Here is a 134,830-nt window from a genome sequence, read left to right on the forward strand (position 1 = left end):
CAAAACTTTTTGCAGCACAAAACAGAACAAACAAAGCATAAACGATTGACACCATTTTGAGCCATTTTAGAGCATTTTTACTTCCTGAGGGGCTAAGTGACCCCAATTTGACCTATAAAAGAATCATTAATACTGTATCTCCAAAATAAAACAAGCACAAACAAAACCTTTTACAGCACAAACGTTGCACAAAGCACAAACGACAGACATATTTTTTGTGAGTAGGAGTGCGTTTGATGGGGGACCAACTTCACAGTCATATATATATATATATATATATATATATATATATATATATATATATATATATATATATATATATATATATATATATATATATTTTATTATTTATTTATTCATTTATTTATTCATTTATTTACTTGATGCAGCAATTGACTTAGACACTTAGACTTTGGTATTGTTTTTATTGATCCACAAGGGAAATTATCTGGACACAGAAGTAGTAATAATAAATTCAAAATAAGTAGCAAAAAGGGTAGCAAGAGACAGTTATAAAAATATATATGCACAAGTCAAAATAAAATGGAAAGATAAGTAATAAAAAATATAAAATCACAGCGTTATACAAGATTGTGCAATTGTGCAATATGTATAATAAAGCACAAATACATTCAAGTACTTTGCACATATAAACAATTCAAAATACACCAAAACAACACACTTCAGGCAGTGTTGGGGAGTAACAGATTACATGTACTGGAGTTACGTAATCAGAGTACAAATTATGAGTAACTGTATTTAGTTACAGTTACTGTTTCAATGAGAAATGGTAATCGGATTAGTTACTTTGTTGAAATAAATGGATTACATGGCGCTATTTTTCTGTTTTTACATTTTGGGCTATATCCCCTTTTTTTTTTTTTTTTTCTTCTCGGTAATTCCACTCATTGCTAGAAACTAAACCAGGACTAAAACAGGACTGAACCAGGACTAAAACAGGACTAAAGCAGGATTTAACAGGACTAAACCAGGTCTAAACCAGTACTAAAACAGGACTAAACCCGGATTTAACAGGACTAAACCATGCTGTGTGAACCGTGTCTCTTCCTCTTCTATCACTAATATTTTTTATTTGGTTGAGTAAAATCTGGGTTTTTTATTTTCTTTTATCAGACAAAACATTTTATGTGAAGATTTCCTCGTCTTTGCTTCTCTACAGCAAACCAAGTAATCCAAAGTATTCAGATTACGTTACTCACTTTAAGTAATTTAATGGATTACGTTACAAACTACATTTTGGGGCATGTAATCTGTAATCTGTAGGGGAATAATTTTAAAAGTAACCTTCCCAACACTTCATGTAGGTCTATGTTACAGTGAGCATCCTGAATCACGAGCGCGCAACATCCATCCATCCATCCACGCGTCCTTATGCCCGTGCGCGCTCCCGTGCTGCAGGAGGGGGAGGGCCACGGATCCACGGAGCGCGCACTGAGTGAGTGGGTGAGAGAGCGAGTGAGGGAGGGAGCCTGGCTTGGCTGGTACGACGGTGAAAATGATGGCGACCGCCGCAGAGGAGATCAGCAGCATCCACACGGACCGCTCCTCTGCCCCCGGTGCCCGCTGCTGCCCGGACCGCCTCCCCGCCCCGGACCTGTGCGCCGTGGAGCCGCTGTCCGTGAGGCTCCGGCAGCAGGAGAGATCGTGGAGGCAGCGCTGGGTTTACCTGCAGTGCTGTGAGTAGTACGGCTAGCTTCTGTACTGATCTCATCCAAAACAAATGGTTAGCCAAACGCGCGCATTGTTCCAGCCACAACAACGCGATAACGTGCGCAAAAATAATCCGGGGAAGTGCATTGTCAGTGTAAAGGACGTGATTAAAACATGAGATATTACGGTATGCGCACTGGAGAGATACAAAGCCAGTCAAAATGAAAAACCGACTGTAACCTACTGTACTTCAAGTGCAGCGTAGCCTGTATTAAAGGGCCCGTATCACTTTATTCTCTAATCTCTGTTATAATGCTGTTTCCTCATCACAAACAGACCTGGAGATGTGTTTTGTTTCATTCACACATGTTTAACACACAAATCCTGCATATTTAGGCTGTGTTCTCTCAAACAGAAAACACTCACCCACCTTGTGATGTCATTTGGTAATACAGGAAGTGCTTCACTGTTCACTCCATACTTTCACTAGAATCATTTGGATCATTTCAGCCCTGGATTTGTCAATCTTTACTGAACTAAGGCCCTGTTGACAAGTACATGGGTATTTTAAAAAAAAAATGGAGACATTTCCCTTCGTTTGTACGCATCTTTTACATACAAACAGTGAATTCACCTCTGAAAACGAATCTCTCTATAAACTCCAGCTAGAGTGGAGGTTTTGGAAAACTGCGCTTTGGCATTTGCGTATAAAGTGAGATAAACGGAGTTTTAGGAGCTGATGCGCCAAAAGAGCGACCAATGTTTACCTTTTGCTCTGATGATGATGATGAAGCATTCAGAGCAGCAGTCACATTTCTTCTTCATTTGCACACACAGCTGATGTTTCATATCCATTACCAGAGACAAATGAGGCTCGGGGGTCAGCAATTTTGCCACTTCCTTAAAATATCTGTGGAGAGGCGAGCCTGCTCAATAATGCACGTTTTTCAAGGTATTTTTGAATAATACTTACAAGTGTAAAGAAATAAATGCTACAGGTCTGAATCTAATCCAGGTGCCTCCCAGAGGCTTGGTGTAGTTGTGACGGCGTTTGATGGTGTATTTATGCAGGTTGATGTAAACAAAAACTTTTTTGAAAAAAATGCTATGTGCACAATGTTATTTGGGAAATTGAAGGGAGGGAAATATTAATTTCTCAACATACCCGGCTGTGTATAAACGTAGTCTTAAACTAAAAGGAGCTGTTAACTTGAAAACTACTGCTTAATGACATTACAAGGTGGAACAGAGCATTTTGAGCTTTGCAGATGTAGACAGACTAATAAAGGATTACTCAAACGTGTGAATGAAACAAAACACAACTCCAGGTCTGTTTTTGAGGAGGTAACAACATGGCTTAAAGCTCACAAGAGTCAAGTTTGTGTAATATAGGAGCTTAAATTACAATACATTTTTTGCTGGGGTGCAAAAATGTAACAGTTAAACTGTTAAAAATGTAACTTTTAACTTGGATTGCAGATTTGTAGACCTGGTTTACGATTAATGTATCTGTAATTAGCCTACTGGGCCTATCCAGATGAGGAAAACAAAACCAATAAGCCTAAGATGGTCGCAGATTTCAACACCTTGTCAGTCTAAATAAACAAAATAAAAAGTGGTGCTATTATCCAACCCCAAAGACGTGATAGTTGTCAGCTGATTGAAAGAACTTTAAACCGTAACAATATTAACCCAAATTTATTGAACCAATCCCTGATAAATAACGACGAAACAAGTCAATGATAATGAAATAAGTTGAACATTTGTGGACTTTCTGAACTCCATCTTCTCATAACCGTTATTCGTTTTGTCCATTCGTGTCTGTATTGATTCTACATTACCCGGCAGAAGTAAGAGGGGAGTCACTATGCAGACAATTGTAATGCCAGTTTACATTACTGGCTTCATTTCTCCAGCGGTGTTCTTCAGAGAGAGGAAGAGAGAGAGAGGAAGAAGAGTGATACAGAGGCTGATTTCAGATGACAGATTACCCATGCTGATGATCGGAGGTGGTCAGGGCTAGTGGAGGATTTCAATGAAACCTAAATGTCTGATCAATGCTGTTTATATAAGGTGGTTTTGAAAGACAATTGGAGGGAAATGAAAGGAAGTAAAATGATAACTGGAATTGGTTTGTCCTAACTACAGCAACTTTATTTTCTGCACAGATTTCCTGACCATCGCGACCATACTGGGAACGGGAATCCTTGGTGAGTGCCCGTGTACAAAGAATATTTCATGACAATACTGTAAATATGATTATAGTTATGATTGACATGGTTACATAGATTATTTTCTCTGCTGAGGTTGTTTTCACGCATTACTGTGCTCAGTGGAGCGGCCCTAGTAGCATTAGATTAAGTTCTGTTTACGTCACTGCATCATTCAGCTCAGTCACTGTGCCATGAGTGTGCAGTAGTGTCGTAATACTCGAGACCAGCCAGAATAACTGTAAGATGCAAATAAATGTGAAAAATTACAAAGATGGTTTCGATTTTGTCTCCATGGGCTGTGGTTTCAGTCTCGACCTTTAAAAGTCTTGGTCTTGTCTCGGTCTCCATCCTTAGAGATCTTGGTCTTATCTCGGTCTTGATCCTTAGAGGTCTTGGTCTTGTCTCGGTCTCGATCCTTACAGGTCTTGGTCTTGTCTTGGTCTCGATCCTTAGAGGTCTTGGTCTTGTCTTGGTCTCGAACCTTACAGGTCTTGCTCTTGGTCTTGTCTCAGTCACGATCCTTAGAGGTCGTGGTCTTGTCTCGGTCTTGATCCTTAGAGGTCTTGGTCTTGTCTTGGTCTCGATCCTTAGAGGTCTTGGTCTTGTCTCCGTCTCGATCCTTAGAGGTCTTGGTCTTGTCTTGGTCGCAGTCCTCAGAGGTCTTGGTGTTGTCTTGGTCTCGATCCTCGGAGGTCTTGGTCTTGTCTTAGTCTTGATCCTTAGAGGTCTTGGTCTTGTTTCATTCTGAACTTTCAGAGGTCTTGATCTTGTCTCGGTCTCCATCCTTAGAGGTCTTGGTCTTGTCTCGGTCTCCATCCTTAGAGGTCTTGATCTTGTCTCGGTCTCCATCCTTAGAGGTCTTGGTCTTGTCTCGGTCTCGACCCTCTGAGGTCTTGGTCTTGTCTCGGTCTCCATCCTTAGAGGTTTTGGTCTTGTCTCGGTCTCGACCCTCTGAGGTCTTGGTCTTGTCTCGGTCTCCATCCTTAGAGGTCTTGGTCTTGTCTAGGTCTCCATTCTTAGAGGTATTGGTCTTGTCTCAGTCTCAGGACCCTGTGGTCTTGAGTACAACACTAGAGTGCAGGGCCGTCACATGACCACCAAACTTATTTCAGTGACAACAGAACTGAGCCAGGCGACTAACTTTCCTGGTACTGTTTAAGGCAAGTTGAGCCAATTTATATTGTCAGACAAACATCGCAAACGTCCAGGTCGGCAGTGCCCATTCTCTTTGTCTGATCCAATTCAAAGCCTTTTTACTCACACAGTGGACTGCGCGGTCAAAGTACGCTGGCCCGAGGTCAGCTGCTTTCACACTCAATCAATCAAACCTTATTTATAAAGCGCTTTTCATACAAAAATGTAACACAAAGTGCTTTACAGTGATTAAAAACAAACCCACATTTCCTTCCACCCACCCACCTACCCAACCCCCACAGCTGCCCGACCCCACACAACCAAACAACCCAGACACACACTCACACACACACTAACATGCTAAAATACATAAAACTACACATAGTAAAATGTGAGGTTGAATACAGGCAAACCAGCTGAGAACCACACTTGCCCCGTTCTAGAGCGGGTGTAGAGCTGCACCAGAGGGGGAGAGGAGCTGCCTCAGAGTGAGAGAGGAGACTTGAAACAGGTGGCCGTTTACTGTGCTCCGAAATGTGTCTGCTGACCTCACACTGACCAAAGTATACCACTAACAGCTCTTTTACATGGACCTAACTAGTGGCAGTGTGAAAATGACCTGAGTATTATGTGTCCTGACTAGGCGTGTGCAAAAATATTGATATATCATATCGTTTAATGTGATAATACAGTATTGATATTGTGTTTTTTGGGATATTTTACTAAATTATTTTGATCCAGTGCTACAGTTTTGTTGCTTGTTCAGGGGAAGGAAACTAATTTATGCAACACATTTGACATTTTCACTGTTTTGATGATTAAAATGTTTGCGTTTCATATGAACTTTGCACAAGAAGTGGTTTAAGAAAGACTTTTAGTATCACAATCATGATTTACTCTTTATTTTTATTGAACCGTATCGAATCGATTTGAAATATATCATATTGAACCGAAAGTGCACTGTATTCAGATCATATCAAGGACTATGTATCGAGGTATGTAGCGTATTGGTAACTTCTTAATGACACTCAGCCCTAGTCCTGACAGCCCAGGTCCTTTTTAAAGCAGCAAGAGCACAGGCTACATACCTCATTTTTATATATTTTGTGTATTTCATTTAAACAAGTAAAGATCGGTTCACACTGGAGTGAAAAGTACAAGATGGTTCTCCATTTTCTACAAGGCCTGAGAAATTCTTACCGGCTTCAGGCCTAGACTATAAACCCCATCTATAAACGTAAATGTACTTTATATTAAACCACCATCTGCTGATTTCATTGGGAACATCATCAGCTTTTGTCCAACTTTGACTTTTATTGGTAAAACCAATGATCAGTGCTTTGTGAAGGGTGGTCAGTGACATTAAATGGGACATTACATTTTTAGTGCGTCATTTCAAGTTTGAGTGCTAAATTTGCTGCTGACCGTTACTGTTTTAGGACTGTAATCTCATTAAAGTAACATAGAAACTTTTATTGAAAATTATCGTTTCTTCTTATTACTGTATTTAAAAAAATTATGGACTTTTTCACATGTGTGTACTTTTGTGTAGGTCTTCCCGTGACTATTGCCCATGCAGGACTGTTGCCTTTCCTTGTCTCATTTCTGGTTGGATTCTCTGTTCAGGTAAGACACGTCTATTATAATGAGGGTCTGTTTTTTCCTTTGGAGTACAAACAAATGGTTGGGCTGTTTATGAACTGAGACTCTCGTTGGAAACAGACTTACAGTAAAACATATTTCAAATCCCATCTGGATTATTTTTGGTAAATATAAGGACAGGTGTAGCCGGTGTCTGGAGAGATTGTCTGATAGACAGTAGAATAGATTGGAATGGTCAAACTTCGACAAATAATCAGTGTCAAAGCTGATGCATATGTGGCAAAAGGAGAAATTCAATTTGTCAACTGGACAAAAGTTTATTTGGACCAATACATTTTGCAGCTCATCCAAACTGCTCCTTCAGTTCTGGTCAGACACTGGTGGACATTTCCTTCTGTCTGCCTGAAGAGAGGAGCTAACTACAATGAAACTACTCTGAAACTGACACCCTACTTATTTACAGTTTCTGTTAGTTAGCTAGGCCTTCTGAGCGGCACTGAGTGTGGGGGTCATATTCACATAACACGGTTATGTGGCCATACCAGCTTGTCAAAGCCTGATCCCATCAGATCTCAGAAACTAAGCAAGGCCGGGCTTGGTTAGTACTTGGATGGGAGACCACTGGGAAAAGCAGGTGCCACAGTGGGACACCAGTCACAAAAACTGCTGTTGTGTCCTTAGGCAAGACACTTCACCCACATTGCTTAGTATAAAATGGTGTGTGTGTGTGTGAGTGTTGGTGGTCGGAGGGGCCGATGCCACAGATTGGCAGCCTCGCTTCTGTCAGTCTGCCCCAGGGCAGCTGTGGGTACAGTAGTAGCTTACCGCCACCAGGTATGGAGTGTATGAATAATGAAATGTAAAGCGTTTTTGAATGTCCAAAAAAGTTTGTTTTGATTTAGGTTTGAGGATGAAGTTATAAATAGGAAATAGATGATGTCTGAGCCTTCCTTTTTTGTGTTTAAGGAAGGATTCTGTTTAAGGCAGGATTGTCTTTCTTAACAAAAATAGCCTCTTTAACTCCCCTCTCAAAACAATTCTTTTCTCTGGTTAAGATCTGTACCTGTTGTTGACAAACTGAATTTCTCCTTTTGCCATGGATTCTACCTGGATGACTGTGAGAATGTACACACATCTTGATTCATAATATGTCACTATAAATTGGATTTGGGGATGGACATGAACTTGCCTCCAGTGGCCTCTTTAATGTCCAGTAGTTGGTGACATCACAAAACACTGCCTACATTAAATCCAAGTGTTTCTGATGTACAAACACCTGCTGGAGTGGAGAATTTTTGTATTTGATTTGAGGAATAATCTTAATTCTAATATAGTTATATCCACAGCCCTGCCAGACACTTATTGATTCTAAAACTAGTAGCGAGACTATATACTTATTTGAGCACTTAAGAACATGATGCTTCTTGTTCAGGCCTTGTTGATCTACCTCTTTGTGGACCTCCTTCAGAGATGTCAGGTCATACAACTGGAGACTCTGAAGGTAACAACTCTATAATTATGCATATTGGTATTAGTATTGTATTAATGTATGGGTGTGAATTATATTTTTTAAGTTTTCCTCTGTAATATTCCTCAGACTGGAGTGGCAGAGTGTATTGTGATGAGCCCCATGGGAATAGAACCACAGACCTTAACAGATGATGAAGAGGAGGATGATGGAGAGAACACCAGAGCCGGTAATATTATACCGTCTGTGGTTACAACAAAATCACTACTTATTTTACACACTGAGTCAAGTGGCTGTTAATATCATTTCTAAAGAGTTTCACTTCTAAATGAAAGACTGCAGTTTCATTTGCACACACTGTCTTGTTGTTTCAGACACGGGTTTGCTGTACCCCAGCTCTTCCTCTGCTCCTCCTCCTCAGCCTGAGACCCTGCAGCCTCACCTGCACATGCTGGGACGACTGTTCCTGCCCCGGCCCATGAGCCACGCATTCAACTGCATCCTGCTCTTCCACTTGTAAGACCCGATCACCACAGCACTGTATCTGCTCTTAGATTAAAGTGGGTCTAAATATCTAAACTTCAGCTTTGAAACTGGCAAGCCAAAGAGAGAGTGAGGATTATTCTGCTCTCTGAGTGGATAATCATCTTGAGAATCAAAACATTAAATTAAAACTTGCCATAGTACAATGACTGGAGCTACTATGAGTGACTGTGCATATTTATGATTTTGGAGTGAGTAAGTTTTTTCCCCAGTAACCTTTAGATTTAAAGGCATGTGGTGAATTAACCAGGCTCTTCAGTGACTAGGACAGGATTCGGAATACACTAGATGGTTTGCAAGAACCCTGGAACTTGTAGAACGCACACTGGCCAATCAGTGAAGAGCTGTGAAGCCGTGATGTCAAACTGGCGTCTGTCTGGGTCTGTTTTGTGGTACAGCACAACAGTAAACAAAGTGGTTGTGATGGATGTAGACGAAGCCATACACTCTGTGTTGGCAACGATTCCCAAGATCGAGGATTTAAAGCCGGAACAAAGAGAATGCTTGGTGAATTTTATTAAGGGGAAAGACGGGATTTGGCAAAAGCTTAATATATTACGTATTACATGCGTCATGACCATATAGCAGCAATTGGGTAAATAAAAAAAGTACCTGCCTACCATCGAGCGAACGAATCCTAATGCTGCGAGGTCTGATGAATCAGGCTAGTGGTGAATACACTTTACCAGGGATTCTCACACTTTTTCAGTCCAGGGACTCCTTATCGGTATGAAAATGTTCCAGGGACCCCTTACCGGTCCTCAGGGTGGCACCATTGTAAAATTTAGAAGTTTAAACCATGCTTATTACCATGTTTGGATGAAAGATTGATTCATCATCGTCCTTATTTTATTGCTGTAGTTATTTGCATTGTAAATTAGCAGAAATTAATGACCAATGTCATCACAGTTTTTGGGGAACAACACAAGGACAGACTCCACTGTGAGAACCACCGCACTACACTACCACATACACCGGAACGAATTTAACATTTATAGATTTTGGGACATTCATGGTGGGTTTTGAAATGTTGGATAATTATCAATATTGGGATAAAAATATTATATTATATTGTTTATTATTTTTTTGTCTTTACTGCCCAGCCTCACCTCCTTTGCAGATGATTCTTCGTAGTGCACTTCCTCTCCCCGCGCAGAGATCTAGCTCTTGTTCTCATGCTCTAGGTCACTGGTGCTTGAATTGACTGCTCTGTGTTTGTGGCGTGGACCCAACAAATCCGACAGGGGCAGACAGGGAGCAGACAGGGGCAGACAGGAGCAGTGTAGAGCTCTTATCAGTGAGCACCTGTCGGGTCGATGCGTGTCGTTGTGTTGAAGGAGCCTGGAGAGTGGATCGATGCAGTGCGCTGTATGGACCACCACACAATGTAACCTCCGGTGTCCTTCACACTCCACACCAGTCTGTGACCAACGGGTTTATCGCATGTTATCTGCACCGCTCTTCACTCAATTCAATTCATTCATTGTTCATTCAGAGCTCATTCAAGGACATTATAGACGAGTTTATAACCGCAAAGCACCAAGGATAACAAGTTTATACTCTGACTGTCTTATAGAAGTGAAAGTAGAGCTAGTTCATTTTAAACGGTTTGCAGTGGTCCAGAGTTATTCCTCACAAAGCATCCTAATTATTCACTGCAATTAATATATCAGCACTTTTCACGACTTTCAAAGGCCAGAGCAGAGGTTTGAAGTCAGCGTACTTCTAACAACCAGCATGCGAACAGTGCACCAGCTTTACTTCTTGTTTCACAGTGAATTAAAAAGTGTTATTATTAGATACAGAGAGTGCACAGCAGTCTCATTCTAACCCTAAAAGCTGCTTGTACAATATATCAGTTTGCAGTAAATTTTAAATGACATCAAAATTTGGCCTCTACATATTATAGTTTATGGGACGTTGATTTCTCTGGATTCTAAACAATCAGCATCAGCCATGGAAAAAAAAAAAAAAAAACACATCAGTCAATCTCTCATTAATTAATTATTTATTGCATTTATATTGCACCTTTTCAAGACACTCAAAGCACTTTAAAGAGCATTATTCCTTCCACTGAGTGGTGGTAATTCATCCCTGATTCATTAGCTGGTTTCATTTCATAGAAACTGTCTGACCTCGCAGCATTAGGATTCGTTTGCTTAACTATAGGTGGGTCCTTTTTTTTTTTTTTTAACCAATCGCTGCTGTTTGTTCATGACGTATGTAATGCGCCAAATTCCGTAGGAAGAATGGGCAATAACATCTTTCCCCTTGATAAAATTCACCAAAAACCTTCTCTTTGTTTCGGCTTTAAATCCTCAATCTCGGGAATCGTTGCCAACACAGAATATATGTCTTCGTCTACATCCATCTCGACCGCTTTGTTTACTGTTGTGCTGTACCACAAAAGGCACGCAGACAGGTGCTTCAGTTTGACGTCATGGCTTCACAGCTCTTCGCTGATTGGCCGGTGTGCGGTCTGCAACTTCCGGGGTTCATGCAAACTGTCTAGTGTATTCCAATTTTTGACCTAGTCGCCGGAGAGAAATGAAATTGAGCGGAGGCACTAGGTGGCACCAGCCTGACTAGTGGTAAGATACTACTACAGCTATTCATGGAAGTGAGGCAGCCAATCTGCGCCATCGGCCCCTCTGACCACCATCAACACTTACACACTCTCCTCTCTAGTGCCAACTAATGTCTATAACACACTTGTTTTAAGTCCACAAGGCACATTTAAAATGCAAGCTGCAAGACTGCGGTTTATAAAGTTTCAAAAACAGATTTGAAATAAAATGATAGGTCTTGCTCTCATTAGTTACCACACAGCGGATTAGCTCTGAGCAAGCTTTCAAACTTCTAATATACATTTTTTGTGGAAAGTCTATGAGAAAAATGAATGAGACATTTACTTCCAGAGCCAGGGGGTGGGTGGTCACTGTTGAGCTCCTGTGAAGTGAATGAATAATGTGTTTTGTGAAATATAATTAAATGTCCAAGTGACCATAGCATATTGGGTGAATAAATAACGATTTGTATTGTTTTGTTACCAGAATTTTTATGTGTGCTAAAATAGAAATTGATTTACTGTCTGAAGTACGGCAATGCATATCAAATCTAAACATTACTGAGATGCCGGCCTCAGGGTTATTTCTGTTTAGAGTCAAATGAAAGTTGGCTGGGGAGAGGATCGAAGTTACAGAGCAAAGTAAAGATTCATGACTCAGAGCTGCTCATTTCCCTGGCTTAAAGAGGAGATCAACTTCTCACCTTCCTATAAAAATTCCTCTAGTTGAGCCTACAGCAAAGCGGAGCCTGTACGTGCCGTCCTGAGTCATTGTGGTTCTGATATTCTGATATTATAAGCTGCATGAAGTTTAGTGTGCAGTCCCATATATACACGGAAGATTGTCTTGCATAACTGTGTAACTTTTTGGTTGGGGGTCCATCACATTCTTTTTTCTATGGATGTGTCATTCCTCTGCTTCGAATGTTCCACAGTATGACTTTACACAGCTCTAACTTACATTTATTCAATTACAGGTGCTTTTATAGCTTAAAAATATCTAGAAAAACAGGCATTCTGACTGTGAGCGGGGTCGCCTCTCCACAGATCTGACCTGGAACTTGGCCTGTTTGGTCTCCATGAAGATAGAAAGGTTTCAGATTTAATACCAAACAGTGCAACATTTTAGACAAAGCAATAACATCTCCATGGAGAAAAGAAAATTTACATGACACACTTTTTTAATATATTATTCCTGGCTGATATCCATCTCATGTTTTTTTTATTTTGATGTCACATGTGAGTTGATGTGAGTTGAAATATGGTGGATATAAAACAAACTTCATCTTGTCTGGTGCTAGGTTTCAGTTTCAAATGACGATCAAAACATTCAATTGGCCGATCTTATTTAATACAGATACAGGGACGGCTAAAATGAAGATTTGTGTTGTAATACAGTTCTTGTATTATAGAGTTCTTGTCTCTTGTCTGTCATAGAAACGATCAGGTTCAACATTTATGAATTGCCTTTTTCATATCTCATTGCAAAATAGGAGAATTGGGAGTATCCAGTCCAATCCATTCCACTTTATTTATATAGCACTTTTCATAAACAGTTTCCAAAGTGCTGCTTAAATACATAATAATTAGCCTGATTCTTCAGCCTGTTTCACTTCGTAGAAACCGTCTGACCTCGCAGCGTTAGAATTCGTTCGGTACTTTTTTCATTTAACCAATTGCTGCTATTTGACGTATGTAATGCTTCACTAACAGGGCTAACTAGTATATTAAACTTTTCCCAAATCCCGTAGGAAGAAGGACAATAACGTCTTTCCCCTTGACAAACTTCACCAAACATTCTCATTGTTCCGGCTTTAAATCCTCGATTTCGGGAATTGTTGCCAACACAGAATATATGACTCTTCGCTGATTAGCTGGTGCCCAAACTCACACTTCCGGGATTTTTGCAAACCGTCTAGTGTATTCCGATTCCTGATCTTGACGCTAGAGAGAAATGAAATTGAGCGGAGGCACTAGGTGGCGCCAGCCTGGTTACATAATAATAACAATAATAAAAAGCTAAAATAAATGCTCAGATTTAATCATACTAGTCTTAAAACAGTAAAACCAGTAAAATAAAATAAGAGCAAAACCCATAGAATAGCAATAAATAAATAAATAAATAAAACCAATAAAATAAATTAAAAATACATGGCATGGCAGGCTATTCCCTACTTAGGGCACTATTTAGGGGCCACGCCTTTTTTAGGAGTGTCCGAATGTCCAGTTGGTGAAAAAGAAGTGCACTCAAAATTTCCCACAATGCACCCTGAAAAACAGTGAGCGTCGGTGGTCACCAGATAGATTAATATAGACCACAATGCATTGCGAGATTTGGGAAAACAACGGCGTACAGCGACAGGTGTTTAACTGGACACAACCCGACTGAATGAAGCAGATAAAAGCGCTGGTTTATGGCTCTGTTGATCCTGATTCTGAATAAAACACTCTTAAATAAACCATTCTGGTGTAATAGCTGATCATTTCAGCGATAATTTCCACATTTCAGACAAAAAGAAAATAATCCAGTCCGTTTACGTGAAATCCATCTTGACAAAAACGTGTATTATGATTATTATTAGTCCATAAATACTCTCGTGCCAATTTTATCTGATCATTAATTCTGACAGAAATCAAGTTTTATCTGAGTTTTGTTCACCTAGACTCCAGAATCCGAACTCTGTGTATCCGAGTCTCTATAATCAGTATAGAGGGCGCTAAAGAGGGCAGAACTATGTAGTGAATGATGCGTTAGGGACTAGAGTGGACATTCAGACACAGCTCTGTTCTGTAATGACCTTGATGAGCACCTGTTTCTTACATAACTGACCTGAACTGATCTGGGTGAGCTCTCCCAGTTTCTTATTCTCTCAGGACTCACTACGCTTTGATGTAGTCGAGTCAGTGCAGTTCTGATGAGAGCTGCAGGATTCAGAGCGGTCTAATCAAACTTGCAATTTGAATAATTTGCAAATCGCCTAGACTGCAGTTATTTAAGTAACATGGTTTTCATTGTAAACAAAAGTGTGTCCTCTTTTATTAGTCTTATTCAGCGTAAAAACTGCTAATCCTGTAGTTTAGAGCGCTACAAACATGTTTTGAAATATCCTTGTGAGTCAGATGCCCTCCCTGTATCTCAGTGCTGTTTTATTCTGTGTAAAAGCTGCAAATTAAACCTCTATAAACATGTTCTGAAATGCATGGATTTCTTGTATTAAATGTATGTTATTAAGTCAGATTTCAGGTTTCTCAAATGCTTAACTTTGAACAGAATCCTGCAATCCGAACAGAAGCAGCATATCATATCATAATCGTAATGCTTTTTTTTTTTTTTTTAACCGAAAATCATGCAACTGTTTTTCTGATTTTTCCTTTTTTGTATTTTGTCTTTGTCCAGTATTTCCATTGGCATCAGTTATGTCCTGGCAGGAAGTGAAGCTTACGCGTCTCTCCTCAATATCAAGTAAGTGAAAGTTAATTGACTCTACTAGAGTAATTTTACTTTTTATCTTCTGTATGTCTATCAAATGTAGACAACAATAAACAAGTAGTAAACAGCAAATGCTGAATAAGAGGAAAAAAAAAAGGTTGTTGTTAAAATAAAAATACTTTTCATCAGGCTAGACCATATATAAAACCCAACGTCCCAATGTTTTGTATATGTGGTAAAATGTCAGTGAGCATTGCAGTATACCGTATTTTACAAGTCGCGCTTTGTGGGGGAAATTTATTTTATAAAATCAGAGACCAAGAACCGACATTTCATCTTGAAAGGCAAGTTATAGTAATAACAACAAAACAGAGAACAACAGACTGTTACATATGAACAGCTCTTCAGATAAACTATAACATAAACAACAGAACAGAACAAATTTACCAAACTCTCCATCTCACTCCAAATCACTAAATCCATTGAATTCTTCATCCATGGTGTCACTTCTGAGCAACTCTGTAACCTCCGGAGGTAAACAGAGCACCGCTTCCTCTTCTGTGTAGCTGTCGTCAGATTCAGCATCAGTTCCAGTTAGAATTATTCCAGCTTGTCTGAATCCCGACAGGATGGTTTCAGTTGGCACTGAAGTCCAGGCTTTGTCCATCCATCCAATCACTTCCAGGAAAGTTTCATGGTGCACCCTCCCGGTTGTCAAGTTTCTCGCTCACTCCAAACTTTTTTTCTGCTGCTCAATTACCGTTTTCGGCTGCAGATTTTGCTACTTGTAGCTTGTAATCTGCAAAATATGATTTTCTTTTTGGGAGCATTTGTGACTTGTAGAGCCAAGTGACAGTGGTACAGGAGTAATAGGAGCAACAGATACTGGAACACAAGCCTAGAGCGCCCTCTCATGGCTGTCATTGTGAAAATTTTAATATATAAGTCGCACCGGAGTATAAGTCACAGGACCACCCAAACCACGAAAAAAAGTGCGACTTATAGTCCGAAAAATACGGTAAATAATTTTAATAGTACATATATAATATTAATTGACAAAATTCAATTCTGTCAACTGGACAAAAGATTTTTGAGTTAAGACGTTTCTTAGCTCATACAAGCAGCTTCTTTAGTTCATCACATTTAACACGAGACAATAATGATTTGGACATACTTCACAGCTCTGATATTTCTGTTTGTTGACTTTACTATTTAGTGTTTTGTGGTCTGTCTCAGGCACATCTACATAATCCCAGTGTTCACATGGATCCTGAGTCTGTCCATTCTCCTGGCCCACAGAGTCATTCAGCCAATCACATCTGTGCTCACGCTGCTCAAGGGAGTGCTCCTCATCGTCACGGTATCAGACTTTACTCTTTATATCTGCATACATGTAATACGGGCTCCTTTAAATAGACAGTATCGTATAAAAGCCTGAGCTGCAACAAATAAATAGCAGAATGAACCAATAATAAGCCACAGAACTTATTTATTCTACCTTCTACAGCTCAAATCTTGTCATAATACAAAAAATTTCAAAAATCTTTGTATGATTGCAAAGAAAATGCTCACGCGATAAATACTGAGCCCTAAGATATATTGTCCCAGCTTTCATATAACGAACGATAAATCAGTATTGTAATTATCGTGACAGGCTTAGTAAGAGTAAAGTCAATTCAGAATAAAATTACTCAAGTAGAAGTACAAAGCAGTGGTCCAGAAAATGACTGAAGAGTATAAAAGTATTACTCAAGTATGAATAATTGTAACATTTGATTTATAATTTGAAGTTAATGTAATTGGAAAGGTATTCAATCTGGTATTCAGTTTATACAAACCAACCAAAAAAAAACAACCGAAACTTTTACTCCAGAGTACTGTTATTAAACATAGTACAAGTAGGAGTAAAACTATAGTGTCAGAAAATTACTCCGAGTTGCAACTTTATGAAAATGTTACTCTTATAGATTTAACCACCCACACTAGATTTTTATTTCAAATTTTTCAAAAGTGCATACATTTCTTTGCAGGTGGCGGTGACGTTCGCGGTGGGCTCGGAGGTTGGTCTCCATAGCAACAGTGACTTCTCTCAGATGGGACGGCCCTTCCTCATGGGCACTGTGGCTCTGGGTGAGGGCTCACTCTCACAGATTTTACATTTTCCAGTTCAAATGCAAAGTGTTCGACTCTGTGGATCTAAAGGCTCAGAGAGACAGTTTTTTTTCAGACTGCTGCAAAACCTGCAAGCTGTAGCTCTGCCCGCATACAGTCACTGAAAATAAAGGGGCTCCTCTCAGAATCTCTCCATAAAGGTTTACCTCAGGGATCTGTCCTCGGCCCCACCCTATTCTTTATTCATGCTAACAATATCTCACATCTGGGAAAGCACTTTACAAATTGTCCTCTGCGTTTGCACCATCCTCTTATGATAAAGTATCAGGAAGTTGTAGGTAAAGCTCAGTTTGTGTTAGTGATCAGGGATGTCTCTGAAACCTGGAGTTGTGCTTGGGGAAGATCATAACAGGTGCACTGGTATTGTCATATTTTTCTATTTAAGGTGGGTTATTAGTTCCTGTGATAAATACTGTATTTATCATAGTTTTACCCCAGTCTCAGACCAGTGGCTCTAAGTAGTCTGTCAAATTAACAATAATGAGATGAGCTCAGACCACAGATAATCAGTTAAATAAATACATAAATATTATCACGTGAACAGTGTTGGGCATTTTACTTAAAAAAGTAATTAGTTACCGTTAAAAAAAAAACAACTTTCCCCATAAAGTAACTGAGCTAGTAACTGTTACCATGCTGTTAAAGTAATTAATAACTCAGCAAAGTAATTATCCAGGTATTTTTCATGTTATGTACTATTGGTCGAAAAAAATTGAGTTTGGCTTTAATGCAGTGGCTCCATCTCCATTTTCTCTAGAGCTCAGTCAGAGGTGTGTGAGGATATGAAGATGTGAGGCGCTTCATTAGATTTGAGTGACTTGAGGCAGACGCGGACAGGATTTTTTTTCCCAGGGCACAGTTACACTTAACATACACATTTTTGCCCTTTATTTCAGTGAGGGAGAAATAGTGTCCAGTCCATTTCCTGTTTGAAAACTCTACTTTTGAATATCCCTGACTCGTCGTTGCCATTGTCACCTTCTCGTTGAGTTTGTCTCATTTAGCCTGAAGTGTGCGGAAAAGAAACAACAAGGCAGCGTGGGCAAAGACTCCGCCCACCCAACTTCTTAGCCAGTCATCTTGGTCTTGTTCTCTCCTGAACTCTCCCCGCTCCTGCTGCATGAAGCCTGACACCACAGCGCCTCATTCAACCCAATTGTAACGTGCCACTTTGCTTTCCCCGTAACGAAAACGCCGTTGTAATAATGGGGAGTGTAATTAATTTGATTACTCGGTTACTGAAAATGTAGCGCCGTTAATAGCGCCGTTATACTTAAATGCAGTTATTCCCAATGCATGTGAACTGCAACAACAGAACACTGCTCTGAGTGTGTCACATCACAGTTACTGAGCTAATGAAGACTTTGGTTTTGACAGGAGGGATCGTGAACGTGATGCCCATGCTCTTCTCTCAGATCTCACACAGCAAGACTCAGGTAAAAAGGAGTTGTTTCCCATGAAAATGTTGTTCTTTTACCTGTAATCTTCTGCAGTTTGGCATAAAACCGAACCTCTCCATGGACCGTCCACCTCCAGAAAGTTACATACTTTTGCTTTAAATACACACGTGTTTTTTTTACCCCTGTAATTTGTGCAACATTTTCAGCAGCATTATATTGCGTTTTCATATTACATGTTGCCAGCAGAGGGCGCAGTTTCGAATGCTTTCCAAACATTTAGTGATGGGCGAATGGAGCCTCGTGAAGCATTGACACCTCAGTCGCAATATTGTCTCAAATGGTTTGACGTGTCTGAGGCCTCAGAAAAACACTGACCTCTAGTGGACAAATTTAACCATTGACATGCAGGTGTCTCAGCATCGATGAAGTATTGTTAGTGTAAGACAATACTTGTGTGCAGAGCAACACCGTAACCTAACAACAACAATAATAATCATGATTTAAAATAATATGTAAAGAGCAACATAAATAGCAGCTGTAAATAAGAAAATAGGTGTTACCTTGTTAGGTGGAATTAGATCAAAGTGATCCCAAACCATGGATTACGCTTTTTTCCACTTGTAGACGCCATCGAAAATGAAACAAATGCCAAAAGTCTCCAAAAGTCACCAAAATCACCACTAACGTCACACAATACTCCTCACTACCCAACATTTTTAAGAAATATTGGTGCATCTTTTATGCTGTAGCAGTTTAGCGCTTGTCAGACCACAGAAGTGCGCTGAACACTCTGAAGCTCTGAACCAATCGCAGAGCGGAGCATTCGCTGAGCCAATGAAACGCTTCGATACACAGAAGCGATTGACACGCAGAGCGAAGCAGTAGGGGGAGGGACCGACACTTTGACACTTTGGTCACGTGAGCGGCTGCTGCGAGACGAGCTCCGAGGCAGCGCTTTTTGTTTCAGAAAGAACGAGACGTGCTCCAGAGCTCCGTCTCATTTGCCCATCACTACAAACATTACATTTACTTCTATTCTCGTGGCGTTATACTTCACGTACTTATTTGGGCTGTTGCTGTAGCTGTGTTCTTAGTCCAGAAAATGTAATGATTCGTTCTTTCATGTCAGTTCGCGACTCTTACAAATCCAAAACAATTTGATAATGTGTTTTTCAAATGTTCTGTACAGATCCTGTGGTTTCGGAGAGCAGTGCTGGGAGGCCTGACCACGTGCACTCTGCTCAACATTCTTTGGTAAGTCCGACGCTGGTGTGTGAGTTGGCAGCACAGTAGTGGGGGTACAAAATTATAATATAGACCAATTCGCCAAATCTATGTTTTATACAATTTGAACCATTTGAGTTGAATGTTAGTGCAAGTTTTAAAAATTAGCTAAATTACCAAATCAAACACCAGATTGGTTGGAAGCAATTAAATTAAACTTTTGGCTCTGTTTCACTCATTTGTTTTAAATTCCAATTACAAAACTTGGTTAATGACAAGAACACAGATGGCACATGTGCTCTTCCACGCACATGAGCTCTGAGCGGCTTTAAGACACTTTTATTTCACCAAAGAAGAAAATTGTTCGGTCCAAGAAAATCTGCTCCACTTCTGTTGTGTAATTAATCTGATTTCTTTTCTTTTCCTTAATTTCCAAATGGTGTTTTAATGATGTCATTTGCACCATTTATAGACTTATTACTATGGGGACGGCTGGCAAAGTGTGCAGTCACAACTATGGGCATAAGGCATAAAGCAGATTACCTCATTAAAGACGGGATGTATCTGAGTTTTTACTGTGTTAAAAATACTACAATCACAACTGAACTTGTGTTTCCAGTGACCCAACCTGCAGATAGAGACACACACAAGTTTGTCTCATTCTCAGTTTATGAACAGACCTCGTGTGAAAGCTCAGAACCTCCAGAATTCCCTCACTGAGCTGCAGACGCTGCACTAACAGGTGTTGGGGTTTAGGTCAGTGTTTCCCAAACTTTTTTTCTGGGGATCCATATTTTAAAAGTCACAAACCTTTGCGACCCAAGTCAATAGACATTATTCATAAATCACAAAATAAAGGTGGATGTGACCATTATTGATCTATCTGAACAATTAGTATTACTCAAGTTTAAAACAATGAAAAACCAATAACCAATCAAATTGAAGTATTTATCCATTTTTGCCTCACATTGATAAATGTGTAAAAGTCAATTCAGTCGTCCTTTAGACCAGTGCTTCCCAAACTTTTTTTCTGGGGACAGGGGATATTTTAAAAGTCGCAAACCTTCACGACCCAAGTCAATAGACATAATTCGTAAATCACAAATAAAGGTGGATTTGACCATTATTGAACATTAATGAGGATATTTTATTGTTGACTGAGTGATTGTGTCTCTTTGAAAAATTAGTATTACTCAAGTTTTAAACATTGGAAAACAGTCTTTGAAGCAGCAATAAAATGTATCCATAAGTCGCCAATTTGGACATTAAATGTAGCCCATTTCTTTTTCTTTTCAGTATTAAATTGAACCACCAATACTGGAACAAAATAGTTAATAAAATAAGTACAAAAGGATTAGAAATTATACAAACATGTCTTAACATTTCAACATTTCAAATGAAATAGGTGGGCCTGTCTTCGTTTTTGTAGCGTGTTTCAGTCTGAGTATTTTCATGTGCTGCTCTAATTTATTTATTTTATTTATTTATTTATTTGAGACAGGGTCAGCGCACAATTTTTACATTAACCTTAACAGGAGAGGTGCATTGTACCAGGTTGTAGCATCAGTGCTCATTTCCACCTGGGGTCAATGGGCAGGTTCATTGGTTGATTGTATTTAACTGACCTTAACTATCATCTGTTCTTCCTGGAGACCTGTGGAGCATGTTTTGGGTTGCAGGAGGAGAGCGCATCACGCAGATCAGACGCAGCATTCCGTCTCTTTCTGTGCTTTGTCTTCAGTCTGTTTCTGTGCTTTGTCTTAATTTTTGTGAGCACAGAAAATCATAATTCACACATATATGTAGTAATGAAAAGAATAAGCATAGAAACACTGGTCAAACTGAGGACAGGATACTCACTCGCTCTCTCAGGTGTCAAAACTGTATATCGCAGACGTACATGCAGATCGTGACAAGGCGACCCCAAAAAATCTCTTGCGGCCCATGTGAGGGTCACGACTCAGCCTTTGGGAAACAATGGTTTAGATTGTCATGATATTTGTGAGTTCATAAGCTCACAAGAATCTGTCTTGGCACGTTCCTGCTGGTGCCAAAGGGCCCTGCCACTGGTGGCGTCTTGAGTCTGGACCAATCACAGAGCAGCACTGTGGTCTGGGTGGAAGCCAGACGCTCGGCTCCCAAGCAAATTAAAACGCAGAAGGACGTACTTCAGTCTATTTTAACGAAAATACAGACTATTTTGTTTGTGAAAAACGTTGAAGATTTCTGTGCTTTTCTCTCAACTGGGATGTAAAAGTACAAAAGTTAGATTTTTCGACTTGCTTTGATGTTGTGACACTTTCAGTATTTGTTTGAAGGTCTTGATAGGTCCTCACAGTGCTGGGAAGGTTACTTTTAAAATGTATTCCCCTACAGATTACAGATTACATACCCCAAAATGTAGTTTGTAACGAAATCCATTAAATTACTTAAGGTGAGTAACGTAATCTGAATACTTTGGATTACTTGATTTGCTGTAGAGAAGCAAAGACGAGGAAATCTTCACATAAGATGTTTTGTCTGCTAAAAGAAAATAAAAAAGTCCAGTCTTTACTTAACCAAATTTAAAATATTATTGATAGAAGAGGAGGAAACACGGTCCATGCAGCATGATTTAGTCTTGGTTTAGACCTGGTTTTAGTCCTGGTTTAGACCTGGTTTTAGTCCTGGTTTAGACCTGGTTTTAGTCCTGGTTTAGACCTGGTTTTAGTCCTGGTTTAGTCCTGGTTTGGACCTGGTTTAGACCTGGTTTAGACCTGGTTTTAGTCCTGGTTTAGTCCTGGTTTAGTCTTGGTTTAGACCTGGTTTAGACCTGGTTTTAGACCTGGTTTAGACCTGGTTTTAGTCCTGGTTTAGACCTGGTTTAGTCCCAGTTAGTTCCCAGTGTTGCAGTAACTCCGGTACATGTAATCTGTTACTCCCCAACTCTGGGTCCTGATCGTGTTCAGACTGATAATGCGTCGAACTCTCATTACAGAGTGATAAACACACACATACTATTCTGGGGGGGGCTTTAAATACTGTATCTATTGTGTTATGTCAGGCATGAATAAAAAACGCTTGTGAAATATTTTAAGACACAGTAAAGTCCTAAAGTGGTGAGCATCTCATAACGAAATTCAGAAACACACTCTAAAATTCCCAAGTAACTCAAGTAAATCTCACTGATCACTCCCCATCTGTACTTAGATGCACCATACACCCTCACAGTCCCACACAGCGTCTCCAGCCCTGTGTCTGTTCCTCTTCGGTTCCACGTGTCCCGCTTGACGTCCCCATAACCAATCTCCCCCTCCTCTCCATTTTTCAGACCATAATTCTGATGGATCATTATGGCGGGGGGCATAACTCTGGTCCGGGCGCGAGTATAAAACAGAAATGCAGCGGCGTCGGGTGCATTGAAGCGCGGACACAACAAATGAACGAATAAATCTGTCCGGAGCAAAAGGAAAGAGAGAGGGAGAGAGGGATGAGACAGGAGGGAGAGAGAGAAAACAAGAAACTCTACTGCAGGTTTATGGATCTCGAATCAAGAGGGAACTTTTTATTTATACTCCCAGAATGCACTGAGTTGTGTGGGAGTGTGGGGTTATCAATAGATTCTTAAAGGCGCTCTACCTGATTTTTACTGTCTTTAAAAACGTGAAAACAGAACCAGTTCATTTGAAAAGGATTGTGTTTTGGATTTCAATACGGGTATAAATCAGCACACTGTGGGCTGCCAGATCCTTCATACAACCTAAAAAAAATTAAAATCAACATAAAAAAGTAATAAAATAATAGCATAATAAAACAATAATGCAAATAAGTTAGACAAAACTGGGCTGCCCTCCTTTTAGTGCTCTCAAATTAATTTCAAAATTCTTGTGCTATGCCTGCAGTGTCCACTAGATGACACTATAAACAAGCCAAAACCAATGAAGCCAGTGAAAGGGTAAAATACACACATGCATGAACAGAATCTTTACTACTTATTTAACACTACAAAGAAAAAGAAAATTATAACTTAGTGTATTTTTCAGACTATAAGTCGCACATTTTTTTTCATGGTTTGGGTGGTCCTGCGACTTATACTCCGGTGCGACAGTGACAGTTGCAACAGGGCGCGGTGACAGTTGCAAGAGGGCCCTCTAGGCTTGTGTGCCATTATCTGCTGCTCCTGTTACTCCTGTCCCACTGTCACTTCACTCTACTGCGCATGACTTCTGCAGAAAGAGCCGTGATCCTGCTGTAGTAGTGAAATATGCAGCCGAAAACTGTAATCCAGCAGCAGAAAAAAAGTTTGGAGTGAGTGAGAAACTTGTGACAACCAGGAGGGTGCACCATGCAACTTTCCTGGAAGTCACTGGATGGATCGACAAAGCCTGGACTTCAGTGACACCGAAACCATCCTGTCGGGATTCAGAAAAGCCGAAATAATTCTAACTGGAACTGATGCTGAGTCTGACGACAGCTGTACAGAAGAGGAAGCAGCGCTGTGTTTACCTCCAGAGGTTGTGGAGTTGCTCAGAAGTGACACAGAGGATTCAATGGATTTAGTGAATTGGAGTGAGATGGAGAGTTTAATAAACTTGTTCTGTTCTGTTGTTTATGCTATATTTATCTGAAGACTGTTAACATCATATGTGACGTTTACAGTCTGTTGTTCTTTGTTCTTTTGTTTTTACTATAACTTGCCTTTCAAGATGAAATGTCGACTCCTGGTCTCTGATTCTATAAAATTATTTCCCCCAAAAAGTGATACTTGTATATGTTTTTTCCTCTTCATTACACATTTTTTGGCTGGTGCGACTCCAGAGCGACATATAGTCCAAAAAAATACTATAATTTTGGGCACCTAATTGCTTACTTTAAAATTTAATTGTGTAACTTTTGCTTTAGAGGGTCCATCAAATGCTTTTCTCTTTGGAAATCTTACACAGTGTGGTGTTTAACTACTTTAACTTTAACTAACTACTTTAACTACTTTAACTAACTACTTTAACTACTTTAACTTTAACTACTTTTTTAACACTACAAAAAGAAAAAAAAAAGTTGTTTACTTTAATATGTGTCTACAGATGGAAAATGATATATTAAAAGTAAAGTAAACAATTTTAAAGGTTGTCCATCAATAAAAAGCTGCTGTGTTGTGTTTGTGTAGGTGCTGGGCAGTTCTGGAGATCGTCCCTCAGACCACAGTCCAGAGCTCAGAGCTGGGACAGTCCACTCCAGAACCCTCCCCTCTGCTCCTCGCAAACATCTCCCTGGAACAGTCAGTATTTAACTTGTGTTTTATTTTACAGTATTTGCCCTTGTCTTCCTTAAAGCTGCACTGCGTAACTACTTTTTGATATTGTTACTTTGAATGGAATGTCCACACACACAGTATGGCTTTTATTACACAAAATACCTTGAAAAATATGCATATTTTTTCTTAGTTTTATTATTTATATCAATATACTATATGATATCTGAACATTTTTATTTTAATATTATAATTTTATTTATTACTTTTATTCTCTGGCTTTTAATACCGCGTGAGTTGTGTGGTCCTCTGTGTCTTCTATTTATTTATTTATTTATTTATTTTATATTTTTTAGTACTGCTTTTATGTATTGCTTTTATTATTTTTGTTCATTTATTTTAATATTATTATTATTTTATTGATTGATTCTATTAATTTCCACATGGTTGGAAAATAATTCTGCTTTTTTTTTTTAAGTAAGATGTGCTGTACAAATTAAAAGTTGGATTAGATTGATTAAAAAGCTATGAAAAGTAGGAGTAAAAATAACTTCAGTTTTCCTGTAGCCTACTATTTTTGCTGCATCAACAGCACCCTCTAGAGGACAGCCATTGTATTTTCTGTTCCTAATAACATACTTGGGTATATAAAAGTTAAACAAAATGTAACAAGTACACAGTTGCATGTAGTGAAGTTTATCTCATAATTCAAGGCGTGTGTTTTGTAATCTTTTTTATCTGTTTTGTAGGTCAGAAAAGGCTGGAGAGATTGCTACTATTCCACTCACAAAGGTATGAGCAGGATCACCCATTTTTATTTTCATCTCATTTAAGTTGCCAGTTTCAATGCCGAAATCCAGTTGGTTTAAAACTAAAATGCTTCTCTCTGATCTGAATGGTCACTACCTAAACCCCAGCACCTACAGCCAGTCGTGAATCAGTGCTAGTGCGACCTCTGCAGCTCAGTGAGGGAATTCTGGAGATTCTGAGCTTTCACATAAGACCTGTACATATACTGAGGATAAGAAAAACCCGTATGTGTCCTCTGTCTGCAGGTTTAGGCTCTGGCAACACAGGTCCAGTTGTGGTTGTAATATTATCTTTCTGGAAGACATTTGGAAGCATGCGGATGACGACTTTTGGTGTAGTTATCGACTTTGGCAGGTTGTGAAGATCACTTCTGGTGAGCGTTTTTATCACATGCCCAAAGATTTCCATGGGGGATGTGACTTTAATCTCATCTTCAGTGTCACTTACAGGCAGCTGGTTGTAACTGTTGATCTGCTGAACATAACATCAATGACATTTTTTTTTATTTATTTTTTTTATTAAGTTAGACAAGTTATAATACACAACTTAAAAGACAGTTTATAAAAGGACATCAGTGACATCTAGATGAAGAAAACCGGGCCATTTTTTCAGTTTTCACAGAATTTGTCAGAGTTAATATCGCCAACAGAGCCCAAAGGAAGTCGTCATCCGCATGTTTCTAATCTTCTTCTGGTTTTGTGACGCAAATGTGAATAGAGCCCATACCAGGAAGACTAAAGACGAGAGTGAGGGGTAGGAGGGGCGGGGTTTAAGTGTAAGTATAAGGAACAGTGTGATTGGTCTAACAGGTCTCCACATTTCAAAGTCCACCCCTGCATCTGGCTGTAATCAGGGCAGTCTTTTGTGATGTCACCAACTACTGCAAATTTCAGAGGCCACTGAAGAAAGCACAGACTTATTTTAGATGTTTTTGGGGTTTTTTTTACCAGACAGCTGCACATTTTAGTTTATATTAGAGTTGCCAAAGGTGACTAGAAACAGAACATCCACTATTTCACCACTACAAGTTAAAATAGTGTGATGTTAACTTGCAACCTTCAACAGAAATGAAAGAAATCAACTATGATGTATCACTTGAATCTTACTGTTTTTAATACCCAGACGTGTGTTCCATCCTCCATCCATCTGTCCATCCATCCATGCGTCCATGCATCCCCCTCCTCTCATGGTCCCCTCCTTCACCCATGGGTGCAGATCATTGAGGAGCGCTACAGTGTCTTCTCGTGGGTGGCAGTTCTCATCCAGGTCTTCATCTCCATCAGTGTGACCGTGTCCTTCCTGGTCATGGGCTCTGCTCTTAAGCACACAGGTAAGTCTACTCTAGAAGTTAACTCTATAAATGTACTCTATAAGTCTACTCTGTGAATTTACTCTATAAATTAACTCTATAAATGTACTCTATAACTTTTCTCTATAAGTGTAATCTACAAGTCAACTGTATAAATTAACTATAATTGTAGTCTATAAGTGTACTCTATAAATCTACTCTATAAAGTAACTCTATAAGTGTAATCTATAAATGTACTCTTTAAGTGTACTCTATAAATGTACTCTATAAAGTAACTCTATAACTCTACTCTATAAAGTAACTCTATAAGTGTACTCTATAAGTGTACTCTATAAAGTAACTCTATAAGTGTACTCTATAAGTGTACTCTATAATGTACTCTATAAATGTACTCTATAAATGTACTCTATAAATGTACTCTATAAATGTACTCTATAAATGTACTCTATAAGTGTACTCTATAAATGTACTCTATAAATGTACTCTATAAATGTACTCTATAAGTGTACTCTATAAAGTAACTCTATAAGTGTACTCTATAAATCTCTATAAGTAATCTATAATGTACTCTATAAATGTGTACTCTATAAAGCTCTATAAAGTAACTCTATAAGTGTACTCTATAAATGTACTCTATAAATGTACTCTATAAAGTAATCTGTAACTCTATAAATGTACTCTATAAATGTACTCTATAAATGTACTCTATAAATGTACTCTATAAAGTAACTCTATAAATGTACTCTATAAAGTAACTCTATAAGTGTACTCTATAAATGTACTCTATAAAGTAACTCTATAAATGTACTCTATAAAGTGTACTCTATAAGTGTACTCTATAAATGTACTCTATAAATGTACTCTATAAGTGTACTCTATAAATGTACTCTATAAATGTACTCTATAAAGTAACTCTATAAAGTAACTATAAGTGTACTCTATAAAGTACTCTACTCTATAACTCTATAAATAAATGTACTCTATAAATGTAATAAAGTAACTCTCTATAAAGTGTACTCTATAAGTACTCTATAAGTACTCTATAAGTGTACTCTATAAGTACTCTATAAAGTAACTCTATAAATGTGTACTCTACTCTATAAAGTAACTCTATAACTCTATAAATGTACTCTATAAAGTGTACTCTATAAATGTAATAACTCTATAAGTGTACTCTATAAACTCTATAAAGTACTCTCTATAAATGTACTCTCTAAATTTCTGCTATAAGTCTTCTCTATAAACTTACTCTATAAATAAACTCTGCCATTTACAGTCCCTGCGCAGCTGTCAGTTTATATTGTGGTACTGGAAGATATTTGACTTTTTGTTTAGACTATATTGGTGCTGCTCATTTTTAGCAAATATAAGTTTTGAATTCAACTGATAGTAAAATACTTCATACACATTACCCATGTATGTCCTCACACATGAAGTAAACAAGTACAATGATTTATTCACAGTGACAAAGTGTTTGTGTCTTCACTCTATGACGTCGTGTGTTGCAGTGGACGGGCTGGTGACCTCTGCCTGGAGCGGCTCTCTGGACTGGCTCTCCAAGTGCTGGAAAAAACAGCTCCCAGATCGACCGCCCCTGTGCTCGGCTCTCAGGTACGACTCACTATTAGTCCAATCAGGTTCATTTGGTCTTCATTAGTCTCTTTTTTCAGACCAAGAGTTTGTTTTCATACCTGACAGTCTTCCTCATGTTGCTGTGACATGTTCGGTCAGCTGATTTGATTTGAAACAGGTTGTGGCGCTGTCTTCCTACTAGAGGTGAGATCGGGCCTAAAAAATCCAGCCCGACCCGACCCGGCCCGCGGGTATTAAAACCCGACCCGGCCCGAGCCCGACCAATTAACTTGATTTGCAGGCCCGAGCTCGAAGCAAACCCGAAATGTCATATTTTATTTGTGAGGACTCGGGAGGAGGAGCAGTGCTCAGCGTCGAGGTGCCAGTCTTTTTGCTCTCGTATGAAAGCAAAGCGCCACATTCAGCGAAGCCAACGCAAGTTTCTGTAGCATTTTCAACAATCAATTTGAAGCTTTTCCACACCTCACTCTTACCGGGTGCGTGTTTGTCTTTTCAGTTCTCCTGCCTTTAGTTTAACTTCTTGCTCCTCCATATTGGGGATACCAGGTCAAAATAGATGCAGACTTGCGGAGGGGAAGATTATTAAATGAAGAGGGGCGTTCACGTGCGCAGAGCTCTGGCTCTGCGGATCCTGTTTAGTAGTTAAATAGCAATTACATTACATTACTTCTCTGTTTTATCCATATTATTTATTTTATAACAAGTATTCCTTAGTTTAGTATCCACACATCGTTTTAGCATACATTTTATAAACATATATTTATTTGAAACCCGAGCCCGACCCGACCCGAAGTAATGATTGACATTTCTTGGGCTCGGTCTTAAGATCTTACCTCTACTTCCTACCGGTGTAAGCAGGACGATAGCGCCATCTGTAGTCCGACTTCCTCAGGACAGTATCCCAGTAAATAGCCCCTTTTTTACTCTCATACCTGGAATATTGTCCTAAACACGATAGATATCACGAGAAACATACATCTGGATAGCACTGGAAACATCCAATTCACACACGAAGAAGAAACAAACAATACAATACATTTTCAGGACATGAACGTCACACACAGGGAAGATGGCAGCATCAAAATAAAAATACACAGACCAGTATCTCTCATGGACATCGGAACATCCCACAGCCCACAAACTCTCTGTTGTAAGAACATTATTTGACCGAAGCAACATTATAACAGGTGAACAAGACAAACAGGAAAGAAGACAGACACATTCACAACACTCTGAGACAGTAGCTCAGTTGGTAGAGCGTTTGTCCACTGATCCGAAGGTTGGCGGTTTGAGTCCACAGGTAGTCCCACAGGTTGGTTGGTGCGATTCCAGCTCCTACAGATGAATGCTGTCTTTGTGTTCTTGTGCAAGACACTTAATCTCCCTCATCCCCAGTGTCTGCGTACACTGGTGTATGAATGTGTGTGTGAATGGGTGAGTGGTTTCTTGTTGTAAAGAGCTTTGAGTGCCTTGGAGGTGGAAAAGCGCTATATAAAAATGTGACCACTGACCGTTTATTCGACTTTTTAGACTTTTTAGAGTTTTATTGTCCCCGAGGAGAAATTAGATTTTCACTCACACAGAGCTTGTTTGGCGCATACAGCAACAACACAACACAACACATACAGACACATTACAGAAGACATTACAATACACTCAGAGGAGCCTGGTGTTCGGAAATATTCACTATTATATTCACTATTATACAGGACTACAGCACATATCCTCTGTTCTTAGGTGCTATTCACTCTATACATGACTGACACTCAGGAGTTATCATTGTCTATAGCAGTGAAATACTGAATATCAGATCTATTTTCCCACATAGCATGAAATTAGAGTAGAGGTCAGCAGTGTTGAACAAAATGCTTATTTTAATGTGGGTTTTTTTTTGTGTGTTGTGTGTTGTGTGCATGAAATGTGAGGTCAGCAGTGTTGAACAAAATGCTTATTTTAATGTGGGGTTTTGTGTCCATCAGAAATGTGCTAAATGTAGTCATGTAACGATACTTTCACATATGCACCTCACGGTATTTATTGCGATATTTTGTGGAGGCTAACAAAATTGTGAATATCCTACTTTTTGATTTAAGTTTTGTCAAGGCATTTTAAGAGCAAAGAACTAAGATTGAAAAGTGCTTAAAACGCTTATTTCTTCATGTAGTTTGCACCAAACCAGAGCAAAGGATCATGGTCTATGTAGTTCCCTCTGTTTTTTTTTTTTAGGTATTTTAGGTATTGCTGCACCATAACTCTTAATTTAAGCAAAGAAACTTGTGATTCGATACATTTGTGATGGGCCACGATATTATTGAGAGACTTTTGATGTGATATCACGATATTTTGGTTATTGTTACATCCCTAGCTAAATGTGCTTGTAAATGTCATGAGAACTGGTTATGGCACAAAAAGTTAATCCACAAATCAACTCTGCAATAACAATATAAGTGTCATTTCACTGATTCACAGAATTAATCATTTTAAAGTTTAAAGCTCACTGACCAGAGAGGGAACAGGTTTCAAATCTGCCATCTACTATTAAAACACATCTAATAAACTTACAGCTGGCAGCTTTAAAGTAGCTTTAATTCCAGTGTTGTTGTTTTTCTTCTTCCACAGCCTGGTGAAAGGACTGCTGTGTCTGCTGGGCTTCACCATCATCTTCATCGTCTCCATGTGTGACCCCAAGGTACACAACAACTCTGTAGCCTACACCAACTGTTCAAGAAGACATACTGTGTTCTTCTGGTATTTACTAATGTATTATCACGCATGGATCATTATTCATTACATTTTGCTGCTGACTTCTTCTTTATAACTGCAAAAAGAAGCATCAGACTTTCATTGATTATGGTTTTAGTTGTGAATAACGGCTACGCAATATTTCGGATTTGACCCAGAGTCTGAAATTTGAATTACTGTGGGTACAGACTCACTAACTTCACTTTTTTCTCTGAGGTTATCAAAAATGTACAGCTCCTACCAGACGGGCTAGCTCAAAAAATAAAAAAATAAATAAAGCAAGTATAGGCTTGCTTTGCTCTCAGAGTTTAAGTAAATAATCAGGCACAGTTCCTTTTAGCCTTGAATGCAGGACAATAAAGGATTAGATGGTTAAAGCTCATGGCGGGTGTTGACATCCCTCCGGTCTCGTGTCTGGTGTATCTCGCAGGGCTTTGTGGTGATCCTGGACAAAGTGGTGTCCTTCTCTCTGAACACGGAGGTGGGGCTCTTCGTCTTCTTTATGCTGCGAGAGTCCAGAGAAGATCAGTACCAGTGAGTATCTGCAGGTCGACTCTTCTTCTCTCCTGTTACAAGGATCTATGCTCCGCTTTGTGCTTTTCACCATGTTTATGTTTTATGTTTTTATCAAACAACAAAAAATCTATTTGTTAATGTATTTGTGAACAGGAAAACTGGTTGTCTGATTGCTCTTTTGAGTTTTCTTAAATATTGCATAATTTTACCTTTCTCTGTTCTCAGTAATAATAATAATTTATTTATAAAGTACATTTAAAAACAAGGTTTACAAAGTGCTGTATAAGCAGCAAAGAACAATACAAAAAGCATAAAAGAAAGCAAACAAAAACAGACAATGATGCAGGCAATTCAATTAATTATAATAAATAAATAAAAAGAAATAGAATAAAATTAATAATGAATTAAATCAAGCTAAAACCAGTATTTTGTCCAAATGAAATTCTGCTAATTGATTAATGTAATTTATTCACAGTTACAAATATGTTCGTTATTTTAACATGTTTTGGTTCAATTTTCCAGTCAGAAAGCAAAATTAATGATTCTCTTAGAGTGATTGCTCAACAGTTAATTGGATTTTAGAATCAAGAGATAAAAGATTGAGATTCTGTGATTTCTAATCTGAAATGATCAAGGCAAGTTTATTTGTAGAGCGCAATTCGTACACAAAGTAATTCAAAGTGCTTTACAGAATAAGAAATACATTAAAATCACAATAAAAACAAATCAAAACATAAATAATCATCATAAAATTAAAAAGAGAGAGAGACATTAAATGAGAGAGAAGAGTGTGGAATGAAAAATAAAAACCTTTCAGTCATATGCAGCTAAACAGAACTGGTTTGAGGCTGGATTTTCTCACATTTTCAGACTGTTCCAGGTTTTAGCTGCATGAATCTGAAACGCTGACTCCCCGTGTTTAGTCCTGACTCTGGGCACCAGCAGGAGGCTGGTCCCTGAGCTCCTCAAAGTGCGAGATGGTTTATATGCCTCTAACATGTCACAGATGTACTTTGATGCTCGGCCACACAAGCAGAGCCCCTTTTAAGTCTAAAAGCATGTGGTGGAGCTGGGGAGTTCAGACTTTAAAGGGATTAAATTAATGTAATATTGCATATCAGATTTAATTAAAACACATTATTGATCAATATGAAGAAAAATATCTTGTCATATCACCCAGCTCTGGATGATGTGTCCTCTGTTTTAGCTGTGACTGTAGTTCCACTTTTAAACCAGCAGGAGCGCATGTTAGATCTTCTTACAGTGAGGAAAATACGTATTTGAACACCCTGCTATTTTGCAAGTTCTCCCACTTGATCTCCCAGATGATCCAGAAGAGTCATGGGAGAAAGTCATGTGGCCAAAATAGAACTTTTTGGTCATAATTCCACTAACCGTGTTTGGAGGAAGAAGAATGTTGAGTACCATCCCAAGAACAGCATCCGTACTGTGAAGCGTGGGGGTGGTAGCATCAGGATTTGTGGGTGTTTTTCTGCACATGGGACAGGGCGACTGCACTGTATGAAGGAGAGGATGACCCGGGCCATGTATTGCGAGATTTTGGGGAACAACCTCCTTCCCTCAGTTAGAGCATTGAAGATGGGTCAAGGCTAGGTCTTCCAACATGACAATGACCCGAAGCACACAGCCAGGAGAACCAAGGAGTGGCTCTGTAAGAAGCACATCAAGGTTCTGGCGTGGCCTAGCCAGTCTCCAGACCTAAACCCAATAGAAAATCTTTGGAGGGAACTCAAACTCTGTGTTTCTCAGCGACAGCCAAGAAACCTGACTGATCTAGAGAAGATCTGTGAGGAGGACTGGGCCAAAATCCCTCCTGCAGTGTGTGCAAAGCTGGTGAAAAACTACAGGAAACATTTGACCTCTGTAAGTGCAAACAAAGGCTACTGTACCCAGTGTTGGGAAGGTTACTTTTAAAATGTATTCCCCTACAGATTACAGATTACATACCCTAAAATGTAGTTTGTAACGTAATCCATTAAATTACTTAAAGTGAGTAACGTAATCTGAATACTTTGGATTACTTGATTTGCTGTAGAGTAGCAAAGACTCGGATAACTTCACGTAAGATGTTTTGTCTGCTAAAAAACCCCAAATGAAAAGCCCAGACTTTACTGAACCATATTAAAAATAAGCATGGTTTAGTCCTTTTAAATCCTGTTTTAGACCTGGTTTAGTCTTGGTTTAGTCCTTGTTTAGTCCTTGTTTAGTCCTGGTTTTGGACCTGGTTTAGACCTGGTTTAGACCTGGTTTAGTCCTGGTTTAGTCCTTGTTTAGTCCTGGTTTAGACCTGGTTTAGACCTGGTTTAGTCCTGGTTTAGCCCAAAATGTGAAAACAGGAAAATACCTCTGTGTAATCCATTTATTTCAACAAAGTAACTGTAATCTAATTGCCACTCACTGAAACAGTAACTGTAACTGAATACAGTTACTCATAATTTGTACTCTGATTACGTAACTCCGGTACATGTAATCTGTTACTCCCCAACACTGCTCACAGTGGACATGCACCTACGATGAAAATTTCAGACCCCTCCATGATTTCTTAGTAGGAGAACTTGCAAAATAGCAGGGTGTTCAAATACTTATTTTCCTCACTGTATATGAATGATTTACAGGGATTTGATGTGAGTATTTCCCCTCCCCCCTCTGTCCTCTGTGTCCTCCAGCAGTGTGAGCGTGCCTCTCCCGGTGGGCGACTGCGTCTTCAGCCTCTCGTGGCTCCTCCCGTGTTACTTCCTGTTCGCGGTGGTCTATGACGTCCTGCAGACTGTGGCCGACCTGCTCCCCCTCCTGCCTCACTCTCACTGGGCTCTGAACCACAGCATCGCCCTGGCCTGGGGCTCCTACAACTCCAGCGGCCTCCTCTGACCCCAGCACCTCACTGAACTTTGAACTTTCGCCCCAGAACAGCACAGAGGTTAAAGGAGACGATTGAGGCTTTTTAGGCGACTTTTTGCATCAGTATTTCAAGTTAGAATAGCTCCTCTAGCTCTGATACTAAAGTGGTTTTTAACTTGACCACAGACAAGCTGCTGTCCGAGGTTTTCAAGAATTCAAAATGTAGGAATGTCGTCAAAGCAATTCATAAATCTTAATCTACAAAATGTTCTAAAGATGATGTCCATAATGTAACTCAAAGGTTAAAGGTTAAAGTGCATATGACAGGTTAGACTACTCATTTCATTAAAATATAAATAACATCAATATATACGTTTTTTTTTTAAATGTAAAATCTACTTTTTAGAGCTTTTAACCATGTTATAATTGTTTCCCTTCACTAGTTATACACCTGAAGTTGCATTTGAAGTGATTTGTGCATGTTTGAACAACCTTAAATCGCTTATTTTCAAGATGTTGTATTGCTTATCACCGTCCGTTTTCACTGCTGCCCTCCAGTACATGTCCCACTGTGACGTACTTACTTCGTACTCCAATTTTATTTTCTTAATCAGTGATATGCGTAGGGTTTGGTAGCATCACATCGTCATTTTGGCACAAATGAAAAGAAATCTACTGCTCACTAGTGTGATCTGTAGTTATTTATCAAAGATGCCGACAGCTCCACTTCTCTTTCTCTTTGTGATAACGTTTACAGTGGCGTCAGCTCCCATTGAGCACCTCAGACTTTTTTCTTTTATTTAGGCTACGTTTATATGATGAGTGATATATGATGACGCAAAAGTGGCGCCACATCTCCACTTTTTATTCTGCGTTCAGACAAGCATTTTCGGGAGGAAATCTGCGTGCCTACAGTGACGCAAAAGTATGTGGAATTCGATTGGGTCTGTATGCCAGGCGGCTCGGTGGTGACGTATGTGGCGTAAACACGTACGCGACGTGAGCAGATCTGAGCAGAGTTTTGCGTCTTGGGCAGTGTAGACGGAAACTCTACGGCGGAGCGCATTTAACGTTTCCACTCTGGACGGTGCTTTCAGATTTTTGCGTTTTTAAGCCCCAAAAACACCGTCACCGTCTAAACAAAAGGCAGAGTATTTTGTCATTTTCACCTGCAAGCTTTCTCGTGTAAACAGGCCCTAAGTAACATTAAATTAATACTGCAATTTAAAATGTGCAAATTATAACATAATGATCCATGGGTGTCGTAGATTATACCAGAGCTCTCAATCATCATCCTCTGAAAACACCAGAAAGCTCATTTAACAGTCGCAAGAAACTGAGTAAATATAAGAGGCGTCAATTAGACATTTACAAAGATAATTAGACATTTACAAAAGCAATTAATCAAATTTGAGTTGTTCAGCACAGTACATTTTTCAGAAATCCATTAGAGAGCTATTTGGAAGGGGGTGGAGAGTAACTAATAACTCCTCGGTGACAGGTTGGAGACCCCTGGATTATACTTTATAGCAGACAAACGCACAGTAGGTTTTCTTTAATACTTGCTTAGTTTTTATACTTAATAATAACGTAGATAATAATATAGTTCCATTACTTAGACCAGGGGTGTCAAACTCATTTTGGTCCGGGGGCCGTATCCAACCGACTTTGATCCCAAAGGGGCCGGATCAGAAAACTCATGTCATATAAACCCCAAAAATAACATTAAGTTCAAATATTTGTGCAGAGAAACACAAATCTATTACAGAAATCTTTTTTAATTGATGAACTCTTTCTTTTACAAAATATTATTATTATGAACAACCTGAAACTTTAAGAAAAATGCAATTTCAACACGAAGTTTTAACATGAACTTCTATGCAAATAGGAATAAGTCAATTTTTCTTGGAAAATCCTGCACTCGGCTCCACTTTTCTCATGTTGGACATTTTTCTGATGAGGGTGTCACGGTCAACAGTCAAAACGATCGTCCTTTAAGAGCTTTTGGAAAGAGACAAGTCTTCATTTGTGCTGCTCTGGTGGGAGGGGCCACGTACAGAGACGCTGGAGACGCTGCTGTGATAAACAACACAGAAAATTACCAAGATTTTAATAGAAAATATAATTAAAATATTTTAGTAGAAAAACAGCCGAGGGCCAGATTAAATGTCTTGGAGGGCCGGATCTGGCCCCCGGGCCTTATGTTTGACACCTGTGACTTAGACTACTGAAAATATCGCTTAACTGTTGTAAAAAATATATATAAATAAATAAATCTTTAGCACATGTACTGTCGCACTAAACCAAGAAATAATAAGAAAAATATGAAAACCTGTCATATGCACTTTTCTGCAGATTTGCATTTTAGGAATTTTTAAATGACGTGTTTATGAAATACAGCCCTGCCTTTCATTTCAACAGATTTCTTGTTTTAGGCCTTTGTGGAAAGTGAAGCGATTTGAAATGAAAACTAGAAGTACGGCTTTGTCAACACGCAGCTACGAACTATGATCATGTTCCCGCTCCTTCCATGTGCCAAAAAAACAGACTCTTTTAAAAGGCTTTCTACTCAGTGTTCATGTTTTCATTTTTTTTACATTTTCTTACGTTCACTGTTCACTTTTCTCAGCTGATTCTTCTTGTGCATGTGCTTGACTCGCGACGAGCATGGACCATTTGGAAATCCGTGTAAATAAGTCACTTTGGAGCTGAACTGTGCAAAGACTTAATCATTTTTACTGTAAAAAAAATCACCGGATGCCCTTCCTGTTGCAACTGGAGATGGCAACGTGATTGAAGTGTTTTGAGATTTGAACCACCAACCTGCTGCTTTGTCTCGTGTTTGGGAAAAGACTCGGACGATGTGATGTATATAGATGCACAATATTGACTTCAAAAATAAAAATATGCAATTTTTTTTTTCTCTGGTACAAAGTTCAGATTATAGGCATAGAATGATTTCACGAATGATGATATTTTGCAGTGACGTCATGCTGGGGGTGGTTCTACGTGTACTTCTATGGTGGAATGTTTCTGTGGTTACCAAGGTGACACGATGCACACTTTAGGACGAGACACAGTTTTTACAAGACCACGGGATTAGGTCCACGAGAACGAGAAAAGACGAGATTTTGACATAATTTGTAGTAAAAATTGTGCAATCCATTTCACAATTCTGGTTTCATGATTTTTATTTATTTTATTTTATGTTTTTTTTAACTGTTCTGCTGCTTTTTCAAACTATAGCTTCTCAAATTGCGTAACTCACCAGCTCTTGACTCTTTTTTTTTTTAGTCTAAAGTTGATTCACAAAGTAAATTCAGGAGGGAAAAAAATCTCACAAGGTAATTTTTCTCATGTGTGCGCAATCTCTTGACAATTTTCTCTAGAGATCTTTTCGTAAATTCAATGAAAGTTTTGGAAAAGTCATGGAAGTTTAGTATCTCTTTCACGCAACTGCAGCGTTCTGTTAAGTTATCATTAGGCTATTATGATTATTTCCAAACATATGCGCCTTTTGTTTGAAAGAGACGACAATAAATGCACTGACGCTACGGGTGTAATGATATCCAAGTCTCACGATACGATATCGTCACGGTATGAACCTCATGGTACGATATTTATTGCGATATTTTGTGGAGGCGAACAAATGTTACTTTTTCCTCTTAAAATGCCTCGACAAGACTTAATCTGAAGAACTAAGACTTAAAAGTGTTAGAACTGGTCATTCTTCTTGTAGTCTACACTGAAATGGAGCGAAGGATCATGGTCTATGTAGTTCCTTCTGTCTTTTTTTTTTTTAACTATTGCTGCACCATAACTCTTAATGTAAGCAAAGAGACTTGTACCTCGATATATTGTGATGGTCCACGATATTTTACGATTTAAGATTGACGATATGATATCACAATATTTTGGTTATGGTTACATCCCTAATTGACAGTATTTTGAATGTTAAAAAACTATAAGACCAAACCATAAGGTGAGTGGAAAGGGTGAACATTTCAATTTCATATTTAGCCCTAAAAGTCTGATCAATTCTACACATGCAGGGGCCGTAAAGTCATGGAAAATACATTTTAGGTCATGAAAAAGTCATGGAAAAGTTTTGAAATTTTGTCTTGTCCCATCCCTAATTATCAAACAGCCAAAAAAAGGTGAGATGATTTATACTAAGTTAGTTCTTTCTGGTCAAGTTGTGTTAAACCAAAACTCAAATTAAAGTCTAACTCGCCTCAGACAGAGCAGTGCTTCAGGTTAGCATCACAATCCCAGGGAATGTTGATGCCCTCAGCTGCAAATTATCAGAGCAATTTCTGAGGCACTTCTGGCTTCATTTGTTGATTTTAAATGCGCACTGTGTAACTTTTTTGGGTAAAGAGTCCACTGTACGCCATCACCTACTTGTTGCCATGGAGATAGGCTGCCATGTTCCATAATATTGCATTTCTCTGTGACACCATGAGGCCAAGTTACAGGTTACATCTGTTAAAAGGTGATCGCACGCTCAGTGAGAATGTTTTTAGGTGGAGGGTTGTCTGTTGGTTTTGCCTAGAATGTTCCGCAAAATCACCATGGAAACAAGAAAGCGATGCCGACAAACGTTGTCAGAAACTTAGTTCTTCTAAATATATTGATGAATACAAATATCTGGAAGAAAAAACAATCAGGAAACCGTTTCTTACCCAGTCGATCTTTCTGTGGCGGAGTTTAAACATTGTCATAATAAAAATTGTTGTACACAAGATTTTCCATTTTTCCTGCTGCAGAGACGGATTTTCATCAAACTGGATTAAACGTGCACTACGGAACTTTTCTGGTGGACAGGAGACGCAGGTCAAATCAGTGACAAATCAGATCTATGGACAGGGGGCCTACTCAGTTAGAATGCAAATTTTGAATGGTGTTTTACTGCACAATGTAGTAAAAGTAGAAGTAGTAGTAGTAATAATAAAAGTAGCAGTAATAAAAGTAGAGTAAGTAATAAAAGAAGTAGTAGTAGTAGTAGTAGTAGTAATAAAAGTAGCCACAGTTGTAGTAGTAATAAAAGAAGTAGTAGAAGTAATAACAGTAGTAGTAATAGTAATAAAAGTAGCAGTGGTAGTAGCAGTAGTGGTAAAAGCAGTAGTAGTAGGAGTAGTAGTAGTAATAAAAGTAGTAGTAGTAGTAATTAAATTAGCAGTAGTAGTAGTAATAGTAATAAAAGTAGAAGTTGCAGTTGTAGTAGTAGTAGTAGTAATAATGAAAGTTGCACTAGCAGTAGTAGTGGTAGCAGTAGTAGTAGTATTAAAAGTAGGAGTAATAGTAGTATTAGTAGTAGTAGTAATAAAAGTAGCAGTAGCAGTAGTAGTAATAAAAACAACTTTATATTTATATATTTAAATTAATAGAGATATATCGTCTCCATGGAGACTTGCTTTGCCTGGAATGTTCCACAATACTTCCACAAACAGCTGGCGGGCCTCGTACTGGAAAAAAGTGACACAGTGCAGCTTTAAATGTTTAAAAAAAAACACACATGATTCTCAGGATTCTTATCAAAATAGATTTTATTCTGACTTTAGTTGGACTGATCTGATTTGAATTGGAACAGATCAATAGGATGCAAAGTCAACAAAAACAAAATGAACTCTTGTTAAACGTGTGGTAGTGACGAGGGCGCAAGTGACTATTTGAAGTTTTTACAAGACGTTTCATCAGGTTACAAATTTTATATTTTCATTCACATTTTTTAGGATAATGATTTAAGTAATGCCCAGTTAATAAAGGAGCAAATACGGGTAGACATTTGGGGATGAAAATAGTGAAAATCTTAATTTGAATTGAGTCAAGAATCTGAGGCTGAAACATCCAAGTTTCCAGTTAGAAATTTTAGATTTTCACTTGTATTTTTGGGATAATGTTTTAAGTAATGCCCAGTTATTTAAAGAGCAACTACAGGTAGTCATTGGGGACACATTTTTTTTAAATCCTATGAATTTTAGACAGAATTTGAGGCTGAAACGTCTGGAGGGAAAAAAAAATAGACGTTTCCGCTTTAAAATTCAATATTTTAATTTGTACGTTTTTATAATGTTTTAAGTAATGCCCAGCTTATAAAGGAGTAACTACAGGTAGCATGTAAGAGCAAAAATTGCAAAAATCCTAATTTGAATTGTGGATAAAGTTTGAGGCTGAAACGTCCTGAAAAAGACAAATTCAAATAAACACTTTTTTAAAAGCAGAAATTTAAATTCTGTGGTAATTGTTGAAGGGATTTAACCAGAAATGTTCAGCTCAGTATTCACAAAAAAAGATGTGAACTCTTAACAGAAAATGAAACTTGTGTAAATTCTGGATTTTAAATCGTAAAACAGCCCCAATTTCAGCTAAAACAAAAACGTCAAATACAATTATTGTCAATATTTAGGACAAAATATTTAGACCAACACTTTCAATCTGATGCAGACCATATTTCATTGGTAAACTCATAGTTGGTCTTTTTTGGTGGCTAGGCAAGTTCTTAAAGAGGAGGTACTACGCAAAATCGACTTTTTGGAGATTTCTACCATGTTAGAAAGACTTTTTTAGAAAGACTTTTTTCGAGCTTTCTACCATTTTAAAATGACTTTTTGGAGCTTTCTGTCATGTTAGAACAACTTTTTGAAGAGTTCTACCATGTTAGAAAGACTTTTTGGAGATTTCTCCCATATTAGAAAGACTTTCTGGAGTTTTCTCCCATGTTAGAACAACTTTTTGGAGCTTCCAAAGATGTTAGAATGACTTTTTGGAGATTTCTGCCATTTCAGAAAGACTTTTTGAAGACGATAGAATGACTTTTTGAAGCTTTCTTCCATGTTAGAAAGATTTCCTGGAGCTTTCTATCACGCTAAAGCGACTTTTTGAAGATGTTAGGAACACTTTTTGGAGCTTTCTACCATGTTAGAAAGACTTTTTGAAGATTTCTCCCATGTTATAAAGACTTTTTGGAGCTTTCTAATATTTCAGAAAGACTTTTTGAAGATGTTAGAACAACTTCTTGAGGATTTCTACCATGTTAGAAAGATTTTCTGGAGCTTTCTATCATGTTAGAACGACTTTTTGAAGATTTCTACCATGTTATAACGTCGATCCCTCATCAAAAACATGCCTGAAGAGGTTTTCGATGTCGTCCAATGCGAATACAGAATTTTCAAAACAATTAAAGTAACATGGTGATCTAAATATGTGTGCGTTAGAAGTTAATGCCCGATAGAAGTGTAATACCTCCTCTTTAAATTTGATTCATTGTTTAAAAAGCGAGAAGTTGACCATTAACATTTTATAAAATTTTCATTTGCATAATTCATTATTCATTTATTATTGCGCGAGATCAAGCGACGGTAAAAATCACAAGCATTCAGATTACTAATATTGATTTTATTTATTTTTTTTAGTTGTTTTATTGAGTTTGTAAGTTTAAGTTTGATTTAAAAACTGTAATTATGTGACTTTTTAAAATTGTCTGTAATCGCATTCTTTTGTGCGGTGAGCTGAACAGTCCTGGCCTTCCTGAAAGATAAAAAAAAAGTTACAAAAAAAAAAAAAGTAAATAAAAAAAAAAAAAAAAAGAAAAAAAAAACATTTAAAACATTGGATTTGAAATTTAAAAAAAAATTCTAAGTGCCATCCTATTTAGTGGAGATCTTGATATGTCGCACAATGAAGTCCAACTAGTAACAAAGAACACCATTTTGTCCGTTTTCGTTTTGATGACATGGTTTAAAGATCAAAAAAGCAAAATAGCTTCCAGATTTTGGTACATATATGGATGTTTTTTGTCTTTTTCCTCTCTCGACTTTCCTCTGCGTTTTGGGGCAGACGGAGAGAGAGAGTGTAAGAGCCGCCCTGTGTCCATACGTCCATTGGTTCAGCCCTGGGTTTTGGACCTGCTTCTGCTTCTGTCGGTGCTTGCTTCCTGTTTCCCCACTTCCTGTTTCCTGTGTGTGAGTGGGCGGAGCCAGAGTGAGGGGCGGGGACAGTCTTTTGGCTATGTACACATTCACGGTCGGTCCATGGCTTCCAACGGCACAGCACTATTTCCGCAGGTCTAGTACACATACCTGAGGCGGAAGAAGAGAAAAGTAAAGGTAAGGTTTGCGATTTGCCGAGGGTTTTACCGTAATTGCCGTAATAGAGGGGCACTCACAGATCCGTCTGACGCGCTGGCTCCCACTTTGTCTCCCGCTGCGTTCCAACAAACCTCGAAGATGCCCCCTGTCCCTCTGTAACTATGGACTAAAGCTCCCGTCTGCAAAACACAACAGTAAATTAAGGATCGTTATAAGTCGTGCTGAGGGTGTGGCAAAAACTGCTTACAATCTGTGTATCGTTCGTTCGTTCGTTTTTCAAAATAAAACCAAAACTAAGAAAATGAAAAAGTACCTATTTTCTTCATTATTTGTCTTCAAAACCAAAATGGAAAAAACGGATAATAACAGTTTTGCGTTTATGTCACTTAAACTGTGACCGGACTGAACCAGGACTGAAGAAAGACTAAGACAGGACTAAAATAGGACCAAAACAGGACTAAGACAGGTCTGAACCAGGTCTAAAACAGGACTAAAACAGGACTGAAACAGGTCTAAGACAGGTCTGAATCAGGACTAAAACAGATCTGGGACTTAGGCCGGGACTGAGGCTGGGACTGAAAATGGTTTAGTCCTGGTTCAGTCCTGGTTCAGTTCGTTAACGGAAACAGGAAGTGGTCGTTCTGTTTTTTTTCCATTATTCATTTCAACACAAAATCGAAAACCTAAAAAAATGAATTGTTATCTGTTTTTTTTCATTTTGGTTTTTGGTTCATTTTGGACAAATACTGAAGAAAATGTTTTTATTTTTTATTTTTGTTTATTTTGGTGTATTTTGAAAAACAAATAAACGAACGATACACAGATTGCTTACGATATAAACACTTAACTCTATCAGAAAATGACTTAAAAGTAGTGAAATTATGTTGCTGCATGGACAAATAATTTTACTTGGCAAGTTATCTTAAAATTAACTACCTCTAGACTAGAATTCAGCAGTCTCAGAACTATTAAGTACATAATAAATCTGAAAACAAGATGAATAACCTGACATTTTTTTCACAATATGCATCTCACGGTACGATATTTACTACGTTATTTTGTTGAGGCGAACAAAAGTGTGAATATGCTACTTTTCTCTCATCATAATCCAAATAATTAAGCTTTAAAAGTGCTTAATAACAGTTATTTCAGCATGTATAATGTACTGAAACAGAGCAAAGGATCATGGTCTATGTAGTTTTCACCGTTTTTTTTAGCTGTTGCTGCATCATAACAACAAATTTAAGCAAAGACACTTGAGATTCGATATAGTTTTCCACTCCAAACACTTTCACTAATTCACTTAGATGATTTTAGCCCTAGAATTGCTGATCTCTACTGAATTAAAAATCAAAGATCACATTACAAGGTGGAAAAGAGCATTTTGAGCTTTGGAGATGCAGACAGATTGATTATAAAGGATTCTTCAAACATGTGTGAATTAAACAAAACACAAATCCAGGTATGTTTTTGAGGAACTACCAACATAAGCTCATGAGAGTCAGTTTTTTTGCATAATATGGGACTTTTAACCTGGTAGAGAATCAATTTAATACCAACTACACTAAAGTTAACCCACATCTAAAATAGTGCTTCATTTGGTCTAACAAAATTATTACCCGTGTACATGTCCTCCCTCCCTGCCCTTCCCCGTACTGTTGTATTTAAATCCGATGGCCGGTTCTCTCACCTGCGTGTTCCAGATGTGCACACACTTGTCGAAGGAGCCGCTGGCCAGGTGTCTGCCATCCGGGCTGAAGGCCACGCTGTACACGGGCTCCTGGTGTTTGGTCAGAGTGTGGATACAGATGCCCCGCTCCACGTCCCACAGACGCACTGTCGAGTCAAACGATGCACTGCACAAACACAAACACACACACACACACACACAGAGGGGGAGAGACGGAGAAGTGTTAGGTTAATACTAAGACTGGGTATGATTAAAGTTGCCGATATGATACGCTTTTTGATACAGTGCACTTTCGATTCAATACGATTAGGCTACGTTCAGACAGCAGGGCTTAATGCTCAATTCCGATTTTTCTGTGAAATCCGATGTTTTTGCGAGGTTGTTCACATTTCCAATTAAATGCGACTTGTATGTGACTCCAGTGTGAACAGTAAACGGCCCGAAAGTGTCTCGCATGTGCACTGGAGGACACGATGGCGTCAACCGCAGCGAGCGTGCTCTGTGTTTACAGAAGTTGTCCAAACATGGAGGCGAGCATTGAGCACCTGGCGATTTTAAAGTTCCTCCTACCAGAGCCCGAACATGAACAACTTACTTGTTTTAAGGAGGAGATTGAGAAGAAGAAGGAGAAGGTTTTTGGCTGTGGCGTTTTGTGGGACAGCGGCAGCGACGTCCGTTGAAAGGAACGTGTGGATGTGGAGACGGAGCCAAGAGTGGTGAGTGACGATGTGCTTCGTTTCAGTGACACAGAGTTCATTAACAATTTTCGCCAACTTCAGCGCAGAATAGTGACGTTTGTGGCTTGTTGATAACGTGCAGGTCGAATGAATGCGCTTTGGCCGTTCACACTGAAGTCGCATGTCAAAAGATCAGATATGTATCGGTTTTAGGAGCACATATCCAAGTGGCCTGGGTCGCATTTGAAAAAATCGGATCTGTGTCGTTCAGACTGTCATTAAAAGATCAGATACAGGTCACATAGAAGCCAGAAAATCGGATTTGGGTCACTTCAGGCTGCAGTCTGAACGCAGCCTTAGATATAGTTCAAATTGATTCGATACAGTTCAGTGAAAAACAAAGTCTAAATCACAGCTGTTATACTAAGTCCACCAAGTCTGTGCAACGTTAAGATGAAAAACACCCTTTTTACTCAAAACTGTGAAAATGTCAACACAATTGTAGCTCTTACACCAAATAAATTAGTAAAATATACCAAAAAATTACTCTTGATGATATATCAGCAGCCCACAATATCCATACAGTTTCATCAAATTAAACAATACGATATATCGATATTTCAGTATTTTTGCACACCCCTAGTCAATACACTGCACACAGACGGGGAGAGGTTAGTATTATGACAAGACTTGATAATGCTTGGTTCTAACATTTTTAACGCTTCTGGAGTTTTTCAAAATACATCAATCTTAAAAAAATTTACCATTTTTACCAAACAAAACAACATATTTCTTTTATTTGCATTGTGCATTGTGTAACTTTTAGGTTAGGGGTCTGTCATCTGCGTTTTTTATGTCATTGCTCTGCCTGGAATATTCCATAGTATGGCTTTAACCGGATCTACCTTACATTTATTAGGCATTCTGACTAGGGGTGTGCAAAAATATCAAAATATCTATATATCGTATCGTTTAATTTGATGATACAGTATCGATATCGTGGGCTACTGTATCGATATATCATCAAGAGTATTTTTTGGTATATTTTACAAAATTATTTTGTTAGAGCTACAGTTTTGTTACTTGTTCAGAGGAATGAAACTTGTTTATGCAACACATTTGACATTTTCACTGTTTTGATGATTAAAATGTTTGTGTTTCATATGAACTTTGCACAAGAAGTGGTTTAACAAAGATTTTAGTATCACAGCCATGATTTCGACATTATTTTTTATTGAACCGCTGTACCGAATCAATTTGAAACATATCTTATCGAACCGAAAGTGCACTGTATCAAGATATGTATTGTATCGTGGCCCATGTATCGAGGTATGTATTGTATCAATCTTTCAATAAGTCTTAACATTTTATTAATTTTCCATTGTAGAGTGAAAGAGAAGAACAGCAGTAATACCTTGCTAGCATGAGATTAGCGCTGGGGTTGTTGGTTCCGGGGCCAGTGGGGCTCCATTTGATGGTGTAGATTTCTTTACTGTGAGCCTGGAGGTCATGGACACACGAGTCCTGCTTCATACTCCAGATCTGAGAGAAAGAAAAAAACAAAGAAAGCGTTTAGTAGGTGCTCCATCTTAAGACAACAGTTTAAAACTCCTAATGAGAAGCTGTGCAGACTTGGTACAACTGACCTTTAGCGTCATGTCGTCTGAGCAGGAGGCCAGCAGGTTCCCCGTGGGGTCCCACTTGATTGCATTTACTTCATTCTAAAAAAAATGAAGAGAGAGAAGTATGAAAGAGAACTAGTTTAAACGGTGATGAACTCCCTCAGTGTTTGGCGTTGTGCTGGAGAGCTCGTACGGAAACATTTGTGAGCTCATTACAGACCAATTGTCCACTTTAAAACATCTACACTGGCTCGGAGCATTAGCTTTAATAGAAACCACAGTAGCACAAGACTTAAATACATTTTCCTTAGCACTAGATAACTCGCCATTACTGTCTCATTTTCACCGTGTTAACGAATACATACAGTCCCATTTGCTACTTTCGCCTGAGGAATTGTGCTTTTAACCTTAATTTATGCTACACTAAAAAGAACATATGCGTTCATATTTTATTACAAATAATACACTAAAACGGCAGTAAATGTGACGAGTTACAACCCTGAGTGGTGAGGAACTTATGGAGGAACTACAGTGTCGGACAGCACAATATATCAGATTTTCAACTTGAGTTGGTGCAATTATGAAATCGTAAATGCTGCAGTTGTTGGATGTTGCAGCAGAGTGGGGATATTGTTAGATGTAAAATGTCCTCTGCAAAGAAAATAATACTCTTTTTCTTTTTTTTTGAAGACCATAAAAAGACAACAGAGTACTTTGTTCTTTGCAGAGGACATTTTACTCTCCTGCAGTTTGGACTTTTACAAACATATTCTGAAATGCATGGGATTCTTGTGTTATAGGAATGTAACTATGTCCAAACCTCACAGCACAATATTATCACAATATGCTTCTCACTGAGCGATATTTATTGCGATATTTTGGAGAGGCTAGTATAATTGTTGATGGCACTCTTTTGTGCTTTTAAAATACCTTGACAAGATTTTGGTGTGAATTATTTCCATTATAATCCCAAGAACTTCAAGTAAAAAACATATCTCTTCATGTTTTCTGCACTGAAATGAATCATGGGATATGTAGTTTCCGACGTTTATAAGCTGTTACCACGATAAAACCATGCATTTAAGCAAAGGAACTTGTGATTCGATATATTGTGACAGCCCACAATATTATTGTGAGACTTTTGACGATATGATATCACAATATTTCGGTTATTGTTACATCTCTATTGTACTAATTTGTCAGTTCAGATTTCTCTCAAATGTTAACGCTCCTGGTGTTGTTTACAAAGTGCACTCAACAGACTTCTACTTTTTAAAGTAATAATGCAATAGTTTTATTATCTGTATTTTATATACATACAGCAGACAAATATATAAAGCAAGATACTGTATTTTCTGGGCTATTGGAAGCTTAAGAGCGCGCCCAGCCCCATCAAAAAACTACTGCGCACCCTACAATCTAGAGCACCCTATACACGAATCCACTAGGGTGTCCCAGCACGACTTCAGTAAACTACAAAGCCGCACCACCTGCAGCGCACGCAAACACACACGGAGCAGACAGCGACCGAGCAGCGAAAAACACCTGCAGCCACACTCATCACTCCACGCCGACGAGGAACGGAACGGAGGAACGAACCGAAAAAAGCGAGTGCAATGTGCCACTTCTAGACAAAACTGAACAACTGAGTCACTGCGAACACACCAACAATCCAGCGGTCCCAGACAGCACCCTCCCTACACGCCACAACTGAACAAAGCCCAGAGTCACCGTGAACGCGCAAAACAAAGTCCCACTGACCCATCGAACTGGTGCGGTTTATTTGTGATAAAAGTTTGAAAATAGACCATTTAATGTCTTATAATCCAGAGCGCCTAATAGTCCGGAAAATACGGTATGTGGATGTATGTAGAAAAAAGTGAAGTAACTGAACTAAAAGATTTTATATTTTATATTCAAATACTCAAAGTTGCCCCCCTTTGGCCTTCTTCTCAGTGAGCTGAAATGGTCTTCAATTCACAGCTGCGCCACGTCAGGTCAAGAGCGCAAACCAGGGTTCAAAGCAAAGGGTGGCTATTTTAAAAAACTCTAAAACAAGTGTTTGTTTACTACATTCCACATGTGTCCATTTATAGTTCTGATGCATCCATTTAGAGTCTGTGTAAATAATCAATGGGAGTAAAAAAAAGTGTGTCCAAACAATTGCAATTTTTTTTTTAGTCCAATTAGAATTCACCACTTTGATTTTATGTCAATACTGTGCAGCTCTACTACAGCTCCCATAGTTTCAAAGATCTGTGTCTGCGCTGTGGACGAGTGGAGCATAGTGATGAAGAGGAGCACTCACTGTATGTCCCTGGAATGTCTTGATGGGCCGGTCCTGTCCCAGTTTGCACACGTGGATACACATGTCTGTGCTGCACGACGCAAAAGTGTTGTTGCTCTGCCAGTCCACGTCCAGAGCTGGAGCTGTGTGCGGAGAATACACGAGCTTACATTACAGTCAAGTCCATACAGCACATGATTAAGAACTCGACAGGACAAGAGCACACACCTGAATGGAAAGGAAACTGCTGCTTGGCTTCTCCTGTGTGGGCGTCCCATATGATTGTAGTCTATGTCACACAAACACACAACTTAGTACAAAGCAGTAAGAGATAGATTAATATTAGTTTGCCGATATTTGGTCTTTTTAGCATTTAAAAAAAAAAAAAACAATCAGCAAATCAGTCAATCTCTAAACCAAACTACAATCTGACAGTATATTTTTAGTTGGTTTTAATCTTGTCTAATTATTTTTATCCTCTCTTATCTATAAAAAGAAGAATAGTAAATTTAAAATTGCTACATGTTCCAGAGTACTGACATACTCGGGCCAATAAATTGATAAAATTAGACTGTTTCCTGGAGTTACTGGCACAGAACAGAACATAGGGAGCCAACTTTTATTTATTAAAAAAGCAGCAGTTACTTGAACATATTTAGGCCAGTTGTGTCAGCGTTTTTCAGATTATATTTTCTCTGTGTGGATTGGTTGATACTGATTAGGGATGTAACAAAATCCAAATCTCATGGTACAATATTTTCACGATATACATCTCACGGTACAGTATTTATTGTGATATTTTGTGGAGGCAAACAAAATTGTGAATATGCAACTCCTTTTCCTCTTAAAACGCCTTGACAAGACTGAACTCGAAGAACTAAGATTTAAAAGTGCTTAGAACTTCTATTTCTTCATGTAGTTTGCACCAAAATGGAGCAAAGCATCATGGTCTATGTTAGGGGTGTCAAACTCATTTTAGGTCCTGGGGCCATATCCAACCTACTTTGATCCCAAAGGGGCTGGATCAAAAAACTCATGGCATATATGCCCCAAAAATAGCATTAAGTTCAAATATTTGTAAAGAGAACCACAAATCTATTACATAAATCTTTTTTAATTGATGAACTTTTTTACAAAATATTATAATATTATGAACAACCTGAAACTTTAAGAAAAATGCAATTTCAACACAATGTTTTACCATTACCTTGCATGCATTTCTTAGAATTTAGTCATGCTTTCTTTTTGCTCCTAAAACTTGGCATCTTTAGCCTGCACAAATGCATCAATATCAGGCACCATGTCCTGAGTAGCTGCTGTCTTCAGAATGTCATTCAAGTGCTTGTGTTTAGCTTTGAGTGCAGCTTTATTTTATTAATGTTCATTCCTGAGAAAACCTGCTCACAAAGGTAGTAACTGTAAATCTATTATTTCTAGTTGCATGACTGCGGGCCCATTAGAGGTTTTGACTGTCAATGGTGTGTGAAAATCTGCAAATTCTGTCTTCTGTTCTGTCTTCAGGTTTTAAAATATAATTAAAATATTTTAGTAGAAAATCAGACGAGGGCCAGATTAAAGGTCTTGGAGGGCCAGATCCAGCCCGTGGGCCGTATGTTTGACACCCCTGGTCTATGTAGTTCCCTATTTTCTTAGCTACTTGCTGCACCATCACAATGAATTTAAGCAAAGAAACTTATGATTCGATATAGTGTGATGGTCCACGATATTACTGAGAGACTTAACGATACGATACAATATTTTGGTTATTGTTACACTCCTAATACTGAGTATTGGCAGGTACTTCAAGTCTGTCAATCCATATTGGTAAAGAAACTTAACACTAAAAAATCCAGGCACTCCAAAAAAGTAAAAGTCACATGAGAAAAAGTATCGTTAAAAGGCCTAATTTAAAAAAAAAATAAAAAATTGTTACATTTACTAATATATTTCTTTAAAATTGTAGTCTCATTTTAGTCAACTAAATTCTAAATCAAACAGATATTATACACCTTTTTCGGACACAAGTAAAATCTGCTTGACATTTATTTTTCACTTATTATTACAGAAAAGAAATATTTACTTTTTGTGTGATATCTACTGTATGTATTTACATTTTCTATGCATGTTCTATGTATTACTGTCTGAATAAACATTCATTCATTAATTCAAATGTTATTGTTTTTACAACTATGATAAATATATTGCATTGTTTCATAGAATGTCAAGTTTGCAATTGAAAACAAGACGCTTACATCTTCATTTTTGTTCAGCTTTCATTAGTCAAAATATCTACTTTAAGTCATTTTATATTAACAAAATACTTTAGTCATCTCTCTTTACTTTGCATTTTGTATTACTCAGTAAAAATATATGAAAACAAAATATTTCCAAGTAAAACTACTATGTTCTAAATGCAGGTTTCAGTCAGATGGCATGTCTTACTTTATCTACTCCGGCGCTCAGGATGAAGTTGCCTTTTTTATTCCACTTTAGAGCAAAGATGGGTCCTTTGTGTTGGCCCAGTGTGCTGGCCAGATTACCTGTAAAAACACAACACATGGTGAGAGGAGAGAAAGGACCGTCTGCCACTATTAACGCCTGTCACAGAGAAAAAGCAGACGTGACGCAAAATACTAAAGCGGCACTAGAGGGCAGTGTTGGTTCAAGAATTAAACCGTCACTATTTGCTTTCCACACATAAATCAGCGCCAAAATCTGGATTAAAATAAGATCTACAACAGCACCAAAATGTGTATATTTGTACCTTAACTGGCAATGATGTTTTACCCACATTTTAACATGTATTTCCTCTTATTAAAAGTGGCATTATGTCACTTTTCTGGGGGTTTACGCGTCTCTATAGAGCTGTTATTACTTTTTCTGAAATGTCACGTAGTATAGCATCAAATCTATTTATTTATCTTCTTACATTTGTTCAGTTCTATATAAAAAAAAATAACAGTTTAACTTGCAACTCCACCTGCAATCGTCACTTGCTCATCTCCACGCGATAAGTAAGTTAAAAATACTTATACTGTGAAACATTCTGGGTAACGTGTTAACATCTCCATAGAAACACACCCTCCACTACAAAAATATTTCATTGTGCACCTTTAAGAAGAAGAACTTTTTAAGAACTTTTTCCTAAACTGTTTTGCTTTTGCTCATGTATAAATAAAATCCGATAAAAGGTCCAATGTTAAAGCACAACTACAGCAAAATAAAACTGTATGCAAATAAAATAACTCAACATGTCATCATTATATTTATTATCAAAACTACAACACACAAGTACCACTTTGAGATACACTGATCTGTAATGAGATAATAAAGAAATATACCAGCATACATACATCGTTTTTGGAACAGGTTTAAGACGAGTTAAAATAAGTTAAATGAAACAATATCTATGGCATGTCTTTATGTCTTTGAACCACTCACCATCTTTGGTCCATATTCTGGCGAAGCCGTCATATGATCCTGTTGCTAAGAGCGTGCCTTCACTCTGTATAAAAAGAAACCAGTATTATTATAACAGGAAGTGAGTTGGAGGCATTTTATATTGTGCTGTATGTTACAGCTGCATGTGTATGTGTACATGTATGTGTGAGCGTGGGAGAGGAGTGTGTGGGCGGCTCTGCGCTGTAAATAAATGCAGACATGTAAATATTGTAGAATCATATGTAGTCTGCATTATGTTCATTACTCTATCATGTGTTTATTTACTGTGTTGGCTGCAGATTTTGGAGGATTGTGTGGGCACGGATAGGCCTACAATCAACTAACAATAGAGTTTACACTACGATTCCATACTGTTGGTAAATTGTTATTTGAAAAAAACAGAGCTACAAAAATGTTGATACAAAGTAAAGAACTTTGGTATAAAATGAAATATTGCAGTTGTGATAAATTTGACCACCCATTGAGCTCAGTATAAAAACATCCAACTAAACGTTATTGACAAAATGAGCTGAGCAAAATGTCTCTTTAGATACTTCAGAGAAAATTATGTTAAAAAGTAAATAAAATGTCATGAAACATCCTGAGAAGCTGCTGGGTCCCTACTGGTAAACACCTGTAACACTCTTCAGTCTCAGAACACTTTTGAATGAAAGCTTTGTGCAGATCCAAACTTTTCAGTTACGATACGACTATTGATACTCTGGATTTAAGTATCTGCTAATCTCTGATATAAAATAAAACCAGAGCAGAGACTGAAAATCGCACTGCAGAACAGCTTTCTATGATTAAACCTCATTTATAAGCCATACTGAGCTTACAATGGGCAATAAACAGTCTAATTACATCCATTTATAGGCCCAACGGGATATCAGCTCAATTGAGAGATTGGAACTATAATCCAACCTGGCACATGTGTCTGGACTGGCACAGATACACAATCCAGTATGTATGTATTGTGTATATGTGTGTGTGTGCATGTGTGTGTGTGCGTACATTCCAGTCGAGGGAGGTGACGTCCTTGTTGCTGGGCACGTCCTGGCCCCCCTCCCTGATGCAGTGTCGGAGCACCAGCTGAGTGGAGCTGCTCGTGCTGTTCTCACTCAGATTCCAGATCCGAGCCGTGGAGTCTCCAGACCTGCACAACACACACACACAGTCATTCAGAGGAGGTTTATACAGGCTGTGGCACAATATTATATATGGATATCGTATGACCTCAACAGACTGCTGGAATTACATGAGTTTCAACAATAGTTTGTATATTTTACAGAGCTAAGTTTCAGTCTCAGTGTGTGTCCTGCAGTGGAGAGTGTGGATCACATACCCTGAGGCGAGCAGGTCACTGACGGGGTTCCAGGCGCAGATGAACACCTCAGACTCGTGGCCTCTCAGGACCATGGCCTTGTTTTGAGGGATCTCCACGTCTCCATCCACCTCCATCAGGTCTGAGTGGTTATCTGAGGAGGGAGAAGGACTGTTTATACATGTGTACACACTCTACACATGCTTCACCGCCCTAACCCGGCACAGACATGAGCTTTGTTGTGTAAAAAGGAACTGGATGTTTTTGGATGAAGAGTTTGATTTTAAATTTCATAATCTTAACTCATCTGTGGTAACCATGTTCAAATTAAACATAGGAATTACTGCTAACAATTTTAATGAAGATGTGTTTTTAACTACAAAAACATTGTTAACATCCATTTACGTTATAATTTGTTATATTGGTGGGTAAGATGATTGCCAGTAGAAAGCTGAATGAGCCTCTGATCTGAATCATCACCTCGTAAACCCCAGCACCTGCAGCCTGTATTCTAGAGGTTCTTTCACATGAGGCATGGCCAGTCCATATACTGAGTAAAAAACTTGCGTCTTAGCACCTAAGTACTTTTAAACCAGAGAAACCAGAGCAAATCCTTCCAGATGTGCTAGAAATTCCACACAATAAGGCTGCCCAAGGAATAAACCTGGGATCTTCTTGGTGTAATAGTGGCCCCATCAAGTATTTGTACATCAAACCATAGAACATAAACCCAACCCTCCTCCTGTGCCCACTGTCACGGTCACAGTTTGTCTTCAGTGTTGTGCATTGGTACTGACTGGCTAAGGCATGCGCTCCGTTCTCCTCCCCGTTGGCAGTGTTCTCTCCGTTCTTGGCACTGCCGCTGATGCTGCCCCCGGTGGTGGAGGCGGGTGCTGCAGCGGCGGCCTGCTGCTGGGCCAGTTTGTCCCTGTAGGCCTGCTGCCGCGTCTGCACCACGTCAGGCATCACCGCGTCGATCAGGGACAGGGACTCGATGGGCCGCCCGTCGAATAACGTGCCGTCCTACACACACACACACACAAAGGTTACGAAAAATATAGAGAAAACATTTAAACAAAGAAAAGAATATACAGGATGAAAACTCAGGATTGTTGGGATAAAAGCAGACAATCGATTTTTATTTTCCCCACTTTCTTGCAGTGGAAATTATATTGAAAATACAAGAAAGTCTGCGCAAAGTTTAGTACACGGTAGCGCTGCCTGCTTTGAAATCAGTGATGCTTTGTTAAATGTTGTGGTTTCATGATTAATACAATAGTTTGTTTAATCTCATTCATAAAACATTTCCCCCAATGGTTTGAATATGATCACCGAAAACAATCTTTTTAGTTTTGACCATTTGCGGAAAATTTTTAGAGGTGAGGGGAAACATTGAAAATCAAATAAAAAATCAAAACGAAAATCAGATTTGTTCAGAAAAGGATTTACAATTTTATGTTCAGGCAAAATCTCTGGATATCATCAACTTTGATATACAAAATAGAAAAAATATAAAAGTTTGTTGGTAAAAATGAATACAATTGCCCAAAATCACTGAACCACCAGTGTGTTTTTGTGATGTGACAGTAAGATGATTGAGAAAAAACTGTGCAACTAAAAAGACAAAAAAATAAATGTGTGTGTGTTTTTTTTTAATAAGGATAATTTAAGGTTGACTTGACATTACGTTGGCGAGTACACCGACCTCGTTGATGCTGACTTCGGCCTCCACATACTGCAGCCCCTTCTGTATGATGCTGATGAGGGCAGCAGGGGGCACCAGAGCGCCGTTGATGTTGGACTGGCTGATGTGAGACTCGATGCCGAACGTAAAGGCAGAGTGGGAGAACCCTGAGAACACACAGCAAATCATCACAACACAAATTAAGCAACGTCACTAACACTTAATGGTAAAAACATCAAGCCGGCATGTGGTTTTAATAATGGAGACGCAAGTTTAAAGACCAAGGGAGAGAGAGAGAAAAACATTGAAAGACAAACGCTCTAAATATACAACTATAACAATGCGATAGGCACAACGACTATCCATCATTCATTATGTTTTGGCCCATGATTTACAAGTATAGACGATACAAGATGGTCGTATTTCCACTGTAGTAATTCACAGCGTTATAAAGAAGTCTGTACTCTGTAACAGAAACATAAAATCCGCCTTTCCCACTGTGTCTCCAGCCAGAGCCGTGATATAATGTAACCTTCCACCATTCAGGGCTGAGTACCAAAACTAGTACGTACTTGTATAAAGAACAACATTTGTTCAGTAACAGTTCGGTACTTTGTTTTTCAATGTCTGAGTCATCATCAAATCCAAAACGTGGCTTTATTACTGCGAGGCCGAGTGACACGCCATTTCTAATCAAAATAAAATGAATACTGATTTTAGAATGTATTTAAAGTGTTCAGCTGTGGCACTTGTGACCAAACAATTCAATTTATTACGACGTTTTTTAAAAGTTGAAGTGAAAAGCAGATCCCTGTCGACATATGTCAGAGCTGCATTATCTGAGCATAGCCTGAAGAGTTTACTCATGAGCATAATAAATATCAAGTGGTTGCTTGCTTGCTTAAATCGCCTACAGGTGACTGGAAATGTTTAGACAGATGTCTGTTTGTCAAAACAGAACTCCAGAGGGTGAATACAAGGTCAACAAGTGATGGACATGAGTGTAAAAAAACTGAAGTTGAGATTTTTTTTTTTATCAATCATTTCTGGAGATTGACCGATATACACTACAGGTCAAAAGTTTTAGAACACCACACCTTTTACTAAAACACAACTTCAACTAAGCAACTAAGCCCTGATGAAGACCAGTTAAGGTTGAAACATTTTGGCTTTGGCCATTTAAATAAAGGCCTTTTAACTATATTTTTTCTCATGCGATTGTTTACTTGTTTTGTTGTTTTTTTTTACTTCTTTGGAGTGCCTTGAGTCCTGTTGTGTTTAAGGTTTGATCCTTTTTCCAAGAGCACCCTCTATCTGCACTTTTTACGTTTACTGTTGAACAAAACGTATTCTAAACATTTGATTTATGAAAGTGTCCACCTTTGGCAGATATAACAGCTGAACACACTCGTGGCTCGTTCTTTTTACAATAGAAATCAAATATTCTTCAGAAAGTTCTTCCCAAGTCTGTTGCAGAAGTTCCCATAAATGTGTGGCACTTGTAGGTTGTTTGGCTTTCACTCTTCTGTCCAGTTCATCCCAAACCAGCTCGATGCGGTTTAAGTCTGGAGACTGTGCTGGACACTCCATGTTTTCAAGCTTTACCATATTGTTCTTTTTATTCCCGAGGCAGTTCTGGCAGAGCTTGGACTTGTGTTTTGTATCTGTCATCTTTTGTTTTAACCTCTGGCTGTTCAGTTCTTATCTTTGTTCCATTTCAAGCTCTTCATTGGGCTTGCATGACTTGAATTGCAATAAATAGCTGGAAAAATCAGGGTGTTCTGAAACTTTTGACCAGTAGTGTATATGGGTTGGCCGATACATCAAGTGAATATTTGCTCTTTGGACCATACTGGCCTTAAATCGGCCTTAAATCTCAAGCAGAAGTTGATACACTGCTTTGTTTAACCCGCTGCTTAAAGAATACACATAAAGCTCCTTTTGAACACCTTAACACAAAGAGGTATCTGCACAAACATGCCCACACAGCTCTCCTATAAGTCTGTGATTTAAAAAAGGACTATAGGCGAGTCTGTAGTAAATTTAAAATCCAAAATTTGGCAAAAATAGTCAAAATCTGCCATACATATTAGCCCCAAAATATCAACAGACCTCATCGGCCATCTGTTGCTCTAAATTCTAAACAATCAGTATCAGCATCATCCATGGAAAAACATCTGTTGATCTCTAATAATATCTCAACACTGCGAGTTAAGCAGTGGTGACGGGTAAAACCAGTGTTTATTTTCATGCATTTTCGAGTAATACTAGGCTAGTGTGGTATCACTCTAATACCAATGTCTTTTGTTCAAATATTCCCTTGGAGTACAGGATCTATCATCTCTCTGCTCGCTGAGTGGAGTGAAAAGCCGAAGGAAAAATTGTTCCTTTGTACTGGGGAAATGTGAAGTGCTTTCTTAGTCATTTTACATGCAGCTTGTACACAGAATTTTCGTGGAGCAAATGGAGAGCTGGCTTTGACTGGGTAGAAATACGGGCAAACATAACCCACATGTCTGGAGGGAATGAAAACCTGGGTATCCTGCTCTAAGCTTCAGAAATTACTCATTAATTTTTCCTGGATTGTTACGTCACAGTTAAAAATCCTGCAGTCCTGAGTTTTTAAGACCATAAATCATCATTATGAGCATTTCTGGCATCAAATTGTTCATTACAGCGGCCTGCCTATTAGTATGCTGTAGGGCTGGGTATCATTAAGAAGTTGCCGATACGATACATACCTCGATACACAGGCCATGATGCCATACATTCAAATTGATTCGATACGGTTCAATAAAAAAATAAAGGCTAAATCATGGCTGTGATACTAAAAGGCTTTGTTAAACCGCTTCTTGTGCAAAATTCATATGAAACACAAACATTTTAATCCTCAAAACAGTATAAAAATGTCAAATGTGTTGCATAAATGAGTTTCCTTTCACTCCACAAGCAACAAAACTGTAGCACTGTAACAAAATAATTTAGTAAAACACACGTAAAAATACTCTTGGTGATATATCGATACAGTAGCCCACAATATCAATACTGTATCATCACATTAAACAACACGATATATCGATATTCCGATATTTTTGCACACACCTAGTATGCTGTTCACGGTGCATAAAAAAAAGTCTAGTTTTTGTTATTTTACATGGGTCATTCCCACTGCTGCCAGTAGACGGTGTTCAAACACTAATGTCGCAAGTAAAAATCTGGCTCTGTTTTTAAGCCCATAAATCATTGTTCTGAGAATTTCTGGCATCAGATTATGGTCATTATAACTCCGTGCCTAAATTAGCATGCCGTTCACGTTGCATAAATGTTTTTTTTTTTTCATATTTTCCATGGTGCATTCCCAATTCTGCCAGTCGAAAGCACGCCAACACTAAATCAAGTAAAGAAGAGCTTTTTTCTTGGATTGCTGTATCACAGGTAAGTCTTTCTAAGCCCATTATTTTTCTGAGAATTTCTGGCATTGAATTATGTTCATTACAAATGGCTATCACGTTGCATGAATGTAGATTTTTATAATTTTCCATGGTGTAATCCCACTGCTGCCAGTAGACAGCGTGCTAACACTAAATCATGCAGAGAAAAAAAAAAGGCGTACAATGATATGTGTTTTCATTACAGGTTTTCTGGGTTATCTTGACGCAACTAAAAAGAACAAAAAACTGGATCATTTTACATTAAACACTGAGTCATTTCTGTAACCATGTGAATCTAATATCCTTCCACCCCAACCCCATGAGTACAAATAGTGATACAAGTAGTAGTATTAAGTACCTGACTCCTGTAGGTATCTGTAGACCAGGAAGTTGACCTCATCGCTGCTAATGCTCATCTTTACTCCTGTTACACCATGAGGTCAGCAGCAGCACACTCCGCACCTGAAACACACGAACACACACACACACACACACAAGGTCGTTAACAAAGGAGAAACCACACAAAGACTAAACAGCACGAAGTGAAGACGAAAGTACAAAATGATACAACTACAATAATGCAATAAAAACAAGTATTTGTAGTTCTGTGTGTTTTGGCCCGTGATTTACAGGTATTTCTGAGAAGATTTTGCTTCATATCAACATCGTAAATGCATCCAGACAAATTGACAAAAGAGTCTGAAATACGAACTGACACGCTGTGGATTTCAGAAAATGTTTGCACAGATTAGAGATTGACCAATGTGGGTTTTTCATGGCCAAGAAACAGAGCCAATAAGGTCTGGTGATATTTTTGGGCAGATTTTGATTATTTTACCAAATTATGCAATATAAATTTACTAAAAACTCATACCCACAGTTATTTTTTCGCACTGGTCTTTTTAATAAAGTTTTATGCGTATTCTTTCAGGCGGCGGGTCGGCCAAAACAAAATATAGGCCTGTGCTGGAGGTTTAAGGCCGATAGACGTCGTTTGTGACGGAAATAACAAAAACACAAAACCATAGACATGCAATAAATTAATAAGTAGCGATCGACAAATTATTTTTTTTTCCTCTGACCGATGCTGATACCGACTGTTTAGAATACAGAGCAACTGATGGATGTCGATGTTTTTCTTTTTAAAATTCATTTTGATTCTTTTTATTTAGACAACAAAACAAAATGTTGGCCTTCGCTGAAGATTTAAGGCCGACAGACGTTACGCTAAAAGGTGCAGATATTGATCCATCTCTAGTACAGATCTAAACAGAGACATTGTTGTTTGTGTTGGAAATAATAGTACTTCTGAATTTTCATCTTTTGTAATTTCCTCATTGATCATCGATTAATTTTGCAGCTCTATTGGGAAAACACAAAACAAAACCTATGCAATAAAGTAATGAGTAGAGATCAACAAATATGTTTTTTTTTTTCAGTGACCGATGATACAGATTGTTTAGAAAACAAAGCAACTGATGGTCTATAAGGTCTGTCGATATTTTGCTTTTTAAAATTCATTTAGATTCTTTTTATTAGGCAGCAAAACAAAATGTCGGTCTTCGCTGGAGATTTGAGACTAACAGACGTTACGATAAAAGGTGCAAATATGGGTCCATCTCTATTACAGATCTAAACAGAGACTGTCGTTTGTTGCGGAAACAATAGTACTTCTAAAATTTCATCCTTTGTGATTTGGGTCTATTCAAATTGCGATTTCGATTTGAGTGCGATTAATCTTGCAGCTCTATTAGGAAAATAAAACACAAAACCATAAATATGCAGTAAAGTAATGAGAGTAATGGGTTTTTTTCTGTGGTTGATGCCGATATCGATTGTTTAAAGTACCGAGTAACTGATGGCCTATAAAGTCTGTCGATATTTTTCTCATTAAAATGTATTTGGATACTTTTTATTAGGCAGCAAAACAAAATGTAGGCTTTTGTTGGAGATTTACGGCCGACAGACGTTACGCTAAAAGGTGCAAATATGGGTCCATCTCTAGTACAGATCTAAGCAGAGACTTTGTGGCGGAAATAATAGTACTTCTGAATGTTCATTTTTTATGATTTGCTCATTGCGCCCATTCAAATTGCGATTTCGATTCGATTTCGATTAATCTTGCAGCTCTATTGGGAAGACAAAAACACAAAACAATACATTTGCAATAATGTATGAGTACAGACCGACTGAGATGTTTTTGTTTTGTTTTTTTCTGTGGCTGATGCTGATTGTTAAGAATACCGAGCAACAGTTTTTTGTTTTTTATTTAGATTGTTTTTATTAGGGACCAAAACAAAATGTCGGCCTTTGTTGGAGATTTAAGTCTGATAGCCGATACGTTAAAAAGGCTATTTTTAGTGATGAGCTGAACAATTATTCCCAGCTCATGTTGTTTCTGTCCACAATAAACCCGTAACAGATGGCAGAGGAGGGTGTATTTCCATGTCGAGCGACAAGGACGTCTGTACAATGTAACAGAAAGATGCAATCAGTGTAATCAGGCTTTCTCATGGTGTCTCCAGTCAGAGCCGTGATATTATGTAACGCGTCGCCATTTGTGAGACACTTTAGAATTATTTAAACCTAAATGACCTTTAGCTGCAGACGGAGCCACAATGTTCAGGCAGGAGAGCGATTTCCACGTGACAAATTAGTTCGACTTTCAGTACCTGGTTTTTCAATGTCTGAGTCAATGAGCCAATAATTGTACGGCGCAGTATTATCGGCCACGCGGGAGCTCAAGACGCTGCTTCACAACAACAGCAGTCAGGTGTAAACACGTGTTAAGGCCGTGCAATAAATTAAATTAAATTTGATTGTGATTTCAATTTGTGTGTGTATTTATTTAGTTTTTTTAAATATAGAGATTGTAGAACAGCTGGATATATAGTTTATTTTGGATACATTTATGTTTTTTTTATGCCTTATTTCGTGTTCAAAGTATGTTTTATTCATTTTATGTTTTATACATCACAGAACTGCTCTAAGGTACACATTTGTAGAATATATTTATTTTCAATGTGAAAGTTTTGCGTAAATTATCAACAACAAAGTGTATTTTTTGAGAGAGAAATGCTGAATAAATGGTGTAACTAAAAAATAATCGTCTGAATAATCATGATTTCAATATTGACCAAAATAATCGTGATAATGATTTTTTTTTTTTTTTTCATAATTGAGCAGCCCTAACATGTATCCAACCAAAGTGGAGTCTATCATCGTAACAGTGAACCATATGGAAACACATTAAGTCACCGATGCAGGGCTAAAGTTTTGAAAACCAAAGACTAATTGATACTAAAACTAGTATTGAACTCATCATCATTTGAGCAGGTATCGATGCTAAAATGTCACATTCACAGGACAGAAATGGACCTTTCCTGAATAGCTTTAGAATGATCTTGAGCTGTATCAGAAAAAGTCTAAGACCACATAGACGTGTACACACCCATGGACCACTACGGAACCTGTCTGGTGTGGTTTAATGTTGAAAATCACATGCTTTTGTCTACAGAATCTGTCACTGCGGTATCAGAATCGGTATTGAGTATCAAATCGAGTGACAACGCTAGTCGCAGTCAGTAATGTCCATGTAAAGTTAACATCCTCTAAAACACTGTTTCCCAAAGACTGGGTCGTGACCCGCAGGTGAGTCCCAAGAGATTTTTTTGGGGTTGCCTTGTCACGATCGGCATGTTGGTCTGAAATATACAGTTCTGACACATGTGTTTTGTATAATTTTTAATCTTTTTGTGAATTATTTTATTGACTATTTTGTTCCAATATTGCTGGTTCAATTGAATGTTGAAAAGAAAAAGAAATGGGCTACATTTAAGGTCCAAAAAGGCGACTTATGGATCCTTTTATTGCTGGTTCAATGACTGTTTTGATCCTTTAAAACCTGAGTAATACTAATTGTTCAGAGAGACATGATCATTCAGTCAAAAATAAAATGTCCACATTAATGTTCAATAATGGTCAAATCCTCCTTTATTATGTGATTCACGAATAATGTATATTGACTTGGGTCGCGAAGGTTTGTGACTTTAAAAATATGGGTCCTCATAAAAAATGTTTTGGAAACACTGGACTAAAGGACAACTGTACTAACATTTATCGGTGTGAGGCAAAAACTGATAAATACCTGAATCTGATTGGCCGAAGCGTCACAACAGAGGAACAAATCGAACTCTAACTTTAGTTACATCCACTTGAGAAATACACATACATCTTTCTTGCCACAAATGCACAAAGCACTTCCCTAAAGAACTACATAGTCAGCGTTTCTGCTAAAATAGGCTGATTTACGTCCATTGGTTCGTTTGGGCGCTTCACCTTTGGCTCGCTCCCAAACCACAATGCTGCTACGTGATTGGTCCGGTCTCCGAACCATTGTGGTCTGGGCCAAATCGCAACAGCGGGAGCCCAGCCAGATGGATTCTTGAGAGTTTGTGAAGACAGACATTGCCAAGAATTCATCTCGCTGGCCACGTTATTGCGCCACTGCATTTGATATAAAGTACTGTATATAACAAAAGGGAGACTTAATCATTTTTTCCTCTAAAGATTACACAAATATTTTCTTTTTTTATGTGTCATTCTAGCTAGAGCTGCACAATAAATCAAAATCAAATCAAAATCCCAGTCGCAATTTGAACATGGACCAGTGTTTAATCCCTCAATTGTGTTTTTATTCTGCTTAAACCCTGTAGATTAGATCTGTACAAACATGTTCTGAAACGTGACGCTTGTTTCAGTCTTTTAGTCAAATCCTTTCAAATGTGAACAGTACCATATTATTAAAATATAGTAAGTATCTAGTTTCGATCATAAAATGTATGGGCGTGAAGTGGTTCCTTCGAGCTCTGGTTGCAATTGACTTCTACTGAAAAATCTTCGCCCCTCTCTCTAAATGTTACAGTGAGCCTTGACATTTTGGTCTTAAAATGTTCGTATTAACCTGCTCTAAAAGATTCTGGGGGCTTTATTTCACTATTTTATCCATAAATTAAAAATATGAACATTAATAACAGACCAATTCAGTGCCTGTTTTCCAAGGTCGCTCCCGTTATGCCAGACATACACTGTGCGATATTTTTGATCTTTTCACTTAGCCCCAGCTCAAAGTGTACAACCAAATCGCAGGGTTTAAAAGTTCACAGCTCGACTGGTTTTCAAACAGGTTGGATATTCTTGCGACCTACGATTGCCGATCGGGAGCTGGTCGTGAGGTATTAATCGATTCTCGTTACCCCGTGTATACTACTAGTCTGATTCATCAGCTGATTTCACTTCGTGGAAACTGTCTGACCTCGCAGCATTAGGATTCGTTCACTCAATGGTGGGTGGGTACTTTTTTTATTTATTCAAATCACTGCCCTTTGGTCATGATGTATATAATGCGCCAAATCCCGTATGAAGAAGGGCAATAATGTCTTTCCCCTTGATAAAATTCACTAAACATTCTCTTTGTTCCGTCTTTAAATCCTCGATCTCGGGAATCGTTGCCAACACAGAATGTCTGTCTTCGTCTACATTTGTTTACTTTGTTTACTGTTGTGCTGTACCAAAACAGGGATCCAGACGGGCGCTTGAGTTTGATATCATGGCCTCACAGCTCTTCGCTGATTGGCCGGCACGCAATCTACAACTTCCGAGGTTCTTGCAAAACGTCTAGTGTATTCCGATTCCTGACCTAGTTGCTGGAGAGAAATGAAATTGAGCAGAGGCACTAGGTTGCGCCAGTCTGACTAGTATACTACACGAAGCACAACACATAGTTAAGCCAAAACTCAGCCCGATCCCCAAAAACAGTCCCACAAGTGAAAAATTGTCTCAAAAAAGGGCCAAAAATCGCAGTGTATGCCCGGCTTTAGTGCCAGCAACAGGTTTGATTGACAGCATTGTTAAGCGCCTGCCCCCTGTACCTTCAGCACCCTTGCTCCTGATTGTCTTTTTGGTTTTGCGCTCGGATTTCTAAATATGGCACAGGTTGCAAATCAGCCTCTATAACTGCTAGCCTCCCTGATCTTCGTTTGGCTGCAACTGAACGCTATGGACGGCGTCAAACTCCGTCAGTCCACTTCTATTACAGAAGTTCTTCTGTTTTAGATTAGTTCTAGTATCGATTGGCATCTGATTTTCGATACCGTTGACAACCCAATCCATGTTCCTAAACGACTCCCGCTCTGCTCCATTCTTAAATCCGCGGAACAGTTTTTACCCTGGCAGATACTTATTTAGCACATCCCCAACGATGTTACTTGAGCTACATCTTTCATAAGAGCCATTTTTGTTTCACAGCCAGTGCTCGTGGTGACTCATCGAAACAGAGTGTTCTTATGTGATAGCAGACAGACTGGGGAATTAAGACTTTTAGAAGAGCCAGCAGCAGCAGCAACAGCGGTAATGTGTGGATAAGACAGTATCAAAAGCCCTACTGAACGCCACATTATAAAAATAGCAGCCAGGCAATTCACGAGGTATGTTGACTTGATTTTGGTCTCATGTTAGTGAGGTTGTGTCTTTCGCAACAAATGCAAGAACCGTTTTTTTTCGATCACTACAGAGAAATACTACGATAAACAACAAAACTGAAACTATAAATAAACAACTGCCAGTGACTCAAAGCAAGATAATCCAAGTAAACCAATATTTTAAGGCCCTGTATTACGCAAAATTGACTCTTGTGAGATTTAAGCCATGTTTTACAGTTGCTTCCTCATCCAAATCATACTGTACCTGGAGTCGTGTTTTGTTTCATTCACACGTTTCTTTATTACACCTTTGTCTGCATCTCCAGAGCTCAAAATACTCTGTTCTGCCTTGTGATATCATGTAGTGAAAGGTTTCAGCTCCTTTTACCTTTAGTTCAGAGCTTGAATACAGCTTTGGAAAGGAAAAATGCAATAATACATCAATGTACACAAACGTTTCCGAATTAGCCATTGGAATTACAACCTTATTTCCGTATTTCAAATAACAGCATGCAAGGTCAGTAGAGCTAAAAATCACCAATATATTTGATCCCTACTACAAATTAAGAGAAAAATGAGATAAGATTAATGATTGTAGTAGGTGGCTAGGGCTGGGTATCATTAATAAGTCACCAATATGATACATACCTCGATACGTAGGCCACGATACGATGCATATCTCGATACAGTTCACTTTCAATTCAATACGATATATTTCAAATCGATTCAATGCGGTTCAATAAAAAAACTAGAAAAGCACTCAGAGAGCGCAGACCTCCGCCAAGGACTACCCCCATTTTTTATATAAATTGCGATAAAATCAGTCTTCTGGATCAGATCCGGATCAGCCTTTGGAATATGAAAGAGGATCCCATTGTCCATCCCTGAGTCAAATTTCATGGGGTTTGGTCAATAATTACCCGAGATATTGAGAAACAAATTTTTTGGCCCCATTTACCACAATGTTAACTAAAATTTCAAAGTGATCCAGAATCCAGGATTTCTTCCGGATCACCCCCAAAATGAAATCAGTTCTTCCTTTTCACATTTCCAACAAATCCTGAAAATTTTATCAAAATCGGTCCATAACTTTTTGAGTTATGTTGCTAACAGACAAACAAACAAACAGACAAATGCCGGGAAAAAACATAACCTCCTTGGCGGAGGTAAAAAAAAATGGCTAAATTCTTCTGAAGTACTTCCTGCTTCTGAAGCGTGCGGACGCTATCGTTGCTGGCTCCGGCCGTTTCCTTCTTTACTTTGCTTTTTAATCAATCAATTTACCTCCTCCAACACCGGATAATGTGTCTATTTTTGATATCCTTTCAAGTAAATCAATACTTCTAAACCATTTTTAAATTTTTTAACAAATCATCTGATGAGCCGGCAACATGTTGGGGGGAAGAAACCAAGGGAATTCTATCTGTGAGCGCTTTCGGAACTCTGAACAAGAAATTAATGAGCTACAAGCACGGATATTTGCTTTAGAAACTGAACAAGGACTTCATCAGACGCTACCAGTGACTTCCAGTGGTGAGCAGCCCGCAGTTACTTCCAGAGAAGAGGGTGAAAATTCTTTCAACTTAAACCTGAAAGATTCTGTGTCTTTTCCAAAACTTGGTACAGACGAAAATGCTAATCCAGTGTAGCGAGTGATAAAAGACAATGCTGATATGTGCAGTGTTGGGGAGTAACAGATTACATGTACTGGAGTTACGTAATCAGAGTACAAATTATGAGTAACTGTATTCAGTTACAGTTACTGTTTCAATGAGTGGTAATTGGATTACAGTTACTTTGTTGAAATAAATTATTTTTATTTTTGTTTTTATTTTATTATTTTTTTATTTATTGATTGATTTTTATTTATTTTTTTTATTTTTTCTGTAATTCCACTCATTGCTGGAAACTAAACCAGGACTAAAACCAGGTCTAAACCAGGACTAAAACCACATCTAAACCAGGTCTAAACTAGATCTAAACCAGGTCTAAATTAGATCTAAACCAGGACTAAAACCAGGTCTAAACCAGGACTAAAACCACATCTAAACCAGGTCTAAACTAGATCTAAACCAGGTCTAAATTAGATCTAAACCAGGACTAAAACCAGGTCTAAACCAGGACTAAAACCAGATCTAAACCAGGTCTAAACTAGATCTAAACCAGGTCTAAATTAGATCTAAACCAGGACTAAAACCAGGTCTAAACTAGATCTAAACCAGGTCTAAACCAGGACTAAACCAGGACTAAAACAGGATTTAACAGGACTAAACCCTGCTGCGCGGATGTGTCTCCTCCTCTTCTATCAATAATATTTTTAATACGGTTAAGTATCCTTGTCTTTGCTTCTCTACAGCAAATCAAGTAATCCAAAGTATTCAGATTACGTTACTCACTTTAAGTAATTTAAATGGATTATGTTACAAACTACATTTTGAGGTATGTAATCTGTAATCTGTAGGGGAATACATTTAAAAAGTAACTTTCCCAACACTGAATATGTGATACTAAAAATCTTTGTAAAACACTTCTTGTGCAAAGTTAATATGAATCAATCAATCAAACGTTATTTATAGAGCTCTTTTCACACACAAACAAATGGAACACAAACATTTTACTCATCAGAACAGTGAAAATGTCAAACGTGTCGCATAAAAGAGTTTTCCTCCACTAACAAGCACCAAAACTGTAGCATTGTAAATAAACAATTTTGTAAAAAAATCCTCAAACAATAGCAGCAAATAGCCATAAGTTATGTAACGACAAACATGATACCATGATATTTTGCAGCTGTCGTCATCAACATTTCCTGGGGATGTGATGCTAACTTGTAGACACTGCCATGTCTGAAGCTCTGTTACTCAAGTTAAAATTAAACCCGGATCAAAGTCTAACACAATCTGACCATAAACAAGTGACTTACAAGGAACTACAACAGCTGAGATGATTTATGCTGTTCGCTCTCGTATAACATTACAGTCACAGGCTAGCCAGCAGATTTAGTTATTCTCACCTTTTCTTGTTGAAAATTAAACTACTAAACATCACAAAGAACTTCTAATTGCTAGGGCTGGGTATCATTAAGAAGTTGCCGATACGATACATAGGCCATACGATGCATATCTCGATACAGTGCACTTTCGGTTCAATACGATATATTCCAAATCGATTCGATACGGTTCAATAAAAAACAAAAGCTAAATCATGGCTCTGATATTGAAAGTGTTTGTTAAACCACTTCTTGTGCAAAGTTCATCTGAAAAATGCCCATTTTAATCATCGAAACAGTGAAAATGCCAAATGTGTTGCATAAAAAAAGATTCCTTCCTCTGAACAAGCAACAAAACTGTAGTGCTGTAACAAAATAATTAAGTGAAAATATACCCCATAGTACTCTTGGTGATTAGGGATGGGCATGATTAATCGATTAATCGATAATTGATCATTAAGAATTTCATCGATTACGTTCATTTTAATCGACAAACCGAATGTAGGTTGCTGTGCGTAGCGTGACCAAACAGGGTTCGTACATGTGTCTCTCTGCACTCAGAAGGAGCGAGACACAAACAGTCGGTCAGTCTGCAGCGTACCGAAGAACAAATGTGTATTTAACGATGATTTGTACAAGAAATTCCACGCTTTCTGTTGCGTTCGGGACAAGTGTGAGGCCTTGTGCACAGTGTACAAAGCAGCATATGTTTCGATGTCCAGTGGGAAAAAGTTTTACCAGGTGAGAGTCGCGCAATGTCGATGACGAGTCCCCACCTCCCTCCCCCCGTACGGTGTCCTGGTTTTGACAAACGCAAATATGGTCACACTAACCTGTATTCCACTGAATCATGTCTTTTAATCCGACAGAAATTGACCGCATCAGCGACACAAGAGCTGTAGTTTTATCTTCGCTGAGTTTATGCAAATTAGCGATGCGGTTTTAAGTTTTGTTTCTGTGAGAGTTGCGCAAAACTGAATTAAACACATTATAATGTCAAACGGGCTGATGTGGCTCTAGAGTCGTTACGGTTTATATGTCGTAAAGTTGAATTTATTTATGCAGATTAGTAGTGCAGATAGTAATAATATGATCATTTTAATATAAAAACGTTAATGATTAATCGATAATCGATCATTAATTCTTCCGACGATCGATTAAGAAAATTTCATCGAATGCCCATCCCTATTGGTGATATATCGATACAGCAGCCCACGATATCGATACTGTATCATCACATTAAACGATACAATATAACGATATATCAATATTTTTGCACAGCCCTACTAATTGCATCAACATGGAACAATATGGCTGTGGCACGTAGCAACTCTACAATAAAAGTAGACCTCACTAATATAATTGATACCGCACCATGAGATAAGACAATTAATAATTAATAATACATAATACAAACATGTACTTAAATTATTAATGGAAAATAGATGAACACATAAAAAACTAGTCTGCATTGGTCTAATTATTTCATTCTTTCCAAACACATTCGGAGGACAGAGCGCAGATTTGCCATCACGGTAATGCAAATAACAACTAGCATGCTAACAGCGACAGCATTATTTCCTGGTTCAAGGACGAGTAAAAAACACTATAATCATTTGCAGATGGGACACAATGGCCTCATTTTAGAACTGCTTTTACAATACAGCTGTAAAGAGGTGAAACCATAGACCGTAATTATATATACTGTATTTTTCAGATTAAAAGGCACACCGGATTATAAGGCGCATTAAGAGAAACAAACGGACGACACTTGAGACCGATCCCTTAACCCAGGCGTCCACGATCCATTGTCAGATCGTTGCCTCACTGTCTTGGTGAATGTGTATTATGAATGTGAATGTGGGTGGATAATTCAAGTTGTTTGTTTTTTTATTTCCTATGAGGAGGACTCAAATATACATTGAGTAATAATGTGTTTAATGCAGCTTTGCACACATTTGTTTACGTTTTACAGAAACAAAACTTAAAACCACACGGGTAATTTGCATAAACTATAAGCATTGAAAAAACAGCTCTCTCCTTGTGGTCAGTTTCTGTCGCCTAAAGAACACGACTTAATGCATTGTGTGTGTTCTTTCTGTGACAAAGGCAACACGGCGATGGCATCAGTGTGCAGAGTTGACGCAGAACTATACTTCGCCCTTTACTCCGCGAGGCTCCTGACTACAGTAGCCATAAATGCTCCAACAATCCATCAAGCGGTGGGGCTTCGTAGCTTACCAAAGTCGTACTGAAACATTTTGACAGATTTTTGAGCGCCGTGTACCACAAAAAAAAAATCGGTTCAAGGTCAGTAAACACAACCAGAATTTATACATAAGGAGCACTGGATTATAAGGCGCACTGTCGATTTTTGAGAAAATTAAAGGATTTTAAGTGCGCCTTATAGTCTGAAAAATACGGTAACTGGACATAGCTAACCCACTGGCCGCCACATTCCAGATAGGAAGTGTTCATGGGGACGGTTTTGGCTTCATCGACTCTGGCTCCAATTTCCTTTTGATTACATTGAAAATCTATCACCCCTCACTCTGTTTTCTCACTGCTGCAATGAACCTCGTCATTTAGGTCTTAAAATGTTCGTATTAACCCGCTCTATGTGATCCTGGTGTTTTTATTTTGCTATTTTATGAATCGATGCCTGTTTCTAATATGGACCTGCTTCCAAATTTGCACCTAGCGTCATGAGATTCATTTGACTGGAGCCGAAACCGTCACACTCTCTTAGTCTTAGTTTAAACAGTCTATGGGCAAAGCTAATTTTATTTTTACTACATGAAACAAAACCTGGTACGGTCCTTTTCATTTCATTTGTGCTTTTCTACATTGAACCAAGCAAATACTACAATGCGACGTTGGCTGGTGATGATTAGCTGCAGCACTGATGGATGGCGAAGGGAGGGCAGTCGTCTCTAATGGGATAATATGAAATCAATGAGACTGAGTTACTTCCATCTGCCTTTGGACATGAGCTCTGTGCATAATGCATTAACCCCTCAGGCTCCACGCTACAGGTTTGGACCTAATAACTTTATCAATAAGAGGCGGTGAGGCGTTTACTGTCAACATCCATTCTGATCTGCATCCATCATCGCGTGTTTTATAATGGGGCAGTCTGTGGGAAAGTACTGCAGCTTTCAAAGGGCAATCTGTGTAATCACATCACTATTAGGTCCTAACGATACACATAGATACACACAGATACACATAGATACGGCAGTGTAATTCTGTGAGATGGTGCGTCAAAGTAAAACACAAACATGGAGACATTTCGCAAGGGACTTGGTTTGACTCAATTTGGTTTTGCTATATCATGTTAACAACGCTAATTAACTAATACTATTTGCCGTAACTCAGCAACTGAATACATTTTTGGTGTACTAATTCAATATGAATAAGAAGAACTCTGCAAATTTTATATTATGTCTTGCCAAGTTTTATATCCCCAAATGTAAAACTCAGAAGTGTCCCCCTAACTTTACTTATTTTAAAAACAAACTTAAATTATGCAAAAAATCTCTGAAATATATTAATGGAACTAAAGCTCAAAAAGTGTACTCCCACATGTGTGAAATTCCCTTGGACTCCATGGACTCAGGCTGAATGAACTCTATTTCCCCTCATTAATTTTTTTGTATTATTATGCAAATAAGCTTTTATGTTTTTTTTCTATTATTATTATAATCTTTGTTATTATATGATATGATGTTTTTATGATTCCTGATCCAGACATGTAACTGCTGATGACACACAGCCATGTTTGTTGTATCATGTTTGCGTACCCAGTTGTGTGTAATAATTTAAAAAACTGACAAAACACGAAGTCAATACAAAGAGAGAGGATACCACACTTCCTCTTACCAAAATCAGTCAATTTAAATAAGAAAAGAAAAGAAAAAAGCAACTGAATTATAGCAAAACTAAATCTAACTAAATAGATTTAAAGTGACATGGCACGTGCATTTTCTGGAAATAGAAAATTTAGACTATAGTTCAACACATTTTTGCATACACACTGATAATTTAATGTCATACAGTGATAGATAATTCTTATACATATTATTTCCATGGAAATAAGCAGGAGAAGGCCCTCATCCAGGCCGAATAAGAGTCATTTTTATGGAGATGCAAGCCCGCGCATAGTAAAGATGGGCCAATAAACAATATTATAGTTTACTGTGATAAAAAAGGGTACACAATCGTTGGTGGGACATTTTATATAATCGTGAAAAATGGCAACAAAGACTATCCACATTATGTCATCAGAATGGGCAGAAGAAAGCTACTTATCCAATCTAGATCATTGTTTTCACTTATAACACTTACGAGTGCAATTCTATAACAGTTGTTTACATAAGAAAACTATTGAAATATTAAAATTATATTTATTCACACCCATAACATTTTGAAAGTGTCAGCAATACAGGTGGGACGAGACACAATTCTGAAAAAAATAACATACACCACGAGATTGAGTCCAGAAGAAGGAGACAAGAAGAGGTTTTGACTTAATTTGTAATAAATAAGCAGTGCAATCCATTTCACAATTTTGGCTTCACCATTTTGTTATTTATTTTACGTAATACTTTAGCGGTCATTGTAGTACTGCTTTTTGGAACTACAACTTCTCAAACTGTATAACTCACCAGCTCTTTTTGTCAAAGGTAAATTCTTGTGGCAATTTTGTCTTACAAGGTCTTATCCCTTGTCCAATCATCAACTTGAATAATTATCGAGATAAAACAGTTAATCACAATTATTTTGACAATGATCAATATCGTCCCATGTCTAGTGCATAGTAAGGACACACCCAAAATGAAAAACAGATGAGATACAATTTACACAGATGGGATTTAGGCATTATTTAGCACGAGATCTCGTCCCATCTCCATGCACCACATAAATCAGATACAACTGACAATTTCACGCTGAGAGCAAGCTTGATCAAGACCTTCAGCTTCAGCTCATAGCCAAGATATTCGAGATGAATTTTAGATGCATTCTTCTGTCTCTGCTGACCTGGAAATTAGTTCACCATCGACACACTGGCAAATTTTTCAAAGGGCATTTAAATGGATTGGTATTTGGTCATTACTACTACAAATGTGACTAACAACACTGACATGCAGGGCTGTACAAACTGGGAATAATGTCTAACTGTGTTTTTTGGGATTAAATGTGTGATTTTGCTGTTTTAACAAAAGGATTCTGTTCAAAGTTCATATTTTTAGATACGTTCAGAAGAATTCGCAACAAAAATGGCAGAAATATGAAGTGACAAATACAAGAATCACATTTCAGAACATATTTGTAGAGATCTAAACTACAGGGTTAGATGTTTTATGCAAAATAAGACGGGAGATTTTGTAATGGTAATGAAAATGTCCATACTCTGCTACACTCTGAGCCGTGTTATAATGTGGCATCTTCACCAAAAACAGACCTGGAGTTGTGTTTTGTTTCTCCGGGCATATTTTTAATGAGGTAACAACATTATAACATGGCTTAACGCCCATAAAAGTCCATTTTGTGTGACATAGGGCCTTTGAAAAACTAATTGTGTCTATTTAAATTGCGGTTTCCAATGAATTGCAATGAATCTTGCAGGCCTGCAGACAGACTCCATTCTAGGAAAACATCTATTTTAGTTTGAGATCAAAACTGGAAATAATGCTTCTTCCTCCACCACAATAATAAATGCTCCCTGAGTGAATAAACCAAAGTGGGTCATGGTGATTGTGTTACATAACGGACCGCTGTGTGCTATTAGAGGAACATACATCACGATATATAAATAAATACTATATAAGGAGGCGCCAGTGTTACCTATGGATGTAACAAAAACGCAAATTTCGTCATATCGTATCGTCAAAAGTCTCACAATAATATCGAGAGCTGTGACAATATATCAAATTACAAGTTGCTTTGCATAAACGCATTGTTTTGGAGAAGCAACAGCTAATAAACAAAGAGAACTACATATCCCATGGTACATTTCAGTGCAAACGACATGAAGACATGTTTTTTTACTTTAATTCTGACCGTAACGATTAGGGTGTGAGAAGAAAAAATCAATTCAGTGACATATCACGATACTTCACTGTGCGATTCTCATGTCGATTCAAAATGTTTTCAAATTGATTTTTTTATTTAAGTCATGTTGCATTTACTGTTCTCATGACAAAATCTATTCAAAATTTCATCCAGTTTTGTTCTCATGAATGTGTACTCAACCATAGTATCATACATAATTACTGATAAATCACAAAATACTGCCCTTTGTTTTAGCATACATTATAGTGATATATTAAATCGTGACAGGCATATCGTGATAAGTATACACACCCTAGTAACGATTTGCACGAAAGTCTTGTCATTGTATTAAAAGCAAAAAGTATCCTCCCCACAATTCCATTAGCTTCTCCAAAGTATCTCAATCAATATCGTATCATGATGTGCATATCGTGATAATATCGTACCGTGAGATTGCGATATCGTTACATCCCAACTGCTACCTATACATTTCTCTATCATAATTTGCTTTAATAATAATTTTGTTAGAAGCTTTTTGTTATTGTGGTTGGTTGCACATCGCGGTTCAAAATGTGAACAGATGGCAGTATATTTCTAGAAAGCTCCAAAAGTGACCACAGCTGAAAAGTGAACCAATACAATAAGATGTTTCGGATAAGTGCTGCAAGAATCATTTAAAAATTTCAAATCGCAAAAACTGCAATTTTTTTTAAAGGTCTGTTGCACAACTTTTCTGCCGGAGGTGGAGATATTATTGTCCATGGTGTAGATTAAACCTATCCATCTCAAGACAGATGACTAGAGTCTACATTACAGGTCAGATCTGTGGAGAAATATTTTTGAACAACAGAAACACACGAAATGAATAAATACTAGATGGATGTGTTTCATGTCATAACGTGGGACATTCCAGGCAAAGCAATAACATCTTCATGGACACAAGCAAGTGACGCACTCTCCGCCCAAAAAGTTGCGCAATGAACCTTTAAGTTCCGTCATTTCCTGCACAAAGAACAAAATATCCTGTCATATTCTGCACGAAACAAAGCAAACACTGCTAACTATACGCACATGTTCTGAAAACGTGACTCTTGTATTAGTCTGTCAGTTCGCCTTTCGGTCTTTTTGTCATTTATTCTTCTAGATGCTTTTAAAATGTGAACTTTGGACAGAATCCGATTATCATGACATAAATTGCAAAGGTAATCACAATTCTTGTCCACGTTCATTCTCGTTCTGAACTTGATCCGAACACATGCAGCCACTGTGTCCTTGGGCAAGACATTTTGGTAACCCTGAGGTAACTGCGGCTACAGAACTGGCAAACTACTATGACTGATGAGGAGGGAGATAATAGAAACTAGCCAACTTATTAACCAAACCAAAATGGGCCCGTTTAGCAAATATTTGTCTAATGCTATTGTTCGAAAAGGTCTCCGCAGTCTCAGTGGCTCCGGTTACATGTGCGCTCGAAATCGGATTATCAGATTTTTTGGAGCTAAAAGATTACTAAAATGACATGAAAACAGCAACATAATCCGGTTTCTTTCTGATCACGGTCCCTCTGATCACTCGCTTCAGATTTTGCAGTTTGCACGTCATTTAAATAATCTTCCTTAAAATCTGATTAGAATCATCTTCAACAAAGACAATGCACACAATTTTGAGGATAAATTCTGATTTTTTTCCACCAAGGAATTTAAATATTTATTAATGAGAACTATTTGTTAAAGACGCACTGTGTAGCTTTTTGGTTGAGGGTCCGTCACACCTTCTTGTTTCTATGGAGATGACACTGATCTGCCTGGAATGTTCCACAGTATGACATTAAACAGCTCTAACTTACATTTATTCAACTACAGGTGGGTTTATAGCTCGAAAATACCAAGAAAAACAACATTCTGACTGTGAGCAGGGTCGCCTCTCCACAGATCTGACCCGTAACCTTGCCAAGTTTGGTCTCCATGAAGATAGAAAGGTTTGATGTCATTAGGAGTGCAAAAATACTGAAAATCAATATATTGTATTGTTTAATTTGATGGTACAGTATCAATATATCTTCAAGAGTGTAATTCATCAAGTATTTTTAAGTATATTTTAAAAAAATTATTTTGTGTGATTATTTTTGTGAGCTAAACTAAACTAAACTAAACTTTGAACAAACTTTGTTAACTTAGTACCACAGTCATGATTTAACCTTTGTTTTTCATTGAACCGTATCGAATCGTACTGAATCAAAAGTGCACTGTATCAAAAAGCGTATCGTCTCGTGGCCTATGTATCGAGGTATCGTATCGACAACTTCTTAATGAAACCCAGCCCTAGATGTCATATTGTGAAACATTCCAAAGCAAAAACATCTCCCTGGAGAGAAGTATTTAATAGATCCTCCACTAGAAAAGTTACACAATGCTTAACTTACTTAAAATGAGTCACCTTAACCTTAAAATGGCTAAAGTTTGACTCACTCCTTTGTCAAAATATCAATTCACATTAAAATCTCTTTATTTTTTGCTCCAGAGAAGTTGTCTCACAGATGTTTCAGTCCTTATATTATATTTCTGCTTTTCCAGTGATAAAAGGCACCTGTATTTCATCATTATTTGGGCACAGTAGAGCTCATATCCGTGTGACTTGCGTGTTCTGACTGAAATCACATCACAAACAACAAACTCTGAAAACTAAAATCAAAACTCAAAATATTTTTAAAGTGCTCTCTCCAGCAGATGGCGCCCTATGCCCAGAGCCGTCCTTGGTGACTGTTGTTCTTAGTGAATAAAAAATATCAAGGACTGAGTCTTACAGTGCACTCTTACAAACAAGCTTGAAGGTCCCATATTACGGTATTTTATAATCTGTTATAATGTTGTTTACTCATCAAAAACATGCCTGGAGTTGTTTTGTTTCATTCACACTTGTTTAAACACACAAACTCTGTATAAACTCCATCCATCTTCACTAGAATCATTTGGATAATTTCAGCCCTGGGATCTCTACTTAACTAAAGGTAAAAAAGGAGTTGTTGACTTGCAAACTACCACCACATGACATCACAAGGTGGTACAGAGCATTTTGAGCTTTGGAGATGTAAATAGACAAATAATAAAGGATTACTCAAATGTGTAAATGAAACAAAACACAAGTCTGGGTATGTTTTTGATGAGGTAACAACATTATAACATGGCTTAAATCTCAGAAGAATCCATTTTGCGTAATTTAGGACTTTTAACAAATTTCTGATGTTACTGAATATTCCTATTGAAAGAATCCCAAAAATGTTCACCACACAGCCATATAACAATCATCTATTTCCACTTTTAATCATAAGTCGGTTCAAAAAAAAAATCCATGTATCATTGGTTCATTCATTTTTCCAATAAGAACATGAAAAAACATCTATTTTCTTCATTATTTGTCTCCAAAACCAAAATGAAAAAACGGATAAAGATTCCTTTTTTCAGTTTTTGATTTTGTTTTTAAATGAATAATCGAAAAAAAGAATAACGGCCGTTTCACGTTTCTGGAACTTAAACTGTGATGCCGAACTTTTGCGCCGCATATGGACTGAACCAGGACTGAACCAGGACTATATCAGGTCTAAATCAGGACTAAACCAGTACTGAGTGTTGGGACAGGCCCGGAGCTGCACCCACATAGACGGGTGTCGGGTGATCAGGACTGAGACCAGTACCAGACCGGGATGAGACCAGGACTAAGACTGGGACCAGACCAGGACCAGATTAGGACTGGTTCAGTCCGTATGGAATGGAAAAAAATGGATAACGGCTGAGTTTTTCGCTGCATATGGACTGAACCAGGACTAAAACAGGACTAAACCGGTTTCAGTCCAAGTCTGGTCCTGGTCTGGTCCCGGTTTTAGTCCTGTTTTAGTCCCGGTTCAGTTATCAATTTTTTTCCATTATTCATTTAAACATAAAATCGAAATCTGAAAGAAAAAAAAAACAAACAAGTTATTCATTTTTTCAATTTGGGTTTGGAGACAAATAATGAAGAAAATTTCGTTTCGTTTTCTTATTTTTCGTTTTATTTTGAAAAACGATACCGACACTGGAACCGATATATCACCCATCTCTAATATGTTTTCTCCAGTGCCCTGACGATCACAGAAGGATGGAGAAAAATGGGTTCTGGGGTTTCTGGGAGACTGGTCCTTCTAGAGCACAGATCAGTGAGTCTGGTTCTCTCAGGTTGGCGATGAGAAGCAGGCACAGGACCAGCCGCTGACTCCATCTCTGCACATTCAGCCTGGAGCTCACAGTCTAATTATCACTATGACAGGAGCTGCGCGCTGCCAAGTACAAGGTGAGACCACAACATAACAGCATTTAAGACGAGAAAGACTACGGGTGGTTCATATATTCGCAAAAATGTATGTCTCTACTTGGATGATCACGATAAACAGGTGGTATTTTTGTAATCCATCAGAAATCCGCTGAAATGGATCTTAAAATGTTGACGTATTGTAAATAATCTTAGATAAGGGCGGATAATGTAAAAATATAATATTTTTTAACAATTCCTCTGATGATTTTCAATGGAGGTGTAAGAAAAAAAAGTCGATTCAGTGATTCAATTTGCATCCAAAACCATTTTTAGCATCATATATTCATGTTTTTGTGATAAAATGTGCTGTTCTCATAATTTAAAAACAAAAAATTATTTGTTCTCATGACAGTGTACTTGTTATCTAGTTTTAGTAGGGATGTAACAATAACCGAAATATCGTGATATCGTATCGTCAAAGTTCTCACAATAATACCGTGGACCCTCAAATTGAATTACAAGTCCCTTTGGTTAAATTAAGAGTTATGGTGCAGCAATAGCTAAAAAAAAAAAGACAGAGGGAACTACATAGACCATGATCGTTTGCTCCATGTCAGTGCAGACTTCAAGAAGAAATAACAGTTCTAAGCACTTTTAAGTCTTAGTTCTTTGGATTAAGTCTTGTCAAAAAGTAGCATATTAACAGTTTTCTTCGTTCCACAAAAAAAATTGCAATAAATATCGTACCATGAGATGAATATCATGAAAATATTGTACCAAGAGATTTGGATATTGTTGCATCCCTGATCGTGCGCCTCCCCGCCATATCGTGAGCTTTCCCACAATATCGCAATAAATATCGTACCGTGAGGTTCATACCATGACGATATTGTATCATGAGGCTTGGATATCGTTACACCCATAAGTTCTAGTACTAGTTCTGAGCTCGTATAAAGACGTGATGCCAAGATAAAGAAAGTACTTTTATTTTGCATATGAAAATTTCATTCCACTGCATCAGGAAAAAATTGAGTTTTTTTTTTTTTTTTTTAATCTTCATCGTGATATCATGATCAGAAATTTAATAGTTAATAATATTTAGAATCGTAACAACTAGGGATGTAACGATATTCAAATCTCTCGATACGGTATTTTCACGATATACATTCCACGGTACGATATTTTGTAGACACTAACAAAATCACTAACAAAAACAACTTTTTCCTTTTAAAATGCCTTGACAAGACTTTTGTTCAATCATAAACCAAAGAATTAAGATTTAAATGTGCTTAAAAATGATGATGATGATTATTATTTGTATTACTTTTCATGTAGTCTGCACTGTAATGGAACAAAGAATCATGGTATATGTAGTTCACTCAATTTTTTTTAGCCATTGCTGCACCAAAACAGTGAATTTAAGCAAAGAGACTTGTAATTTGATATATTGTGTTGGCCCACGGTATTATTGTAAGACTTTTTACGATACGATATTATGTAAGTGCAAAATGTGTATCAAACAATCAAAACATCTCTTTTTGTTTCTTCATTCAGAAAAAAAAATCAAAAAAATCAAACATGTAAAACCAGTCTGAGTAGTAGTATTGTCCGACCCCTCCCCCCACGCCGCCGCTGCAGTAGTAAATTCCTCTTTTGGGCGTTCAAGGTCAAAGAGTTCATTTCCTGTACACAACACAACCACTCCGTGTACCGTCTTTAATGTGTGTACAGCTGCGTACTCAGCAATTGAGCTTTAGAAGATTATTAAAAGGTGCATTGCGCAACTTTTCTGGTGGGGGTAGAGATATTATTGCTTTGCCTTGAGTGTTCCCTGGTATGACTTTTACGCATTCATTCATAACGAATGTTTCTGTTGCTCAAAAGTACAACGATTTTCTCTGTAAAATGGGCGACTCTCCACAGATCTGACCTGTAATGTAGCCTATAGTCGTCTCCCTTGAGATAGATAGGATCCTCCACCAGAAAAGTTACACAATGCACCTTCAGATATGTTTTTTTTTTTTTTTTATACTGGCTACTGCTGATAACAATGTTTTACAATCCAGAGCGGTCAATAAGATACGCAGATATCTTAAATCCAATATCAGCTCTATCTCTGGAGACAATCTTTCATAATGGACTCTCTATAGATCCGTTTATTAGGCCTGTCACGATAATTACTGTATCGACTCAGCGTTCAATATATGAAAGATGGAGCAGCACTTTTGAGGGTCATTTTCTATTATGGGTGCTTTTTCTTGGTACTAGCAGGGGATTTTTTGGTGTTTTCTGTGGTATGATGAGATTTGAGCTGTACAACCATGATACACTGAGGAAAAACTCATCTAAAGTACTCAGAAATTATAACTGTATTTCTTGGACTACGGAATACGTTTTTTTTCATGGTTTGGGTGGTCCTGTGACTTATGCTCCAGTGCGACTTATATATTAATACTCCTGCTACTCCTGTTACTCCTGTACCACTGTCACTTGGCTCTCCTGTGCATGTCTCCTGCAGAAAGAGCCGCTGTCCTGCTGCAAGTAGTGAAATATGCAGCTAAAAACAGTAATCGAACAGCAGAAAGAAAGTTTGGAGTGAGAAATTTGTGACAACTTTCCTGTCATTTGATGGATCGACAAAGCCTGGACTTCAGCAACAACCGAAACCGTCCTGTCGGGATTCAGAAAGGCCTGAATAATTCTAACTGGAACTGATGCCGAGTCTGACGACAGCTACACAGGAGAGGAAGCGGCGCTCTGTTTACCTCCGGAGGTCGCGGAGTTGCTCAGACGTGACACCGAGGATGAAGAATTCAATACATTTAGTGATTTTGGAGTGAGATGGAGTTTGGTAAACTTGTTCTGTTCTGTTTATGCTATAGTTATCTGAAGAACTGTTCAGCCTGTTGTTCTCTGTTCTGTTATTACCAGAACTTGCCTTTCAAGGTGAAATGTCAGTACCTGGTCTCTTATTGTCCCATGTGACTTATATATGTTTTTTTCTTCTTCATTACGCAATTTTTGGCTGGTACGACTTTTACTCCAGAGTGACTTATAGTCCAAAAAAGAAAATAACATTTTTACTATCAGAAAAATGTGTTTATTAATTTTGAATAGGATTCTTCCTTGTTTTAAGTCCCCAGTATGTTTTAGAACTGTCTACTTCCTTCAGTTTCAGCATATTTTTCTACCTTTCTTCGCAAACTGCTTCTTGGCTGGTGCAAAACTACAATTTATATTTACACCAAGTATTATCCCACCAAATAAAGTGGAAATGAGAGAATCATCACACCCTGTCACACGCACTTTAAGCTGGAAGTCTTCCCCGTCATGAGGAGATCGTGGCCAGGAGCAGTGCTGGTATCCCGTGGTTACATTAGCACATAAAACACCCAGCGCTCACGTGGACGAGATGATGTTTACGAGTTTTCAATCCACAGCAGAGCTTTTTACATAAACTGCAAATCGAATCACTGTCTCTATGGACGGACCAGATGCACTGTTTCAAGGAGGGTTATCAAAAGTAAGAGTTTGAGCAGGTATCCATACTAAAAACAGACACAAGGACAGAAATGAACCTTTTCTGAACAGCTTTAGAATGATCTTGAGCTGTATCAGAACACATATAAGAGCACATAGACCAGTTTACGAACATAGACCACTGAGGGATTATCACTTCTATTGTCTTAAGAAAGATGGTTTTGTTATTATCAGAGTATAAAGGTGCACTGTGTAACTTTTCTCGTGGAGAGTCCGTCAAATGCTTTTCTCCGCTGAGATGTTATTGCTTTGTCTGGAATGGTTCACAGTGACATTACACCTTTCTATCTTCATGGAAACCAAACCAGGCCAAGCTACAGGTCAGATCTGTGGAGAGGTGACCCCGCTTACAGTCAGAATGTTGTTTTTCTAGGTATTTCTGAGCTATAAAACCAACTGTAATTGAATAAATGTAAAGTAGATCTGTTTAATGACATACAGACCACAAACTAAAAACTTACATATAGGACATCAGAGCATTCCTTGACAACATTAGTTTCAAGTGCAAAAATGCTAAATACCTGTTGAATTCAGTCAAAACAGTGGAACAGAAATGTAAAGTAGTTGCAGTTTTGACGAGTCCTTAAAGGTGCACTGCATACCTTTTCTGGTGGAGGGTCCGGTACCCACTTTGGAGATGAAATTGCTTTCCTGGAATGGTCCATCTTTCATTTATTCACTCATAAGGGAGCTTTCAACACTTGCAGCATTTTCTAAATGTTTAAAACAGTGGTTGTTCAATGGCCAAATATGTCACTATGTTTAACCAAATTACAATTTTAACATGTTTAACTCTTTAACTCTGGACTTCAAACTTTAAATGAACTGTAATAGTGAGTGTGCTGGTGTTCTGTACTTTCCTGTGTTCTGTAGATGATTTGAAAGATGGAAATTTCATATTTACATTTTAAATGTTCATTAATATGTGCTGTCCCTTTACAAATAAATTAATAAGAAATAAGTGTAGTGCTGTAACCTGCTTGTCTCCCTTGTGATATAAGTTTAATCTATACTGTGGAATATTCTAGACAAAACAATAACATTTTCATGAAGATAAGGAGGTGGCAGACTCTCCACTAGAAATACGCACTTCACGTATAAATTATTCAGTAAACATGTTCCTCAGATGCCAGTTTTATCCTTGCTGTGGTTTGAATTTATAAAAAATAAAAGCAAAAATTATATTTTCAGGTCATGTAGGATCTAAGGACACACTGATTAAAAATTCTAAGTCCAAGCTTAATTAAGTAACATAATTATTCCTTGAGACTCTAACAAAGCTACCAGTATAACCACGCAGCGGCAATGCCCTCTCTCCGTTACGCCAAGTTGTAAACAATTCAAAGTAAAAACAGGGTAATTGCTCACTTATGTGTAACTAGAATACACAAAAATAAACAGTTTCGCCATTGTCGGGAGTCCTTTTCGTGTATTGTCATAAAATGGCTTCAGAATAACAGACCGGCCGCGGCAGCTTGAAGTCAAACTAGTGCTTAGAGCTTACGAAACCCTGGTCATCTAATTGGGTCACCAGGTGGACCGCAGCCACACTTAAGAACATTACTTTTGGCAGGATGGTCAAAGCTTAGACACACTGACCGCTTATGAAACAGTAACGGTCACAGCAGTTCCTTTAAACCTAATAACTTCTCTCATCTCACTGACAGTGTGTTGTGTTTTGTTATAGGGCTGTGCAGTTTCACATCTGTGTTATAATGTTGCTTCCTCATCACAAACGCACCTGAAATTATGTTTTGTTTCATTCACACACGTTTAACGCACAAATCCTGCATATTTAGGTCGAGTTCTTGTCATGTAAGGTAATACAAGGAGCTGAAATATTGATATATTGTATCGTTTAATGTGATGATACCGTGTCGATATCATGAGCTGCTGTATCGATAATGACGCCAAGAGTGTTTTTTTGGTATATTTTACTAAATTATTTTGTTACAGCTCTACAGTTTTGTTGCTTGTTCAGAGAAAGGAAACTCATTTATGCGACACATTTGACATTTTCACTGTTTTGATGATTAAAATGTTCGTGTTTCATATGAACTTTGCATAAGAAATGGTTTAACAAAGACTTTTAGTATCACAGGCATGCTTTAGACATAATTCTTTATTGAACCATATCAATATGGATTCGAAATATATTGTATTGAATCGTATCGAAATGAAATCTCACTGTATTGAGATATGTATTGTATCGTGGCCTGTGTATCGAGGTATGTATCGTATTGGCAGCTTCTTAATGATACCCCGCCCTATGCTCAATTGTGTTTTTAAAGTTCATACACCTTCACTAGAATTATCTGGATCATTTCAGCCCTTGAATTGCCAATCTCTATCGAACTAAAGGTAAAAATGAGCTGTTACATTGGCAGTCAAGTCATGCTGGAAGAGAGCATTTTCAGCTTTGTGTAGACAGACTAATAATAAACGGTCACTCAAACATGTGTGAAATGTGTGAATGAAAGAAAACACCACTGCATGTTTTTTTGAGAACGTAATAACATGACTTAAAGCTCACAAGAGTCAATTTTCCTGTAAAAGAAACTGCATGTAGCCTGTGCGCTTATAATGAATCTGAATGTGGGTTGCAGGTGCCTAAACCTGAGACACAGTATAGTACAGATATATTGCATAAGCAGCTCTTGAGGTTAAAATAAGTCTGCTGCGTGCTGTCTGCATCCAATTATAAAGCTTTATATAGTCTGAGAATCAGGAAGTGCGTGTTTAGCATGCTAGTTATTGTTACAAGTGAGGAATAAGGCTGTGCAATTAATTGAATTTTGATAATAATTTTGATCTGTGTGTCAAACGATCTCCAAACTCATATAATCAAGTTGAAATGATTTAAAGCTTAACAAAGTTTATTTTGGGATATTTTTTATATAAATAAGCACATTTATAATTTTTTTTTAAATATAGAGATCGTACAACAGCTGGATATATACTTTATTTTGGACACATTTATGTTTTTCTATGTGTATATTTTATTCATTTTATGCTTTACACGTCGCAAAGCTGCTCTAAGGTTCATATTTCTAGTCTGAATTTATTTTGAATTTGAAAGTTTTGCGTAAATTATCAATAACAAAGTGTTTTTTTTGAGAGAGAGAAATGCTGAATAAATGCATCGAGTAACTAAAAAATTATTGTCGGAATAATCGTGATAATGATTTTTTCTATAATCGAGCAGCTGCAGTGAGGAATAACTCTGAACCAAGCAACTATTTCTATTCTACACCGAAACTTCTTCAACACATATTTTAACATATTTAAGCTCTATCCTCTCCACGCACATGACAGGGCTTGCAAACATAAATCGCGTGTGTGCGTACATGAGCTCTGTGCTGTGCTTTAGCCCTCCTCCTCCAACCGGGACAAAGTCTGAACCGTGCCGTGCCCTCACACTGGACAATCATACCAAAGTTTTAAGGGCTTTCTGTGCTTGGGTACAGTTCAAATGGGCTAATGTTAGAGTCTAAATAGTCCAGAATAACAATTACGGTTAACTAAATATGCCTAGAATTATTTTTTATAGTCGATTAATCATTGGGGCCTTATTGAAGATTCCAGTCTCTGTCATAATCTCTAAACAAACTACAAGCAAAGAAAACAACCTCCAAGCAATGTACACTACTACTAAACACACGATTCAGCGTTTCGGAGCAGGAACCAAGATAAATGCCGCACACTTTAAATGGAAGCTGAGCGTTATGCAAACAAAGCAGATATTCTCAAGCAAACTTAAACTCTAAAAAAAGAGCATCTGAGAGCGTCTCACCTCAGTCGTAGGTTTGTGGTCAGCGCCGCTATGTCCAGTCAGAGGCCAGGAGCATGAGCATGGGACCTGCAACACAACACAGCGCCGTGAACATGGGCTCCACAACACTGAAGCTGCCGTCACATTTCACTGTAGAAGTAAGTATAGTGTTTGGGAAAGAAAAACTTGTGGAGAGGCGGGTTTCTGCTGGAAATGATCTCAACTCCACGCAAAAAGTTGACATACACAAACAGCGAAAATAATAAGTTAGATTGTGTGGTGACTTTGACTAAAGTTGCACCGATATAATACTGGTAACAACTATCTATCTCCGCCAAGATTGAAAATTTTGATGGATCAGGTCAGTCGATATCCCATTTAGTCTATAAATTGATGTAATACAACGATTTACTGGGCCAATGTTCGTACCAATCACGTCGTAATATTGAACTTGTGTTTTTTCAAAGCTGTTTCAATGGCTTTAAATGATAAACAACGGTTACAAGACACATTTCTATCATTTTTGTTTTACCATATCAGCGTTTGCGTTTGAAGGAAATAATGGACATAACTACACCACTAGCCCCCACGTTTCAAATAGGAAATTTGCATGTGGGCGAATATCGGCTCAAGCGTCGCCCTGGCTTGAAAGTCCAAGCTCAAACGTCCCATTCTTTCGGTGGGAACATTTTCGCCGGCCTTTAGTCGGCCGCGTCACGCATTGTAATGTATCGAGTCAGAAAATCAGCATTCTATATTGTAATAAAATTAAATGTAAATGTAGCCAGACCAAACGTCGGGCGTGGTTTATGTAATTTTATCGATCTACCCGAAGCAGCACACATTTTTTCAGTATGTAATGTCAATATAATCCTTATTTGCTCAGAGGTTTACTACGAAATCTAGGGCTGGGTATCATTAAAAAGTTGCCGATACGATACATACCTCGATACATAGGCCACAATATGATACATATCTCGATGCAGTGCACTTTCGGTTCGATATGATGTATTTCAAATCGATTCGATGTGGTTCAATAAAAAAATATTGGCTTAATCATGGTTGAGATACTAAAAGTCTTTGTTAATCCACTTCTTGTGCAAAGTTCATATGAAACACAAACATTTTAATCATCAAAACAGTGAAAATGTCGAATGTGCTGCATAAACGAGTTTCCTTTCACTAAACAAGTAACAAAACTTTAACGCTCTAACAAAATAATTAAGTATAATGTACCAAAAATACTCTTGGCAATATATCGATACAGCAGCCCACGATATCAATGCTGTATCATCACTTTAAATGATACGATATTTCGATATTTTTGCACACCCATAATGAAATCATATTGTAAATAATTTTTCCTTGTTCCCCGTGTCCTATAGCAAATGTAACTGTTGATTTGGGAAGAAATATTAATAACTTCTTTACCTGCCATGAACATAATTTGTAAGCAGCGCAACACAAGTTATAATAAAATAATAATAAAAATAATTCAGAATGGGGAATCACTTTTAGGAAGGCCTTATCTATGTATTTCATTTAAATATGTAAGATCAAATCCTGAAATAGTTGCGGCACAGTTGAGACTACATCATTTTTGCAGGGTTTTTTTGTGTATGTATGAACAAATATATTGAGATATATAGTGACTTGTGTATGTACAATATATATAATGGAAAAAAAAATGTTGTGTTGCGTTTTTTTTTATATGTAAAGTTAGTTTCATAAAGGGTAAAATTCAGGGAAACTTTCCATCTGGTTCCCATGGGGGCACTTCCAGCTTCCAATTGACTTTACATTGCAAAATTGTCACTTCTCTGCTGTTGCTGTGAGCCTCGTTATTTTGGTCTTGTTTGTATTAACCCGCTGTGCATGATATTGGTGTTTTTATTTCGCTATTCTGTCCTTAAATAAAATCCTATTCACAGCTATGCAGTCTGTGGCTACACTATGCATAGCTGGAGATCCCTTCGACGCAGAGGAGCGAAGTTATAGCTTTAGTTCTCAGAGTCTTACCACAGCGAAGGAGAATAAGCAGGACTGAACACAGAAAGAGTTTAAACGGATAACACTGACCTTGAAACAACAAGCGCCATGGCAACAGTAACATTCGTTTAACAGTCAGGACTCGAAGAACATTTAACACTGAAAAGATGAAGTAGAAATACAAGGTCTACGCCAACGAGGAACACACCAGAGGACTACACACACAGTATCTTTTCTATGTTGCTATGTTTGCTTCCATGTTGCTGTTGCCCAACTTTGGATTTCCTTCGGGATCAATGAAGTATCTAAGTATCTACAGGGATTACGCAGCTGCACTACGCTACGTCCAGCTCCCACTCACGTCCACGGAGAATTAGGGTTGGGCAGTCGGTCAACGTTTAACCGCAACAAGCTGCAGTCGTGTCTAATCGTGCAAAGATCGCAATTCGAATGGACGCAATCAGGAAATTCGTAGTTTCTTCCACAAACAATCAGTGGTGGATGAAGTGCTCGAGTTTGTTACTTAAGTAAAAGTACAGATACGGGAGGAAAAGATTGCTCATGTAAACGTGTCGCATGAAAAATCGATTTAAGAGGTGCAATGTGTAACTTTTCTGGTGTTAAACCAAGTTCCAGGTCAGATTTGTGGAGAGGTGACCCCGCTCACAGTCAGAATGCCTGTTTTTCTAGGTATTTTTGAGCTATAAAACCACCTGTTGTTGAATAAATGTAAACTAGAGCTGTTTAATGTCATACTGTGGAACATTTCAAGCAGAGCAATGACATCTACTTAGAAACAAGCAAGTGACGGACCCCCAACCACAGGGATACACAGTGAACCTTTAACTAAAAGCACCGATAAAGTGGCAAAATATTATACAAGTAGAAGCATCAGTATGAAAAAATCTACTTAAGTAAAACTATTGAAGTACCTGTTTAATAAATGTACACTAAAAGTAAAAAGTCTAAGTATTTTGCAGAGATTTTTAGAACAATTAAAGCATAAAATGTAGTGATTTTGAAAAGGAATTCAGCTGATTTTAAGTGACTTCTTAGGCTACGTTTATATGATGACAGTCTGAACGCAAAAGTGGCGTCGCGTCTTCACTTTTTATTCCGCGTTTAGACGAGCATTTCTGGGAGGAAATCTGAGTGCATACAGTGACGCAAAAGTATGTGGAATTCGATTGGGTATGCACGCCAGGCACATGTATGTGATGTAAACTCGTACGCGACGTGAGCAGATCTGACCAGAGTTTTGCGTCTTGGGCAGTGTAGACGGAAACGCTACGACGGATCGTATTCAACTTTTCCACTCTGAAGGGTGGTTTCAGATTTGTGTATTTTTAAGCCCCAAAAACGCCGTCACCGTCTAAACGAAAGGCACTTCCCATAAAATATTTTGTTGTTTTTACCCACAAGCATTCTCGTGTAAACAGGCATAACATTTTTCTAGCCGTTTTTGTGTATTTGGTTTACTCCAAGTTGGGATGTTAACTCAAAATAAATGTGCTAAAAATAAGTCTCAGCAATTTGAACTGGTCTCAAACCATAAAGAACAGTACTTTTTAGTCCAAATTTAAAATACAGTGGAGTAGAAAGTACAGATAACTGCTCTCAAATGTTGTGAAGTAAAAGTAAATAGTCCACTGTAAAATGCACACTAAAATTTGTTGCCAAGTATTCCACTTTTACTTTTTTACTTCATTACCTTCCACTACTGCAAACAGTACATTAAAAGAATGAATTACAACTCCAACTGCAGTTGATTGTCAGAAAAATTGCCGTTACATATTTTTCCCAAATCGTTGAGCCCTATAATGTTTTTAAAATGAAAAGGTCTAAAGCCAATACTCTGCTCCAAACCACATGTTGTTACTGGCACGGTTCAAACTTTGGAGGAAGTCTTTTCTTTGATTGAAAGTCTGTATGGTTTATCTTCAGGAAAATACTTTGAAAGAAATTTTTGTTATTTATAAAACAACATGATAACTAAATCCAAATTGCGATCAATCAACATGGAGGGAAAATGTATTAAGGGGCTCAGATTACGCCGTTTTCTGATCTGTGCTGTAATGTTGTTTCCTCATCACAGACATACCTGGAGTTGTGTTTTGTTTCATTTGCACATGTTTAACGCACAAACCCTTCGTATTAAAGCTGCATTGTGTCACTTTTCTGGTGGAGGGTCCATCAAATGCTTTTCTGCATGGAGATGTTATTGCTTTGACTGAAATTGTTCAAATAATGCCAATTTTTCTAGGTGTTTTTGAGCTATAAAAAAAACTGTAGTTCAATAAATGTAAACTAGAGCTGTTTAATGTCATACTGAGGAATATTTCAGGCAATGACATATCCATAGAACCAAGCAGGTGACTCCACTGTGTTTTTAAACTCCATACACCTTCACTAGAATAATTTAATTTCAGCCCCGGAATTGCCAATCTCTACTAGGGGTGTGCAAAAATATTGAAATATCGATTTATTGTATCGTTTAATGTGATAATACAGTTTCGGTATCGTGGGCTGCTGTTTCGATATATCGCCAAGAGTGTTTTTGGTATATTTTACTAAATTATTTTGTTACAGCGCTACAGTTTGGTTTGTTCAGAGGAAGGAAACTTGTGTATGTGACACATTTCACATTTTCAGTTTTGATGAGTAAAATGTTTGTGTTTCATATGAACTTTGCACAAGAAGTGGTTTAACAAAGACTTTTAGTATCACAGCCATGATTTAGCCTTTATTTTTTTATTGAACCTTATCAAATCAATTTGAAATATATCATATCGAATCAAAAGTGCACTGTATCGAGATATGTATTGTATCGTGGCCTGTGTATCAAGGTATGTATTGTGTCAGCAACTTCTTATTCATACCCAGCCCTAATTTCTACTGAGCTAAAGGTAGCTGTTAACAAGAAAACTCCTTCATGACATCACAAGGTGGAACAGAGCATTATAAGCCTCGGAAATGTGGCCCAATAATGCACGATTACTCAAACATGCGTGAATGAAACAAAACACAACTCCAGGTTTGTTTTCGAGGAGGTAACAACATTTGAACACGACTTAAAGCTCACAAGAGTCTATTTTGTGTAATACAAGACATTCAGCAGAACAAAGGGCCAAGGAAGGTTAAGTGTCTTGCCCAAGGACTCAAAGTACGCAACAGTATGACGCCACTTTTCTAATCTAAAAAAAAAAAGACAATGTGTGTTGGATTTCTTCACAGCAGAGTCAGTTTGTTGAAGCAAATGTTTCCTGTTAAAGGGCAGAAGAAGAAGCAGATTTTCCCCAGAATGTTACATAATCGGAAACTGGGAAGTCTCCTGGACAGTTCAGAGGACCAGAAACCAGGGCTGGGCAATATGAACCACAACAAGCAACCAGCTTTCTATCCCTGTATTTTTTTTTTTTCTGTGTTACAAAATCAGCTTTCATATTCATTTCTGGAGACGTATTGGTCGGTCGATACATTTGCATGTTTTATATCGACTAGGGATGCACCTATACCGATACTGGGATCAAATACTGCTGCCGATCCATGAAAATTATCTAGATCAGGCATCAGCTCCAAAACATTGGTCCTGTCGATATCCTGGTTGGGCCTATAAATTGATGTAAAAACCGACATTTTTACTGGTCTTAGTCGATCCAGTCTCATAAAGTTGGAACTTCCAATACAAAGTTCTGCAGTTACATAACACATTTTGTCATTATTATTATTATTATTTTTAGGAAAATAAAGTCCATTTTAGTCTCTCCACTGGTAAGTCTATCGGGAATCAGCAAATACTTAAAAGGTATAGAACTGGAACTGAAAAAGCTGGATCAGTGCATCTCAAAAACGCCTAAATCCAAGTTTGTGCTGCTTCAGTGGCCTCAGTGGCAATTTCAAGTAGTTGCTGACATCACACAACACTGTCCTGATTACAGCCAGGCATTTCTGATTAGTTTAGTGCCAATTTAAAGGTGTACTTTGGAACTTTTCTGATGGACGGTCCGTCACTTGGTTGCCTCAGTGGAGATGTCACTGCTCTCGTCTGTCTTGATCCACAATTTTGGTATTAAACTTGTCAATCGCCATGGATTCAAAAAGTCAGATCTCTGGAGTAACTGTGGAGTAAGAAAGCATATTTTTTGACGTATCATTCCAAAAATATCGGCAGAGCTTATCAACCATTGGTTTCTCTGGATTTTAAACAATTACTATCAGCACTGGCCATGAAAAACATAAAACTACAGTTCTGCAAAACGGAGAAGCTCTGCATTGTCTTGCGATCGATACTTTTACGATATATTGTACAGCTCTGGATGGCATGTGAACGCCCAAACAACTCCATCCATCAGACACCCAGTTCTTTCAAATACCCAAGGACACGCACATGTTTGAAAGCCAAGGACAATAAAATGCATGATGTCCACTTTAAGGACACTGGGGCCAACTCCACTGTGGGACTTGAATAGTGTGTATTTTTCTCTTGTCGTTTTGTTAAATTCTACACTGCAGAATATTATAATTTCTAGAAAAAGTAAAAGGCACCACACCAATTCTTATTCGGAATCTACAGCGAGTCTTTTAAAGGTTCTAAATTGCACAAAATTGTAAAACTCTTGTGCGCTTTAAATCATGTTAGAATGTTGTTACCTCCTCAAAAACAAACCTGGAGTTGTTTACAAGTTAGAGTAATCCTTCATGATTATTCTGTCTACTTCTCCAAAGATCAAAATGCTCTGTTCATGAAGCAGAAGTTTTCAAGTTAACAGCTCCTTTTACCTTTAGTTCAGTAGAGCTCGACAATCCCACGGCTGAAATTATCCAAATGATTCGAGTGAAGGTGTGTGAAGTTTAAAAACACTTGAACTTGCACTTCTTGTATCACCACATAACATCACAAGGTGGAACGGAGTGATTTGAGAAAAGAACACAGCCTAAGTACGTAGTATTTATGCGTTAAACGTGTGTGAACGAAACAAAACACAACTCCAGGTACGTTTTCAGTGAGGAAACATTATGAGATAGATAAAAATGACATAACGTAGGCCCTTTAACACTGTGAGAAAATAGAGAAACAGACCGGTTTAGTTCATGGGTAATAAAAATAACGCCGTAGCCACTTCACTGTTTCTCCACTCCTGTGTGTGCTCCCGCTGCTGGCTCCAGAGCGTTCCTGGAGTGCCTCTCTAACCTAATTGGAGTAAGTTGTAAACAGACTCTGCAAAACAGAGTCAGCGAAAGGCAACAATAAACTGCATTATTAGGGAGGCAATAACTCCATTTTCTCCGAAAGTACAGAACACAGGCCTGAAAGAACATATGAGATTTCCAGGTTTTTCTCATTCAGGGGATAGTACTTCTACGAAATAGTAAATAGTAGTTTTTTGTTTCACACCAGTTACGTAGGGATGTAACAATAACCGAAATACTGTGATATCGTACTGTCAAAAGTCTCAAAATAATATATCAAATTACAAGTCTCTTCGCTTAAATGAATAGTTATGGTGCAACAAGAGCTAAAAAAACAGAGGGAACTACATACACCATGATCCTTTGCTCCGTTTCAGTACAGACAACATGAAGAAATAACATTATACGCACTTTTAGATCTTAGTTCTTTGGATCAAGTTTTGTCAACGCATTTTTTTTGTTAAGGCATATTCACAGCTTTGTTAGTCTACACAAAATATTGCAATAAATATCATGCTGTGAGATGGATATTGTGAAAATATCGTACAGAGATTTGGTTATCGTTACATCCCTACAGTTAAGTGGCAGTGTGGGAAGAAATGTTTAGATAAAAAAGTACTAAAATACAGGAGGTAACAGTGAGTACTAAAACTGAATACCTCTACGTACGTCAGCAACACCTAAAATTTCATCACAAATGGGGGACAATTTACGCACAAGAAACACATTTTCAGTTTTTCTGTTGTTTTTTTTTTACTAAATAATGGTGGTGTCAAGAATTTCAGCTTTCAGTCTTTCAACTAGTTTGACTATTGTTTATTTAAAAGGTGCATTTGTGTAGCTTTTCGGGTGGAGGGTGTTATTGCTTTGTCTGGAATGTTCCACAGTATGGTATTAAACCTTTCTATCTTCAGAAAGACCAAACGAGACCAAGTTACAGGTCAGATCTGTGGAGAAGCGACCCTGCTCACAATCAGAATGCATGTTTTTTAAGTGTTTTTGAGCTATAAATCCACCTGTAATTGAATAAATAAGTAAGGTAGAGCTGACATATCCATAGAAACAAGCAGGTGACAGACCCCCAACCAAAAAGTTACGTAGTACAGCTTTAAGGAAGACTTGGAAAAATGAGCAAAATCTGAATTATAGTTCCGTTTAAGTGATAATGTGTAACTTTCTATAGGTCAAAATTCAACCATCCATGGAATTTAAAATTTAAAACTATAATTTGGAATATTTTTGGTGATAGATAAGTTTTATGCCAGATTGTAGAACAGTATAAGCAAAGAAAAAGCATTTGCGTGAAACAAGCAGGAGGCTCTACACCAAATAAGAGTCAGGTTTGTGGACACATTTACATTTTTAACATCGATAATGACAAAATATACTTACTGTTTGCCAAAATAAAAAGTTATATACTCTGACTTTACCCGTGTATTCATAAAATGTGCAGTCCAAACTCTCACGCGCACGTTTAGGAGCTGCAACGCATTTTAAAACTCTTAGTTTGCGTTTATTATTAATGTTTTCCATAGCTGAGTGGAGTTGGCAAAGGAGGGCCTCTACAAAGGGCTGGAGAGTTCACCGGGGGGAGGGGAGGAAGGCCCGGGGGGAGGGGATGTGCGCTCGTGTGTGTGTGTGTGTGTGTATGTGTGTGTGTGTGTGCTGGGGGGGAGGAGAGGGGGGTTGAACTTGACCCTGGGTTCAACAAACATCATGTGACGAACTGTGGGAGTGAACAGAACGCTGCCATTCAAGCGGCTTCTATGGGTCAACAGAAAGGAAGCCAAACATGTAAACCGTATTAGAGACTTTCATTGTATTATTATAGGCCTTTATACACACTCTAATACAAGAATCTTATTTCAGAACATCTTTGAACAGATACAGGGATAGCAGCTTTTAGGCAGAATTCTTGTTTGAGGAGAAAATTATGGTACTTCAAAAACTGCAGCCTAATTTGCTAATTGCGTCTATTCAAATTGTGTTTTTGATTCGCTTGCACTTACTCTTGCAGCTCTATTTTAGAACATAACATAATGGCCTTTTAAAGTGTCAAGCATGATATACTGTCTTGGGTGCTCCCCGTACCTTGATCTGCCGCCGTTTATCATCTTCTAATAGCCGAGGCATGTTATAAGCACGCAGTAGTCATGAATGCAATTTGACGGCAGAAATAACTTGCATGAATCTGCTGATGATGTATTGAGGTACTGAAGTGTACAGCGTTTCTGCCTATGACGAAACAATCCTGGGAAAATTCAAACTGCGTATTATCTTGAGGTTCAGAGACAAAAGACTTTTTTATAGAGGATTATTGAAACCAGCGTGAACAAAGCAAAAAAACAACTACATTTATGTTTTGAATAAGGGAAGTAATGAAATGTTTATGCATCGGTACAATATTGTTATTTGGGCTGAGTATCATTAAGAAGTTGCCGATACGATACATACCTTGATACACAGGCTGCAATACGATACATATCTCCATACAGTGAACTTTCGGTTCGATATGATATATTTCAAATAGATTCAATAAAAAATAAAGGCTAAATCATGGCTGTGATATTAAAAGTCTTTGTTGAACCACTTCTTGTGCAAAGTTCATATGAAACACACCCATTTTAGTCATCAAAACAGTGAAAATGTCAAATGTGTTCAATAAACAAGTTTCCTTCCACTGAAAAAAAACAAAAAAAAAACTGTATAATTGCAGTAAACAATACGATGTTTCGATATTTTTGCATACCCCTAATTGTCATTTAGGATTTTTAGCAATTTTTTTGTGACCTCACTACATTTTTCTTGTATATTTAGTGGATGGAAACTTGTTTATGCAATACATTTGATTCACTGGTGATTAAAATAGATTTATTTCATAATAACTTTGCACACGTACTGATTTGACAAGGAAATATTGCTGCTAAAATGTATTTGGTTGTTAAAAAAACAAAAGTACCATATTATATTATATTGATTTATTACATTAATCATGTATCGCCGTATTGTGATAATATCGTATCGTGACACATCATGTATCATATCGAATTGTGAGTAACCTCATGATTCCCAGCTCAACTTAAGAGCTCAAAAAGATTTTATTCTGTACTATGTTTTTTTTTTTTTTTACAGTAATTATTTATGCTAATAATTAGGGCTGTGCAAAAATGTTGAAATATCAACATATCGTATCATTTAATTTGATGATACAGAATTGATCTCATGGGCTGCTGTATCGGTACATCGCCAAGAGTGGGGGTTTTTTTGGGATATTTTACTAAATTATTTTGTGACAGAGCTACAGTTGTGTTGCTTGTTCGGAGAAAGTTCACTTGTTTAGGCAATACACTTGACATTTTCACAGTTTTGAGTAAAATAGGTGGGTTTAATAAGGACTTTAAATATCAGGGCCATAATTTAGCCTTTGTTTTTTACGGCACTGTAAACCGAAAACCCTATCGTATCGTGGCCTATGCATCTGATGAAATTAAGAGTGTAACTATATCCAAATGTTATAGAACTATAGGGGTGGGTGTTGTGCCAAAAATAACTTTTACAGCCTGCATCAAGGTTTCAAGTTCATCGTGATTTATGTACACCTATATCTTTAAATACCTGCCTGCCATTAAGACGCAACTACACCCATCTGCTTCTTCAGTTCAGTGTATTTTTGTACAGTCCAAAAGCACAACATCATCTCAAGTAACTTCAGAAAAAAAAGTCATTGGTCAATAACAGATACGCAGATTAATCAACATTTACAGGAAAGCAGCAAATTAATTGTACCAGAGAGCCCCCATGTTTAAACCATGGGTATATAATATTTTCCAGTCTATTTCCCAGTCGTTAGTGTCACAAGTTCAGACGACAATGGATGAAAAATAGTCCTTTGGCCCCCTCTGTGTGTTTCATTTTTAATCTTGTGTTGTATGAAATTGCACTGTCCCCTTTTAAATAAATGTATCTAATCTAACCCAACAGATGCAGCTGCAGCTTGCCAGGTTTGCCTTACATCCTTCTTCTCGGCAACGGGAAAAACTCCAAAGCTATTACCAAGAATGAATGTTGTCACAATATTAAAATTTCTAATTTGATTTTGATACTAAGGAATAAACTTGATACTCAGTACCGATTCCAATGCCAAGATGATAAAAAAAAGCTCTTTAATTAGACAACAGAATGATATTTTCAACATTAAATTGTAGTACTTTCTTTTATATTCCCATTTGATCTTATATCTCCAGCAGGGATGGGCATTTGATTAAATTTTCTTGGTCGATCGTCAGGAGAATTAATGATCGATTTTCGTTTAATCATTAGCATTTTCATTTTAAAATCATCATCATTGTTAATATTACTAATCTGCATAAATAAATTCAACTTTACAACATATAAACCATAACCACTATAGAGCCACATCAGCCCGTTTGAGATTATAATGTGTTTAATTCAGCTTTGACACATTTGTTTACATTTCACATAAACAAAATTTAAAACCGCAAGACTACTGAAAAAAAAACAGCTCTTTCCTCGTGCCAGCTTCTATCGGACTAAAGGACACGAGTCAGTGGAATATGAGTGTTCTCCCTGTCACAGAGGGACGTTGATGATGCTGATGGTGAGTCTGTTCTCTGTGTATATCACGTTGGAGATGCTTCATGTTTTCAGAGATCAGACGTGTGCAGGTTTAGCGCATCTCTTTGTTTAACTATTTTAACTTTAAGTCTTTCATTTCACTCACTTTATTTTCTCTGTTGTGATGAAAAGACTGAAAAGTGTTTGTCTTTTGGATGGATGCGCACTCATCTTTATGTTTCAGTAAACAGGACACTGCTTTTACATGCACCACGACAAAACTGGGATACTCAAAAAACCCGATCATAGCCGGGACACTGATGTGCATGTAAACGTACTCACTGAGTGGTACAGTGATCTCCAAGGAGGTGTGTCAGAACCAAAACGTGGGACTGTGAGGCCGCAACTCCAGTGTTTGCTCTGTCAGACGCAGCTTCGTCTCCTTACGCTACGCACAGTAACCTACATTCGGTTTGTCGATTAAAAATGAACAAGATCGATGAAATTCTTAATGATCAGTTAATGATTAGTCGACTAATCACGCCCATCCCTAATCTCCAGGTAGGTTCCGTAGTGGTCAATGGGCGTGTACTAATCTATGTGCTCTTATATTTGTCCTGTTACAGCTGAAGATCATTCTAAATCTATTCAGGAAAGGTTCACTTCTGCCCTGTAAATGGCTTTTCTATTATCGATACTTATGAAAATGATTATCTAGTTTCGATATCAGTTTTAGCATCAATTACCATCTGATTTTCGATACTTTTGACGACCCCGCCATCAGAAACGATCTAACGTGTGACGTGATTCAAATGTTCCAGCCCCTGTTCCTTGTTGTGTGTGGCTATAGATGCTTTGATTGTGTGCTTGCCTCGCGGTCTCTGCTTGTCCACTCTATTGTCTTTTGTGCGCTTGTTGTTGCTGTTACATAAGCCCTGGTCCACATCTCTGACTGAAGCAGGCCAAGTGATCAATGCGCCAAGAGTGAGGAGCATCCATCAGACTGCTCCTGCACTGCCATTGACGTGCTGAGAGAATAAAATGTCTGCGCCAGGACTATTGTTGAAGGATTTGTGAAAAAATAACCAGAAGCGTCGCGGTCAGATTTGCAATTTATGCAGCGTTCAAAATAGGGTTGCTAAAAGTATCCAAAATCAGATGCTAATCAACACTATAAATAATATCGAAACTAGACATTTGTTTGAGCAGGACTGATTAAAAAAAAAGTCAGTTTCCTAAAATGTGGATTTAAAGTTCTGATATTGATTAGTACCAAGTATCAGTACTGTCTGAAATTAGTATCGAAACTGGATACTCATTTCAAAGTATCCTGAGGGAGTTTTTAGTGTTGGCAAAAATATAAAAAATCTGATACTAATCGATACTACAACTAGTAGCGAAACTAGACACCCATTTGAGCAAGTATCGATCACATTCAGAAGACAGAAATTTACTTTTCCTGAAGAGATTAGCTCTTGAGCAGTATCAGAGACTAGTATACGCCTGTGGACCACCGTGGAACCTACCTGGACCACTGAGGGATTGAATACCGGCTTGAGCATCGGATTCTCCTATTGGGAACATCCCCCTCCTCCCTGTAGAAAATCTGCATTCTATATCATAATAAAATGAAATGTAAATCTAGCGAGACCAGGTCATTCTAATGATTTTCCCAAAGCGGCGCACATTTTTTCAGTCTGTAATATCAATATAATCCTCATTTGCTCACAGAAGTTTACTATGAAATTGTATTTAATTAATTTATTTTTTGTTCCCTATATCCTATAGCATCTGTGACTGTTGATTTGGGAAGAAATATTAATTATTTCCTTACCTGTTTGCCATGAACATAATCAACTCACGTCAGGTGTCATGTCATGCAACAGGGGATTAAAACAGGGTGCTCATCCTTCCCAAATTAGAAAACTTGCTTATGCTCAACATGAACAAATGTGCTGAAATATACTGTAACTTATGTGTATAATCAATACAATATATATAATTAATGTTTTTTTTGTTTTTAATGTACATGTATTAGGGGTGTAACAATATCCAAGTCTCATGATACGATATTTACTGAGATATCATGGGAAAGCTCACGATTAGGGATGTAACAATATCCAAATCAAATCTCTCTGTACGATATTTTCACGATGTACATCTCACGGTACGATATTTATTGTGATATTTTGTGGAGGCTAAACAGCTAAAACTGTGAATGTTACTTTTTCCTCTTAAAATGCCTTGACAAGACTTAATCTAAAGAACTAAGACATAAAAGTGTTTAGAACTGTTATTTCTTCATGTAGTCTGCACTGAAATTGAGCAAAGGATCATGGTTCTTTGTGTTTTTTGTGTTGCTGCACCATAACTCTTAATTTAAACAAAGAGACTTGTAATTCGATATATTGTGATGGTCCACGATATTATTGTGAGAACTTTGACGATACGATATCACGATATTTCAGTTATTGTTACATCCCTAATATATATGTAGCTTAACTAACTTAGTTTCATAAAGGGTAAAATTCTGGGGGACTTTCCATCTGATTTCCGAGAGATTACACAGATATAAAACCACGTAGGAATAGAAAAGAAAGTACTATGATTTAATGTTGAAAATTAAATTATATTGTCTAAATAGTGTTTTTTTAAATTATCATTGTGGTATCGAAATCTGTATTGAGCATTGAGTCTTCCTTAGTATCAAAATAGAGTTTGAAAGTTTAGGAGACTTGCCAAGACTGAAATATTAACTGACAAACTATTTCAGAACACGTCCGACCAGATCTTAAGTACAGGGTTAGCAGATTTTATGCAGCATGAGTTGTTTTGTTGTTTGTGGACGAGATTATGGTACTTTAAAAACTGCAGCCTTTGTGAATTGCTAATTGCGTTCATTCAAAATTCTGCTTTGAATGCCTTAGCCTTGGTCTTGTGCGCGTTAAGAGCCTCTATAAAGCTTATTTTTGCAGTTAATATTTTCAAGTGTAAATGCTACGAGAACGCAGACAGATTACAGATTAGAATCCTATTACAGGGTATTGAAATGTGTTACTGTCTGAGTCATCACCCATAATCCGTCGTAATCAGGAAGTCAAAAAGATAACCACATAGATTATATTAGATCTAAATTCACAACTCTCTGTAAATGGCCGTGGTAAATGAATAAATGACACTTCATCTCGCAGTTTTTAGTATCCACTTTAGTACGTAATATTTCACACAGACGAGCAGACAAGAGCAGTAAACGCATAAATCCTTCTTCGGTGCAGGCAACTTGGTGGATCAAAAACGGAGCAATTTTAACTGGATATGAAAATAATCTAGCACCTATAGAAAAATATTGAAAAAAAAAACCATAAAATAACACAAAAACATAATTGCTGTAATAACAAGGCAGTGTCGAGTTGATTAAATGTAATTTCAAAGGCCAGGCAAAGCGATATCATAAAAAAAAGTGTGAAAAGTTTTTTCCTCATATTGCTCGACCTTGATTTACGTGTCATTTTTACTTAGTATTTCAAATTAAAACAGCTCTTAGTATTGATTTCATGAAAAGAAATCGTACAGACTTTTAATTTGCGGCATTTAAACACAAAAATGAATAGAAATTTGGTTCGTTGAAGGTCTGAACTCTGCTCCAACTCGCATTCTTTCACTGCAGCCGTATTATTGACGATTAGATGTGACTGAACCTCAGTATTAAAGAGACAGTTCAGAATTTTGGAGTTTTTGGATTTTCCTAGTGAGCCAGATTGTTGGAGACGTGTGGAGACACTTTTTTAAATATTCCATCCAGTCCTTGTATTTGCAGAGGTCACTTGTGCTAGGCTAGTGCATGTCAATGGCCATAGTTAGCCTGCCACTAAAAAACAGTCTTACCCACTCCACAAAACACCCGAAGCAAAACAATTATAATGCTAGACTGTCGATGTGTTGATAGAATAATTTTAGAAGTAAAATCAACCTTGCATTTGAAGGATTTATGTCTGAGCAGCAGCAGCAAGTTGTACTTCCTGATAAAAAGCTTGGCAGCGGCGGACTGATATATGAGAAAATAGTCCCTCAACATGCAGCGATTCATGCGATGTAAGGTTAGTTTTATCTCAAACAAAAAGTGTCTCCAGACGTCTCCAACACTCTGGCTAACTTGGAAATGAGGTCCTATGTCTAAAATTCCGAACTGTCCCTTTAATAGTCCAGCCCTACTTGTTACATTAGGTCATATCAAGGCTGTCCAAGAGTTCTGTCGGGGATCATTTGTGCCAATTGTGCCAGAGGTCCGAGGGTCAACAACCTTTCACTGAAAATACCCGATAACAGTGAATATCTTGGTAGAGCTTGGCTGAATACAAAAAGTGCAGAAATCTCACCTCTGCGAACAGTTTTAATAGCTCACCCCAGGGAGTTGCACTGGCCCTTAGGAACTTTATTTCCACAGCCTGTACAAACACGATAGCACGACGTTGCCGCACCCACTCGGCTTATAATCAAAACACAGACAATAGGGGTGGGACGAGATCCAATTTCCACAAGACGAGACACGAGATTGGATCTACTCGAACAAGACAAGACGAGATGTTGAGATTATTTAGGCTATGATAAATATATTGTGCAATTCAGTTACCAATTTTAGCCTCACCACTGAATATTTCTGATGTTATTGTAGCTATGCTTTTTTGGGACTATGCATTCTCAAAAAAATGTAACTCAGTACCCTTATTTTTTCAGTGCAAATGTAAAAACATGAGAAAAAAATCTCACAAGATCATTTTTAGTATGTGTGCACAATCTTGTACCAATTTTATCTCGCGAGATCTTGTCCAATCCCTAATAGACAAATAGGTAAAAAAAGTACAACTGGTGGTTAAAGATCAGAAATTGTAAGAAACTAAAAAGTAGTTTATAGTAGTATTTGACTGTATTGTAAGTGATACTTATCTATCTTTGCAGACTGGGCAGTGCCAAATGGAGCAAAGGGTAATGACAAAACCGTACTGGGTAAACAGGATTCACTAAAAACTTGCAGTGTGTTTATAATTCACACAGTTCTATGATTAGCAATAGTTTACAATTAAAACAAGTATTTAAAAAGGCTACACCCCTCAGGGATGGCACACGATCTCGTTACACAAGATCTCGTTAGACAAAATAGCCGTGCACACGTGAGAAAAATTATCTTGAGATTATTTTTCCCACGTGTTTACAGATTATGTTATGTGAGTTACATCTCTTACAGTTCCAAAAAGTAGTACTAGAATAGAAACAAAAATATGAAATCAAATAAATTGTGAGGCCAATATCGGAAAATGAACTGCGAAATGTACACTACTTGTCAAAAGTTTTAGAACACCCTAATTTTTCCAGTTATTTATTGCGATTCAAGTCGTGCAAGTCCAACGAAGAGCTCGAAATGGTACAAAGGTAAGAACTGAGCAGCCAGAGGTTAAAAAAAGCTAAAAGATAACAAAACACAAGTCCACGCTCTGCCAAAAGTACCTCAGGAAAAAAGAACAAGATGGTAAAGCTTGAAAACATGGAGTGTCCAGCACAGTCTCCAGACTTAAACCCCATCGAGCTGGTTTTGGGATGAACTGGACAGAAGAGTTAAAGCCAAACAACCTACAAGTGCCACACATTTATGGGAACTTCTGCAACAGACTTGGGAAGAACTTTCTGAAGAATATTTAATTTCTGTTGTAAAAAGAACGAGCCACGAGTCTGTTCAGCTGTTATATCTGCCAAAGGTGGACGCTTTCATGAATCAAAAGTTTAGAATACATTTTGGTCAACAGTACTCAGTAAAAAACTGGAAAAAGTGTGGTGTTCTAAAACTTTTGACCGGTAGTGTATATATTAGGAATTATGTTCAAATCTCATTTTGTTTCCTTCTCATGGACCCAGTGTAGTATCTAGTCTCGTCTTGTGGAAATTGTATCTTGACCCATCCCTACTAAACATATTTCTGATTATCGCAAAACTAACAAATATATTTAAGCACACATAAGGTTAAAAATATGGTTATTGTCCAGTCAGTCCAACGAAAATGGAAAATTGATCATCAAACTTTCTACTTGGCTGCCAGGACAGTGCATTGTCTGCTTTACATTAGATAAGTTAATGTAATAAGTGATGCCAACAATATACCAGTCTGACAGCTAACAACTGTAAGCCAAATTTAATAGGCCTGATATATGTAGGGTTGGGCAAAAAGCAAAAAAATCGATTTCATCAGATCACTCTTGAGAGATAGTTGGTTTGATGCATCTGCCGTCTGTATGTATCCAGTACTCGATGTCAACAAAGACTTTTATTTCCTTTAAACTAAAATAAATAAGACAAAACTAATCCAAATGTGGTATAGAGCTGTTATTCATCTCTGAGGTAACCACACAACAGCTTTGTCTAATTAAAAACTCAAACATTATGAGACTACTGGGCTAACTACGACCAGTAACTAGACTTATTAAATCCATTTATATGTCCAACCAGGAGATCAGCTGAACCAATATCTGGAAGCCGATGTCTGATCCAGCAAATTATTCAATATTGGCGCCCAAATCCAATACCATAATTGGATAATCGGTGCATCCCTAATTCAAAGCATGATCGGTACAAAAAAAGAATTACTAAATCCAAATATGATGAGATCACCGAAATGGCAGAGTGTCAAAAGCATGAGAAAACAGACCAGCATGAATTTGCAGTTATGACTTGCCTTTTTTTTTTAATCAGTCTTGCAATTAGTTTTACAGCATATGCTCATAAAGTAAGATTCTGTTCAATCGAGTAGAAATACAAGTGAAAACACGATTGAAGAGGTCTAAACTACAGGTATAATTAGAGGAAAAGATGGGATAATTTGTTCCTTGCAGAGACATTCTAATCTGTAAATCTTTACTATTTAACCTAAATAGCAAAACAACTGAAATTGCGATGTCAGTTGCAAAAAACTATAGCAAAACCAGCTCTAAACATGAACTCTTTCCAAGAACAGAGGACTCAAGAATGCGCTAGACAACTGAATTCAAATCGCCTTTGACCCAAAACCTGTCAGACCACTCTTGTCCACGTCTACAGCAGATCAAAGAACCAAAAATAGGTGAAAGGGGAGCCTAAGAAACATTCAGGGCCATCTAATAATTTACAATTTGCAATAAAACTTTGTAGAAATTGATAATAATAATTAAAAATCAACATTTTTGGCAGAAATTAAAAAGTTGCATCTCATTTACGTTGAGCAAACAGACATGTTGCGGCGCTCATAAGTTATTTGCTCTCCTCAGCACATATAAACACACTGATTAGGGTTTTACTTTCACTTTAACATAGCGAACCAGAGCAATAAAACCACACGTGCTTCTTCGCGGTGGAGGCCTTGTAGTCTGTCATCACCACTGATCTAAAATGAGTGAGTACACGCCCAAAAATATGACTGATATTTCCGTGGCCGTTTCGTACCCAGTGCAGTTGAGCGCCTCTCCTCGTCTGGGCCTGATCAGACTGCACTTTGTTACACGCAGCGGACATCCAAGCACACATGGACTCCTCCAGATGTGTTTTTAGATCCTGGGAAATTTGAACCACAACTCCTTAATCATAGTTCCAGGGTTTACAACATTTCGAAAATGTTTGGCTAATTTGAACTAGTGTTATCATAATATTCAAATTTCAAACTTGATTTCAGCAACAGACTCAATACTGACTCCAACACCACAACAATAATAATAATCACTCTTTCTTTAGACAAGAGAATGTGATTTTCAACATTAGGTCATAGTACTTTCTTTTATATTACCATGTGGTTGGGGTAAGCGATATCTTGATATTTTAAAATATATCGAGATATTTTTAAAACAGGAAATGGATTCTGACATATTGTTTATATGGATATAATACTTATATTTAAATCAGATTTTGCCTCTTCACTTGTTTGCCTTCTGTGTACGTGTTCCCACTTCCCCGGCACAAGGAGTTTTTTTCGACGCTTACAGTTTATGCAAATTAGTTTTGTTTCTGTAAAATGTAAACAAATGTGCAAAGCTGCATTAAACACATTATATTCTCAAACAGGCTCATATGGCTCTATACTAGGGTTGGACAAGATGGCAAGCGAGTTGGTCCCGAAAAAATACTAGTACTTTTGCAATTTGGCAGCATTTTGGCTTCAGGCGCACATTTGTTTACGTTTTACAGAAATTAAACTTAAAACCACATGGCTCATTTGCATAAACTATAAAGTGCTGATAAAAACAGCTCTTTCCTTGTGCGCTGATGCGGTTCAGCTTCTGTCGGACTAGTGGATTATATGTGTTCTTTCTGCGACAGAGGATGTGCTGCTGATGTTGAGTCTGTTCTGTGCTTCTATCATGTTGGAGATGGTTCATGTGAAACTTTTCAGAGATTATAAATCTGCAGGTCATACACACAGACCGTATAGTGGTGTGGCTTTGTATCTTACCAAAGTCGTACTAAAACATTTTGGTAATAAGGTAATACCGTATACCCCAGTAAAATTCTGAGAAGGTTTAACGTTAAAGTTTATTTATGCAGAACATTTTAATTAATAATCTGCTGCAGTGTAGAACTTGTACAATAGTGTTTGGAAACATTTGATCTGCGGTGGATTGCTTCTTCTGCTGATTAGAAACATCCCGAGCTCCCTCTGCTAAAGGAACTCATGGTTATGGTTATCGCACGGTTAACAGATAATGCAAAACTGAGCTTGAGTTCAGCCGAGTTGTTTTATTTTTTAATAAAAAGAAGGCAATATGTATTATTTCTTCCTTTATTTTACAGTTAGATTATTTTTGTAAACAGGGATTTTTTTTAAATGTCACAGAAGCACTTTCTTTCTACATGAACCGCCTAACTCTTCGCACAAATTTGGCATATTTGTTTTTGCAGTAGTTTTGGGGGGATTATTTTTCCTGTACAAATATCGAGATATAGCAAAATATATCGAGATATATATTTGTGCTCCATATCGCCCAGCCCTACCATGTGGCCTGATATCTGTGTAATCCCTCAGTGGTCCAGGTAGGTTTCATAATGGTCCGTGGGCGTATAGTAGTCTATGCGCTCTTATACAGCTCAAGATCTTCCTAAAGCCATTCAGGAAGGGTTCATTTCTGTCCTGTGAATGTGATTTCTTTAGCTCAATTGAGTATTTCGTTTCCATACTAGTCTCAGTATCCATTAGTATCTCCATTTTGATACTTCTGGCAATCTTAATTTGGACTGGACCAGTTATCAAGCTTTCCTGGCGTGCCTTTAAAACGTAGCGACTATCACAACCAAACCTCACAAATAAAATGCTCCATGAAATCTCTCTCCTGCTACTCACAGCTCAGTCAGTGTGGGAGTGTGTCCGTGAGTCTAGCTGCACACAGTTGGCATGGGGCCCTGTTCTCTTCTCGGCGTGCCCAGCCCCCACACACAGCTCAGAGCTACCAGCTGCACTGCACTCCAGTAATCTGTAAATCAGTCGCACGCAAAAAAGAGGAAAACACCAGGCGAAGGCAATATACCGCGGGGTTACGGTTATGGAGACAAAAGCTGGCGTGGTATTCTCCCGTAGCTGGCTAAATGTTTCGCGGTGTTTTTGTCGACTGCGGGCGATAACGCTGCCGTAGATATGGCGATGTTAAGATATTTTTGACCTGTTTGAACTGTTATGGTTGAGCGAAAAGAAAATCGGGTGCCTCATTGTGTGAACATCGAATGTTTGTGTTGTTTCTATATCGATACTAGAGACAGAGCGATATGGATTTTTACGATATGGCCGATACCGATTGTTTAGAATCCAGAGAAACCGATGTTACTGACATGTAGGGCCAATTTTTATTATTTCCCGCCAAGTTATGTAATGAAACTTTACTACAAACTCACCACCGTTCTTTTTTTGTTACCATAAATCTTAAACAGAGTAGCGGAGTCGTATTTTGTGCAGTTATTTCTTCACACTGAAATGTTCAAATAAAGCTTTATGTATACTCTTTCGTAGGTGTGTGCAAAAATATCAATATATCGTATCGTTTAATGTGATGATACAGTATTGATACTGTGGGCTGCTCTATTGATATATCACCGAGAGTATTTTTTTTGTATATTTTACAACTTTATTTTGTTACAGCTACAGTTTTGTTGCTTGTTTAGAGGAAGGAAATTTGTTTATTTGACATTTTCACTGTTTTGATGATTAAAATGTTTGTGTTTCATTTGAACTTTGCATAAGAAGTGGTTTAACAAAGACTTTTAGTATCACAGCCGTGATTTAGACATAATTTTTTTATTGAACCATATCGAATCGAAAGTGCACTGTATCAAAATGTGTATCGTATCGTGGCCTGTGTATCGAGGTATGTATCGTATTGGCAACTTCTTAATGATACCCAGCCCTACTAAACATCAGTACTACATTTCAGCCTCTGTTGGAGATTTAAGGCTGATAACCATTGCGCTAAAAAGTGCAACTATCGGTCGATATATCGGTCTATCTCTAATCGATACTGTGGTTTAGAGGCGATCCCAAGAACAGCAAATTTTGGAATAGAGATTACAAATGCATTTACGTCTTAAAAATCAATAATTAGTTCAAATGTGTATGTGCTTTTCTAGCGTCTAAGCTTTATGTCACACACCGGTGTACGCAGGCGAGAGGGTAGAGTAAGTGTTTTGCCCAAGGACACAGAAACAGTATTCATCTGTGGAAGCTGGAATCGCAACCTGTGTTTATGTCAACAGTGAGATTCGAACCACGAACCTTCAGACCAATACCAACTGAGATTTATAGCATTATAATTCACTGGAAATGTGTTATTTAAAAGTAACTTCTTCTTCAAGTAATCTGAATGGAACAGCAGAGTATAAATAATAGTACAAAACATTTTTATAGTGATTGATTGGCCCAACCTTGGACCAATATCCAAATCTCTGAATGAGTGACGGGTCGATTTAACCAACTGTAATGAAGTGTGAAGTTTCAGAAGGAGCAGATGACTTCAGTTATATAAAAAGACACTAAAATCCACATGACTCACGATAAAAAATAAGTCAAAATCATGATCTGGCCTGAGGAAAACCGTAATATTAATTCTTCGCCATATCACACACCCATGAATTCTTAATGTCCCTGTATAATGTGCTAAATTATACTTGATCATGTCAGTACTTGCGACGTCTTCATTACCGCATGTAGCCAAAAGGTAGATCGTAAAATTTGACGCCTTTTTTAATTCATGTAACACTAATGCAAAAGTGAGGCTAGATAGACAAGCAGGTTTGTTAACTGAGAGAGAGAATTATGTGTCTTGAAAGCGAATACACTAAACTAAATACGCCTTTTTTATTTTTTCGAGTGCAAAGCAATTCATCATTTTGATCTAGAGGGTTGTTAACAATTCAACAATCACTATTATCCGAGGACAACCAGATGTTTCACAGGTTTTGGGTGTATACATGTACTTCTGCCAAACATGACTAATACTAATTGATACTGAAACCAGCATTGAAAATAGATACTCAAGAACGTGACCAAATCTGACCGTTTTTGACAGTTTTGGAGTATTCTTGTTCAACACATGGATAAAACCACATGGTAACTTAAAAAAGCAGTATTATTATGTGCTAAAAATTACACTCTATTGTCTTGTCTATTTTTAAGAAACAGTTATCGAGTTTTGCGCCTTCTCCTTAGTACCGAAACGTTTGAAATCTTTCGTATTGTGACAAGACTAGTTAGTACGCAATCAGAGTCGATACCAGTATTTTTGTGTGACTTTTAACAGCATTGGTCAATATTTTCTTTGTGAAACTGGCCGCTGTCCACTGTAAACAACAAAGTATTCGGTTATCCTATCTAAGAACCTGTTCTCAAAAGCATGGAAGATCTTGGTTCTTATTTCAGTCTCTGCTCAAATCTCTTTTTTTTTCTTTTACACATAATTATTGCGATTGCGAGTCCAAACACAATCATGTAACCCAATAAACCACCAATATTGTACCTGAAATATCAATTAATCACCAAACTATCGCCAAATATCCAGCTTTGTCAGTTTTGATACCGATATCAATGCTTTCACTTTTAAGTATCTGCGAATACCTGACATACCAGTGCAGGGCTGGAAAACTAAATTTATTTTCTTAAAACACAAAACAACTTCTAACACAAGTGAGTCAGTTGAGTTATGCAACGACTAATTACTGAACAGCTTTCAATGAATAAAAGCTCAAACATTACAAGACGTTCAAGGCCAAAATTAGCCTGTAAATTATCTTATCAAATACAATTAAAGGCGAAAACAGGAAATTGGCTTAATCAAAACTACGAAACCAATACCTGATCCAGCCACATTTTCAGTATCAAGTATCTGTGCATATCAAATATTAGTAACAGCTGAAAATGTCCACGTTGAATCACTTCTTTGTACACAAATGTATCGCAAGAATAGACATCCTAGTGGTGGTGCCAAGCCTGGATAAACAGGGTGGAACGTGAACTTGTCTAGAAGAAAATAGCAGAATTGGTGATCCATTAATAGCCTATAGGAAGCAAGACTTACTGCCAAAACAACACTGAAGTTAATCATTAATGATCACAGGAATGTGGTAGTGTAAATAATAGGTTCCACAGAATATAGCTATTGCATAAGTAGATTATTGTTGGCTCAATGATTGGGCTAGTATCGAAAAACTAATCTTAAACTTGTAATGACTGACTATTGTGACACCGGTAATTATATGGCAGGAATTATAGTTCAATCCAGTGCAAACACAGCCTATAATATTCAGGTTGTATTGCTTATGCAGTGTGAGTAAAAAGAACTAGTATTTCAAAATGGTGATTTAACTTTAGACTCTTGAACAACATATAACCCAGTGTAAAGTAAGTAAACAAACCCATTATAAGTGACCTAAATAAAATAACTTGCTCACAAAATGAAGTAAAAATAGAAAAAAATTCAGCTAAAATACACTGATTTTTTGCAAATATTTTTAGAATTCTCTTGATAGTAATTATGTCTAAAAATATTACAATTACAGCCATTATGATAAGCTACAGTTGCAGGAAGGAAGCGCGCGCTCACCAACACAAAACCACGCACGAGCACTGCCCTACGACGCTGCCCATCCCCCATCCGCACAAAAAATAACAAAATAAACCCCGTAAATCGCGTAATAAGCATACCATTTCGCGTAAAGTCGTCCATAAGCGACTGTTACGCGCCGGGGCACTATTTATAACGCCAATTACGCACTTTAAAGCCGCTAAACACTCACCGAAAGCTCCAAGCCACACAAGGGGGGCGCCTTCTCCTCTGTGCTCCTAATATGGAATCTCCTCCTCCAGCGCCTTCGTTGTTTTCAAGCGCTAATTTCACCCCCAAAACGGCGTTATATCGGCCTCAGACTCGGCCACGCGGCGCTCGGGATGCCCAATGACCGACGCGCGCCCGAACCAGCGGCATACGTGGCGGTAAATCCGGGTTAGAGGGGTCTGGAAGGGGCAGTAGTGGTAAGATTGTAGCCGCGCTCGGATCGTAGAGAAAGAGCCAAGCGCTTCGGTAGCAGCCAACGGCTTCAGACTGAAACACGGCGAGGGGACCAGCCAGGCGCAAATGAGCGAGGGCCTCCGATCGGCTCTGCAGGAAGGCGCTCTCCTCTCCTCTCCTGCTCGCTGCCTGCTACATCAAAATGGTGTCGCAGTGTGGAGAAGGACAGGACATGGCTGCAGATGACAGGCAGCGCAGAATATGTGCCGGAACCGTGATCGAAGAGCGCGTGGATGCCTCCGAGTTGCGTTTATACCGGATTTTGATGCATAGATTAGTCGGTTTATATATCGATTACGCGCGCATGAAGTGACAATGCGTGCACAATGGTGATCCAAAAGCCTGTCTGGGTTATTACAGGACAAAGACACAAAATGCTACTGTAAATCTGGTTGTATAGCGCGTATGTGTGTGTCTATTGTCTGTTGGGGGATGGGCGCGCTGGTGAATGCTTGAATGTAATGCACAAAAGGAGCTCCGCCTCTTTGTTTTTGTTCAGCTGTCTGTAAAATGCATTGGCTGCAAACAGAAATAGATAGGTTCAATCTGGCAGCGTGCAGATGTAGGGCCATTAGAACTATGCACAAACCGCATAGGCTGAAGCTATTCGGAAATAGTGTTGAGAATAGCGTTTTTAAAGTTTAAATAGACGAACATTTCCGACAAAAACAACTCTTACACCAAAGCTCAGAGTGGATAATAAAAAAAAATTCAAAAGATAATAACTCCAGCCATTAAAGGTCAAGACACACTGTATGTATGAACACACTTTATACTCAATACCGATTCTGATACAACAATGATGATGAAAAACAATCTTTATTTAAACAATAGAATGTGATTTTCAACATTAAACCGTAGTATTTTCTTTTCTATTTACATGTGGCCTTTCAATGGGCGTATACTAATCTACATGGTCTTATACTTGTTCTGATACAGCTCAAAATCATTCCAAAGCTATTCAATAAAGGTTCATTTCTGTGTTTTTAGTCATGATACTTGTTCAAATGAGTATCCAGTTTCGATACTAGTCTTTAGTATCGATTAGTATCTGTTTATAAATACTTTTGACGACCCTAATCTATATAAATCTCAATACCGTAGGCCTATTGATGTCTGACATTCAAGCATTCAACTGCCCGAACACTAAACAGTCTCTAAAATATTGGATATGGGGTCGTATACTACGGGAGCCAGGCTGGCGCCACCTAGTGCCTCGACTCACGACTCGGTGAGGAATCAAAATACAATAGACGGTTCGCAAAAACCCCGGACGTGCAAGTTTTGGCACCAGCCAATCAGAGAAGAGTGATATATTCTGTGTTGTCAGCGACTCCCGAGATCGACGATTTAAAGCTGGAATAAAGAGAATGTTTGGTGAATTTCATCAAGGGGAAAGACGTTATTGCCATTGTTCCTACGGGATTTAGGAAAAGCTTAATATATCAGTTAGGCCTGTTAGCGGCGCATTACATATGTCACAACCAAATAGCAGCGATTGGTTAAATTAAAAAAAGTACCCGTCTACCGTCGAGCAAACGAAATCTAAGGCTGCAAAGTCAGACGGTTTCTACGAAGTGAAACCAGCTGATGTATCGGGCTAATATTACGTAAAAAATGACTTGTGTTTTGTTTCATTCACACATGTTTAAGTAATCCTATATTATTAGTCTGCCTACATCTCCAAAGTTCAGAATGCTCTGTTCCACCTTGTGATGTCATGAAGCAGTAGTTTTCAAGTTAACACCTACTTTATAACTTTTCATCAGTAGAGATTGGCTGGAACTAGGGATGTAACGATATCCAAATCTCACTCTACGATATTATCACGATATGCATTTCACGGTACGATATTTATTGCGATATTTTGGAGATGGGAAACTTTTATACTTTTAAAATACAAGGTTTTGGTGTGAATTATTTGCATCAAAATCCCAAGAATTCAAGTAAAAAACATATTTCTTCATGTTTTCTGCACTGAAATGAATCATGGGATATGCAGTTCCCTATGCTTATAAGCTGTTACTACAATTGTGAGACTTTTGACGATACGATATCACGATATTTCGGTTATTGTTACATCCCTAATTATAACACAGATCAGAAAATAGCCTAATACGAGCCCTTTAAATGTGAAAGTAGCTATATTTGAACCCAAGATTGATTATTTTCTTCCCCAGCCTGGTATGCGTCATGTATTTATTTTTAGCGACAATGGAATTTTGATAGTTTTTTAATGACTTGAGATGTTACTTTCGAAGGATGAAGTCGGATTAGTTCAGATCTAGACGCCAAGAGACAGGAGAACCGAAAATATACCGGTATCTGAGCGCGTCTTTGGCTGTGTGTCGGAGCCCGGTTGTAAACAGTGTGAGTGTGTGCTGCCTGCTGTTGATGTGCGGCGTTAGCGTCTTCTTGTCATGCCGCGCGCCTCTCGCTCAGATAACGCTCCGGCCGGGGAGGGTGGGGGGGGGTGGAGTGTGGGGTGGGGGGGTGTGAGCTGTCGCCACGGTAACGGCACAGGCCTGATAATGACTGCTCATCACAGAGGTGTACGGCGCCTGGGTACAAATCACACCGGGAGGGTTAGAATGGAGAATCCTGAATGGGGTATTTACTGTGGAATTGGGATCATATTTTGCAGTTTTTCAGAGTGCCTAGGTCTAATTCAGGGGTAAATGCTCTCTCCATTCCACCTAAACTTACAATTAAAAGGCGCTGTACCTGATTTTTTACCATCTTTAAAATGTGAAAGTGTAAATGTTATTCCAGGGACCGAAGTTATACATCACTTACCCTTTTGTGTTCTAAAACTCTCAGAGACCAGAGCAGAGTTTTGCCGTGACAGTAAAGCTTGCAACAACTAGCATGCTAACATGTACTTCCTGATTATCAGACCATCCATTTCATACTGTGTAACAACTTAAAAACCCTCTTGACTTAACCTGAACCTAAATACAATGTCATTTCTTGCTACTATCACAGGTTTTTACGCAGTGTTTACATTTTACTTCAAGGTGCCCTGCAAAAAAAGAGACTGCTAACCAACAACTAGCATGTAACAGCACACTTCCTGCTTATCGGTCTATTACATTACTACTGTGTAAAAACCTAAAAACCCTCTAAACGTACCCTAAATCTAAATACAATGTCATTTCTTATTATTATAGGTTATTACGCAGTGTGTTTGGTGCTGTAGAAAAAAAAGGGACTGCTAACAACAATTAGCATGCTAACAGCACACTTCCTGATTACTGGATCATTACATCCTGTGTAACAACCTAAAAACCCTCTACACTAACACCAAAACTAAATACTATGTTATTTCTTGTTATTATTACAGGTTATTATATATTGTGTTATGTTGTACTTCAAGGCGCTCAGCAAAAAAAGGGACTGCTAACAACAATTAGCATGCTAACACGCACATCCTGATTATCAGACTACTACATACCGTACAACAACCTAAAACCCTCTAAATTTAACCAAAAACCTCTATACATTGTCATTTCTTGTTATTATTACAGGTTATTATGCAGTGTGTTTGGTGCTGTACAAAGAAAAGGTAACTGCTAGCGATAACTAGCATGCTAACAGCACACTTCCTGCTTCCCTGGCAAACTAAAAAACAACACAGTTTAATTATTAATTGGATGCAGACATGGCACAACAGTAGCTGAATCTTAACCGCTTTCACAGTAGGCCGACATCTGTTGGGGGGAAAAAAACAAATTAAAATCAGGAACAGTCACCACAGCTATTTGCACAATCAAGACTTTTTTTTTGCTTTTTTTTTAACAACAAATATTTGAGTTCTTTTTATTCTGCATTTCTTTCACAGCTAAGATCCAAGATGTTAAAGTCAAAGCAATCAATCCTAACTGAGTCGATCTAATTGATTAACAACCAGGAACTGCTGTAAAGATCTGATTGGTCAGAATTAACCTCATTAAAACCTCATCTTTTTAATTCTTGTTCTATAAGCTCCGCCCACAGAGGAGAAACGCCAATAGTAATTAGCCACCTCTGCTCGATTGCTTAGGCCTTGGCGTCTTGGATCTTTGCTGAGAACTTTTTGACCACAAATTTTACACTATGAATTTTGATTGTTGAATCTGAGTACTTGAAAATATTTGTGCTGAATATTTAAAAGGCAATTTTTTTATTTATTTTTTTGATATTTTAAACACATTGGACATATTGTTTCATCTGATTTTGAAATTTAAATGCAGCTGAAATTCTCATTTAGAAATTTTTAACTGCGTAAAAGCAAGTTTGAATGATTGATGAATTTTTGTTCTGAATTTCAATTGCCATATTTTTCGGACTATAAGGCACACTTAAAATCCTTTAATGTTCTCAAAAATCAACAGTGCGTCTTATGTTTTAATTCTGGTTGTGCTTACTGACATCGAACTGATTTTATGTGGTACACTGTGAAACACAAAAATCTGTGAAAAATCGCTTTTTTTTTCAGCGCTTATAGTTTATGCAAATTAGCCATGTGGTTTTAAGTTTTGTGTCTGTAAAACGTAAACAAATGTGTGCAAAGCTGCATTAAACACATTATTACTCAATGTATATTTGGGTCCTCTTCGTAGGAAATAAAAAAAAAACTAAAATTTAATTATCCACCTACATTCACATTCATAATACACATTCACCAAGAGGCAACGCCGGGCGAATTATTCCACGATCTGAAAATGGATCATGGATGCCTGGGCTAAGGGATCAGTCTCAAGTGTCGTCTGTTTGTTTCGCTTAATGCGCCTTATAATCCGGTGCACTTTATGTATGAAAATAGATGAGAAAAATCAACGTTATTGCCTTATAATCCGGTACACTTTATAGTTCGAAAAATATGGTATACTTAAAAACTCAACGCAATTGAAATTTAGAACAAAATAATTCAAACTTGCTTTTACACAGTTAAAAAATTGTAAGTAACTTTCCAAATCAGATGAAACAAATGATCTTCCATATTTTTCACACTCATATTCTCAATGATTTCTTCCTTTACTCTATTGTTTAGCGGTTTAACAATGCTCGGCCTCTCCACCGTAGCCTGCAGCCCCTGGGTCCATGTGTCTGTGTACAGTAGATCTGATGGAGGCAGAGGTAATGGTCTTTCTCCGGCGGTGGAGCCATAACTCAGCCTGGCCTGACTGCAGGGAGACGGGAATAGCACGGCTGGCTGCTCCTGCTGCTGCTAGGAGCTGATTTAATTATTCAGCACCTACAGAGCGCGGTGCCGGGGAGGACGAGAGAGAACACATCCAACTGTATCTGCCGGGTACAAGGATTGATTTACTGATACCTTCCGAGAGGACAGTTAGCGTCTGTGTTGATGCTGTTATTGTCAGACTGTAGGTTCAAACACAACGGTGTGCATCGGTACTTTGCGGTGATATTACATTGCGGGGTGTTCTACGTGTGTCTCTGTGGTGGAAAGCTCAGCGATTACCATGGGGACACAATGCACAAGTCATCAAACACTGTTAAGAACGTTTTAAGATGAATACAAAATGGACTTTTACGGCAAATTTTAGGACTCTGACAAACTAAAAACTGTTATCTTTACTATCTTTTTTGCTACTTATTTAGAATTTATTATTACTATTTATATTTTTGCTCTTTGTTGTTGTATTATATTGTGATCTGTGAGCCGCTGTGTCCAAATAATTTCCCTTGTGGATCAATAAAGTTTGTCAAAGTCTAACTTGTGACGTTAATGTTATTCAAACGGGACTTGTATAGCATCACAAATCATCTCATCTGTTGCAGTTCCAGCCAAGTGAGCTGTTTCTTGTCAGATCGTGTTAAATTAAAGATCAGATTCAGTCTAATTTGAGTAACAGAGCTTCTAACAGAGTAGTGCTTCCAGTTACTTTATTAAGGGTACATTTTGGATCCAAATATCTGAAAAACGATCAGCGCTAAAGTCTGTTTAAAGGCGCTGTGCTTGAGTTTTACTGTCTTATAAATGTGAAAAACTGGAAAAAAAGTTCAATGGAAATGGATTGAAATGGTCCAAAAGTATTCCGCATTTACTTCATGCATCGCGATCTTTCACAACAATGAATTTATGAGTCCTTTTCACAATTACGGCGCAGTTTGGCCGTAACAGTGAAGCTAACGGTAAAGCTAAAGGTAAAGCTAATGGTAGCTAACGGTAAAAACAACAAATGCAGACAGTACAGACAAATGTTGCTCAAATACATCCAGAAAATATGAAGCAAATAACTCATGTGCAACGCATTTCACAAGCTAAAAGGCGTTTCGCATCAATATTAGCAATTATAGCTTCCGTTTTAGCGCTGATGTTAAATTTCTTGGCGCCCCTAAACACCTCTTAGTGCAGTGTTCGCAGGTCTTCGGTTATCTGACCTGATGTAGACCGGGATGAGAGTCTGACACGTTCTATGGAGAAACAAGAAACAAGACCAGAATTGCAGTGTTACAACAGCAAAGTACAGGAACAGTGGCAGAGTATACAAAATATGAGCATCTCTATACATATATATATTTTTATTATTATGGGTTTGAGAAAGGGCTTGGTTCACTGGAGGTGTCAGATCAAGTTCTGCTGTTGTGCCCTTAGGCAAGACACTTCACCTGGCCTAGTATAAATGTAATCTGCCTTATAGGTCTACCCCCAGCTGTGGTTTCATGAGTACAGTATGGAGTGAATAAATAATGCGTATACTAGTAGTACTTGTATAGGTCATTACAAATTCAAGAGTTAAAAGTACAGGCGGATATCAAAAAGCAGAACTGTGAACTTGTAGTGACGGTTTTCAGTTACTATCAAATTATAACTAACAATAGCTGTGTACTATGTAAGTAAACGCACAAAGCAAGTGTGTTTACGGCATGATCTCGACTTACTGTTATTGTCTCTGCTTTATAGTTATAATCTATGACAGAGGTCTCCAACCTTTTTCCTTTGGTGAGCTACCTTTACAAAACAAAAATGCCAGAGAGCTACTAATTTTAGTGGCTGCAAGAAATTGAGACGATTATAAGAATGAGGGTGAGCTTTTGGGTACAGTTAAATGCTTATAAAACATAAACCATTGTCCATTTATTAGTGTACAAAGTTGGTCTTCAAAATGATACATTTACAATAGCAATAAGCATGTATTTAACCAACTTTTGGTATTCAGCACGATGGTCTAATTCAGATATCCCTTGGAAAGCTACTTGGAAGGGGGTGGAGAGCTGCTGGTAGCTCCCGAGCTATAGGTCGGTGACCTCTGATCTGACAGCCATGGATCATTCTGTCATAACATGCACATTTTAAATCAGAAAATTCATCAACATGACTTAGTAAAAGAAACAAGCCCACTGATTTCAGCATAAAAAACAAAACAAAACTGCAGCTCTCAATGTGAGTTGACGTCACCCTAATGACACCAAAGTGCTGTGTAGCTGTCAGCACTTCCGATGGATAGCTGCGCATCACACTACCGAGCAGCGGATTTTATTAACATTTGCACCAAAATAACTATGAATCCTATTTGTATTCCATAATAATATTATATATAATATATTGTCATTCGATGGTAGGCGGGTACTTTTTATCAATTAACCAATCGCTGCTATTTGGTTGTGACGTATGTAATGCACCTCTAATGGGGCTAACTGGTATATTAAGCCTTTCCCAAACCCCGAAGGAAGGACAATAACATCTTTCTCCTGGATGAAATTCACCAAACATTCTCTTTGTTCCGGCTTTAAATCCTCAATCTCAGGAATCGTTGACAACACTGAATATATGGCTCTTCGCTGATTGGCTGGTGCCTGAACTTGCACTTCCGGAGTTTTTGCGAACCGTCTAGTGTATTTTGATTCCTGACCTTGTCGCTGGAGAGAAATTAAATTGAGCGGAGGCACTAGGTGGCACCAGCCTGGTTAGGTTTGTGATGTATGTGTGAATAGAGCCCATATGGCGTCTTGAAAATAAGTGATTAAAGCTTGAGTGGAAACAACTTTAACTCTATATACGCTCTCTGAAATGTCGATTTGGCGTAATAGGTCTGCTTTAAGCCTATACAAGTTGCTCATGCATAGAAAGCAGGCACCAGCAGTGTAATTTTGCACTACGGTGAAAGCTCTACTAGTTATTACAGGCTTTCTTTACGCTCTTAGTCCTCCCTGGCCTCGCCTTTCAAATGCACCTATCCATTTGTACACAAGTAGAGCCTGCAGGAGCGCGTGGGGGAAGGGCGCAGAAACCGACACGCACGCACACACACGCACGCACACACGCACACACACGCACACACGCATTGTAAACTGTACGTGTGCAGCCACTGGGACGGATTATGTCTGCGGAAGCCAGGACTGCAAGATCCCACCCAACCCCCATCTTCTCTGCGCGCTGCTACTCGGCTTTCAACCACACACACGCACACACACACACACACACACACACACACACACACACACACATACAGCCCATTTTCGCCTGCCTGGTCACCTCCCCGCAATAGATTCCTCCCATCCCCCACCCCATCCGCCGCTGCTCAGTCATTCAGACCCGGGAGAGTCAATAACAAGCTGACATCATCATTGGTTTTGGACCGAGGATACAGTGGGGGGCTTTATTTTCGAGCGGGACACGGGCGGAGGTGTGATGGGGGCGGCGTGGGGCCCGAAAGTGGAGGAACGGCGGTGAGACGGAGCAGACACGACAGGACAGGTGGAGAGAGAGGGATAGAGAAAGAGAGATGGAGAAAGAGAGAGTGTGGGGGAGGTGCAGGAAACGTCCCACTGTGGCTCAATCACGGAGATATAGAAGCCCGGGCTGTACACATATTATGCAATCACGCCGAGGAAGCAGTTATAGGCAGTTATTATTAGTGGTTAATATTTAAAGGTGTGCCAGACTACGTAACTTGTCAGATTTTATTGCTTTGTCTGGAATGTTCCACAGTACAGTATTACGCAAAACTGACTCTTGTGAGCTTTAAATCATGTTATAATGTCACGTTACCTCGTAAAAAAACATACCAAGAGTTGTGTTTTGTTTCTAGTGTCGTAGCACTCGAAACAGGCCATGAGACCTTTTTTTTTCTTTTCTTTTTTACGGTCTTGGTCTAATCTCGGACTCAATTGTGTTTGGACTCGGTCTTGTCACAGACTTGAGGTCTAACTCCAATTTGGAACTTGAAAAACAAAACAAAACAAAAGAAAATCCTACCCACTTTCTTCACTTTCTTCGCAGTTTTCCATATAGAGCCACTGGAAGTTCTCTTAAAGCAGGGGTTCCCAAACTGTGGGTGAGGGTCCAAAAAGGCACAGAGTGTTTCAGTGCAGTTTGCTTGTCTTATTTTACGCTTAAAATAACATTTATCAGATAAAATGGAGACAGATTCATAAAAACATTGATATATTTGTGCCGAAATAACTGTAAAATACAAATAAATGTAAAAAAGGACAAAGATTTGGTCTCGATGGGCCTTGGTCTTGGTCTTGTCTCGGTCTCGACCCTCAGAGGTCTTGGTCTTGTCCTGGTCTCGGGACCCTGAGGTCTCGAACTGGTCTTGGTCTTGATTTGTGTGGTCTTGACTACAACACTCTTTGTTTCATTCACATTCATTCCATTCATGTTTGAGTAATTGTGCTTTATTACTCTGTTTACGTTTCCAAAGCTTAAAACATCACAAGGTGGAACAGAGCATTTTAAAGCTTAGTGGTAGTTTTCAAGTTAACAGCTGCCTTTTACGTTTTGTTCAGTAGAGATTTGCAATTCCAGGGTTGAAATGATCCAGATAATCAAGGCCACACTAATCGAGACCAAGACCAGTCCGAGATCACAGGGTCCTGAGACCAGGATAAGAACGAGACCACGGCCCATCGAGACCAAATCGAGATCATCTTTGTCATTTTTGTTTGTCCTTTGTTTGTATTTTACAGTTATTTTGACACATATATGTCAATGTTTTCATAAATCTATCTCCATTTTATCTGCTTCATTTAGGCCTAAAATAAGCCAAGCAAACTGTATTGCACTCTGCGCCCGTTTTTGGACCCTGACCCGAAGTTTGAGAATCTCATCTTTAATCCAATTTACAGAAAACAAGTTCCTAACATTTACAGATAAATTTTCTTACAGGTTTTGTGGTGATATTTAGCAGCCTCTGCACATTTACCAGCCGTAATGAAATATGATCGTACTCGTCGAGCATCAGATCTCGAGTCTGAGACGAGACCGAGTCCAAGTTGCATCAAGACCGAGACAAGACCGAGTCCAAGTTGCATCAAGACCGAGACAAGACCGAGTCCAAGCGCCATCAAGACCGAGACAAGACCGAGTCCAAGCGCCATCAAAATCGAGACAAGACTGATCCAAATGCACTAGACTCCAAGACAAGACCAAGACCGTCAAAAAGCGGTCTTGAGGCTGATCTCAAGACCAAGACCTATCTCGAGTACAACACTACCTGTAGGCCCCACATAACATCACAATGTGGAACAGAGTGTTATATATGTATTGTCTGTGTGTGAATGAAACAAAACACAACTCCAGGTCTGTTTTTGAGGAGGTAACAACATTGTAACACGTCTTACAGCTCACAAGAGTCAATTTCGAGTACTATTATAAGACCTTTATGTTCTTTTTCATGCATTTATTAACTTACAAATGTTTTTACTGCTCAAATACACTTTGAAAAACGGAAATTCTTCTTGCGAGCAGGATATTTTTAGACTACATAATTTGCATTTTCATAACACACATACAGACAGAGTTCATATATGAGCTTACATGCACACACAGCCTATAGTACACATATATACATTCCTCTCTCTTCACAAATCTGCAGCAGCCCTCAGCCCTCAGCTCATCTCAGCAGGCCAGTGTGTTCCTCTGCCCCCTCCCCGGGCTCCTCTGGACTGGCCTGGCTCTGTTGATGTAGCTGGGGGCCCACACACGCACATATATACACACTGCAGTCGTGTTATTGCTGCGCTGAGCTCTCTATGCTCGACATGGGCGGGTCCGGCATGTAGTCTGAGACCACTACGACAACAATGGACGACAACTGAATGACGCTTTCACTGTATCTTTGCTGCGCTCATCAGTTTCTTGTCATTTGTAAGCTGAATAATAATAATAATAATAATGTTTTGGGTTTATAAATCGTGTCTTTCAAGATATCCAAAGCATTTCATTCACTCCACACTCACAGAAGGAACATTGGGAAATAAAACAATACCTAGTTAAATTAAAAGTACTTAAATTAAGAACATTTTACTTAATTTGAGTCGATTCAGCTTGACAAGTAAAATGATCTACCAATGGAATAAGCGTGTTTTTCTTAATTCAAGCAACATTCGATTATGTTTCTTATTTTAAGTGTAGCAAGATGTATTTTCATATTTTAAGTACAAAAAGTCTTGGCAGATAAATTTACTTGTCAAGTGAAATTTGCTCAAATCATGATAAAACTTTCTTAATTCGAGTCATTTTTGCAGTGAATTTTCACAAGACGAGACTAGACACGAGATAAGGTCCTCGAAATTCAGACAAGGTGAGATTTTGATAACATTATAATAAATAAATTGTGGCCTTCTGTTCACAGTTTTGATCTTTACATGTTTTATTGACAGTGTTGGGGAGTAACAGATTACATGTACCAGAGTTACATAATCAGAGTACAAATTATGAGTAACTGTATTCAGTTACAGATACTGTTTCAATGAGTGGTAATCAGATTACAGTTACTTTGTTGAAATAAATGGATTACAGGGCGGTATTTTCCTGTTTTCACATTTTTGGCTAAACCAGGACTAAAACCAGAACTAAACCAGGACTAAACCAGGACTAAAGCAGGACTAAACTAAGACTAAACTAGGACTAAAACTAGGTCTAAAACCAGGACTAAATCAGCACTAAACCAGGACTAAACCAGGTCTAAACAATATGACACTAACAGTAGGTGGACATAATTTAAGGCAGCAGTGATCTCATATAAAAATAATTTCTCTATCAATAATATTTTTAATATGGATAAGTAAAGACTGGGCTTTTTATTTTCTTTTAGCAGACAAAACAAAACTTCTTATGTTAAGATTTCTTGGTATTTGCTTCTCTACAGCAAACAGTTGATTATTCATGGAGACTTGGGCTCAACAGACAATTTGAAGAGAACCAACAGGAATTTTCAGGATGTGGTCGCTACATTCATGTAGTTTTAAAAAGCATGACAGTATCAAGTAATCCAAAGTATTCAGATTACATTACTCACTTTAAGTAATTTAATGGATTATGTTACAAACTACATTTTGGGATATGTAATCTCTAATCTGTAGGGGAATACATTTTAAAAGTAACTTTCCCAACGCTGTTTATTGAGTACCTTTGCCTTACTTTTGTAATTTTTCCACTGCTTTTTGCAACTACGGATTCTCAAAATGTCTCAAAACTTACCAGCGTTCAACCCCTTTTTGTCCAATCCAAATGTAAACACGGAGATTCTTTTCTTCATGTGTGCACAGTCTTATGGCAAATTGGTCTTACGAGATCTTGTGGTATGAGATTTTGACCCATCCCTATAAGCTACTATTCATACTTGCTGATCTCACCAACATTAGGGTGTCTAGATTTTCAAAAACTGAAACACTCCCAGTTTGGGTTGGTTGGTAATAATAAAACTGTGACACGGCTAATTAAGGAAAACTGCACTCGGCCCATTCATGACTTATTCACGACTAACACGTGAGTCAGTATAGTCACATTTTCTTACTGTTTTCTGTCATTTGACCACACCAAATGACACTGTATGCCTCTTTTTCCTGTTGGCAGGCATCAAATTGGTCAAAAATAGATACACCAGGGACATTTCTTGTCTAAAACTGGGACAAATCACTGGTTTTGGATTAATCTGCTGGGACAGGGGACGCAGGGCACAAAACTGGGACTGTCCCGGGTAAAGAAGGACGTCTGGTCACCCTACACCAACATTCCCTGGGGGTGTGATGTTAACTGTAGGCTCTGTTCTGTCTGAAGCTCTCTTACTCAAATTAGACTTTAATCTGAGTTTTATTTTAACACAGTCTGACCAGAAAGAGGTGACTTAGCTGGAACTACAAATAACATTCTAAACGGGACCATGAATGCTCGTATTGATCACAGACTCCTGACCTCTTGACCTTGACTCTTGATCTTAAACCTTTTTTGCACAACCAACACTGATACACATACCACATTCACACTAGGAAATGTAGATGAAGTGTTCTGCCTAAGGACACAACAACAGAACTTGGTCCAAGCAGCTTTGGGTTGGGGGATCACCGCTCCAACTACTGAGCCACTGATGTGTCTGTGTTCGTCAGTCCTTTCATTTAAATTTAATTAAATTTAATTCTTTTTTTTATTTTTTATTTCATTTCATTTTTATTTTGTTTATTTTAATTTTTAATTTTAATTAATTAATTCATTAATACATTTATTTATTTATTTTTATGTATTTATTTAATTATATATTATTTTTTAATTTTAGTTTATTTTAGTTTTGTTTTCATTTTATTTTGTTTTCATTTTATTTCATTTCTATTTTTCATTTCATTTATTTTATTTTATTTATTTTTTTATTATCTTTTTATTTTCTTTATTTTATTTTTTATTTTATATGTTTATTATTATTATTATTATTATTATTATTATTATTATTATTATTTTATCTGTTTCATTTAGATTTGTTCTATTTTGTTTATTTTTTGTACATTTATTTGCCATTAAAAAGTCCTGTAAAGGTGCGTTTTAATGGCACATCTTAATAGTACCCAGACCTATTTGAAAAGTCTGTTTACTGCAAGCTGGTTTCACTTATATAGATCTGGCAACCCAAAGTGAGAAGCCCATTCCTCATTCTGATTGGATAATTGGCCTGAGAACCAAAACACAAACTGTAAACATAAACAGCATTAACGAACTCATTAAAGCTTTAAAAAATACAACCCGTCTGTAAAATCAATACCGGTCTTCAACACACGGCCCGTTATACCGACATTAAACGCGCTGTGAGTATATAGTTCATTTAAACAAGCCCATATCATGACTGTTCATTTTCTAATAGTTCCTAATAAGACGGATTATGCGGCGTGCAGCATCTCCACACAGTGTCGAGGGAGAGAGAGGAAGCACAGATGGCTGCTTTTGGCACTGACCTACACTTGCAAACCCAGCCCCTCTTCCCAAAGACACGAGGAAGTGCAGAATAGACATGTTTAAAAGCGCCCTTATTACACTATTTTCTGATCTCCGTTACAATGCTGTTTCCTCATCGCATTATAAACATATCTGGAGTTGTGTTTTGTTTCATTCACATGTTTAACACACAAACCCTGCGTATTTAGGCTTTAGGAGTTCTTCTCTGGCAATCTCTGCTGAACAAAACGTAAAAGGTATGTAGCTGTGAATATGAAAACTACAACTACATGACCTCAAGGTAGAGCAGAGCATTTTGAGCTTTGGAGATGTGGACAGGACTGACTCAAACATCGTGTGAATGAAACTAAACAACAACTTCAGGTATGTTTTGACGAGGTAACAACATTATGACATGACTTAAAGCTCACAAGAATCAATTTTGCGTAATATAAATTGTAAATAGTCACATTTTTATACAGGGCCTTTTGACCTTTAAGGCTCTCAAAGGGTTTTACATCAAGGAACCGCTCACCCTTTCACACACATTCATACACCAGTGTTCGCAGACAATTTGGACGAGGTGGGTGAAGTGTCTTGCCCAGCATTCACCTGTGGGAGCTGGAATCACACTGCCAACCTGTGGGTTTTAGATTCATGCAGCTATGATTATTAATGTTTTGCAAAACCACGTGACCTGGTGTTTATGCTGCCATATTGAAGGTCAAACTATCCATCTGGACCAACGTGTAGTATTTGGGTAATATAACATTTGAATTGAATAACAATGGTTTTGACGTGTGTTGCTCCTGGATGTTCTGCCATACAATCAATCTGCTAAAGAAGGAGGACAAAGTATCTTTCTATCAGATCCCGGCTGATAAAGATCGCAGACAGAAGTGGAGAGCGGACATAAAAAGAGAGGGATGGGAGCCCACTGAGTACAGTCGTCTGTGCAGTCAACATTTCATGTCTGGTGAGGGACCATCTCCTATCAAGTGAAGAAGGGATTTACAGCAAATGAAATGATAGATACCAAAATGATTTTTGGTTTCTGGTTTTTCACCAGATTATGTCCCATCATTATTCACGTACACCACATCGCCAGTGAAAGCCAAAGCAAAACGTTCACTTATTTCCTATGAAAGAAGATCTAACATGAAAAAACAGATACTGGAGGTTGGGCACAGAGCGAGCGTTGATTAAACTAATAAAGTGGTCCCTCGGAATTAGATAGAGACCTATTCCACAACCCAGGAGGACGACTTAAGCTTTATACCTTTCTAATGATGGCTGATCTAACGAGCTGGCCATTTCAGGACAGTTTTATGTTGTTTACACTGTTAAAAGTCGCCATGATTTTATTGCAAACTGAATAACAACATCCGGATCAACCCCAATCTTGACCTCCAGTATGGCCGCCAAATCATTAAATCACGTCACTGCCACGTCACACACAAATCCAATGTCAATATGATGACAGTCTGAACAGAAGATGCAAAAGTGGCGTAGCATCTTCACTTTTTATTTCACATTTAGTTGAGTGTTTTGTCTGTCTGCGTGCATACAGTGACGCAAAAGTGTGTGGAATTCGATTGGTATGCATGCCATCTGACGTGTTTGTTTCTGTGTACTGTATGTATGTGACGTAAACGCGTACGCGATGTGAGCAGATCTGACCAGAGTTTTGTGTCTTGGGCAGTGTAGACGGAAACGCGCCGGCGTTTTCCTTGTTCCACTGGCAGATAATTTTACTTGTAAAGTGAAATTTAATCAAATCGCGATAAAACTTTCTTAATTTACGTAATCTTAACTTGGCTAAATTTATATTACGCAAAATTGACTCTTGTGAGCTTTAAGTCAGGTACCGGGCGGTGGGCTGTTTGGTACCGGGCCGCGAAAGCAAGAACCCCACATACGCTGCACGGGCTGTCCCTCCTCCTGTACATCGCGTGGGCCTTGCCTCTAAACCAGAACTAAAACCAGGACTAAACCAGGACTAAAACCAGGACTAAACCAGAACTAAATCAGGACTAAACCAGGACTAAACCAGGTCTAAAACCAGGTCTAAAACAGGTCTAAAACTAGTCTAAAACCAGGACTAAAACAGGACTAAATCCCCCTCCCCCAACCCCCTACGGTCCACGAAATATTATCAGATATAAAACTGGTCCATGGCGTAAAAAAGGTTGGGGACCACTGCTTTAAGCTGTTATAATGTTGTTACCTCCTCAAAAAGTTTTTTTGTTTTTGTTTGGAGTTATGTTTTGTTTCATTTATGCATATTTGAGTAACGCTTTATTATTAGTCTGTCTACATCTCCAAAGCTCAAAATTCTCTGTTCCACCTTGTGATGTCATGAAGTGGTACTTTATAAGTTAACAGCTACCTTTTTTAACCTTTTTTTTTTCAGTAAAGATGGGCTATTCCAAGACTGAAACTAAGTGATTCTAGTGAAGGTGTATGAAATTTAAAAGCACAGTAGAGCACTTCCTGTATTACCGCATGGCATCACAAGGTGCAATAGAGTATTTTCGATTTGAGAGAAGAATATGCAGGATTTTAAGTATTAAACATGTGAGAATGAAACAAAACACAAGTCCAGATATGTTTGTGACGAGGAAACAACGTTATAACATAGGTCAGAAAATATAGTCATATGGACCCTTTAACTCTAATATTAACTGGTGAACTTAATTTTTGGATTTTATATTCCAGAGACAGGAATTTCAAAGTATGTTTTCTTTTGAATGTAATATCTCTTCTCTTAATATTCTTTCCACAGCTGGTCATTATGTAACAGTGCAGGAATGTCGGCCATGTCTGAGCCGTTTGGTCTCAGACTGTCTACACTTTGGGTTTATCTAATGTTTTCCCCAGTCGCTCACGGTTACAACCACTTTCCGTGCAATGAATAATAATGATTGTAACAAAAACTTTCCCTAATTATTATGAATTCTTAATGATATTTCAGATTGTGGTGGATGAAAGTAGAATTAGACCATTTAGCAGACATGGGAAGGAGCCGTAGGTGCACTGTGTAACTTTTCTGATGGAGGGTCCGACACCTGCTTGTTTCTATGGAGATGACATTGCTAGGCCTGGAATGTTCCACAGTATGACATTAAACAGCTTTACCTTACATTGATTCAATTACAGGTGGTTTTATAGCTCAAAAATACCTAGAAAAACAGACATTCTGACTGGGAGCGGGGTCGCCTCTCCACAGATCTGACGTGTAACTTGGTCTCATTTGGGCTCCATGAAGACAGAAAGGTTTAATCCCATACTGTGAGCAATAACATCTCCATGGAAACAAGCATTTGACAGAACCTACACCGAAAAACATACACAAAGACCTTTAAAAATCCCGTATATTTAGGCTGAGTTCTTCATTCAAATAGTGAAACAGGAAGTGCTCCACTGTGTTTTTAAACTCCACACACCTTCACTAGAATCATTTGGATAATTTCAGACCTGGAAGCGTCAGTCTTTACTGAACTAAAGGTAAAAGGAGCTGTTAACTACTAAACCGTTTCATGACATCACAAGGTGGAACAGAGCATTTTGAGTTTTGGAGATGTAAACAGACTAATAATAAAGGATTACTCAAACATGTGTCAATGAAACAAAACACAACTCCAGGTATGTTTTTGAGAAAGTAACTTTATAACATGGATTAAAGCTCACAAGAGTTAATTTTGTGTAATATAGGCCCTTTAACATAGTGTTTCCCAAACTTTTTCTCTGGGGACTCATATTTTAAAAGTCACAAACCTTCGCGACCCAAGTCAATAGACATTATTCAAAAATCACAAAATAAATGTGGATTTTATTGTTGACTGAGTGATTGTGTCTTTCTGAACAATTAGTATGACTCAAGTTTTAAACAATGAAAAACAGTCATTCAAGCAGCAATAAAAGGATCCATAAGTCGCCTATTTGGACATTAAATGTAGCCCATTTCTTTTTCTTTTCAACATTCAATTGAACCAACAATACTGGAACAAAATAGTCAATAAAATAATTACAAAAAGATTAGAAATTATACAAAACATGTCTTAACATTTCAACATTAGGCATATCAGGTGACCCCAAAAAAAGGGTTGCGACCCAGTCTGAAAACACTGGTTTAACAGACCAGTCTTAAACCAGACCTATTACGCAAAATTGACTGTTGTTTACACATTTACCCCAAGTTTTTTTGTTTTTTTGAGTGATTTGAGCAATCTTTAATCGCTTATTTTCAAGATGCCATTTTGTAGATCAACCCTGTTCAACCCCACTACTCTGCACTTGCTTCGTTCTCCAATTGCATTTTCTTATTCATGATACGTATAGGATTCAGGTAGCCAGTTTCACTTTGTGGAAACGGTCTGGCCTCGCAGCATTAGGATTTGTTCGCTCGACGGTAGGCAGGTACTTTTTTTATTTAACCAATCGCTGCTATTTGGTTGTGACGTATGTAACCCGCCTTTAACAGGGCTAACTGGTATATTAAGCTTTTCCCAAATCTCGTAGGAAGAAGGGCAATAACGTCTTTCCTCTTTATAAAATTCACCAAACATTCTCTTTGTTTTGGCTTTAAATCCTCAATCTCGGCAATTGTTGTCAACACAGAATGTATGGCTCTTCACTGATTGACTGATACTCGAACTCGCACTTCCTGGGGTCTTGCAAACCGTCTAGTGTATTCCGATTCCTGACCTAGTCGCTGGAAATTGAGCGGAGGCACTAGGGGGCGCCAGCCTGAGTAGGATTCGGCAGCGTTCTGTCATCATTTTGGTACAAAGGAAAGATAAATCTGCTCGCTACCTTGATCTGCAGCGATCCATCTGAGGCACCGACAGCTACACGGCTCTTTGTTGTGAAGTTTACGGCGACGTCAGCTCCAACTGGGCACCCCAGTTTTCTAACGCTGATGTCAGTTTCCTTTAGATGAATATTGTGATGTAAAATGTGCAAATTAAAACACAATGATCCACAGTTATCATAAATTATAACTAACTATATACACAGTGTCGGGGAGTAACAGATTACATGTACCGGAGTTACGTAATCAGAGTACAAATTATGAGTAACTGTATTCAGTTACAGTTACTGTTTCAGTGAGTGGTAATTGGATTACAGTTACTGTGTTGAAATAAATGGATTACACGGCAGCATTTTCCTTTTTCACACTTTGGGCTATATCCCTTTTTTTTTTTTTCTTTTTTTTTTTTTTCCCCGGTAATTCCACTCATTGCCGAACACTAAACCAGGTCAAATCATATCTAAAACCAGGTATAAAACAGGTCCAAACCAGGTCAAAACCAGGTATAAACCAGGTCTAAACAAGGTCTAAAACCAGGTCTAAACCAGGTCCAAATGAGGTCCAAACCAGGTCTAAACCAGATCTAAAACCAGGTCCAAACCAGGTCTAAACCAGGTCTAAAACCAGGTCTAAACCAGGTCTAAACCAGGACTAAAACAGGATTTAACAGGACAGGATTTGACAGAACAGGATCTTATGTTAAGATCCTCGTCTTTGCTTCTCTACAGCAAATCAAGTAATCCAAAATATTCAGATTACGTTACTCACTTTTATTGGATTACATTACAAACTACATTTTGAGGTATGTAATCTGTAATCTGTAGGGGAATACATTTTAAAAGTAACCTTCGCAACACTGTATATAAAACAAACACAAACATGTCTTCTTTAACTGTTCCACCACTGAGGCACTGACCTTAAGTTGGAAAGTAAAAGATACAACAGAGACTACAAAAACTATTAGGTCATTTTTCATTTATTTAAATAGTTTTACAGTAACAGCCAGAATGGAACTGAAGTAGATCTCTCTCTCTCAGTATCTCTCTATTTTTAGAGCGATATCCGTCTGGACACCACTCCCTCTGTTCCGTCTCGAGACAGGTTCAGACAGAATTGTGCAACCAGATGATCTTATTTCAGTAACACGTCTTGGACAAAGTCAGAGTTCTCTCACCTCAGATTAACAGTTCATTGATTCTGCAGAACTTTCAATCGATTTTCACTCGCTATGACTTGTTTTTTTTTTTTTGTTTCCTCATAAGCAGACCTACACTTGAACTCTGGCAGACGCACAAGTGACCAGACTCACATCGTTTTAAATAGCGTGACCAGATTGGGGTTATCAAAAAGGAGGACACCGTGTTCGGGAGCGAAAAAATTGGCGATGTTTGTACATTGTAACCGGCAATTTCTGTTGGTGTTTAAATTTAATCTGACAAATGTGGGCTCTGGGGTCGTCATCAAGGGAATTTTGGATGATTTACTGTATTTCATTGCAGTTTAGAGGTCTGCTAAGCCGTACTTCAATGATATAAACCAAACGTAACCTATATTTATTTTTTCATGGATTATTTTGTCTATGTCGTCGTCCTCTGCTCTGTTCGAACCTTGCTCCTGTCATTTCTCACAAACAGAAGGCGTCAGTCTGTGATTCAGAGCAGGACGAACACCACAGGCTTTAACCTTTATCAGGACGTCTGAACACCAAGGATCCAAATCTCACGGTACGATGTTTACGGCGATATTTTGAAAAAGATAATTGTAAATGGGACACTTTTTTTGCTTTTAAAATACCTTGACAAGATTTTGGTGTGAATTATTTCTGTCGTAATCCCAAGAATTCAAGTAAAAAACATATTTCTTCATGTTGTCTATGCTGAAATGAATCATGGGATATGTAGTTTCTCGATGTTTATAAGCTGTTGCTGCTATAAAACCATGCATTTAAGCAAAGGAACTTGTAATTTGATCTACTATGACAGCCCACGATATTATTGCGAGAGTTTTGACGATACGATATCACAATTTTTCGGTTATTGTTACATCCCTACTGAACGATGAGCGTGAGACTATTCCCATGCAACGTACTCATTACCGTAGTTATGTGTGTCTGAGTTTGCGTCGCTACGAACTTTTTAAGCTGTGATTTCTGAACATATGGTGCACTAATTTCATCAAATAAAAAGTTGTGTCGAGTTAGAGTCATGAAGCACTGCGTTATGAAATAAAACCTCTCCATAGAAGCTAATATGCCTTCTTAATAATACGCTTAATAAATATGGATGCATTTTCTGATCAAAGGAGCAGTCGGACCCCTATTTGTGAGAGCGCACGTGAGCGAAGAGGTGGAAATACTGGAAAAGTGCCTGTGCTTGTCTCCATGGAGGTATAATAAGATCTTCTTTTTGTAGATCTGTGACTGTATCTGATCAGATGAGCAAAGATTGTTGCCAAAACTGAGAAAAGAGTCCCACTCAAAGCTGTGGACTGATAGTCACACTCCCAGACATCCATCCATCCATTTTCTTCCGCTTATCCGGGGCCGGGTCGCGGGGGCAGCAGTCTAACCAGGGACTCCCAAATTTTCTTCACCCCAGACACGTCCTCCAGCTCCTCCGGAAGACCCAGGCCAGCGTGTCCTGGGTCTTCCCCGGGGCCTCCTCCCGGTGGGACATGCCCGGAACACCTGCCGAGGGAGGCGTCCAGGAGGCATCCGGAACAGATGCCCGAGCCACCTCAGCTGGCTCCTCTCGACGTGGAGGAGCAGCGGCTCTACTCCGAGCTCCTCCCGTGTCACTGAGCTCCTCACCCTATCTCTAAGGGAGCGCCCAGCCACCCTGCGGAGGAAACTCATTTCGAGCACTTGTATCCGCAATCTCGTCCTTTCGGTCATTACCCAGAGCTCATGACCATTCCCAGACATCTTGGGGTAATTTGGAAAATTCCTCCCCAACGTTTTTTGAGTCCAACAAGGAGGATGAAAAAGAGGATATCTGGTCACACTATCTTAAAGTTTTGAGACCCCAACAGTTAGCATCTTCAAATATTGCTTCACTCTTAAGTCCTGGTGCTGATTTTAGATCAGTTTAGTCCTGATGTAGACTTGCTTTAGACGACCACTTCACAAATCAAAATGCTTTAGGACTAGATAGATCGATATTAGGGATTAGGGATGTAACAATAACCGGAATATCGTGATATCGTATCGTCAAAAGTCTCGAAATTACAACTTTCTTTGCTTAAATTCATAGTTTTGATGCAGAAATAACTAAAAACATAGAAACAAATAGAAACAGAACTGCATATACCATGATCCTTTGCACTGTTGCAGTGTAGTCTACATGAAGAAGTAGCTGTGATTCAGGGCCTGTTTACACAAGAACACTTGCGGGTAAAAATGACAAAATATTTTAGCAGAAGTGCCTTTCATTTAGGCCTTTTGGTCCTGTTTTAGTCCTAAACTTAAACTCTCTGGATGTTCTCGGACAGTTCTCCATTTCTTTACTTGTGTGTTATTGGCCAATAGCTGTTTCACTCTAACTTTCTGTTCGTTAAATCAGCAATTTTACTAAGATGTTGTGATTTTGAGCTGTAAAAATGTACTGAATTAACTGTGTTCAATGATTTCTCTTCTCGGTAAATCTTGTGTCGTTTTAGCCGCGTGAAGACTTGAATTCTTGAGACGTACTAGTATGTCAGTCTGTCTTGAACTCCAGGCCTCTGCTGTTTGGAATTTGGGAATTTGGATCCGTCTTTAGAAATACTCACATTTGTAGGATTGTTCTGGGCTCGTACCAAATACTTTTACTTGAAGAATCCTGCAGAGAAGAAGAACAGACTTCAAACCTCTCTAGGAAAAACACACAGTACAGACGCATTCTTGAGGCACATGTGGTTCCCCTTACACCCTCTTCTTTCTCTCTGTCTCTCTCTTTCTCTCACGCTCTGTCTCTTTCTCTGTCAATCTGTCTCTCTCTCTTTCTCTCTGTCTTTCTCCCACTGTCTCTTTCTCTCTGTCTCTCTCCCTTTGACTCTTTGTCGCTCCCGCTGTCTTTCTCTCTGTCTCTCCTCTCTTTCTCTCACTCTCTGTCTCTGTCTCTCCCTCTCTCTTTCTCTGTCTTTCTCTCTCTCTCTTCTCTCATTCTCTGTCTCTCTCTCTCTCTCTCTCTCTGTCTGTCTCGTTCTCTCTGTCTCTCTCCCTTTGACTGTCTCTGTCTCTAGCTCTCACTTTCTCTGTCTTTCTCTTTCTCTCTCTCTTTCTTTCACTCTCTGTCTCTCCCTCTCTCTTTCTTTGTCTTTCTCCCACTCTCTCTCTCAATCTCTTTGTCTCTGTCTCTCTCCCTTTAACTCTCTCTGTCTCTCCTTCTCTCTTACTTTCTCTTTCTCTCTCTCTCTCTCTGTATTTCTTGCTCTCTCTCACTCTCTGTCTCTGTCTCTCCTCTCTTTCTATCTCTCTCTGTCTCTACCTCGCTTTGTCTTTCTTCCAGCCTCTGCCTCTTTCTCTCTGTCTCTCTCCCTTTGGCTCTCTCTGTTTCTCCTTCTCTCTTTCTCTCTGTGTTTCTCCCACTCTATCTCCCTCTGTCTCTCCCCCTTTGACTCTCTCTCTGTCTCTCCCTCTCTCTCTTTCTCTCTCTATGTCTTTCTCTCACTTTCTGTCTCTCCTCTCTTCTAGCTCTCTCTGTCTCTCCCTCTCTCTCTCTCACCCACTT

General features: G+C 38.2%; 1 protein-coding gene, 1 long non-coding RNA gene and 1 pseudogene across 2 annotated transcripts; 2 read left to right on the forward strand and 1 right to left on the reverse strand.

The window, feature by feature from the left end:
• Positions 1-7,148: 7,148 nt before the first annotated feature.
• Positions 7,149-7,266, forward strand: LOC129412193 (5S ribosomal RNA; annotated as a pseudogene).
• Positions 7,267-40,010: 32,744 nt separating this feature from the next.
• tbl1xr1a (TBL1X/Y related 1a) lies at positions 40,011-111,329 on the reverse strand. Its single transcript, XM_020918589.2, has 16 exons — positions 110,882-111,329; positions 85,865-85,930; positions 59,084-59,187; positions 55,316-55,461; positions 54,408-54,633; positions 53,632-53,764; positions 53,301-53,442; positions 52,287-52,350; positions 51,288-51,385; positions 49,074-49,134; positions 48,867-48,988; positions 46,583-46,657; positions 46,351-46,478; positions 44,260-44,425; positions 42,647-42,748; positions 40,011-42,560 (listed from the first exon to the last, which is right to left on the reverse strand). Exons 3-16 carry the CDS (start codon positions 59,139-59,141, stop codon positions 42,534-42,536), a joined length of 1,548 nt encoding a protein of 515 aa, XP_020774248.1. The 5' UTR covers positions 59,142-59,187; positions 85,865-85,930; positions 110,882-111,329; the 3' UTR covers positions 40,011-42,533.
• Positions 66,751-67,797, forward strand: LOC129412002 (uncharacterized). The gene is made up of 3 exons (XR_008633525.1): positions 66,751-67,168; positions 67,236-67,258; positions 67,303-67,797. It is a non-coding gene; the product is annotated as an uncharacterized LOC129412002 (long non-coding RNA).
• Positions 111,330-134,830: the final 23,501 nt, after the last annotated feature.

This window comes from Boleophthalmus pectinirostris, unplaced genomic scaffold, assembly GCF_026225935.1.
Source record: "Boleophthalmus pectinirostris isolate CB_2022bp ecotype Guang Dong unplaced genomic scaffold, ASM2622593v1 HiC_scaffold_7, whole genome shotgun sequence".
NCBI classification, from domain to species: Eukaryota; Metazoa; Chordata; class Actinopteri; order Gobiiformes; family Gobiidae; genus Boleophthalmus; species Boleophthalmus pectinirostris.

Excerpts from the sequence above, each read along its gene's own strand:
- tbl1xr1a (XM_020918589.2), bottom strand. The coding sequence starts at position 59,141 with ATGAGCATTAGCAGCGATGAGGTCAACTTCCTGGTCTACAGATACCTA. Across the intron at positions 46,658-48,866 it reads AGACATTCCAGGGACATACA|AATGAAGTAAATGCAATCAA; the intron begins GTGAGTGCTCCT and ends CATTTTTTTTAG. Across the intron at positions 46,479-46,582 it reads CAGACGACATGACGCTAAAG|ATCTGGAGTATGAAGCAGGA; the intron begins GTCAGTTGTACC and ends TCTTTCTCTCAG.